This window comes from Phyllostomus hastatus, unplaced genomic scaffold (genome assembly GCF_019186645.2).
Source record: "Phyllostomus hastatus isolate PE091 unplaced genomic scaffold, TTU_PhHast_1.1 phas_scaffold_182, whole genome shotgun sequence".
Taxonomy (NCBI): Eukaryota; Metazoa; Chordata; class Mammalia; order Chiroptera; family Phyllostomidae; genus Phyllostomus; species Phyllostomus hastatus.
In genome coordinates, this window is record NW_025334013.1 from 24,647,887 (window position 1) to 24,769,782 (window position 121,896).

General features: G+C 55.0%; 4 protein-coding genes across 8 annotated transcripts; 1 reads left to right on the plus strand and 3 right to left on the minus strand.

Annotated features, from left to right (window-relative positions):
- Window positions 1-5,436: 5,436 nt before the first annotated feature.
- RSPO1 (R-spondin 1) lies at window positions 5,437-30,290 on the minus strand. 3 transcript variants are annotated; one of them, XM_045859343.1, is made up of 6 exons: window positions 30,158-30,290; window positions 19,520-19,898; window positions 9,508-9,699; window positions 7,332-7,481; window positions 6,895-7,083; window positions 5,437-6,156 (listed from the first exon to the last, which is right to left on the minus strand). In XM_045859343.1, the coding sequence occupies exons 2-6, from the start codon at window positions 19,611-19,613 to the stop codon at window positions 5,990-5,992; spliced, it is 792 nt and encodes a 263-aa protein (XP_045715299.1). In that variant the 5' UTR covers window positions 19,614-19,898; window positions 30,158-30,290; the 3' UTR covers window positions 5,437-5,989. The 3 variants fall into 3 exon arrangements, with proteins under 3 accessions (XP_045715299.1, XP_045715297.1, XP_045715298.1); XM_045859341.1 differs by lacking the exon at window positions 30,158-30,290 and adding an exon at window positions 24,960-25,276; XM_045859342.1 differs by lacking the exon at window positions 30,158-30,290 and adding an exon at window positions 20,231-20,381.
- A 32,772-nt stretch (window positions 30,291-63,062) lies between these two features.
- On the minus strand, window positions 63,063-69,579 carry CUNH1orf109 (chromosome unknown C1orf109 homolog). 2 transcript variants are annotated; one of them, XM_045859372.1, is made up of 5 exons: window positions 69,290-69,579; window positions 68,852-69,129; window positions 66,487-66,666; window positions 65,290-65,412; window positions 63,063-65,116 (listed from the first exon to the last, which is right to left on the minus strand). In XM_045859372.1, exons 2-5 carry the CDS (start codon window positions 69,124-69,126, stop codon window positions 65,005-65,007), a joined length of 690 nt encoding a protein of 229 aa, XP_045715328.1. In that variant the 5' UTR covers window positions 69,127-69,129; window positions 69,290-69,579; the 3' UTR covers window positions 63,063-65,004. The 2 variants fall into 2 exon arrangements, with proteins under 2 accessions (XP_045715328.1, XP_045715330.1); XM_045859374.1 differs by having other exon boundaries at window positions 65,290-65,408; window positions 69,290-69,578.
- On the plus strand, window positions 69,117-81,931 carry CDCA8 (cell division cycle associated 8). 2 transcript variants are annotated; one of them, XM_045859371.1, is made up of 11 exons: window positions 69,117-69,194; window positions 70,004-70,116; window positions 70,252-70,380; window positions 72,756-72,796; window positions 73,603-73,675; window positions 75,312-75,394; window positions 76,739-76,803; window positions 77,279-77,374; window positions 78,527-78,653; window positions 79,427-79,513; window positions 80,640-81,931. In XM_045859371.1, the coding sequence occupies exons 2-11, from the start codon at window positions 70,020-70,022 to the stop codon at window positions 80,682-80,684; spliced, it is 843 nt and encodes a 280-aa protein (XP_045715327.1). In that variant the 5' UTR covers window positions 69,117-69,194; window positions 70,004-70,019; the 3' UTR covers window positions 80,685-81,931. The 2 variants fall into 2 exon arrangements, with proteins under 2 accessions (XP_045715327.1, XP_045715326.1); XM_045859370.1 differs by lacking the exon at window positions 69,117-69,194 and adding an exon at window positions 69,698-69,839.
- Window positions 81,932-87,527: 5,596 nt separating this feature from the next.
- On the minus strand, window positions 87,528-120,027 carry EPHA10 (EPH receptor A10). The gene is made up of 17 exons (XM_045859217.1): window positions 119,922-120,027; window positions 117,732-117,796; window positions 116,291-116,969; window positions 109,845-110,000; window positions 108,998-109,351; window positions 101,693-101,826; window positions 100,008-100,179; window positions 97,619-97,727; window positions 94,151-94,212; window positions 93,877-94,002; window positions 92,596-92,781; window positions 92,084-92,145; window positions 91,648-91,851; window positions 91,222-91,371; window positions 90,800-90,993; window positions 90,014-90,169; window positions 87,528-89,918 (listed from the first exon to the last, which is right to left on the minus strand). The coding sequence occupies exons 1-17, from the start codon at window positions 120,025-120,027 to the stop codon at window positions 89,804-89,806; spliced, it is 3,030 nt and encodes a 1,009-aa protein (XP_045715173.1). The 3' UTR covers window positions 87,528-89,803.
- Between the last annotated feature and the right edge of the window lie 1,869 nt (window positions 120,028-121,896).

A 121,896-nucleotide genomic window follows, 5' to 3' on the forward strand; every position in this document is an offset into this window, starting at 1 on the left:
GACAAAACTCAGCCAGAGGAAGGAGCCGGCTTTATCCATGGGCTAGGCTGATGCTCACCAGATGGAAAAAGTACATCCCATTAACAATAATCAATAACCAAAGGCTGACAGCTGCCGTGGCACGGCCTGAGGGACCTTTGGGGGCCTGGCTCTGCCCTCTTGCTCACGCCAGACTGAGTCCAGCCAGGAACCCATCTCACCCACCTCCCCGCACCAAGCTCCGGGAGAGCGGACAGGCGAGGGAGGAACCATATTTCACATACTTTCTCTTTTAAAATGTAGCCCTGTTTCGCAATTTCCTACTTAAGTTCTGGAAGGCTCTAGGGTAGGACCCAAGCCACCTTCTCCAGCCACTGACTTGGGTCTCTTCTTCTCCCCACCACCCACCTGGCAGGCTGGAGGTGCCAGACAGAGGGGGCCCACGTTAGCAGCTGTCCCACCACCTCCTTCGTTGGCCGCTCATCCGAGTCTCTGTGGTGCTGCAGGAGCCGCAACGAAGCCTCCAGCCAAAGCCTGTTTATTCTTTGCCCTGTGTCGGCTCTCTCTCAGGAGAGCCAGGAGGTTGACTACACCAAACAGGTGCGCCCGACTGTGGTATGCTCGGTCTCGGCAGCCCCTGAGGCATCTGATCTCCAGACCTCTCCTCCCTACACTAGGCTTTTGTTCTGCTCTCTCTCCCCAGCCGGACAGGCCTCCAGGCTGTTCCCGACGAATCCACTTAACCCTTCAAAATGGAACCCGTCCTCTCTGGTCTTCTCTTCCTTCTCTCCCACCTTTCAGCAAGGTTTCCGCCTGTTCTCAGCTTCAGTCGAGTCTGGCCCGCCACTGGAAGGGTCAGGGGCAAGGAAGCCAGCACCTAGATCACCGGCTCTGTGTCCGGGGCCTGACTCAGGGCCCAGGAAGCTGACCCTTTTCCTAAATTCCCTCCTAGTCTTGCTGAACCAAACCAAACCAAACAAACCAGAGTGGGGGAACACACTTAAAGGAAAACAGACCCAGGAAACACAACCTGATCACCCAGAACACTGAAATGGAAAACAAACTCTCCGGAGACGTGGTCTGAAACATGCCGAGCTGGCACCGGGCGAAGTGGTCAGAAGTGTGTTAATCTGGACAAGTCTGTGGCCCTGTAGAGGAAAAAGCTACCATTTTCTGAAAGAACATGTGGGCAGATAACAGTCGCAAACAAACCATGTGCTGCTGTTGCCTAAACCTTGGGAGCAGCGTTAGGAATATTTTTTAAAATTTTTTATTTATTGATTTTAGAGAGGTGGTGGGGAAGGGAGAGAGAGAAAGAGAAATGTCAATTTGTTGTTCCACTTATTTACGCATTCACTGGTTTCTTCTCGTATGTGCTCTGACTGGGAATCAAACCTGCAACCTTGGCATATCGGGATGATGCTCTAACCAACTGAGCTACCCAGCCAGGGCAGGAACCGTGACATGATTCCCTCTCTCCAGCACCCCCACTCACTCTGAAAATCATGCATGACTTCTGATCCGTCCTTATGGTCTCCGGCCTCAGGTGGGCTGCTTCTAGGGCTGTGAGTGGGTAACTGTCCGCCATCTTGAAACCCACACCACAACTCCTGCTCAAAAAATATTCTTACTCTGTTTTTAAAAAAGATTTTATTTCTTTTCAGAGAGAGGGCAAGGGAGGGAGAAAGAGAAGGAGAGAAACATCGATCCGTTGGCTGGAGACCTGGTCCACAAACAAGCCACATGCCCTGACCGGGGATACGAACCTGCAATGTTCTGGTTCAGAGACTGCTGCTCAGCCACTGAGTCACATCGGCCAGGGCACGGTAGTTCTGCTCTTGAAAGGGCAGAGTGAGACAGAAGTAGGTCCAGGTGGGGCTAATGTTTTCAGGGATGGATTGCACCTGGGAGCACCCAGTGCCTCAGGACCAGGAGAATTTCCTCCCACCAGTACTTCTGCAGATGTGGGAGCTTATTATGTTCCCTCCCTCAGCTGCCTAGAGCTCCAGGAACAGCTTTAGGACACTCAAGGAGGTGATGCAGGGAAGTTGAGTGCCTCAGAGCATCACCAAGCTGGTGCAGAAGATACAGAAGGGTCTAGATCAGCGGCACATATTGCTAAAGCTCTGGATTTTTATTTGGATGTTGTTTTAGAGGAAAGCCAAAGGCAACACTCCTCAAATGTTTAACGTGTGCATGAATTGCCTGGGGGGGTCATCTGTTATGGGGCAGACTCAGATCCTTTCAGTCTGGGAGGGGTCTGAGATTCTGCATTTTTAACAAGCTCTAGGATGAGACCGAGGCTGCTGATCCAAGGCCACACTTTGAGGAACGAGGACCTGAGGGTCTGGGAGATTGGGACAAATCAGAGCCAGAGACAACCGAGACACGCAGGGACCGAGGACAGATACCCAGAAGAGAGGCAGGAAATCAGAGAGAAACAATGGGACTCACGCATAGAATCAGAGGCCCACGTAGAACGGAGAAAGACAGGGAGATGGGAAGAGAGACGGAGGAGGGGACGGCATCAGAGACACAGAGGGGCAAAGGCGGAGAGACCAAACCCGGAGCTGGAAGACTGAGAGGGCCAGAGAGACTGGCAAAGACAGAATCACGGCCCGGGAAAGGAGGCAAGGGGAGGGGCTGGGGGAGAGGCACAGCTGGCCCAGGGCAGCCCTGACCACCCCGGCTCCCAACCAGCAGTGAAGGGGCTCCCAGATATGCCATGCTCACAGAGTGTAAGGAGGACATACCCGAGGTGCCCCACCTTCCAAACTCCCAGCCTTCCCACCCGTCTACCACTCTCTCCTTACTCCCCGTACAGCTGTCCCTCCCCCAGAGCCTCCCGCTACCGACTCCCAGCTTCTCTCTCCTTTGTATTCACTCTCTTCCCCTTAACTGGACCCTTCCCAGCAGGTTTTTAACATTTTTAAGTCATTCCCACCTAAAAAAAAAGAAAAAAAGGAAAGGACGCTCCCTCGACCCCATGTCTCTTTCTAGCTCCTGACTTATTTCTCTCCTTTTCTCAGCTAAACTTCCTGGAGGAGTTGCACTGATTTCTACCTCTATCAACTTCCTCAAACAGCTCCTGCTAAGGTCACTACTGGCACACACGTTGAAAGTCCAGTGGTCAGTTTCCAGTCCTCATTTACTTGGTGTCTCAGCAGCCTTTGGGCCTCTCCGTCTCCCTTCCCGCGTGCTGGCTTCCGGGACACGGCATTGCCCTGGTTTCCCTCTTGCCTGCTCCTCCTCTGACTCCTTGGTCGACTGATCCTCCATGATCTGATCTTCGTACTTGCAGGGCCACAGACCTGAGTCCTGAACTCTTGGTCACCCAGCACTCTCTCAGGCAACCTCTTCCAGACCCACAGCCTCGATGGCCTTCTCTACCCCCATTTATATTCCAGCTCAGACGTCCCCTGTGCACTGCAGACCTGTACTGTGTGCACAGAGTGGCGACTCACCAGGCCATCTCAGAGGCACCTCAAACTCAAAGGGTCAAAATCGAAGTGATGTTCTCCCTCCTCCTCCCAACGCGCTTTTCTGCATGGGTTCCCCACCGCAGAGCACAGCACCGTCATCTGCCTGGGTGTTCGAGCCAGACACGGGGGCATTGTCCTTGACCCCTCCCTTTCCCTCTCTCCCTTCTTCCCTATCCAGTTTATCACCAAACTGTGCCGACTTTATCCTCCAAATACCTTTTGACTTTGTCTGCTTCTCTCCAGTTCCACTGCCACACCCTAGTCCGAGCCTCCAACTCTTGTCACCTCGGTCACAGAACAGCTTCCTAAGCAGCTTCCCTCCCATCGGTCTCCCACACCTCAGCCCATGTGACCTTGGCAAGGCACAACTCTGGTTGGTTGTGCTGGCCTGTAACTAAAAGCCCTTCGGCAGCTTCCTGCAGCTTCCCCTGGCTCTGAGAATAGAGACCCAGCTCCAGGTGGCCTTTCTGAGATGATCTCGCCTCACTTGCCCTAGGCCTTCTAGCCGTATTGGCCTTCTTTCAGCGCCTTGAACAACCAGTTCCGGCCACCACAGGACACCCGCCTGGGCTGCGCCCTCCGTGCGGAACCGTGCTATCCAACACAGTGGCCCTCACCAGCCGCACGTGCCTGGTGAACACCTGAAGCGTGGCTATGCAACTGAAAGACTGAATTGTTAATGTTACTTAACTTTAATTAATTAAATTTAAAATGTAAAAGCATTCAATATTGGCAGACTTAACTATTCTTGAAAGAACTTGAGTATGTAAATCTACTTTTCAACTTTAATTTTTATGAAATCTAAATGTGGCTCAACTATCTCTTCTCGGCCTTTTGGCTAAGATCAAGTGTAAATATATCACAGTCCTTTCTGGTGAGAATTCAGTGTCTAAAATAAGATATGCTATAAAATTACATGTCGAAGGCTTAGTGTGAAAAAATGTAAAAGATCTCACTAATAATTTTTTGTATTCAGCACATGTGAAAAAGGTAACAGTTTCTATATATTTCGCCGAATAGAAGATATAATCAAAATTAATTTCACCGGTTTCTTTTTACCCTTTAAATGTGGCCACTAGAAAAACTTAAATTACATCTTTGGATCGTGTTGTGTTACCACTGGACAGCATTGGTCTGGAATGCCGGTCCTTCTCTTTCTCTTCACTCCTTCTACTCGTCCTGAGCTTGGCTCAGCCATCGCCTGCTCTGAAAAGCAGGTGATAAATCTCCCTGAGATAAAGCCTTTTACAGTCATCACTTTTATTTACCTTCACAGCTGCGCGTATGTGCCAGTGGCAGCCTGTCCTTAACTCCGCCCGCTTGGAATTAGACATGTATTCGGATGCGTATACATGATTCTCACCTATGACCCCCACCGACCTCTAAGCTCCACAAGCCCAAGGCCCTGTTTGGTTCCCCTCCAGAAACCTAACACTTCGTCTAGAGCTTGGTGCATGGATGGCTGCCAGTGGACATTCCCAATGCCACGAGAGGTCCACAGTTCTGCCCATGGGCCCACTGTCCCCAGCCGTCTCAGAGAGCCCGAGCACGCCCTTCCCCTAGTGGTGCCACTGCAGCCCTTCGGAAGAGAGATTCCACCTCTCCCAGGCGGAAAGTCTTCCTCTGTAGCTGACCAGAATTCCTTCATCCTTAGAGGTAATTAGCTCGATGCTTCTCAGACTTGACTGTGCACTCCAGTCACCTGGAACCCTTTTAAAATGCAGACTCTGGTTCGTCAGGCCTGGGATGGGACCTGAGCTTCTCATCTGTAACAAGCTGCTCAGTGATGATGTCAGCGGTGACCCAGACCACACTCTGGGTACCAGGGACATAGAGAAGTTGCACCACCATGAGTATCCCCAAAGTTTTCTTCCTGCTCTGTCTGGGAGGCCAGTATGGGGGGGTCCTCTTAAAATCCAGCCCTGTCCCTTCCCATTCCCAGGCATACCCCGCCAATCCCTGTACCCTGAAAAAGAATGTGGTGTCTGGGGCTACTGTGGTCATTTACTTTTTGTTTTTAATTTGAAATAAACCTTTAAGCAGTTTTCAGAGTCAAGGCCATCCTGGCGTGGGTCATGGATGTGCAACGACTATCAAGCTGGAAAGTGGACCAGTCCTCACGCTTTGGGTCCTGCCTGCCACTCTGGGCTCATCCTACCGGCTCCTCCAGAAGGCTCCACTCTGCAAAGAGTGGGCCTGGATGCTGGGAAACTCGTTCTCGGCCACATCCACGGCAGGCGTCGAGCTGGGCCTCTTCTGGGTGGAGATGACCCCGCCACCCTCCTGCCCTGTTCACACCGTAATGGCTGAGGGGCAGAAGTGTTTTCCAGTGGCCTCAAGTGTGTGCACGCACACAAGTGTGCACACATGTTTGCATGTATGTCAATTGCATGTTTGGACATGGGGGTCTGCATGTGTGTCTGTGTGTCCATGTGCGTGTACAGAGTGTGTGTTCATGTTGACCCCGGGCTCCAGTTCAATAAAGCTTCTACCACTCTCTGCGTGGGCCTGGAGGCTGAAGAATGTCCCTAGGTGGGCCCAGCAGATGTGAGTGGCCCCACTGTCCCTTGTAGCTGCTGCTGCTGCTGTCCCTTGCGTCTTCGAGAGCCGGTGCCCGCCTCCTTGCTCTCCTTCCTGCTGGTGTTCCTGTTGGCGTTCTCCCGCCGGCCCTGGCCTCCCTTCCTCCTCTTCTGCCCTGCAACCCAACAGCAGGAAGATTCAACACAGAAACTCTTGCCACAAGCAGGGAGGCCCCAGGCATGGCCCCAGGCATGGCCACAGGCCTGGGAGGCGGCTGGTGAGGAAGCTGGGTGGGGGAGGCCAGGAGGAGGCTGGAAATGCTGCCACTAGGCGGTCAGGGTCCCTTTAAGGCCTCCTCTGACCATCAGCTACTTCAGAGGACCCTGCACCATGAGGGGGGCGTCCCAAGAGCCTTTTCATGCTCTATGCCTGGATAAACCACACACACTCCTTTTCCTCATGTCTTTCTCGGACCTGGGATCCCAATGGGCCAACACATTCCGTTCAGTTTTTAGGACAGGCAGGATGGCCCCCTCCACCCCCACCCCCCTGCAGCCAGCTGCCACATCATTGCCAACGGCAGGCTGAGTGACCTTGGTCAAATCACTACACCTCTGTGGTCTTCCATGAACCTCATCTGACCTCTGAGGGCCCTTCCAGAGCCAACATCCACTGGCTCAGAAGAAACGGAGAAACTGAAAGGACAGGGACCCAGATGTTTCCAGCTCCCACCACACAGAGTTCCACCAGGCCCTGGCACTAGTTTGCACAGCATGGGGTGTTGAGTTGGGGATGCCTCACTCGGCCCTGGCCTGAGACCCTCTCCTGGGCCACAGGCAGGAAGCAGAGGTGGCCAGATCCCTTGAGGCTGTGCCTGCCCCCCAGCCCCGGGGAGACTGAGGCTGAAGCTCACCCTCGGGACAGGGCGTCCTCTGCACCGTGCACCTCCGGATCTCTTTGGTGTCGGAACAGACAGCATGGTCGCCCCCAGGGGCATGGAGGACCCTTCGAGTCCGCTCCTCGGAGCCCCTCCGGAAACCACAAAGCTTCTTCTTCTTGGAGCACGGCCCCCACGGGGACCACTCAGACATTTCACATTGAGCTGGCAGAAGGGAGAGAAGGAAGGCGGAGGGGGGGTGGGTCACATCTCCTCCTCGGCCCAGAATGCCCCAGGAGAGCTCCTCCCACCTGCTCTCTACCTGGGGCTCAGGCCCAAAGGGCAGATGAGCTCTGAGAGAAACCCCAGAGGATGGTCATGGGGTAAGGTTTCTCTGGGCAGTTCCCCAGCCCACTCTCCCTGGCCCGCCCTCCTCCTGGGGACCCCCTGCCCGCAGCACCCACGTGACTCACCCGGGCTGCTGCACTCCATGGTGCCATTGGCCGCCGAGGAGCCCTCGGGACAGTTCAGGTAGCAGCGGCCCTTGTGCAGGTACAAGCTCTCCTGACACTTGGTGCAGAAGTTGTGGCTGAAACAGGCCTCACAATGCTCGATCTTGCATTCTGCGGAGAGGACCAGGGTGGGGGCCTCTGGCTCAGCCTGGAAGTGGACTCTTCCCCTTCTCCCCATCCTAATGCCCACCATCTAGGCCCACCCACACCGAGAGTAGGACGGTGGTCCAGAGCTGGGATTACTGCAGAGAGGGGTCTTGGGACAGGACGGGGGCAAGGGGAGAAGGCCGAAGTGCTCACTCTCCAGTGCTGCCTGGGACTCACCAGGATCAGCCAATCCCAACCCACACCCAATCCCGGGCCCTGGAACCCCAGGTGAGGCCCAAGACAGTCAGTTTCAGAGGAGGAGGGCAGGGCCCTCTGGGGTTAGTGGGGGTGAGAGAGCAGGGTCCCCCAGAGGACCACCCAGCCAGAGCTGAACTGAGGGATACAGCGACCCCCTGACCACGGCTGTGTGGTCCCCTCTTCCCTCACCGCTGGGCATCCGCAGGACCCAAACCCTGGATCTCCTCCTGCCTGGGGCAGAAGGAATCAGCTTGGAGGAGGGGGAAGAAATCCCAGGGCAAATTCCTCTCCCTCTGCAAGGCCAAGGCGAGTTCCAGGAATCGCCTCGGTTGGACTCCTGGGTCCCTCCCCATGCCCTCCTGCCAGCTCTCCCGCCTCTGGAGAAGTGGGGGAGGGTGGGTTCAGGGCCGCAGAAGCAGGCAGGGTCTTTCACAATCTCTCTCTTCTCAGACTGTGGGCGGGGCTAACTTCCTCTCAGCCTCTGGCACCTGGAGCCTGGGCAGCCAGTTTCCCAGGAGCTGGCACAGCCAGGAACTCCCCACCCCAAATACCCTGAGGGCCAAGGGGGCAGCCTCAGGGGCCTACCTCCAACCTCGAAAGCTCCCCTTCCCCACCGCACCGGTTTAGCCTCTGTGGCTGCTTATCTCAGCTTCGCCTCCCTCCCTCCTTCTCTCGAGTTCTGATTCCAGGGTTTGGTTGCAGGTGGAATACAGTAAGAACAATGCACCTACCATGTACTGAGTGCCAGACAGGAAGGGCTTTACATATGCCTCCCACACAAACCCCAGGGGTAAGAACTGGTACTCCCATTTTAAAGATGAGATTTGGAAAGGTTACGACATGCCCAGAGCCACACAATGAACAAGTAGCCGAGTTACGAGCACAACCCGGGTCGGTCCAGCTGGGCTCCGTCGTACCCCTTCCAGCCTCGCTGTTAGCAGCTATAAAAAGAGAACCGTCACTCAGGGTCTATCTCCCTTCTGATATGCAAGCTGGAAACGCATTCTAAAGTCCAAGGCGCTGAACAAATAGCAGGGAAGATTGGCTCTGTTCATTGGAGTGTGTTCACCGTGTGTCCCCCAGCATGTCTCAGCTGAGATGGGACGGAGGCGTGACAGCACGGGCCTTGAAGCCCTTGGAACCGGAGCTGGTGTGGGAGCAGGGAGCTGAGTGAGAAGATAGATGGGAAGGGGGGTAGGGGGAGGGGCAGGCTGGCCGGGGCCGGCATTTCTCTGCAGTCCGTGGAGCCAGTGGAGGTTTTTAAGCAGAAGTGTGATGGGATAGTTGTGTGTCTCAGAAGCATCTTCCTGGCTGTGGTGTGAAGGCGGGTCGAAGGGGACCAGAGGAGGGTCAGAGGGCAGATCAATAGGCTATTGTGATTGTCCAGGAGAGGTAAGAGGGGAGCCTGGGTACGACAATGGCCGTGAGGACAGAAAGGAGGCGGTGCAGGCATGCTCCGGTCATTGGATGGATGGGGATGGCACCAACAAGAGGCTGGCCTGAGGTCTGTGGCTTGGGTGGTGGCTTGAGACACAGACTGACCTGTGGGGATAAAGGTGGGTGCAGGCCTGGCGGGAGGAGATGCAGTTCTGATACCGACACATGAAGTTGGAAACGTGGATGGGGTATCGGGGGAGACGCCTGGCCAGCAACAACCGGATTCTGGAATCAGAAGCCTCATCTCCCCTTCTGGGAGTCCCCCCTACCCCTCTTGCTGGCCACCAACAGTTCCAAGCACCCTCCCCGGGGTCCGGAGTCTCTGGAGCCCTTCTCCAGCCCCGCCCACACTCACTGATGCACTTGTTCACGTCGGGGTTGCGGGCATCGAAGTATCCAGGGGGGCAGGACGGCAAGCAGATGCCCACCTGGCGGATGTCGTTCCTCTCCAGCAGGATGAACAGCTTGGGCGAGCACTTGAGGCAGCCGTTGACCTCAGAGCAGAGCTCACAGCCTTTGGCGCAGGCCTGGCTCCCCTCAGCACTGACTGCAAGGATGGAACCCGGGTGAGAAGAGGGCTGTGGGAGGGACCGCAGGCTTTCCCAGGCTCCCACGAGGATGTGGGGCGAGTAGGCAGGACTTTCCTGCTGCAGAGTGAGTGTGCTTCTTAGAAAGCGCAGGCCAGGCTGGCAGCTCTCTGCTTTATAAACCTCCCCAGGGTCCTCTCCCAGGGGAACCAGCGCAGATGCCTGGAGCGAGAGCTCGGATCCGTAAGAAATGCCTACACAGCTCCGGGTGTGACACGGGCTCCCCTTCCAGGCTTGCTTCCCCGTCCCCAGAGAAGCTACTGAAGCCACACCCTTCCTCAAACTCACCCCTACCTTCTCCAAAGGAAGGGGGGTCTTTTATCCTTGGGAAAGTTTTAAGGACAAGAAGGATGACAGGTTAAAACTATCAGAGAAAAACATTACCTGCCCAGAGACAAGAAGATGACTGGAATGCCTGTGTCTAGAGCAGTGGTTTCAACCAGAGGCAATACTGCTCCCCAGGGGACATTTGGCAATGTTTAGAGACAATTTTATTGTAACGCTGGAGAAGGGGGTTGCTGCTGGCATCTATGGGAGAGAAGCCAGAGCTGCCGCTAAACAGCCTACAGTGCAGTGGGCAGCCCCTACAACAAATGATCTGGTTCGGAATGTCAGTGGTGCTGAGGTTGAGCAACCCTGGCTGGAAATTGTCCTTGGAGGCAGTGTGAGCACCAGCCCACAGCGGACCTTTGATCTCGGTTCCTCATCCACTTGTTCAGCTAGCACTCACCAAGCCCCTCCCAGGTACGGGGTGCAGTGTGAGCGCCGGGGAAGTGGAGGCAGAGACACCTAGCTTGCGGCAATCTTTCAGTGGTGCAGACAGCCCTGCCAACAAATGCTGACAGCCACACAGTGATAAGACCAAGCAGTAATGGACCCAAAAAGAAGAGAGGGAAGGAGTCACACAGGAGGTGTCATTTGAGCCAACTCTTGAAGAATAGGTAGGTTTTTCCATTAGAAAGTGGAGACAATGGCTCTCTAGGAGCAGGACTATAGAGGTAAAAAAACAAACAAACAAAAAAAAAAACGCAAGAGGAATAGCAGGTAATTTCAGGTGCAGGGAAGTAGGGAGGGGAGTGGTAAAAGATAAGGAGCCCTATTTTAAGGGGCCTTTTATTATTTTTTAAGATTTTATTTATTTATTTTTAGAGAGGGAAAGGAGAGAGAAAGAGAGAGAGAGAGAAACATCAATGTGCGGTTGCTGTTGGCCATGGCCTGCAACCTAGGCATGTGCCCTGACTTGGAATCAAACCTGCAATACTTTGGTTCGCAGCCCACGCTCAATCCACTGAGCTACACCAGCCAGGGCTTAAGGGGCCTTTTATATCATGCTAAGGAACTTGCATTTGATCCTACCAGGCAGCGTTTCCCAAAGAGCATTCCCTGGAACGCAATTCCCCTAAATGCTCTCAGGGGCCACTGTATCAGGTAAGACCAAGAACCCCTGGATCCAACAAGTCTAAATAAGATTCTCTATGGCAAGAAGGGGAGAGAGAGTGCTGCATTTCCCAAACATTTTGCAGAGGTTTTGGGGGACTTTCTCAGAGCTGATTAGACAATAGAGAGCCACTGGCAAATTTTAAGCAGGAGCAAGACCTGCTCTGATTGGCAGCCTGAGTGAAGACCAGAGACTGAAGGACCATTTGGAAAGAAGCTGACCAGATCATCCAGGTGGGAAAGATGAGAGAGTCTTAAATGAAATCTGGTTCAGAGATGCTGAGGGACTACAGTCAGCAGGCCCCAGTGACCAATAAGAGGAGAAGTCTGGGAAGAGTCCTAGTATTCAGGCCCACGGTACCTGGCAAATGGGGGTCCAGTCCCTGAAAGAGGCCCATGGGAAGCAGAGCAAGTTGAGAAGGAAGGAGAGTACTTATGAGTCACTAAGGAGGAGCCAGGCAGCGAGGAGCTATCGCTATGGGCTGGAGACAGAGAGCCAGGGGAAGGAGAACAGAGACAGCAGGAGGTCTTGCAGCACCAGAACTCAGGGTCAGAGTCGGCTAGACCTGGAGCGCATCCCCCAGACTGTCACCCTGCAACTGGTGTGCCTGGCATCCCACCCCAGAAACAGGGACACGCGGATGCCCCCTTGGGAGGGCCAGGAGAAGCAGCGTCTGCTCTGGGGATGAGCCCCGATTTCACAACAGGAGAGGAGGAGGACTTAGGAAGACGTGTAGAAGGGAAGAGGAGAAGAGCAAACACAACAATAACCATGACGACAGAATCATAATCATCGTAACAGCAGCATGTTACCGGAAGTCGACATTCTGTGGCTTACAAGCATTGACTCACTTAATGCCTACAACCCATGAAGAGGGTACTGTCATTTTCTCTTGAATCCTCATTTTCACTGCTGAGGACACGGAGAAGCTAAATCACTTGAAAGAGGCTTCACAGCCAGTACGTGTTCCAGGCAGAGGGCACAGAGTCCGAGAAGGCCAGTGGGGGGACAATACGAGGCAACACGGAGACTGAAAGTGTGACTAGGCTGATTTTTAAATTTATTTGTATGGAGTCAATGTTTTTTAATTAATAAAAGAAATGTAAAAAGCCACTATTGTCCCTATTGGTTTAGGTATTAGGAGAGCAAAAGTACTTCAAATGCTGTATTGGACTTGTGAGAGAGCCCTTGGGGTTCCTTTTCCACGTGGGGCCTTTCTTCAGCTATATTTCAAATTAATTACATCACCAGAGATATTAGGTATCATTTCTACCTCAAGTACATTAAATCCTCTATTACTCAAGGTTTTTTATTTAATTCATTGTTGAAATGACTGCTCCCTTTAGGGTGCTGCCTTGGTTTCAATACCTGAAGTCATTTGGGGGTCCCACGTGCAGCCTCCGCAGCCAGGTTCCCCTCCTCACTCATTGCTCCCTTACCCCTTCTGTGGAGAGCAGGTTTGCAAAGGCCCTCTCAGAACCCCGCTGTCCACCTCCCATTCAGCCAACAACAGATCCCCTGAGTGTGTCTCCCTTCAGATCTATCAGTGATACGGCAAGAAAAAGTGTGGTGCGCGTGGGGATCTGAAAGGTAATGAGGAATCACTGTGGGCTTTAAAATAGGGGACATGGTCTGGGTTCCATTTTAGAAAGATCACCCTGTAGTGTGCAGCGAGGGTCGCAGGAGGGCAAAACTGGAGGTCAGAGGACTCCCACGCCCGAAGACATGGAGCTGAACCAGGAGGATGGAAGGGAGGAGACACGTGTAAAGTACGCAGGTGGTAGAGTCAGCGAGATTAGGTGATGTCGGGGGAAGCATAAGCTGAGGAGGGCTTGGGGGTGTTGGGCTTGGGTGACAAGGTAGCTGTCGGCTCTTCACCAAGAGAGGGACCACGAGAGGAAGAGCAGGCTGGGGGAAGGAAACAATGAGTAGCAGGGCTTCAGATGTGTTGAAGTTGCGGTTCCTGTGGGAGACTCAGAGGCAGTTGAACCTGTGGTCTAGTTTCTCAAGGGAAAAACTTCGGCTGGAGGTTGAGACATGGAGTCCTTAAAATGTAAATAGTCATCAAAGGCACGCAGGTCCATGAGGTGACGAGGAGAGTGGGAACAGACAGTGAGAGGAGGAGTCAGACATTTAAGAGAAGGACAGGAAAACAAGGGCTAGCTTAGAGGCCAAGAAGGGGCAACCAGGCAGGTAGGGCACACTTGAAAGCATATTGCGTCATGGAAGCCAAGAGAAGGGTACGTTCCACAGAGGAGGGAGGCGTCACACCCCAAAAGCTGCTGAGGTGTCGTGTAAAGAACAGCAACAAACAGGTTGCTGATGCCTCCAGTGGGGATGGAGAGCAGGGGGCAGCGGTTGAGGAGCGAAATGAAGGTGGGGAAGGAGAGCCGTCTTATTTCAAGAAGCTGGCTGGGGAAGGGGAGAGAACCTGGGGTCCACCCTGGGAGCCGTCACTGGGGTTGAAGCCTGGGAGTGGAAGACATCGGGGGGCAGGAGCTGTGCAGCTGGAAAAGACGGCCAAAGACAAGGCCTGGGCACCACTCACGTCAGGGTCAGCAGACAAGCAGGGGAAGAGGGGCACAGAGAGAAGCTGGGTCGGAATCACGGGAGAGGTGGGAGGAGACTGAGGGAGAGAGCGGGGCTGGAAGCCAAGGTGAAAAGGGAGGGACCGCAGGGACCTGGGCTGGGAGGAGGCCCAGTCGGTGAGCTGGCTGGGGAGCTCGCAGGGGAATCTAAGGAGGCTTGCAGTAGGAGGTGGCCTTGAGAAGGGCAGTTTTGGTGGAGTGGTAGGGAGGACAGCCAAACCACAGTGGGATGAAGAGTGAGCAGAAGGGCTGGAGGTGGGGATAAAGCCAGGAGAGGGGCAGACAGGTCATAGAACACAGAGAGGGGGAGGGAGGAGACCGGCTGGCAGTGGGGCTGTGATCTCAAGACGCAGAGGCGGGCTGAAGGCCCAAGGACACGGGAGGGTCAAGTTATAGAGCTCAGGTGGAAAAACTGGCCTTGAGGCTTAAGGCCAGGGCGAGGGACAAGGAATTAGGGAGTTGAGCTCCATGAGGTTTTGGGGCTCAGCAACGAGGAGAGGCATTCATTGACGGGCAGGGGTCAGTTGAATGAGGAAAAGGATGCTTATCAAGGGGGTAGGAACCAAAGGGTGTCCTCAGCTTAGCAAGGCAAGAGAGGGCAGGGAGGGGGCAGAGAGCCAGGGGATGCCGGGCTCTGTGTGTGTTGGGGCTGTTGCATAATGATGCAAAGGGAAAAGCCAAAGCTCATTCATTCCGTAGACATTTATTGCACACCTAACACATGCCCAGAGCTGCTGGGAGCCGGGAGTGTAGAGGTGTAGCAACAAAAACCCACCCAGGAACGTGGGAAACAGGGTTGGCTATGCACTGTGGTGAATGGAGGAGCAATGGAGGGCACTCCCTTCCCCAGCCGGTTGGGTGAAGAGGGCGTGCCGGGCAGGAGGAAGGGCCTGTGCAAAGGCTCCGAGGCACTGACCGTCCCAGAGTGTGCACAGAATTGAAAAGAGGGCTTTATTCTATTGGCAAGGGCAGGGACCACAGAAGGGCACGGTCAGAGTCTGTTGGATGGGCTCCCTCCAGCTCCTGTGCCCATGAGGGGGCAGGAGGGGCATGCAGAGGAGCAGGCTTGCCCACAGAGGGCACGTGGGCTCCGTGGAGGGGGGCTCAGAGGGGGGGGCACCTTCTTCCCAACTTCTTCACAAGCCCCCTAACACAGCTCTGCCCTTCCCACCACCCCCTCCCCACTCTGTCCCTAGCACCCATGAAGCCTGTGTCCCTGGGTCAGGGAGGCAAGGCTGTGCCCTCCTCCGTTTCTCTGCTGCTGCTTCTCCTCCTCCTTCATCTTTGTCCAAAACCCTTTAAGTTGATGTCCATATGATCAGCTCCCCTGCCTCCCTGAAGAATGGCGTGTCTTCCCCCAGTGACCCATCTTTCTAGAACCAAAACTGAGGTCGTCACACCCCTGGGTAAAATCCCTCAACAGCTTCCTATGCCTGTAGAATTCAGGCTCAGCGCCTCCACCTCTCCTAGAAAGCTTCCACGAGCGGATCCCACCTGCCTCATCTCTCAACTCTGTCCCTAAGCAATATGGACCTATTTTTGTTGCTCTGGACACATCACACTACTTTACACCTCTTGCCTTTGTGCAAGTCGGTCCCTCTGCCTGGGACGCTCTATGCCTCCTCCAGAGGCTGACTAACTCCTTCAAGCCTCAAAGCTAAAGTCTCCTCCCCCAGGAGGTCTCTCCTAATCTTGCCCCCCTACAAAACCTGGATGGAATATGTCACTGTGTTCCCACATCCCGGACAATTGCATCCATCGTAGTAGACATCACCACGTATCGTTATCATTTCTAAATGTCCTTTTTCCCATGTGAAAGAGCCCTGGAGGGCAGAACCTGTCTTATTTCTGAATGGGAACCTAGTGCAAGGACGAGGGGCACCCAGCACGCAGGGCTGAGGATGCGGTGAGTGGGACAGAGGCTCAGGGAGGCGGGTATCCGAACGGACTTCGCTGAGTGTCTGACAGAGTGTGGGGAGAGGGACTGGACAGGAATGGGGGCTCGGGTGGCTTGGATGAAGGTCAGTGAGGGGTGGAGAGGAACTCGCAGTGACCCAGAGGAGGAATGACCTTGGACATTGGTTCAGTAAGAGGCCTGAGTTAAGTGGGTGGGGGTGGGGGGTGACAGGAAATAGGCGCTTCAGCGAGGGGGTAGGCAAGGGTCCTTCTCAGGCCTCCCACTCTCCCAGGAGACAGATCTGTCTGCTCCTGGTGCCATCCGGCATGCCTCCCTGGGACGATCCAGCATTCTCTAACTCGACTGGGAGCTTGGTTTAGACCTTCCCTTTTTCTCACCTGGGCTCAAATACATTTTGAACTGACCTGTTTGCCTCCCACCTCAAGCCACCTCCCCTCACCCTGTCCTGTAGCTGGACCTGCTGCTCCCCTGATTAAAGCCTGTCAATGGCTCCTTGTTACCCGTAGCTGAAGTCAGGTCAAGTGCAGACTCCTCGGCCTGGTGAGTACAAAGCGCTCCACCACCTGACCTCTGCCTGCCTCTGCAGCAGAGACGCTCCCTCAGCCCCAGGCGGCGGTCCACGCTCTGTCCTGAGAGGTGTCGGGCTGTTTGTTTCAGCAGCACAACCCTTGTTTTTAATAGGAAAGCTCCTCCATGTGTGAGATAGATACAAGCACAGCTGCCCCCACTGTCCCCCTAGGGAACCCTAGGGTTCCCCAGAACTCCTCTTAGAGACCATTTCTCCATCTACAACGCCTAGCTGCCCCCCACTTCCAGAGCGAACAGTCTTTTCCTCTCCCAAGTCCACACCTGTGGCCATGCCGGCTCACCCTCACCCACTGCCCACTCCCATGCCAGAGGTCACCGACTGGTCCCTAAAATCACAGCTCAGGAGGTGCTGACTCTGGGCCCTCCCTGCCCCCCCTTTCATTCTATTGTAGCATCGAGACACTAGATTGAAATTGTCCCCCCTCCACCTCCTCCAGACACTTCCCAAGGTTCATTTCTATGACCCAGAGCCAGGCTCTGCAGGTTCCACGTGGACGTTTGTGGAATGGCCCCAGGAATGAATGGGGCTCCAGTAGGGGGAGAAGAACTCGACAGATGGCCAGTGCAGGAGGGGATGAAAGCTCCAATGGGGAGCGGGGCGGTGAGAAAGGACAAAAGGGGGGTCCATCTTCTGGAGAGGTCAGGGAAGGAATGGGGCTTCATGGAGACAGAACTGAGTGAAGAGGCCCAGGAATCTGATAGGGGAAGGGTCCTAGCAAGAGGAAGGGGCCCTCAATGCGTGGGATGGTGAGGGAATGAGGGCCCTGTGCTGGGCAGGACATCCAGGTGGGAAAGGGGACAGGACATCCAGGTGGGAAAGGGGGCAGGACGGGGCGAAGGGGAGTGAGCAGGAGGCTCAGGGCTGGGATGTGTCCTCAGTGAGAGGAGGAGCAGAAGGACGCCCTACCAGGGCTTGTAACTCATAACTGGAGAATTCTCTGCTCAACGTCTGCCCCTCCATGCAGGGAGACCATCACTCATACCCCAACACTGGTGTGTGGCTCCAGATCAGAGCTACATCAGGTGGCTGCTGGCGGCCCCACTGTCACACGGTTGCCGGGTGCTGGACAGAGCCGACAGACCTGAGGCTCACATGCACAGCAAGCCTCTCTCTGCCCCACAGTCCGCCAGCGTCCCTCCGCGTGGGCAGCAGGCCAGAGCACCCACATGCAGATGTCTGGCTCCTCTTTCTTTCCTCCCCCACTTCCCGGGGGACCCCAGGGCAAAGCAGTCCACGCATCGCTTACATGACAACGACAAGCCTCCTGGAGTCAATACGAAGCTTGACCTTGCACACAGGTTTTGCTCCATGTGACACATCGTCTCATGCAAGCCTCACTATGTTCCTAGACCAGGACGCTTGCAGGCGCTCGGGTGTTCCGTAAGCAGCGCTGCCTAGCAACAGCCGCCCCGTCCTCTCTGAGCACCCATCCCTCTTGGACCCTCACTGCGCCCCAAGCCTTTCCCCTCACCTTATCCGGTCCTCCCATCTCACCATCAGGAGTGCCTGTCCCTCACGCCACTTAGTAATAAAAGCTGGGCTTCTGCTGCCCAGGCTGTGGGATATGGCTGGACCGAAAGTGTCACAGTTGCTGTTTTCAATTGGTCATGGCTGGGGCTAGGCCCTTTCTAATGGCCAGGCCAGTACTGGTTTTTTTGTTTTTTTTTTCAGTACAAAGTTTAGAACAACAGGTCTTCTGCCCCCTGGTTCAGGTGGGTGTGCGGCTCTGCCCAGGTCCGGGGCCTCGCGATCACTAGGGCACGTCGCAGGGGCGTTAGTGGCTGCACTCAGACTCCTGCTCTCATCGCAGAAACAGAGGAGACACTGGGAACTGCTAAACCGCCTCTGGCCCGCAGAGTCCAAAACACTGGCTGTGATAGAGGAGGTGGGAGGGAATGCGAGGCCTCACTGCCGATTGAACCTAACCGTCTCTAATTGTCTGTTAAGCCAGGGATTTTCAGCTTCGCCGGTTCTCTGCGCTTCTGTCCCTGGGCTGGGTTCTGCCCTTGGCCACTCCTGTGGAGACCCAACCAAAGTCCGCTACCTTCCAACTTTCCCTGGCAGCCTTAGTCCGCCGGACTCAGAAGGGAAGCAAGAAGGGCCAGGCCGGGCGTCCAAGGACCTGCCTGCCCATGGGCGGGATGCCTCTGATGGGGGATGCTGAAAGACAGGCCTTGGGGTCGAGCCCTAGGTCTGTCGCACAGGCCCCACCTCACTCCTGACTCCTGTCTCTCACGTGCAGTGGCCACTCCCACAACTTAAGGGGCAGGTAGGGAACCCCCATCGCTGGAGACGCAGAGCAGGAGCAGAGGCTAGAGGACCTGCTCTTGGGAGCGCCTAGAACAGCGCTCTGTGAGGGACAGCAAGGGCAGTGGGGACAGGTTCAAGTTGAACTCTATCAAGCTCTGCTTTCAAGACCACTCGGCTCACCGGAAGCAGGAGACCTGGGTTCTGATGCCGACTGTGTGTCCTTAGGCCTGTCGTCTCTTCCCCTATTGTAGCCTCAGTTTCCTCATCTGTACAATGATGGGTTTGTTTTATTTTAAGCTCTGAGAACCCTTTCTGCCAATGATATCTTGTGTGGAATCTGACAGAAAGGAGGAAAGAGCAAAGTTGTCCTGACTGGAGGAGGGCAGCGCCTGACTCCTGCCCCTTGCCTCCCCCTCACCTCCCAGTGCAACTCCTCAATTCCCACCAGGCAGGGCTAAAAGCCACAGGAGTGGAGATGCTCAGGATCTTCCAGCACCACCGTGCCTGCCCCTTGATCTGGGCGGGGAAAGCTGTGGCCTGCCACCCAGCTGGGCGGAGTTCCTGACCCAAAGGGTTGAGTACACTTCAGCCACCACGGAAAGAAAGGGCCCTGAACCATCAGGGCGGAGGGGACCAAGCACCTCGGGGTTGGGACCCAGGGCTCATCTCCATGGATACCACACACAGCTGGTGTCATGTCGAAGGGCATAATCCACACACTGGATCCTCACAAGAGAAGGGTTAATCTAGAAAGCAGAGTCTACCGAGGGGAAAATAGACCAAGTGAGTAATCTACAGAGCGCGCAATCTCAACCAATTAATCCACAAACCGGATAATCTACAAACAGCATCATCTATGGAGTAATCTATCCAAGTAGAAATCGGCAAAGGCCATCACAGAATGAAGCCACCAAAAGCCCTATGGCCCCCCAGGCGCCCCCCGCTACCCCGCCCACGGCTCTGAGGCCCTCCACACTCAGCCCCGCTCATTACTCACTCCGCCTCTGTCTCTTCCCCTTGGTCCCCCGGCTGCTGGCAGTGAGGTGCATCCAGCTCAGAACCAGGGCCACCACACACAGCCCAAGCCGCATAGTCACTCGCCAGGTCCGGGCCCCTGGTAGGAGGGGTGGTCTCTGGGGCTATGGATGGCACAGGGCTCTTGTTAACGCCCCCGAGGCTGGGTCAGCAGCAGGAGGCCCAGGCCCGGGCCGGGTCCCAAATCCACCATAATCTCAGCTGGAGGCAGAGAAGGGTGTGGGGAGCCCTCTTCTCCATCAGCCCATGAGGAGGTCCAGAGAGCTTTCCTCAAAGACACCTGGAGTGTCTGTCACATGGGAGAACTTGTCACTTCAGCAGGGACACCTCCAAAACCCAACCTGTTGAGGGAGGAGAGAGAAGGGTTAATTCTGGGGTACCAAGGGGCCTATAACCTGTGCCTCCTACACTCCCATGCAGTCTCCCGCCCAGGAGCCTATGAGAATTCAGGATGTTCGGACATGACAAGTGCCCATCTGGAACCCTACAGGAGAAATCTGCCCCTTCTCCCATCTTGCAGAACTCCCTGGGACAAGAGCTGGCGACCCAGGCAGCTGGAGCCTGGTGGCCCCACGCAGCACTGAACTGGTGGACACTGGGGACCAGCTGGCTCCCCCTGCCCACCATTGGCCAGTTCTAACCAAAAGTCTTTCTTTAGGTCTGCCCTACAGACCTCATGCTGCTGCAGGAACATCGTGTCTCTTGAAGAGGAGCTCTCTGTCCTTCTGGGAGTGGCCCCTCAGCTTTCCTTGCCCAGTGTTGAGTCACCCCTGTGCCTTTCACCTGTCCTGGAGCCAGAACAGGGGCCCCTGACAAGCAGGCAGTCTCTGTGCGGCCCTCTGGGCTTGGCGGGAGGAAAGGAAATAAGGCTTCCCCCCAGCCACAGAAACTCTGACACAGCAGGCCCTGCGGGACTGGCCTTTGTGAGGGGATAAAAGAGGCAGCCCTGGGCAGAGACACAGAGAATGGGGATAATCCCCCAGCCCGGTGAGAGCCAGGTCTCCTGACCGTTGGCCTGGTGTTGGGGGCAGGGGGAGCTGGTCCCTCCCCAACAAAATGTGTCTGGGAAGTTGGAGCCCAACCTAGGAGTCAGAGGACAAAAACCCATTGCACACTTGCAGGAACACACACTTCCAGCACACAGCAGACACAGGCCCACGCGTTGCCGCACACCCACCCACGCCACCCAAGGACAGGAGGGAACAGGGAGCCTTCGAGAAGCTTTGCAGATGCCAGGGAAGCATACCCTCTCATCCACTGGTGAGAGGCCTTTGGACAAGTCACTTAGCCTCTCTGAACCTCAGTCTCCTCATCTATAAAATGGGGATAGTTACGTCTATTTTCATAGGCTTGCTCTGAGAGTTGGCCACATTTCTGGCTTACAAAATAAGAAATCTGAATGCTGGAGTAGAAGTGTCCCTCCCAGCCCTTGCCCCTACCCTCTCCCCCTTTGCCTGCGCAGGAAGGCCCCAGGGGAGCCCACCTGCCTGGGAGATAAATCATTATCCCACAGGAGAGCTTAGCACCTCCCTCCTCGGCCCCTCCCACCAGCTTTGAAGGCCAGACACACTCAAGTGGTTAAGCTGCCTGTGAGAAGTGTTTACACAAGGCTGATGAATCCCACCTGCTGCTGTGGCCAGCCGCCCCCAATGCCCTGTCAGCTGCCAGCCCCTACCTGCCCCTCCAGCACTCCCTGTGCGACCTTCCAAAGCCCGCCTGCCTCCCCCAGCCCCCACTGCACACTTCCATCACCTTCGGTTTATCAGACTGGGGTCTTCAGACCCAAGGATACAGTCTCAGAGGTTGGCCATAGAGTGTGGTGGTCAAGGGTATAAACTTCAGAGTCAGACTGTCTGGCTTCAAATCTTGGTTCTTCTGCTTATTGGCTGTTACCTTGGGCTAGTCACTTAGCTAGTCTGAGCCTCAGTTTCCTTATTTGCAAGAGGGTTGTTGTTTTTTACGGCTTAAATGAGTCAATATATGAAACTGCTTAGAATGTGCCTGGCACAGAGTGAGAACTCAATAATATTTGTTGTATTTTCTATGACCAAGACTTCATTTTGTGTCTGCATTCCAATGGTCATCTAAGAAGCAATAGAAACAGTTTTTGCATCCTCTAGATATGTATCTTAACACTGAGCACTGTTAGATAATTTCCATATTTGCATCTATTCCTATCGTTGATCACCTTGGTCCCACAGTGGTCACTCGGAGTGAGGGGTTAACCTTTAATTGCAGCATTTCTCAAACTGAGGTCTGAGGACCTGAGGCAGGTACAGACCCTGGAAGAAAAGACCACAGCAGACACACCTGGTGTTAAATTCTGGGTGTGCGAGGCCCTGGCCAGGTAGCTCAGTTGGTTAGACTACTGCCCCAATAGGCCAAGGTTGTGGGTTCCATCTTGGGTCAGGGCACAGATAAGAAGCAACCAATAGCCCTGGCTGGTGTGGCTCAGTGGGCTGAGTGCTGGCCTGTGAACCGAAGGGTCGCCAGTTCGATTCCCAGTCAGGGCACATGCCTAGGTTGTGGGCCAGGTCCCCAGTGAGGGGTATGCAAGAGGCAACCACACATTGATGTTTCTCTCCCTTTCTTTCTCTCTCCTTTCCCCTCTCTCTAAAAATAAATAAATAAATAAATAAATAATTAAAAAGACAAATACAGAAACAAAGAATGAATGCATGCATAAGTGGAACAAGTAGATGTTTCTCTTTCCCTCCTTCTCCCTCTCCCTCTCCCTTCCTCACGCTCTAAAAATCAATTTTAAAAATATCCTGGGTCTTTGAGACTTTCTTTCTTTGGTCTCCCTGTGGGATCAGTACCCCTGGGGTCCTTGGTGCAGAAAAGGTCTCCTAGGAATCTCTGCACTCTGTGTGTCTGCCCTGCATGGAGTCTGACACTTTGGGGTCAGAGCTCAGCAAAAGTTAGCTCCCTTCCTCTCCCTTCCTCTACTTTCCCCCAAATTCTCCAGCGCCCCCATCCTCCCAGATCTTAGCTTTTAGCCCAGCTCCTGTCATGCCCACCCAGGTGTGGCCACTGAGGATCTTACGTGGCCCATTTCCACCTGCATCACCATCAAACCAGGGTCTCCACTGGGAAATGGGGAGGAGGATCCACATCTGAATTTCACTGGAGCAAGCGACACTGGCCTCTGTCACCCACCACTAGATGGGAAGTGTTTCAAGCACTTTAAAAAATGCATATAGCATCAACTGTGGAAAGGACAGAAGAGTTCGTTATGCCAGGGTTGCAAGCAACAAACAGGAAGGAAGCTGAATGTGTGTGTACGTGCGGGGGTGGGTGGGGGTCCGAAGGGCGAACGCCCCACAGGAAGAGAGGAGGTGCTGTTCAACCTCAGTGGACTGCTGATAGGCAGAAATGATGGCTCGGTATGGCTAGACCTCCTGAAGTTTTTAAAGGTCGGAGATTCCGAAATGTATGTGAACCCTGATTTTCATAGCTGGGTAGGTCTCAGACTAGAAACCCTGCAACACCAAGCCCCAGCTGGTCCCTGCGCACCCCCATGCCCCACACACTTGCAGTGAGCGCGGGCGCGCGCGCGCGCACACACACACACACACACACCCCTACCACCCGGACCAGGGCTGAGTGAGGAGACAGAGCTGAGGGCTTTCTTCTGAGCAGCAGCCTCACTTCTACTAACTCCTCTCTGTCCGATTTCCCTCGCCCCTCGGGCTACACGGCACTCCCTAAACATCAAACAGTTCGCTGTTTTGAGGCCCGTTACTCTGCTCAGGCAGAGCCAGTCATGGGAACTGCCGGCAGCGATCAAGGTCTCAGGGAGTGGGGGGGCGGGGGGCGCACCCAGGGGGCGAGGAAGGGCCGTTTGTCTCTGCCAGGGTCGGAGTGAGGGATTCGCCTTCATCATGAACCTACACCACCTGCTTCGTGCTGGGCCCTCATTTACTCCTCAGGGAGGAAAGTAAAATTCTTCCCATTTTACTGGCACTGAGAGGTGAAGGGTCTTGCGGTAACAGCCTACTTACTCAATGACCCGCCCGTTTACTCACTCTGGACTGGGGATCTGGGGGTGGGGCAAGGGGCAAGGAGCTGTGTATGTGCGGGGGCGTGCGGTGGAGGGATGGGGGCATGGCCTAGTTTGGAGACTAGACTCAGGGGGTGAGGAAGGGGCTGGAGACAGAGGCTGACCTAGGGCGGGAGAGTGAAGAGAGACGACGCACGTGCCGGGGAGTGGGGGGGGGGGAGGACCGGAGCTAGGGAGGGGGCGCAGCTGGAGGCGGAGTGAGGGCGGGGCCTCAGTCCCCCTAGAGGGCTGGAATACCTTTCACCTTCTTGCCTGCAACACTATCAGGATAAATTGGTATTCTGTCTGGGGCGGGCCGCAGACCCAAAAATGTAAACCATCCACATCATTTCTCATTAGCCCTCCCCAAGCCTCGCAAGGGGGTGGAGAGTTTTGGCTGCAGAGTGGGCTGCCCGGGTGGGGACAGAGGAACTGCCGGGCGGGGGCTGAGAGAGGGGGAACCAAGGACGCGCCTGTCCGACCCGTCCGGGATCAGAGTGTCGCCAGAGCTAGGTCAGGTTCTGCCCCCGCCCCCCGCCCCAGCTCGTCCCCCCAAAACCGAGGGGCAGCGAGGAGGCTGCTTCTCATTCCTTCACCGCTGCTCCAAGCGAGTAAACTCTTCCCTCCCACCATCCAGGAGAGGCCCGGCAGGTGCAGGGAGAGGGGCGGCGGACCTGAAGTCCCCCTGACTGCCCCCAAAATCCAAGCGTGCTCTCCAAGTCCAGAGGCTGATTTCATAAGAAAACTCCTGCACCCAAGTGCGCACACCCAACCCGCCCTTGCCCTCCTGGGAGCCCGGGGCAAACGCAGCCCCCACCTCTCCCCAACCAAGTAACGCCATCCGACCCCTGGAGCTCGCCCCTGCGGCCCCTGAGCCGCTCCACCGCTAGTGGAAGGGGTCGCCCCGCACGCCGCCTGCCACGTCGGACCCGGGCCCGAGCTGCGGGACTGGGGTGCGGGTAACCAGGGACCGCGGGACTCGGGGAATCCGAGGTGACGAGACCAGGAATCGAAGCCTCCGGATGAGGGGTGGTGGGGGACATGGCTGGCGGACTTGGGGCGTTCAGAACCGCGAGTAAAGACGATCAGTGGGTTTGCGGGGTTGAGGAGAACCCGAGGCAGCGGCCGGGAGGGGGCTGCCCCCTGGCTGGGAGGATGACGCGGGCTGGGGGCAGCCGGGCTTGCAGGAGGGGCTCCAAGAGGTGCCCTCTCCCTCCTGCGCGGCCAGAGTCCTCTTCCTCTCGCTGTCTGCCCCCGCCACTCAGCTCGGCCGAGCCCCGACGCAAGGGCCCGCAGCGTCCCAGGTCCTGGGGAAGGGGGCGCCAGGGAGGAGGACAGGGCACCTCAGGGGGGGACTCACCTCCGCTCTGCCAGCCGCGGCGGGGGCAGACCCGGGAGGGGCGAGGGAGCGGCCGCTCACCCGCCCGCCGCAGGACTGTCCTGGGCGCCGGGCTCTCCCGCGCTCCGCCCGCTGGTTCCCAAGTTGCTCAATCTGCCAGCGGCTCACGCCCTCTGGGGCCAGCGCCCCACCCGGCACATCGGTCCTCTGGGGCGGCTCGGTCCGGCCCGCGCTCTCCCCAGGGCCCCGCTCGGCGGTCCGCTCCTCGCTCGCCGCCCGGTGCTCGTGCTCTCCGTCGCACCTCCGTCCGGGCCGTAGCTCCCGACCCGGAGAAGAGCCAGTCCTCCGCTCGCACGAGGGAGGGAATCCCCCCCTTTGCAGTCCCACCCCCGAGCCGGCCCCCCTTCCCGGGATCCGCAGCAAAAAACGGACTGGAGCGCCGGGCCCGGGAGTCCGTAGCCCCCTCCCGCCCACCCTTGCCCGCAGCCAGGGCGCTGCGCTTGGAGCGCAGGGCTGGCAGCCGCACGCGTGCTCTGCACCCTGGCGCAGACCCTCTGCCCTCGCTCCGCCCCTCCCCGCCGGCCCGCAACCCGCGGATTTCTCGCGCCAGAGCCCGGCCCGCAGGTCCAAGCATCTCGGGGTCGGAACAGGGCCGCGAAGTCTTTCGAAACCTCAGTTTCCCTATCAGGATCTGGAAAGTGACGTGGAACAAGCTCAACAGGGTCTGCTGTCCCGGCCACGCCCTCCTCATCTCCAGGTCAGGCCTCCAGAGCATCCTCCCAGTTCAGAGGAAACAAGAGGCTCCGAGACCCTAGAACCCAGGTGAGGGAGCTTCCACACGGAGCTGGTGTAGGAGAGTGACGGAGACTTTGAAGTAAAACCTAGATTCAAACCCCTTCTCCATCACTTAGCAGCTGTGTGGTCGTGCTGAAGTTACTCAACCTCTCTGAGCCTCAGGGCTGTCGTCTGTTCTGAGGGCTCCGTGAAATAAAGGATTCAACTGTCTGGTAAATGCTGGGGGCTCTATAAATGTTTGTGGAATGCGTCCCGAAGGGCCACAGACACCTGCAGTGGCCCGGGTGATGATGATGATGATGTCTGGGTCCAGCCTGAGGAAGGGAGGCAGGGAGACTCACTCTGCCAGTGGCACCCAGCCGTTTTCCAGCTTAATTGTAGACGGGATGAAGGAAAATGGGCAAAAACCGTACTTAGCAGGAGTTAAGTTAGAGCATTGAAAAACTATACTGATGGGGGTGGGTGGGTGGGTAATGAAGACAGGCTGTGGACTCAATCTCCTTCTCAGGAGAGGAGGGGGCGGCCCTGACTATTGAGAAAAGAGCACAGAGTCTTTTGCCGTGACTGGGGAAGGGTGGAGTGACCCCTGGTGAGTCCTGATGGCCGGGGAACAGGGATGGTGGATGGCCAGGGAAAGTGGAGCAGTTGCGTCCCGAATGCCCTGCGCCTGGGCTCAGTCAGCCGGAGCACTCCCAAGTCTGCAGGAGGCCAACGGCCACTTCCGAGCTGGTCCTGGGCCCCCTCCGGCCCCCTCTCCAGCTCCTCCCCTGTCCCCTCTGCCCTGAGCCTTCCCCAAGTCTCACCGGCCTTTGGCTCTGCTCCCTGCCTAATCAAACAGCCCCAAATGCTGAAAACTCAATGTTTATTTTATTTTATTTTTTTACACACTTGCATAACTCCCTGACAAGCCACGCCAGGCATTGGGCTTTTTGTTTGGTTTTATTTTGTTGCATTTAGAGGAAAAAAGGGAGAGAGAAGACAAGAGAAGGAATAACACAAACCACCCAGCCCTAGAAGCTGTCTCAGGCCAGTCAGTGGGCTCGGGTTTCTAGCCCGAGGAAAAGTCTGTGGGAGTTCGGGTGTGTGTGTGTGGGGGGGGGGGGGGCAGGGGCCAGGCAGTGCTCACCACTAGGCTCAGGAATGAGTGCGAAAGGGAAGCAAGCCACCTGGGTCAGAGGAGATAAGGAATTAGAACCATGTGACAGCAGTGGATGAATAACACAGAGGATTTCTTGTGCATCTAATATACGCCAAGCACTGTGCTTGTGTATATGCATTCTGTTACCTAATTTTGCAACCACTTTGTTTTCCTTTTCTTTTTCTCTTTTTCTTATAAATGTGAATTCTGAGCCTCAGAAAGGTCAAGTAATTTGCTCAGAGACACATGACCTGAAAGTGGCTAGTCTAGTTCCTATTATGCTAAACGACTTGTAATTTCCCCGAGAACCGTTTTGCCCTGAGTTTGCAAGTGCTGTTCATTCTGCCCAGGAATGCTTTTTTTCTCTGACCCTTCTCATGTCATCCTGTGAAATGCCTACATGGAGTTTTACCTGGCCACCTCGCCCATCAGCCTCCGGACCTGATACAGACTGTACCTCACTCATCACTGGCCTGTGATCGTCTCTCCCATTACACCGTGCACCCCTGAAGGGCAAGGATTGTGTCTGATTCATCCCCATGGTCCCAGCACCATGGGCATACGTATTTGATGTTTGGCGAACTGAACCCCAAGGCTGCCAGACTGTACTTTCAGATGATGTCCCAGGTCGCTATCAATACTCACCCAGGCCAAGGTCATCATTCTCATTCGAAGACCAAAGGCCAGTGGACCGGACCAGGGCAGTAGCTCCTAAAGATTGTTGAAGTTTATATAGTTTGTGTCATCCTTTTCCAGGCAAGAACTCTTCTACCACCTGCACTGCCACTGTATCAATATACTTCCAGCTAAAGTAACAGAGGACCCACTCAAAATAGCTTAGGTAGCAGGGTGGTTTATTAGGTCATGTATCAGGAAGGACTGAGGTTGGGTGATCCAGTAGCTCTGCAATCATATCAGATTCTTTCTTATAAATTTTCATTCTCTTGACCTCAATGTGTTGGCTGCTATCCTCATGATCCCAAGATGGCTGCAGAAGCTCCAGGCACTACATCTTCACCAACCAAATCCTGCAAGTTCAGCTGTCTCTTTTTAAATGGTTCAAGTGGTAAATGTTGTATTATGTACATTTTACCACAATTTAAAAAGAAATTTTAGGGCGCTAACTGGATCACATACCCACCAATGAACCAATCACAGACAAGAGAGATGATGCCATTGACATCAACTGAGACAAGTCGGGGTGCACCTGCATTGTGTGGCCAAGGGCGTTCGTAGGCAAGCGGAGAACTCTGGAAAGCACCGAAGGTGGGTGGAATGGGCATTCGGGTAGACAACCAACAGCATTTGTGTTACTCAAAGAAAAGCTGACTTCTTTGTTGTCAATTTCTCACAGACGCCCCTGCAGACCTCAGTCTCCCTGGCCCTCCTGTTCTCTGAGATCTTGTGGTTCTCTCCTTCATGGAGGCAACAGAGGATGTGGGTATGTGCATGGACACTGGAACTAGCCCTGAGTTCTGAGTTCAAAATCCATCTCTCCCACTGACAAACACCATGTCCTCGGCAAGTCACTTCGCCTGTTCCTTCATCTGTGAAGTGGATATCAGTAACCATGCCTACCCCACCACAGTCCGTAGGAGGATGACATAGGTGGTGCATTTAAAGAGAGCTTAATGCGGTGCCAGGGATGACAGTGAGTCCTCACTATGCTGGCTCTTATAATTTCCTATAATGTCATCCTTTTATTTATTACATAGTCACTGAGTGCTCTTGCATCCCAGGTATCAGGTTGGGAATGGAGCACACAGAATTGAGTATCGCACTGTCTGTTTTCCTAAGGAGCTCCTGGTCTAGTGGGAGAGGCAGGTAGATGAGGCAAGTGATGGCACAAAGAAAAGGGCGATCACAGCTCCTTGAGGGAGTCAGAGAAGCTTCTCCTAGGAGGAGATGCCTGAAAGATGTGCTGGCATTTTCCAGGCACGTGAGATGAGGCAAAGGCCTGCCAGGCAGTGGGAATGGCATGTGCAAAGTCCCAGAGGCTACAAGTAGCACTGGTTTGTGGGGGTTTAGGATGAGAGTGGCCAGGAGGAGGGCAGCAGATGAGATCCATCTGGAAGGGCCTCGGATACCAAGCTAAAGAGCAGGGACTTTACCTGGAGGGCAGTGGGCAACCCCTTGGGGATTCTGAGGTGGGAGAGAGGCGGGACTGGAGTGGTACTTTAGAAGGAGTGCCTGGGAGCTCGTATGAAGGCTGAATTTGAGAGGGAGAGACTGAGGAGGTGGGGAGCCCCGGTTGGAGAGGGTCAGGGGGTCATTCACAGGAGTGCCGCGCGGCTCTTCCCCTTTCCTCCACAGTGTCCCTTCCGGAGGTCCCGCTGTGTCAGCTGGGAACCCGCTCCACCATGAACACTCCCTGCCCGATTCTCCACCTTGTGCGATGGAAGGAGCTTGGGCTCCCCTAACACACACCTGGGACAGAGCAGCCCTCACCTGGCAGGGTCTGGGAAACCACTCACTCTGCCACAGGAGGAGTGAGCGCCTTTCCCTCACGCATCCTTTCACTGTGGCCTTCGCTTTGCCGTCCTGCTGATACCTCCCTCCTCTTCTCACCTTGGGGACCTGCCAAGCAGCCCTTGGTGACTTCTTCGCTCACACAGGACATTGACTCCCGTCTCAAGGTCCGCTTCTCCATCGGGGGCCCCAGCATCACTTTGGGGACCTCACTCTCCTGCCGCTCCCAACACCCTCCCGTGCTCTCCTCCACCCAGCCTCCCACTCACATGGCCCCGCCCCCTTGGCCTCACCCAAAGTGCTCCGTCCCTGAGATCGTGGACTCTAAGACCCCAGACTCCTAGACCCCCCAGATGCCCACCAGAATCTTCTTTTGTTCCCAACCTCCTGCTCTCTTCCTCCTAATTCAGATTCCTGACATTTTGATTTTGACCACTGGGTAATGACTTCCATGCTGGCCTTGCCTCCACATCTCAGCCACCCTGCCATCCCTCCGCCCCTTTCTGCTGAGCTCTGCAGGGGAATCCTCCGGCTACCTGGGACAGAGCCACCACGAAGTCACAGCCAGCCTCGACTGGGCCCCCAGCCACTCAAGCCCCACCCTCGTCAAGACAGCCGAGACAGCCAAGAGTGACTCCTTCAATTTCCTGCCCCTAAAACCAAACTCGTGATCCCTACCCAGAACCTCTTTCTCCCCAGATTTCCCCGTTGGTAAACAGCAGCGAACCTGATAAACAGGAAGCTGGGAGTTGTTTTTCATTCTTCCCCCTCTCTCACCTCCCACATCCACTCCATTGGCAAGCCCTGTGGGACCTACCTCCAGACCGTTTCACAAAACACGTCTACTGCTCACCTCGCTGCTACCGCTTTAAGCCACCTTCGCTGCCCACCTGGGCGGTGGTAAGCATCCCTGACTGGTTCCCCCACTTCTACACTATCCCCGACTGACACGGACTTCACACAGTAGCCGGGGAAAACTTTGAAAATTATGAAGCAGGTCCCATCACTCACTCCCTGCTTTAACCTTCCAGTGATTTTCCGTCCCACTTACCATGAAATCCAAACACCATCCCTTATAAGGCCACATCCCTCCAGCCTCATTTATCGCCTCTCAGCTTCAGCCTTACTGGGCTTCTTGCAATTCTCTGAGAACGCTACACTCTTTCTTGACTCGGGGCCTTTGCACAGGTCCTCTGCCGGCTCACCCTTCCCGTGGCTCTTCACACGGGCAGCTTCTTTTCTTCCTCCCAATCTCGGCTTATACGTCATTCTGTCAGAAGGGCCCTTCCTGACCTCTTTGTCTAAGTAGTGCCCCATCATTCCCTGCCACAGCTGCCTTTCTGTTTTATCGGACCTTGTGTTTTGTAATCGCTTGCTGGCTTGTTCCCCTGCTGGACTCAGGTTCCCAGTGCCTGGATGTGAGAGTTCTTCTTCCGTCCACTGCCCTCACTCTACCTGCACGACCCATTGCTAAGGTCGCCGACAACCTCCTAATCGCTGTGTTCTGTAACTCCTTTTATTTCCTCCTTCCCTATAGCTCTGCAACTCTTGACATCCCCTCCTTCTTGGGATGCTTTTCTCCACTGTCCTGATTCCTGTTCCTTGTCCCTCTGCCTACCTCTCTTCTCGGCCCTTAACTGTGGCAAGCCTATAGTTATTTCTGGCCTTCTGCCCTTCTCTTCCACCATGAACTGATAGAGATAAAAAGTATAATATCTGCCCTGGCTGGTATGGCTCAGTGGTTGAGTGCCAGCCTGTGAACCAAGAGGTGACCGGTTCGATTCCCAGTCAGGGCACACACCTGGGTTACAGGCCAGGTCCCAAGTAGGAGGCGCGCAAGGGGCAAGCACACATTGATGTTTCTGTCCCTCTCTTTGTCCCTCCTTTCATTCTCTCTCTAAAAATAAATAAATAAAATCTTTTTTAGAAGTATAATATCTAATAAGAAGAAAAGTAAGTGTGATGATTAATTTTATGTTTCAACTTGACTAGGCCATGGTACAGCCATTATTCCAGATGTTTCTGTGAAGGTATTTTTTTAGATGAGTGTAACATTTAGGTTGGTGCCTTTAAGTAAAGCAGATCACCCTCCATACTGTGGGTGGGCCTTACCCAATCAGGTGCAGGCTTCCATACAATAAAGACTGACCTCTGAGGAAAAAGGGATTCTGCCAGCAGACAGGCTTTGGACTCAAAGGTAATGCCAACTCTTCCCTAGGTCTCCAGCCTGCTGCCCTGCCCTGTAGATTTTGAGCCAATTCCTTAAAACACACATACTCTTGGTTTTGTTTCTCTGGAGAATTGTAATACAATATTAACTAAAGGTTAACTAAAAATCTCAACTTTTTTCTTTAATGAGATTTACTCACAGATACAAGCATGTTGGGCCTGACAGTTAGGACACCCGGGTTCTAGTCCCAGATCTGCCACTTGCTGGCTGGAGGATCGCAACCAAGACCCTTGATTTTTCTGAACTTGCTTCTCCCCTGTTCTTTCCCATCTCAATAAATGGCATCTCCAGCCACCCAAATGCCCAGGGCAAAACCCAAGAGTTTTTGTCCTTGGGTGGCATCTTGCCTTTACTCCCTGCCGACATCTGACCCAGCAGCAAGTAACTTCTCCTCTGCCCCCAGAAGAGGTCTGGCTCTGTGAGTGGGGCTCCATCTCCTCTACCACCACCCCACTCCAAGCACCACTACTGCCTGCTGGTCTCCCGGCTGCCCTCCTGCGCCCGCAACATCCCTCCTGCGCCCGCAACATCACTTTGACTTTTAAAAAACATCAGTCATATCATAGCGCTTTATTAGTCTCCTGCTGCTGCTACAACAAATTACCACAAACACAGTGGATTAAAATACAAGTTTATTGTCTTACTGTTCTAAAGGTCAATAGTCTGCAATCCGTTATGGGGGCTGCATTCCTTCTGGAGGCTCTGGGGAAGATCTGTTTCCTGGCATTCTCCACCTTCCAGAGGCCACACACAGTCCTTGGCTGACGGCCCCTTCCTTGCATCACTTTGACACCCACTTCTGTCATCCCATGTCCTTCTCTGACTCTGATTCTCCTGCCTCCCTTTCTAAAAGACCCTTGTGAGTATAGCAGGCCCACCTGGGTGATCCAGGATAATCTCTCCATCTCAAGAACCTTAACTTAATCACATCTGCAAAATCCCTTTTGCCACATTCACAAGTTTTAGGGATTCAGACGTAGATATCTTAGGGGGACTGTTTAGCAAAACACTCTTAAACAGATCTGCTGTACCTCGAATTAAAGGCGACCATGTCCCCTGAGTCACAAACCCCTCGGTGGCCTGCCCCTGCTTGCCGACCCTGCCCATGGGGGCCCCTCGCTGTCCTTCGAAGGCACCAAACCCAGTCCTGCCAGAGAGCCTTTCTCTAGCGTTCCCTTCTGCCGTGCGGCCTGCCCCTTCTTGTCATTTGGGTCTCAGCTCAAATGCCACCTCCTCGGGGAGTCTTGCGCTTGTCTGCAGTAGCTCCAGCGAGCCAGACTGCATGGCTTTTTAATAGCACTTCCTCTCTGCCAGACATGTTCTCGTTTATTACTTATTCCTTCAGTGTCCGTGTTCCCCCTTACAACACAGGCACCTTCAAAGCTGGGACCTTGTCTCTCCGCATCCCCAGCACTGGAACTCAGCTAGCGGTACTGTTGAACGCATCGGTGAGCCTTAATTCCCTCGTTTTTCCGATGGGTATGATACGTTCTGTCTCATCAGGTTGCTTTGAGGAGCAAATGAAACGATAGTATCAACTACATTTTGTTGCCGGTAATGAGTCGAGCACTTCACTGGGGACTTGACATGTAAGACAGAATGTTCCCATCTTAATGCATGGTCTTGGCGACAAAAACCCAGAAATCTCCTGCAGCCAGCTCCGGGAAAAGGAGGTTTATTAGAACGCTGCGACCCATCATCTGACACGGCTCTGGGAGGGGAGTGAAAGCGCGGGAGAGACGGGCTGCCCCCCAGGAACGGGGACGGTGACGGTGACTGTCCTCCCGCCGCCCCTCTGCACCACCCCTGGGTGAGCGTCTGTGCCTTCTTTCTGAAGACTGGCTTCTTCGGCTTCCGCACGTCTACGCGGGGCCCCACGCGGCCTCAACTCTCTGCGACCACACATCGGGCCGCCCTGTGTCTGCTTGTCTCTCAGTGTCCCAGCCCATGGCAGGGAGACAGGGCTCAGCTGCCCCACACAGAGTCTCTGGTCAGCCCCTGATGCAGTCCCCTGGGGTGGGATACTGAGGTCAGAGGACACAGGTGACTGACTGCCTGAGAGATTAGAATTGCCTTTTAACGCACACCCCCCACCTGGCCCACCATTATGGTAGAATTCATCCCTTCCACATAGGCTGCTTTGCAACAATTATGGCCACTTGTCATATACAGTCTCTATCAACCGCCAATTTGCTAGTTTGGGGCTATGTCATCAAAGATCTTTTGAAGTGCCATTTGAACGGCTCCAGTAGGTGAAGTGGTGAATGCAACAACACATGCTTCCCCTCCTCCACTGTCAGCCCCTCAGGTGGGTTTCCCCGTGATAAATAGTGCACAGTGAGCATCCTGACTCCATGGGCTCCGCCTCAGGGCAGCCACTGAGGCCCCGGGGTTTCATGCAGCGCAACTCCTGCTACTGCGCTGCACCTCATTGCATTTCACAGATACTGCGTCTCCTACAAATCAAAGGTAAGACCCTCCAGCAGCCAAAAGATTACGACTCATTAAAAGTGCAGGTGACAGTTAGCATGTCTGAGAAATAAAGTATGTTTTAATTAAGGTATGCACCTTTTTTTAGATATAACACTATTGCACACTTAATAGACTACGGTATGAACATAACTTTTATGTGCACTGAGAAACCAAAAAATTTGTGTGAGTCACTGGCTTTATTGAGATATTTTCTTTCCTGCGGTGGTCTGGAGCCAAACCCACAGTATCTCCGAGGTGTGCCTGTACCTGTTGTTTCTCTTAGTGCTCACGGCAATGCCGTGGGCTGGATACTCTTATCCTCATTGCGCAGACAGGGAGACAGGGCTTGCCCACTGAGGCAGCCCCTATGAGTCGTCACAACCAGCAATGACAGACTCCGGGTTTGGAATCACAGCTGTGTGAACCGCTGCCTGGCTCAACCCTGGCAGTTAGTGCCGCAGACACGGCTTCTGGGCGCAGCGCTGGTGTGAGTGCCGTTAAGCCTCTGCAGCGCTATTGCCAACCTGCTTTCCGGCCCCCAGAGCAGTGCCTGAGAAACACCGAACTGGTGAATGGAAAGGGTGGCGATGTCTGAGGTCGTCTTTCCATTACGATATCGCCTACACTGGGCCCTCTTTCAAGCACAGTAACGTTGCTGATTCTATAGGCAGAAAATGTTATCATTGCTTTAACTCGCCTCTCTTTGACAATTGGTAAGATGGAATATACTTAACAGATGTCTACTACTAAACATTTATGATTTGTCTCCTGTGAATTTTGTATCCATATGATTGAGCTGTTCGTCTCCTGGGGTCTTTGAGGGGTTTTCCCTTTAAGTTGTATAAATTGTTATGTGGCCAGAGTTGTAATGATTTGCCTGTCATATTCATTGCAACACTTTCCCCCAGCCTGCGGTCTGTCCCGCCCATCACATGACCAGCGCAGCTCCTGGGTATGCGTAGTCTCCTGGCAGGACTGCGAGTCTCCTCGGGCAGGAGCAGCTGGACCTCAGACGCATCCTGGGTCTCTCAGATCCTCACCAGGGACCTGAGCACACAGCAGATTTGTTTTAAAAGATTTTATTAATTTATTTTAGAGAGAGGGGAAGGGAGGGAAAAAGAGAAGGGGAGAAACATCGATGTGCGAGAGAAACACCCATCGGTTGCCTGTACAACGCCTCCAACCGGCACCTGGCCCACAACCCAGGCGAGTGCCCTGCAGGCTGGTGCTCAGCCCGCTGAGCCACACCAGCCAGGGCACAAAGCAGGTTTTGCCTAAATCGTTCTCCAGGCGACATGGCATCTAGTGTGCTTCGTGGACACTCTCCCTTCTTTCGATCGAAGCTCCTCCACAGGGATGGTATTACCATTTCCAGTTTTCTCACGAGGGAACTGAGGTGCAGAGACGCTGAATGACTTGCCCATGAGCACACCATCAGCCTGGATACAAGCTCAAGTGTCCCGCTACCCATGCTCCCCTGCCACCCGAGCTGCTGGGGAAAGCCCAGGCCAGGAACAAGCAGCACGTGCTGGCCCTCTTTTCTTGTAGGGTTGGACTCGCGGCCTCAGCCGAGTGGTTGCTCTGCCCAGTGTCCATGAGCAAGTACATGTGTGCGCGTGTGCATGTGCGTGCATTGCACGGAATGAGGGGAGGGGAGGAAATCAGGAAGAATTTGGGGCTGAGGCCGGACTGTCTTTGAATGCCAGACCAGAGAGTCAGGCTTCATGCTGTGGAATGAAGGACACGCAGACCTCAACCCACACCCTCTGCCCCTCCCGGGAAGCAATGGCCCGCTGCCCCGGGACTACAGGGCCAAGGCTGGGAAGCCGGACACCCTGGGCACGTGGTGGGCAGAGCAGAAACAGCCTCCAGAGGCCTCTGGCCATCAGCTCTCCTCCACCTCACTGAGGAGGGAACCGGCCCCGGAGGAGAGGTGACTTGCCCAAGGTCACACTGCAGGTTAGAGAACAGAACATTCACACATTTCGTTTATTCAATCAGTATTTGTTAAGCACTTACTATATGTTAAGTTCTAAACTAAAACAACAGACAACAAAAACTAGAAAACAGTGACAGGACAGACTTCATTCCTGCCCTTGAGGGCAACCCAGAGGCAAAGCGGGACAAACATCGCGGCCGCAGTTCAGAGGAATGGGGCTTCCTCTGAGGCGGATTGGAGGCGATGGGAGCCCTGCACAGAGAGGGATAAGCCATAAAAATTCCCGGAGAAACTGACTCTCCGCTGGGGCCAGAGAGCACAGGTTGGTCTGCTACTTACTAGGCTGTGTGACCTTGACCAAGTCGCTGAGCCTCCCTGAGCCCCAGGGAAAGGTCCGGAGGTGGAAGTAGGAGATGATGGAGTGCACACTGTGAGGCGCGCACAAGGACTCCTGTTTTTAGCAGGGGTGTCACACGGTCGGCCGGGTTTCTGAGAGCCCGGCCACCCTCACTGCCATGTGCGGGGCAGACTGGCAGACTGGAGGGGTCCCTGGAGACCCAGCTGGAGGGCTGGCCTGAGGGTAGGGTGGGAGGGCAGGGGTCCTGGGTCCGAGTCCACAGAGCTCTTGCCAGCCCTTCCTTCTGCCAGCCTGCCTCCGACAGGAGTTATGCAGAGCAGGCTGGGCAGCCAATGAGGTTCAGGTGGTTGGGGCCCTGGACTCTGAGGGGAGGGAACAGGCAATGGAGAGCCCCTCCCCCACCCTGCAGAGCAAATCCTCAGTTCAGCCCTGCGATGCACTCAGGTTTGAGGAAAGGGGGCATAGGTGGAGGGACAGAGTGGATGGGGCGGGTGGCCAAGGCAGGCAGGAGCTCCCAGGATGAGACTGAATCTGTTCCTTGTGACGTGTGTGTCTGTAGATCATGTGGGCCTGCTCAGGAGTCAGGTGGACGGAGTAAGGGCTTCACAGCCAGATGGGCCCCTAGTTCTGCCATTCACTTGGCTGTGTGACCTTGAGCAAGTCACTTAACCCCTCTGAGCCGCAGGTGATGATCGTATAACAAGGAGATAATAGTTACACCAGTTTCATGGCATTATGAGAGAATGACAGGTATGATTCATTTAGTCAGCATGTATCTACTGAGTGCCCATCACGTGCCAGGCACTGGAGTGAACAAAACAGAAAAACCTCTGCCCTCAGGGAGCTACGTTCTGGTGCATACATACTATTCCGCTGCGGTGCCCGGCACACTGTGGGGGCAATAAACATTCACTCCGTATTCTCTCCTCCCACCTGATATTATTTCCTGGGTGAGGGTCAAGGCAAGGACCCCCCTCCTTTCCTCCCTGCACAGCTCCTGACCCCAGCCCATAAACCCACAGAAGCCTCCTTCAAGGGCAGAAATGAGTGGGCACTCGACTGCAGACCCTGCAGAGGTGCAACAGTTAAAAGCGTGGCAGTAGCAAGCACTGCGCTTGGCCTTGGGATGGGGAGGGGAAGAAGGGCCCATGTCCCGGAAGTCCCCCCTTGTGGCTGGGAGAAGAGGTCTCCCACGAAGGGCACAGGACACCTCCAAGCACCATCCACACCACCTGCCACCAAGCAGCACCCCGACTTCCCCAAGGGCCTGTGGTCTTTAGGATGCAAGAGATTTGACAGGAAAACTGGAAGAGCAGGGGGAAGGCTCCCCGAGGGGGGTGCTACCCCTCCTCATCCGGGAAGGATGCCCCTCCTGCTGAGGTGGAGGCACGAATGGGAGTGGAGGCCATTCCCAAGGGTGCAGCCCGCCCCGGAGTGGAGACGGCCGCCTGGCCCCAGCCCTGAGTCGACAAGGTCTCTGTGAGCACCTAGGCAGGGCCAGGCCTTTGTGGCCACGACCTCCACGGGTTCTCCCCAAAAGGCCTCTGTCCTCTCACTTGGCAGGGAAGCAAACCAAAGCTCAGAGAGGTTAAATGCTTCACACCAAATCACAGAGCAAGTCAACAACTGAGAGCTCAGGTCTGTTCTGATTCCAAGAACAGAGGAGAGGAGGAGGAGGAGGCCCCTGTTTGCCTAAGAACCCTGAGCTTTGGGCAGGGAAGGGAGCTGGGGAGTTGGGGTGCTCCTGGCAGCGGGGCTCTGACTCAGGACGCCCCAGCACATGCACGTGCTGAGCTGGCCGCTGGGCCAGGGGTGCCTCAGCTGCTCTGGGATCCCTGAGATCTAGCAAGCAAAATGCACCCTCCCAGCTGCTTTGGGGTGTGCAGTGTGGGGGGACCATGACTCACACACACAGTCACCAGAGATGGTCAGCTGGGGAGAAAGCGGAGGGTGCCAGGTGGGGCCCCGGACACCCTTCTCCTTGCCTGCTGTTCTCAGAGCTCTTCAGCCCCACAGCAGCCCACCACCACCACACCTGTCCTGCTGGGGCCTCTGGGGGCCCAGTGAGGGATCAGCTAGGCCTGTCTGGAGCACCCCAGGCAGGAGAGGTCCTGGGCTGGTCTGACTGGCCATGATGGAGGCTGACTGTGGTCTCAGGGAACTGGGAGAGGGGAGGGGAGGGGGGGGGCTGCTGTTTCCGAGTTCATGGCCTAGATCTGAAGTGCCAACCAATGGACCATCTGGGCAGGGGAGTCATCACTCTGACCCTACGGATTCGCCCACCCCCACCCAGAGCGTCCCTTTCACTAGGAGCTGCTCATGGGTTCCCCCGAGGCCTGGGAGGGGGGAGGGGGAGAGCGCAGCAGGGGAGGGGGACTGGGGTGGACAACACCAGGCATCAGGAGAGGAGTTTAGCATCTCCCCGCCCTCCAACCCGAGGCCCCAGAGAAGCTGGGGAGAGGCTGACTCCCTCCCTCCTCCCCCACCCCAGCCCTGGTCCCAGGAGCGCAGACCTGCCCCACCCCACTAATCTGTAACCCCTCCCCCTGGGGATTGCTGTGTGTGGATCTGGGTGTGAATGTGTGAATGAGCTGAGAAAAGGGTAGTGCAAGTACAAGCGTGCCCTGTGGTGGTGAGATTGTGTTAAGAAGTGCGTTAGTGCACATAATCAACAAAAGAAAAAAACAAACAAAATATAACCAGAGACATTGAAATGAAGAACAATCTAACAATAGCCAGAGGGGAGGGGGAGGGGACTGTGGGGAGAAGGGTTTTCAGGAACCACAGTAAAGGGCACAGGGACAAAACCAAGAGGAGGGCGGAAGCAAGGGAGGGGGCTGAGTTTGGATGGGTTGGGGGGGTGTGGTGGGGAGAAAATGCAGACAACTGTAATTGAACAATAAAGTAATTTATGAAACAAAAATAAAGTTTGTGTGTTTGGATTTTATAAAAAGGAAAAATAATATGAGTACAAGGGGGGGACCCCCCAAGAAAAACTGGAATTATCTTCTGGAGGGTGGGCCCCTTGTAGTACAGGCTTCCCCCACCCCAGGGGAGAGTTCCCGGAACACATTTGTATCGGTGTGACAGCTGGCGTTGTTGTGAGAGGCTGTGTTCAGCCTTAGTAAAATTTTTTTGAAGACTGTTTCAATGCATTTGCCACTTCATGATGGGTGATTTACAAGCACACCTGCCCACACTGCATTGTCGTTTCCAGTATACACAGCTGGAAAAAATGGTTTAATCTCCAATACACCAGTGTTCAGACACACACACATGCAAACTTTTCTATTTAAATAAGTCAGTTCATTTGACTTATTTAAATAGTTCTGAAAATTAAATTAAAAAGATTTATTATTTATTCAGTGGAAAAAAGAAGTGTGTAAGTGGGAGGCTTTGCTTCTGAGCACATGTGCATTTGCTTGTGTGTGTGTGTTGGACTGGGTTGCTAAGCACAAATGCATGTGCAGCTGTGCACATCAGCGGGGGCGGGGGAGGGCATCAGGAATCACAGAACCTCAAGAGACCCGGAGATCTTTCGGTCCCGAGCCCGTGTAGTTAGTGCCGGAGCAGCTGTGTGTGGGGGTGCATGTGCATGCATAGCAGAAGGGGGAGTAGCGACAGTAACAGTGACCAGGTGCTGATCCAGGTGCACCAGCTGCCAGGCGCCAGGCCAGGTGCTTACGCACAAGATTTTAACCAGCCCAATAGCCCCATGAGGTAAGGAAGGTGACGACCCCATCCCATAAACAAGGGGACAGATACTCAGAGAACCAGAGCAAGGTCACAGGACTCAGAGGGCCAGACCCCAGCCTACAGGCCACCCTCTGGGGCTGTGAGGCTTGCCCGAGGCCTGTAGGGTGTCCGGGCAGGGAAGGACCTGGGGAAGAGGGTGTGCATCACCACAAGGGGACAGATGCGGGAGGCGTGCAGGCATGAGGCTCTGAGAACAGGGTTGCGAGTGTCAGCTGGGCGTAGACACACCTCGGAGATGCTGCCAGGCACTTGCCGACCGCCGCAAGGAAGACAGCACAGCAATAAAGCAAGTTATAATCTTCCGCTGGTGGAAGGGCTCACCCTCAGGTTGTAAAAAACACCATCTGTGAAGCACCTCGAAGCACCACTCAGCACGACAAGGCACGCCTGTGTTCGGGTTTGAGCGCATCCGTGGGGGTGCGCACATGTGGGGGTGTGCACACGTGGGCTGGAGAGACAGCGAATGGGGCCTGAGTGGGGGGGGGACAAGGAGCGGGCTGTGAGGGTCCATTGGGGGGCACGGCAGAGAGAAAGGGTGGGGAAGTGCAAGGCCATGTCCTGGGCTGAGGGTGCGCAAAATGCACTGAGTGGTCTTTTTTTCCTTCTCTTTTCTGACTTCAACCAGGAACAGATGTCTGAGCAGGCGAACGAATTGGAAACATCTGAAACAACTGTGTGAGCTAAAGTATAATAAATAGAGCTTTCATCACATTCCCTGGAAGGGGGTCGATGGGGACAGGCCGGGGAGCACTGAGGGTTTTCAGGAACGGAGGGGCTGGGGGCTGAGTGGCCCGAGGACGGGAGGATAGACACACTGGCCTCCTCTCTCTCGGGAAAGACAGATTGCCTTGGGAGGATGGGCAGACAGACCTGCTCCCAACCCCTCCGAGCATCCCAGGCCTCGGTTTTCCTGTCTGTGTAGTGGGCTTGGTGCTTGCACTGGGGTCTGAGACCCGGCACCCTAAAGGAGAAGCATTTTAAACTTGGAGACAGGCTGCCAGTTGACCAGACACGGTGCTGAGGGCCACCGACGAGGCCTGGGCACCCCCAGCCCCACACCCTCACGGTCACCACGGCCTCCTCCCAGACTTCACTTTTCCGAAGGAAGACATGCTGTCCTTGCTGTCCCCAGATGTGCCGGTCTGAAGGGTCTGGTAAGAAAGCTGCAGCTGGGCTGGTGGAGCCGGGCGGGGGCCTAGCGAGGGGTGTTGGACGCGGGGCGTGCTGGCAGGCTTCGCCCCCACCCCACACCATGGCCTCAGCCCAGGCTCACATCTGCCACAGCTGCAGACGCACTCCTGAGAACTGCCCGAGGAGGGGAGGCCCCAGGCCTCGCTCTGACAGAAGCCAGATGCGGCGCCCAGGAACTCCAGGGAGGGAGAGATGGGCAGAGGTGGGCCTGGTGAGCCAGGGTCTCCAGTCCAGGCCATGGAGAAGCCGGGTGTGGGAGGTCAGAGCACAGGCTCAGGATGGACAGGGTTTTTTTTTAAGATTTTATTTATTTATTTTTAGAGAAAGAGGAAGGGAGGGAGAAAGGGAGAGAAACATCGATGTGAGACAGAACCATCAATTGGTTGCCCCTCATACCTGCCCAGGCTGGGGACTGAACCCACAACCCAGGCATGTGCCCTGACCAAGAAATGAACCAGCAGCTGTCGGGGGTGGGGGGCCTCTGCCTGCAGGGCTCCCCCCTGCCGTCCCCCAGCCACCACGGATGAGAATAAGTCTACCAAGACATGATCTGCTTGGGCAGGAAAGGTGGCAGATCTCTCAAAGGAGAAAGGCCAACAGCCTTTTCCTCAATGGGCTTTTATTGGGTTCATTTTGCACAAGAATACAGGTAAAGCTCATTAGTCATTGTCAGGCAGTAAGGATCAAACAATAGATAGCATACAAAGAACTATGAAGGCTTCTTCTGAGTCAGGGTCTGTTAGCTAAAGGGCTATAAAACTTGGGGAAACAAACTCATTTCCCTCTCAGACCCTTATCATTTAATTGAGAGCATTCTTAGCAAAGCAGGTTTTGAAGGATTTTACATATTCTTTCTTAAGCCTGAACTCCTGGCCCTTTCAAGCACAGGGCTGCACCACCTTCTGTCATTGTTTCAGGCTTAAGTCAGGTAGGGGAAGTAAGGCAGCCAAGAGATTAGGAGACTTCTCACAGATAGAATGAGGACTAAGGCTATGTCAAAGCTGAGGGGCGAGGGTCCATTACCCTCTTTTGCTATAGCCCCCCACCAAGTCCTTCCCTGGGGGCCCTGTGATCATGCCTGTCTTATGTCGTCCCTTCCTTGAGGAATCTTGCCCGTCTACCAATGCATTGGCTAACTGGTCATGCGCTGGGGGCCTGGTGGGGTGAAGTAAAAGGGCAAGAGTGGCACCCCTACCAGGGAGACAAGCTCTGTCTCCTTAGTGGCTTACGGTCCGAAGGTCACTCACTCAGCCTTAGCCATGGGGGTTATAGCTTCTGACACCAGGTAGGGCAGTTCCCAACAGGCAACCTTTCACTCTGTGGAACATTGCCCAACCCACTGAGCCACCCCAGTCAGGGCAGGATGGACAGACTTTGATGTCGGAGACCCTGCTCAGGAAGAAGAGTGAGGATAAGGGGGTTTAAGGTCTCACTGTGAATGTCCCTGCCTCCAGAGGCCTCTTCCCAGGCCACTGTCAAGGTGAGGACCCCTGCCTGGTGCTTCCATAAAATCCTGCTTCCCCCACCACAGCAGGTGTCACCCATTCTGGTGACTACTTAATCGAGGATAATACCCATAGCCCTGGTCAGGTAGTTCAGTTGGTTAGAGCATCCTCCAGATATGCCAAGTTCGCAGGTTCGAGTCCTGGTCAGGGCACATACAAGAATCAACCAATGCATGTGTAACTAAGTGGAACAACATATTGATGTTTCTCTCTTTCTCTTAAAAAAAGGGGGGTTATGACACACCGTTCTATTCCCCAGCCCCCAAGACTTGGAGCTCCTCGAGGGTAGACATTGTGTCCACCTCACTGCTGTGTTCCCACTGCCTATTAGTGTCTGGCATGTGGCTATACATTTTTAAAGCTAACATTTCCATAGCACTTACTTTGTGCCAAATGTTGTTCCATGAGCTTCACATGTAACAACGTGTTTGATCTTGAAATCCTTGAGGAGGGTACTATTATTATCCATCCTTTAGAGAAGACGGTTAATGCCCCCAGGTTATGCATCTAGTAATGAATGAATTCATGAATGAATGAACGAATGACATAAAACAAGGTCACCTTCTCGTGAGGGAGGCAGATAGTTAGTCACAATGCAGAGACACCAGTTGCAGTCCAGGAGCCGTGGGAGCCCAGAGGCAGGCTCCAACCCAGGAGTGAATGAGGGGAGGGAGTGAGTGGAGCTCCAGTGACCTGGAGCACAGGCCTCAGGCCCCAGTGGAGGCAAGTCTTCTTCTAGCTCATTCTCAAGGTGCTCACTCTGGTCTCTGGCTGTGGATAGGGCGGGGCCTCTCCTCCTTCACTTGACCCTCAGCCCTTCCCTGTCCCTTCCCCCAAAGCCCAGGCTGCCTCTCCCCCGCTACCAAACCATTCTGCACAGACGGGGGGAACAAGGGGGAGGGTGTGGAGACCAGCCATCCTGCTCAGGTTCTCTGACCTATCCCTGCCTTGGTCCTCACCCCTGTGTTTCCCCTGTCTGCTGAGGACATCACAGGGACAGAGGACTGAGCCCCTTGCTCCTCCTTTTGTTTAAGGAGACAAATTAAGGATGTTCTAAGCTTGGATGGGACGAGGTGTCCTCCCTAATCCAAACCAATTTTCTCTTTGGCTGGGACCACCTGTGAACCCTCCTACTGGTCCACCCCTTCCCAGAGCCCCTTCCCTTTGAGAGACAGCCTTGGGCTCCAGCACCTGAGGTTTTGAGTCACCAGCGGCAGTTCCCAAAGTACCAGATCAGCAAGGTCCACTGGACTAGAGTCAGATGTCTTGAGAACGCCTTGACCTTGGAGTGAGGAGCAAGAGCTGGGCTCTCCCTGGGTGATAGCGCAGCAGCTGCAGAGGGCTTGGGGGGCTGCCAGGCAGGGGGCTGTGGCTACTAGAGGTGTGCTTTTATGGTCTCTTCAGCCATGAACCTGCCCTGGGAGTGAGGACATGCTGAGTATGTCTGCGACGGGTCTCCATCTGTGCACCTGACAGTGAGCCCAGTGACGTGTGCATGCCTGGGTGTGCCCCTAGAAGTGGGTGTGAGTGTGCAAGTGACTCTAAGTGCCTGCACAGGATGGCTGTCCATGTGTGTTAGCCCTTGGCAGTGTGACTGGAAGGACAGACATCTGTGCGTCTGGGCAGAGGGTGTCTGTGAGTGTGTGTGTGTCGGAGTGAGGGTCTCACGTAGGTCTGTGTGTGCCCATGCGGCTGTGACAGCGAGCGTTTGAGCACAGTGGAAAGTGACAGGGAGCTCCGGCAGCGTGACATTCATACCCTGCCTCGTCCTGGGTGGCCCTCGCCTTGCCCCAGGCCTGGCTCAGACTCTCAGAGGATTCTGGAACCTCTGAGAAGGCGGAGGCCTCCCAGCCCCTCGCAGTCACCCAGACAGACCCGCTGATGGGGAGGAAACTGGAGCCTTCGGAGGCTCCCGTGGGCCTAACCCAGTCACACGCTCGTCACGCAGCTTCTCCACTGCGAGCCCAAAGCTGCGGCCGGGCAGCCGCTGCTCGGCCCCCACTCCCTGCCCAGCTCTGCTGCCCTGTGCTGTCCTCCTGCTGGGTGTGGGCAAAGGCTGAGGTCCCAGCCGGCCTTCAGGGAGCGCTATCAGAGGGGAGGTAACTACAGGAACACAGGACGCTGGAGGCGTCTTCCACCCCTGGACAGACTGGCAGACACAGGGGAAGGCCGTGTGGCCCACCCTCAGCCCCCTCCGACACTCCTGCTCTGACGGCCCTCTCCATGGAAACCTGCCCCCTGCCCCTCTGGGCTGGCACTCGGGGGACAGGGCACAGCTGTCTCTAGTGTGCTGGGAGTCACCCGGGGAAGTGGGAGAGGCCTGACCCCTCTCCCCTTCACACAGACGAGATGAGATGTACAGTCACCCCCACACCCTCACAGTCAGATGTCAACCCACCGTGAAGAGCACTGTCTCCCAGCAGTGGCTGGGAGGGGAGGAGAGGGCGGCTCCGCACCCCTTCCTGCCCTGGGGCTCACGGGAGGGCCTCGGGGCTGAGCCACCTGCCAGCCCAGGGAAGCGGTGCCTTGCCCCCCCCCTGAGCCCCCCTTCCCTTACCCAGTGTCCTTTGCCTTCCCTGGGGGGTCATTTGGGAGCCAGAAGTGGAGCTCCAGCCCCTGGGAGGGTGGGAGCAGAGGGAGGAGAGGGAGAGTGGCCTTTGGAATCAAAGAGCTGCAGAGACTGGAGTTTGGGCTCCACCACTTCCCTGAACCATGTGATCTGGGGCAAACTCCCGAACCTCTCTGAGTCTTCGCACCAGTGGCCCTGTGCCCCAGGGTTGCCTGAGCGTTCCAGTGGCTCACTGATGCAGCACCTGTGAAGCAGTGCCCGACACAGTGTCTGTGACACACCTGGGGCCTCCACGGGAATGTGGCGGGAGGGGGGACCGAAAGGCAGCAGCAGGCCCTGTGGGTGGAGGCAGGCGCTGGGCTGGTGTGGGGAGCGCAGGCCTGTGTGCATTCAGCTCTGAGGGCAGTGGGAAGGGCCTGTCCCCCCACCCCCACCCCGCCCGGCTCCTCAGAGCTGCAGCCAGCTCCCAGGGCTCAATCCCCACTCCACACTCACCCAGGGTGCCTGCAGACAAACCAGTCCCCTCTCCAAGCCAAGGTCCCCTCCTCCACCAAGCAGGGAGGGTGCTAGTCCAGCCCGCCCCAGAGGGCTGGAGATAGGAGTGAATTACTGTAAAGGGTCCCCAACTGGGCCTGGCACTTTCAAAAGAAAGAAATTTCCTTCTCTCTCCTTCCTCTGCTTAAACTTGTCTGACACGTACTGACCTCATCACTTTATGGGCAGTATTTTGATAATGCTTAAAAAGCCCTATGGACACCCACATGTCTATCAGCAGGGTGGACGGATAGACCCCCTGCAGTCCACCTGCCCACAGAACACGATTTGGCAGTGAAAAGGGGTGAGACACCACTGCGGGCAGCGGCTCGGGTCGGGCTCAAGAGGTGATTCTCAGTGACAGAAATCACACACCAAAGGTCACCCGTCCAGGGTTCCATTCATAGGAAGTGTCAGAGAGAGGCATGTCCCAGAGACCGAAAACAGATGAGCAGTGGCCTCCAACTGCACCGTGACAACCGTTGCACAACTCTCACCAAAGGTCGTTGAATTGTGCACTTAAAGTGCACGGTTGTGCAGGTGAATTTCACACTTCAGGAAAGCGATTCTAAAAGCAACCTGGGTGACAAACGGTGTCAGCCCTTTTGCCCTTCAGGACATTCCCAGTGACTTTCTGGAATTCCACGCCAGGTGTGTTCGCTTCCAGAGCCCATTTCTCAAGTCCTTCATCTGGGAGATAAAAGGAAAAAGTGAAAAACACGTTTGTCCTCCACTCGGTAGCCAAGACTCAGCTCCCGGGAGGGAAGAACGAGGAAGCGGGCCCTGCCCCCCGGAACAGCCATTCCCCGGAGCAGGCCCTCTGTCTGTCTGTCTGTCCCTCGCAGGCTGCCCCTGCCTGGGCAATGGGACCTCCCCAGGTGCCACCTGCCACCGAGTGCTGGCTGCCCTGTCCCCCCACCCCCCGCACACAGCAGGCGCTACAGGTGAGGCCGTGCCTCAGACATCAGGCCTTGCCCTAGGTATTGCACATACATCTTTCCACGCTTCACGGTGATGCTCTTCTTGCACAAGTGAGAACTACCACTTCTGCTCTGCAGACAAGGAAACTGAGGCTCGGGCAGAGGAAGGTGCTTGCCCAAGGCCACACTGCTGTGCACCAAGTGTGACTCCAGCAGAGCCGAGCAGTCCCAGAGCCTCCTTTCCTCCACCCACTGTCCCCCGAGTCACCAGGCCCACCTCCTCCCGCCTCGTCTGGTGCGGCCCAGCTCCCTCTCCCGTCGGCCAGTCTTCCTTTGTCCCCTCTGCTCGCCTCTGTCTCTCAGCCTCCCTGTCTCTGTCTCTGTGTGCGTCTCTCTGTCTCTGGCTCATTTATTTTTTAATAACCACAATAATGAGAAAAGCTCCTTTCCGACCCTCCTGGGAAGGGAGACAAAAGAAGGGGAGCCCAGGGAAGAGGGGGAGGGATAACCTCCCCTCATGCTCCTGAGAAATTTAATAAAGGGCCTGAGAAAATGCTGGGCTCCACCACCGGCCATACCCTGGGAAAGGGGCGCCCCGCCCCCGCCGCAGACACAGCTCTGCCCGGGCCTGGGGTCAGGGAAGGGAACGTCTCCGCGCTGGGCCCCCTTCTCCAGCTCCCAGGCTTTATCTCTCCCCTCCCTGCTGGTGGGAGCAGTTCCCCCAGCTAATCCGCCCCTGAATATGGTCCATACCAGACTCCCTCCCCTTGACCCAGACCTGCCAGCTTTCCCAGGACAGCTACTCAGAGGGGAGAATCACACAGGAATTGTTGCCTCTGGGCTCCCAGAGGTCAGGTGGTCCAGCCTCGTGCCTTCTGTCTGTCCAGACCAGCTCCCCACAGGCTGTGCCTAGCCCCCGACTCACGTCCAGTAAGAGGAACTGGGCCTGCCCTCCCCCACCCTGCTCTGCAAGGAAACTGCTGCCCAGAGGCCTGGAGACCCTTGCCTGAGAGAGAGCCTGGGAGGGAGAAGACTCGGGCCTCCCCTTTGCTCCCTGGAGGGCCAGCATTGGCCAAGACGGAGAGGGCAGGTTAAGGTGTCCCTCAGCTGCTCCCCAGGTGACTCCAAAGGTGACTTAGACGGGGATGAGCAGGTCCAAGGTGGAAGAAGGTCCTGGGCTAATCTCCTCACGAGACTTTGCACAGAACCCCGAGAGTGAGAGCTGCTGGTGGACAGGTGAGGAGGGGCTTCCCAGGGGCACGGAAAGGAAGGCCAGGTGCTGCCCCGTGCAGCCGACACAGATGCACAGCGAGGAGCAGCTGGGTTGACAGACGAGGCCAACTCGTCAGACAGAAAACATTGAGGCCGAGCCCAGCGGTGCAGGTGGGCAGGCCCAGCTCCCCGCCCAGGTGTGTGCTCCAGGGTCCTGTCTGCCCAGGGCGGCCATGGGCTGCGAGGCTGCCCAGGCAGAGTCATCCTGCTGCTCCCAGGTGTCTGGGCAGCTTTCCCCACGTGGAGAAACCACACAGAGCTGACAGCGTCTCCCACCCAGCCAGGAACCGCAAGGAGGGGCTGCAGAGCCAGGGCCCGGGGCCTGGGGCTGAGCATGCATTCGCTCACTCATTGGCCACACTCTCCCAGGCCTGGTGCTGATTTCCAGGGACGCAGGGAGAAGAAGAATAGCAACTTATTCTTTAGAGGGCTTGTAAAACACCAGGTGCTGTGCTAATGCATTGTCTCGCAATGAGGACCTGCGGTGAGGACCGCAACGCAATGTGCTACCTGCACTTTAAAGATTGAGAGAATTAGAGGTACAGAGAAGTGGGGTCACTTGTGTAAGGTTACACAGCCAGTCAAGGAGAGAGTGGCCATTCAAACTCAGCATTGAACGGCACTGCCTGGAGCAGGGCTGGCTCCACAGCCGGGTAACTCCGCTCATCCAAGGGTAACAAGACACCCTTCCCGTTTCAAGAAGCTCACAGAGGAGAGAAGTGAAGAGGGCTGGGGTGCCGGGGGGTGGGAGTGGTGGTAGCAGGGACAAAGTGTTTCAGAGATGGCCTGAGCTGGGGCTCCATCCTCCTTCACTACACGCAGGAAGGCATAGCAAAGACCTTGCAGGCTCTGCCCAGACTAATGGAGCTGCCTGATGCCCAGTGGGCAGCCAAAAAGCATCCTCACTCCAGCCCACCTGCGCTGAAGGGCTGTTTTGCCTTGCCTTTGCCTGGGCCCCCTCGCTTGAGGCCACGTGCAGAGAAAGGGAGAGGAGCCAAGAGATGGAATGGGAAGACAGAGGCATCGCCAGCTCCCGGCTGGGCTCTGTCTGTGCCTGGGCCTGCACTGGGCTCTGTGGCTGGGAGAGGAGGCCACTGGGCAGCCCCTCCCCACCCCGCCTCGAGGAGCCAACCACCTGGCACCTCAACCCTTCTCGGAGAGCTGTGGTCACAGGAAGTGGAGTGAGGTGACCACCAAGGGGAAGGCGGACAGGACAACTCCAGACAGTCTGAGCTTCCAAAGGCCCCTCTCCTGGGCTGTGGGACGGTGTGGTGAGGGGAGGCCTGACTGCTTCCTTTTCTGAATTTCAGGAGCAAAGCCCAGAAAAGTAAAATCTTTCCCAAGCACCCCACTGCCATTGGCAAAGCTCTTATGGCCCGTAAGACTCTCCCTTGTTCCCTAAGATTATTTTGATCCTCCAGACTTTCAAGATAGGAATTATAGTCTCCTTTTATAATCTCATTTTAAAACAAGAACCTAAGGCCCAGAGAGATAAAGAGCTTGCCTGAAGACACACAGCACCTAAGGGGCTGTGCGCGAAGCTGCATCTCCCAGCTCTTCCTACAGTGGGTGGACGCCCTGGTATCTGCTGGAGTCGGCAGAACTTGGAGGGAGCTGGGCTGGTTCTGAACCCTCGTCTCCCCCGTGGGCGGCGGCAGGTGGACGGGTGCCGCTCCCCACTGGAGTTCAGCCCCGGCCCCATGGCGGCTGGGGGGCAAGCGGAAGCCCTTCGGGACACGTGTTTCCACTTTCACTGGAGTTGGGAACTCATAGCAGAAAAACCTGTGAAGCTGCTAATGGGATAATGGAGAAAGTATTTATTTATTTTTCGAAGGAGGCCTGTGAGGATCTGGGGCGGGCTCAGTGTGAGGCGGTGGGGCCGGGAGGTCAGCCGGCTGTGCACAGGGATTAAGCAGACACCGTGGAATGAGGGGGTTTCCGGAGCAGAGGCTGGAGGCAGGGTCTGGCCTGGTTGGTGCTCTCTCAGTCAGCGTTCCTGCGGAGGGCAAGGTTGGGCCCGAGGACTCAAGCCACTTCTGGGTGGGGAGGTGGGCTTCCCTCCACGCCCACCTCCCGCCTCCCCCGCCCCAGGTGCAGGCCCCGGGAGGTCTGCCACCTCCAGACACTGCGTCCCCAGCAGCCTCCTGAGGTAGCGCAGGTACCTGTCCCCCACCACGTGCAGCCCCAGGAGGGAAGTGGCTCAGATTGCCCCCCCACCCCCCACCTGGAGCAAGGCCTTCCCCAGGACGCTAGTTCTAGTTGAGAGCGTTCTTCTTCACAACAAGGCCCAACGGGCCTAGCCTCCCGCTTCCCTACCATTGAACGTGTTGGCATCTCCCCAGCCTGGAGCCCTGCCCTTGGCCTCCCAGTCCTACCTAACCTGCTTAGGGTTCTCGCTGGACTCAGGGCAGCAAGTCCCTTAGAGGTCGTGCGGTCCCATGGCTTTCAGCCTTGGATTTGGAGGAGGCATCCAGGCTGAGCAGGTGGGACCCCAGCCCTCCCCTGCTCCCACCAGAGCAGCTCCGTTCTTGTTTTGCCGATTGACTTTCCACCTCAGAGTTCTCTCCAAAATACGAAAGGGCCCACTAGTGTGGAAATGGAAGAGCACTTTCAAATCTTTGCCCTCACCCACACAGCCGGTGAAATAACTCAGAGCTCAGAGAGAAGAGACTCGCCCAAGGTCTCACAAAGCTGCCACCTGACTGCAAGTCACCTGCCTCCTGGCCCAGAGCTGCAGTAAACGTGACTTCAGGACACCAGAGAGACTCCAAACAGCTCCTTAGGGAGTGAGGGGTTGAGAAAGAGGGTGCAGGCTGGTAGTCTCCGGGGCCTCATGAAGTTGTCATTTTATCTCTCCAGGTTGGCGTCAGGCCTGCACAGCAGAGGCGACAGTGGACAGTGGGGTGAGGACAGAGAGGACGGCAGTGGCCCATCTGCAGTTGGGCTGGGCACCCCGTCTTTGGGGTCGACCCAGACTGTCGGTGGAGCCCTTCCTTCCTGCACAGTGCCCCAGCCAGAGGCCCCTTCTTGGCTGGCGGTGAGTAGTCCCCACCCATGTGCTGGGTCCTCTGTCCAGGCCAGGCTGAGCTTCTTCCCCAGCCCAGGAAGACTGAAGTTCGGGGGAGTCCCGCCCTGACTCTGCTTCCTCCACCGCTGCCTTGCAGGCACTCCGGATCCCTGATGCCCCACCCTGTGCACCGGCTGCACCCGCCCCACTCGGGGAGGCCTGGCTGCCCATGGCTCTCCCCTCCTCTTTGCCAACACCCCCCCCCCCCCCGCACTAGGAAAGCTCTTAAGACTCTGGTCAGACGCAGGCCTGCTTTGCCAAGCCCCGCTCGCCACACTGACGTTCCATTTCCTCGGGAACGTGTGCTTGACGCTTGTCAGGTCCACTCCCCACCTGTCCCCCGTCCCTCCTCGCTTCCCTGTTCTGGTCCCTCATGCAGCCTTTTCCTCGGGGAAGCAAGGAGAGGCTCGCAGTGGGGACACCCCTCTGCCCCATGCGGCCTGGCCCTGGGGCCCGCAGGCTTCAGTTATTCCTGCAGGCTTGGCAGACGAGGGGCAGGCCTTCCTGACCAACACGGGCTTGAAAGGAGGAACCGGAGCCAGAGGACGGCAGTGAAATCATTGGCCCCAGAGAGATTCATGGGGGCTGGGCTTGCGGGGGGCCTGAGGGCTTAGGTTACTCTTAGGGACCCCAGTCCCGCACCTGGCCACAGGCCCGAAGTCCATGCTTCACCCCTTTGTTTGACAAGTATTTTCTGGGCATCTGCTCCACGCCAGGCATCTACCAGGTTCTGGAGACGAGCAGGGAACGAGAGACATGGTGCCTGGCCATCCTACGCCACAGACAAGCCACCGGGCAGCTTCAAGATATGCGTTGTTCATGATAAGACAAAGAAGCAGGAGGTGAGGACAGGAAGTGACCCCATCTAGAGGGAAATTGGGAAGGACTTCCTGGAGGAAGAGAGGGGCTCAGCTTGGACTAGAAAAAGAAAGCGGGCAGTAAACAGAAGAGCCTGGAAAGACGGCACCCAGGACTGGTGCCGCCCCGACAGCCACCCAGCAGCTCGGCCGGGACAGTGTCGGGGGCCTTTCGCTTTCATTGGTGATTTTCTTTTTTTAAAAAAAATTTTTAAAGGATTTTATTTATTTATTTTTAGAGAGGGAAGGGAGGGAGAAAGAGAGAGAGAGAGAGAGAAATATCAATGTGCGGTTGCTGGGGACTGTAACCTGCAACCCAGGCATGTACCCTGACTGGGAATTGAACCTGCGACACTTGGGTTTGCAGCCCTCGCTCAATCCACTGAGCTATGCCAGCCAGGGCTCATTGGTGATTTTCAAAAGATGGATAGCCCAGTGAAGAGAAAAATAAAATCAGCAGATCACATGAATGACCGTAGCCTGGACAGACGTCCCTATCAACTCTGTCTTTTTAGCCCGTGCTCGGCACGCAGCAGGACCTCAAAAACCGTTTGTTAGATAAGAAAGACGTCTGGTTAGTCGGGAACTCAGCCCTCCCACTGGCCCCTCTTCACAACCGCAACGGGTCTCAGCTTAGAACCACACCAAGGAGAGAACCAACCTTCAAAGCACCTCAACGCATCTCTTTTACCAGGCCTTTTTATGACTGCATCCTGCAAAGAAATGAAAGCAGTGAGAGCTGTCCTAGAAACGCACAGCTGAAACCTGTATGGTCCTATTAACCAATGTCAGCCCAATAAACTTACTAACAATTATAAATTAAATATAACCAATGCAGCTAATAAAAAAAACGCAATGACAGCTAGCATGTACTGAATGGATCTCATGTTGCTGGCATGGTTTGCATTGCCTTCCATGGGCCATCTCATTCAGTCCTCACAACTGCGGAATGAGATGGCCTCTATCGTGGTCTCAGTTCACTCGTGAGGAAGCTGCAGCATGGAGAAGTTGTGCATCCCCCCCCAAGGTCACTGCTGGAAAGAGGCACTTTCTGCACAGGTTGTCAGTCATGGCTGAATGAGGCCTTTTGGTCTTAGAACAATTAAGAGAAGTAGGTATCATCCCCTTTCACAAATGAGAAAACCAAAAATCAGACTGCTAAGTCACTTACCAGGCCCGGACACTGCTCCTCTGGAATTTGGCTCCCGATACAAAAGTTCCCGAGGACCTTTCCCGAACTGGGGTGCAAACAGCTGCCCCTGGCGAGCTCTGGGAAGGAAGCTGCTCCAGGAGGACAGCTGGCCTGGTGATGCGCCAGCAGGATTTATGTCCTGTCCTGGGTGGACAGTTTGGCTGCTGTATGAAAGGCTGAGTAGAGCTCAAAGATGGAACTTATTGCCATTAAACGATTGCAAATGTCAGGCAGCACGGCCTGGGAGCTCCTTGCGCACGCACCCAGGCGTCGGGAGGCCCGGCCGTCCGGAACAAGCATGCCCGATGACCTCATGGTTACTCCTAATGCAATTAGAGCCCACGAGGAGACAGTGGGTTCCATCACACAGCCTGAGCAACGTGCTCTCCAGGGGCCCCAGGCCCCTCCCGCCCGAGATGGTGCTGGGACAGAGGGTGTTGTTCTAATTAATTGAATGAGATCCATTCCCGTGCAGATGGATGCAGAAATTACCTGCAGATGTGACTGTGCATGTCCAGGCTGTCACGCAGGCGGGGGTAGCCGGGGCCTCTTGGAGCAGGACTCATTTTACGTAGCCCCCTGCCTCAGGGCAGGGCAAACTGTGCCAGCCTGGGGAGTGACGGCTACCTCTCTTGGGCCTCCCGGCCATCTGCGCCTCTTGAGCCTGGGTTGTCCAGAGGCCCTGCTGGCAGGGCGGGGTTCCCCGGGGGTCCTGGCTAATGACCTTGTGGAGGTTTCTGCAGGGGCAGCTGGATGCAAGGGCCAGCAGTCCTCAGGCCCACTCCCAGGGGCTGGAGTCCTCTTCCACGTGCGCTGCAAAGCCCCCTCCTTGGGTGTTTGAGCAACTATGCGTTTTTGGGTTGTATAAAATTGGACACACGTCTTTGAATAAAGATGGCTCCAGCAGTGGCTTCCCCACTGCTGACACAAGATGCATGAGAACATTGATTCATTCATTCATTCGTTTCAGCACCCACAAGGCTCCAAACGCTGGTCCTTGCAGGGCCATAACAGAGGATCCGACCTGGCCCTGGGCCTGGAGGAACTCACTGTCCAGGGAAAGGAGATGAACGTATTAACAGCATTGTTACCACAAAGTGGGATGGGCTGTCTTGCTGGAGAACAGGGTACTAGGGGGACTCAGATGAGGGAGGAGGCTCAGCGTGGGTGGTCAAGGCCAACTTCACAGAGGAGGCGATCTTTCAGCGAGCCATAAAAGGGTAAGGGGAGAAGGTGAAGAGTTTGGGTCTCTACCGAGACACTCTGGGAATCTTTGAAAGACTTCCGAAGTAAGGGGATAACATGGTTACTTATATTTGCGATCAGTCCTCTTGGTCCAGGATGGACTAGATGGAGGGAGGGAGACTGGGGGCAGAGGCTAGCGACAGTCCCAACAGTGAGAAAGAAGAGGAAAGGGCAGGTTCATGAGAGGTATGGACAGTGTCGCCGTCTTGGGGGCTGATATGCTGGAGTGGGGGTGGAGGCAGAAGGGGGGGAAGGGTCAAGGCTGGGGAGCCCGGGTGGGTGGTGGAAGGGAGCCATGGGGAGGGGAGGAGGATCCTCCGGACGGCTGTGCGGTGGGTGGGCAGGGTCCGGGGAACCAGGACCTCACAGCAGAGCCTGCCTGTCTGCCTGCGCAGGTTTTCTGAGAGCTCCTCCTCTTTTATTTCCCCACGACAGTCAGGATGTTCATTCCCACCCCTCTTCCACCCATAGCCTCCCAATCTGGAGAGGATATTTGGGAAACACTTGGAGAAAGTAGGAGTGGCTTTTTGAAGGGAATCCCGGCCTGAAGCCAGTGCATTTGGTGTTTCCTGAGCCCCCAGGTCCGCTCGGAGTGCAGGGGCAGAGACGTCCCAAGCCCAGGCTGGCTGCTCAGCCCAGAGCCTCCTCACCCAGCATCCCGAGTGGCCATCCAGACCTCTCCTTCTCTCTTCCAACCTCCACCTGCCTGATCCCCACTGAGCAAGCCACCTTCCTCCCACCTGCCATCCGGAAGGCGCCCCCTCCTCTTCTAACCCTCCCCTCAAGCTCACTGTCACTGTTTCTCTCCTTCCCTCCCCAGGCCTAAGCCGGCTTCTCACCCGTGCTCTGGGACTCGGGGCGTCAACTGTCCCCTCCCCGCCTGCACCAAAGGTGCCTGTCTCCTCCATCCTAGAAAATGCCGTCTGCATCTCCTTCCAGCTTTCTTTCTTCCTTTCCCCCTTCACAGTCTGTCTGCACTCATCACTTCCACATCCTCCTCTCTTTTTACCCCTCACCACAGCACACACTGGTGTTTCCCCCACCCCAGAAACTCTTCCCACAGCCTGTCTGGTCCCACGCTCACTCCGTATGACCCCTCTGCACACTTACCGGCCCCACACTCCCTTCCTCCTTGAAACCATCCTCTCCCTCGACTCCTGCCCCACCCCCCCACCCGCCCCTGGTCCTTCTGACCCTCGCTGACAACACTTGGGCCTCGTCGTGCAGGTTGGGATTCCCCAGCAAAGTTCCCCAGATGCCTTTCCCCCAGACGCACAGATTCTCCCAGAGCTTTGATTGTCACTGTAGCCCTGGCTCCTCCAGCGCCCTGACCCCTATATTCCAGAAGCCAGCTGGGTGCCCCCACCCCTGACACCTCTCATGTTGCCTGGGACTCCACCTGCCACGGACCCCTCTCCCCTCTCTCTGCTCTGGTCCCCTGGTCTTCCCGCTCTTTTCTATTCTCCGCACCCCACACTGGTTCCCACCTCAGAATCCTCTGGAAGGCTCTTCCACCGGATCAGCAGTTGCAACTTCTGTTTGTGTTCCCGTGGGTTGTCTCTCTCCACATTTGCCAAAATAGAAACTAAATCTGAGAATGTTGTTTCATTTTATTTTTTGAGAATGTTTTCAAACACCAGAATCCACGGTCACATGCCCCATGAGCTGTCCGAGTTCTGACGTCATCACACCTCCCAGGGCATCTCAGCATGCCCTGCACGCACGCGAGAGCGAGAGTGGAAAAGACGTACAGCGTCCTAGTAAACCTCTCTTCACCTCACAGACCCCCCGAGAAGGTCTCGGTGCCCCCCGACCACACGGGGAGAACTGCTAAGCCAGAGGACACACACCCCTCTCTTTCACGTCATTTAGGTCTCGGTGCAAATGTCCCCCCTCAGGAAGCCTCGCCTGCCTGCCCTTCTCATCCCCTCTCCAAGCCATTCGATGCTGTCGCGTGTGCTTTGCAGCGCTTACTGCCTCTGAACTTACCCCCGTCCATTTTCCTGCTCGCTCTGTCTCTCCCACCAGAGTGCACTCCCACGGGGGCGGGGCCCAGACTCTCCGGCTCACCTCGGAGCCCAGCCTGGCACATAACAGACACCCTAAGAAAGCTTCTTAAACAAACGAGTTGTGTAAAAGCAGTTTTTCTCAGCCTTTGCTGCACAGTAAAGTCACTGGGGAGGGAGAGTGCTTTCAAAATTCCTGCATCCCGGCCAATTAAATCAGAATCTTGGGGTGGACCCAGGCATCCGTGCTTGGTAAAGCTCCCTAAAAGACTCCAACTGCAGCCAAGAATAAGAACCACTGGTGTAAATTCTTAAATCCTCGCCGAGCAAGAGCCTGTTCACTCCTCACTGGGTGGGAGTTTCACGGGGCGTGAATGAGGGCAGCCCCACGTCCCCTCGGCTGTCTCGTAGTGGGCCGGGCTGCCAGGCTGGGGGATGACTGGTGGAGCAAGCCGATAGGCTGAAGTCCTTTGTGGGAGAGAAGTGCCTTCCTCGCGTCCTGGGCCTTGTCTTGAGGCGATGGGATCTGCAGCCCGCACAGCTGGTGCTGGGGTTCTCACACACCTGCATGGCCTGCAGCGTGGCTGTCCTTCCTCCGGTGAATTCCGGGGCTTTGGTGGCTTGTGGGGAATCATGGCGATCTCAACAGATAGAGATGAAAATGAGATAGGTCCCCCGATTACCCTGGGCAAGAAGGAGGTTCATGTCTGCTGGCCTTGCCTCTGAAGTGTAGCCAAGTGTCGCCAGGAAATGACGTAACTTCTGCTCCTACCTGAGCCATGCTGCCCTCACTGGGCGGTCACCAGACTCTCTGCCAGTTTCATGGAATCACAGGCCTGTATCAGAAACCACTCCCCTCCTCACCCCCGGCAGACTGCAGTCAGTTCCCATCCAACCCAAAGGAGCTGTTGAGGCCAGGGCTGCTGGTGGGAGAAAAGGCGCCTAGCACCGTGCCTGGGGCTCTCCACACACGAGCTCTTTCCTCCCAGGGTTCGTCACAGGGAGATAAGAGTCTTCACGGCACAGGGAGAAGACTGGGGCACAGAGGGGTTTAGATGACGTGACTAAGGACACCTAGCCAGCTCTGTCCCAGACTACTATGTGGTAGATTGGAACACTAGATAGAGTTCATCAACAATTAAAATCTCAGCCCAGCCCTGGCTCATGTGGCTCAGTGGATTGAGCATCGGCCTGTGAGCTAAAGGGTCATCAGTTTGATTCCCAGTCAGGGCACGTGCCTGGCTTGTGGGCCAGGTCCCCAACAAAGTCCCAACAAGGGGCACATGAGAGGCAACCATACTTCAATATTTCTCTCCCTCTCTTTCACCATCCCTTCCCCTCTCTAAAATAAATAAAATCTTAAAAAATATGTTTTAAAAAATCTCAACACAGCTATGTGACCTTGGTGAAGTCACTTGACCTTCCTAAACCAGTCTCCTTATCTGTAAAATCCAGGAAACAGTACCTGCCTCAAAGGGTTGTTGTGATAGATATACTGGGTTGGCCAAAACATGTCTGTTTTTTTCCATAAGAGGACCAGTAGCACTTAGTTGTCTTTAACTTCATTTGAAACAATGTTCGATTGTATTGCGACAGCTGTCACATTAGTGTGCATTTTTTTAAAAATTTATCAAAATCGGTGAATTTTTGCATAAGCCCTTTTAATGTTAAAGACAAAAGAAAATGCACATTTTTGGCATATCCTGCTTTATTATTTCAAGAAAGGTGAAAACACACCTGAAATGCAAAAAACGATCTGTGCAGTGCACAGAGAAGGTGCTGTGACTGATCAGACATGTGGAAGTGGCCCGTGAAGTTCTGCGCTGGAGACTTCTTGGGGGACAACGCTCCACGGCAGGTAGACCGGCTGCAGTTGATCGCGATCAAATCGAGACACTGAGAACAATAAATGTTCTACCACACATTCTCAAAATATCCAAATCGATAAAGTTATTGTTGAAAATAAAAGATGTCTTTTATTTTATGAAAAAAAAAAAAAAAAAAGGATGTTGGCCAACCCGATGAAAGCACTAGACATAAGCGTGAAGCAGAGAAACTGCTCACTAGGTAGTAATTACAGTGTCCTTCTCCGTGGCACCCAAGCCCTTCTTCCCATCACACCCTGCCGCTTCTCAGAGGACAACTACTTAAACTCGTGTGTGATTGAGAGCTCTTTCAACGTGTAGAAGCCCACTTAGCTGGCAGCGGCTCTGTGGAGCTGAAACTTTTGCCTATCAGCCCACTTTGTGTCTGCTTTTGTGATGAAGACACTGAGGTCCACAGAGGTCAGGTCACTCGCCCAGACCCCACGGGGGTAAGTGGAGGATGTCCCAACTCCCTGTCCAGAACCTTCTCCACCACACAGAGGCCCTTGGCTGACCAGGCCCCAGGCGGAGGTCACACGCTGGGTTCTCTGGGAGAGGCAGGAAAGCCCGAAGTGGGAGGGGGTACAAATGAGGGTGGAGCTGGCCCTTGATGTGGTGGCTGGGCCCATTGGGGCTGTCTGTTGCCAGTCTTAGGGTTTGGCTGGGACAGCCACCCCCATTTCCGCTGGTGTGGCAATGCCGGGTGGATCTGGGAACCCTAGCCAGGAGGGGCTGGGGAAGGGAGGGGATGCTGGGCCTCCTCTGGCCTGTGGCTGTCACTGGGGTGGGGTCCATTCCTGCCCTCTGCACTTCCATCACCTGGTCCAGCTCCAAGACCCCAGCCTCCCTGCAGAAACAGGCAGCTTCCTCTGAATCGCGCTGACTAGAAGTCTCTTCTGAAGGGTGATAAGGGGCCAGGAGCAGGTGACACTTAATGAGTTGGTGTTGGGAGGCACCTCTTCAGGGAAGTGAGACACTGTCACGTGACAGAGATTGGTAGACTGGCTGTGACCAGAAGACTGGGTAACAGGAGCCTTTGGGAGTGAGGCAAGGCCAGATTCCTCATTAACAGACAAGGAACCTGCTCTGTGTAGGCTTGAACTTGGACTTGGGAGGAGAGGGTCTGTCCACAGCTCTGGGGAAACTACTTGCAGTAGGACCAGAGGAAGTGGAACAAGACCAGCAACACAGCTTGCAGTGCCCAATGTAAAATGAAAACCCAGCCTCTTGCTCAGAAACTGTTAAGTTTTAAGAGGGTGACAGCAGAGCATTAAACCAAGCTGGGGACCCTTGTAAGCACGGATCACATGCCCGGGAAGGGGGGCCCAGGGAAAGTGAGCAAAGGGTGGGGCCACATGAAGCACAGCCATGAGGGTCTTCTGGCCTCGAGGTCTCCTGAGCAAACACAGAGAACCTGCAGACACAGAGGTGGATCACCCAGCACTTCCTGAGTGGACAGCACGCTCCACAGAGGCGTTCGCTGCTTTCCCAAGGAACCAGTCCACCTCGGCCAACTAGCAGCCTCAGAGTGTCCAGGTCTTGCCTTGTTTGGAGGAGAAAGGGCATTTAAATTTCATGTCTGGCTTGGGGGAGCTCAAAATGCTGGAAAACGATGTCATGCTTGGAGACTATCTGGGAAAAGGACCTCTGGAGCTTTCTTTGATTTACAGAACTGACGACCTAGGGTACTGGCCATGGGCAAGTACTAAGGGTGATGGCCCAGAAAAGAGTCCAGTTGTTAATAGGAGGCTTGGCTGGCCCTGCCCTTCAGTCCCCTGCCCTGGGGTGCGTGTGGCTGGGAAGCCTGATGTCTCCCTTGGTTGGGAAGCCTGATGTCTCCCTTTCACCAGAAGGATCAAAACCAGCTTTCAGAGCAACGTAAGCCAGGGGTAATTTTCAGCCCAGACGTAACTTTCTAGTTCCTTTTTCCTACCCCTCGTTTCTCAGTTGGCTTTCAAGAGGCCACAGAGAGCTGAAAAACAAATCCAAGTTTAAAGAGACAAGTGCAAAAATGCAAACTGGGCAAAGGGACAGAGCCGCCAGCTGGACAAAATGTGCCTGGAGAACTGCATCCTCCGCTTGGCAGGTGCCGAGGATTTATGGGTGCGCTCCGCAGACGTTCCATCACGTTACGGGCCAGCTCAGGAGACCCTCATAAAACTCTTCTATGAAAGAACAAACTAGCTGATAAAAGTCAGCTGCTGCCTATAAACACGCCGTGGGGACTGCAAATGAGTAGAGGATTTATTAGTCTGGGCTCTTGGTGCAAATTAAGTACTACTGCACGCGCCTGGATCGGGAGGAGCACGGCCTGCGCGCGGAGGGTTGCTCCAGCTCACACGATGGCCATCCGGCCGGCGTGCCGACTCCCTCCCCCGTCACTTACGCCACTGGGGACCAGAGGGAAGATTCTTGCTGAAATGAAGCTGCTGGGAATCTGCTCTTCCATTCCCCCCACAAAAACCCAGTGAAAGGATCCGTCGCTCCCCTCTGTCCACTGCATGCCCTGCACACCCTTTATGAAAGCGCTTCCCACGACGGGCTTACACATCTGCCTGGCCTATCAGCTGTGTGCTTTTCCGGCTTATCTTTGTACCACTGGTGATCGTTTCTGTGCTGGGCACGCAGGGAGGCCTCTGAATGAGTAAGTGCACACGTGGCAGGCTGCAAGGCACGGTATACCCATTATTACTACCCCACTCCTAACAGCATGGAGGGGTGGGGGGAACAGAGCCCGCTGGAGTGGAGGACGAGGTAGGTGCTGGGAAGCACCAGAAAGAGAAGCAGCAGTGCAGTGAGAAGTTATTTAAAGCTAGTTTCTTCCCCAGAGAAAGGCAGGCTTTGTGGCTACTCTACCCAGCTCTCTGAGCTGCTTCTTTTTCTCAGGATGAAGGTTATTTCTTAAAGACAATGAGGGGGTACTTAATAAGAAGGCTGACACCCAGACCCTCCCCACACATACTGGGTCAGAATTCCTGGCGCTGGGGCCCTAAGACACTGTACCAGGCTCAGAAAAAACTGAGCTGACTTTGCACTGTAGAAACCTGGAAGAGAGCCTTCCAGGAATGACGGGGAGGAGGAAGAGTGCCTGGAAGGGGCAGACCCCCACCATCATTCCTTAAGGAGTGGCTTTCTCCTCCCAGCCCCTGCAAACAGGGCAGAAGTGTAAGTAAGACTCGGGCAGACAGCCCCAGGACTCCCTCCGGCACCCCTGGCTGTGGGGTCAGGAGGGAGGGTGACTGGCTCAGCTGCAGCTGCAGAGAGCCCTGGAGGCCTCCCGCGCCAATGCCACGCCAGATGGGGGGCAACACTGCGCTTGCCCCTGCCTTTGGAGGGGCCCTGTCCCTGCGGGGCTGGGTCTGCAGGAAACCCAACCCGTGCCCCAGCCGAGTAGGCGGCAGGGACGCCTCTGCCTCTGTGGCAGCCAGGAAATGGTGGTGTAAGGGAAAGACCCCTTTCATCGAACCGAGCGGATTCCGGCAATGTCACTGACGAGCTGTGGGTGCTCAGAAAACACCACGGCTCTCAAACACACTTGCTTCCCAGCACAGAGCTCTGCACTTAGTAGGTGACTAATAAGTCTCGAGTGGATTTCAGCCCCTTAAATGTTCATAAATTTGCGAAAAGCCTTCACATACCTCCTCTCACTTAAAACGCAACCCTGTGAGGATATACAGGGTCTGGCACAAATAACGCCCTTCATTTTTATTACAAAATCACAAGCATGTAATTCTGTAATACAACAACATCACACCATATGACATTTTAGGTGACATGTTCAAACTGCGGTGCATCCTGTGTGAGACATTTGCATACCCTACCAACCACACTTGAGCAGGCGTTACTTCTGCCGGACCCTGTACATCGTCATCTCCATTACACAGAAGAAGAAACAGAAACTTAGAGGGGAAACGACTTACCCAGGATCCCTTGCACTGAGACTCAAACCCAGATCTGGGTCACCTGCGAGTCAGAAAGCTTTCCCTGAGTTGCTTATCGACGCACTGGCTCCTTCCCCTCCTCCCCAAACCTGCTTCTCCAAACGTGCACTCTCACCTTCTCACGAGAAGGAATGACGAACAACCCGATGCCCGCACGAGCTGCAGGTGGGACCTGGGCCCTGGCTTGCTCGTTAAGTCAGACATAACACAATCACGAGGCCTGGACTCCGCTCGGGCAGGGAGAAGTCCTTCTCTTCAGGGCCTGGCATCCCACTGGCTTTGAAAAACCCCTACTCTGCCCGCGAGAACCACCTTAAGTTTGATTTCTAAATGTGGATGCGGCAGAGACAGGAAAGAAACCAGAGTTCTTTCATCCCAACAGATTGTCTCACTGACAGCGCATGGGGTTCCAAACACACAGAGTCTGTTATCCCAGCGGAGGGAGCAGAGAAAGGAACGCACACTTGCTACCTGAGCCAACGCCCCGGCACAGCTGGAAGTGTTAGAAGGACTCCAGTTATGACAATTCTCCCTAAATTAGTTTCTAAGTTTAATATGATTCCAATAGAAATACCCACATAAGTTGTTTTTCTTTTTTTTAACTCGGTCTGAGAGGGTGGGACGGGACCAGCTCACTGAAGAATGGTGTCGCAGGGGAGCAGGGGTGGGAGCAGGGGGCGGGCCCCCGACACCTGACAAACAGACGCCAAGACTGTGGAGACAACCTACGTGTCCCTCGGGAAGGGACTATGACACACAGCACAGCGTGCCCACACAACAGAAAACTCTGCAACTGGTTTAGGAAAAGTTGAGGCACCTCTTTATGTATTTACACAGAACAATCTCCAAGACACGGTAAATAGGAAAAACGGGGTAAAATCTGGGGATATAGTATTCTACTAGTTACATAAAATTATGGGGAATACATAAAAACACTTTTGCTTGTTGTATTAGTTATCAATTGCTGTGGATCAAATTACCCCCAAACTGAATGACTTAAAACATTTATCATCTGTGTCAGGGATCCGGGCACAGCTTAGCTGGCTGCCTCTGGCGTAGGTCCTCACGAGGCTGCAGTCAAGCTATCAGTTGGGGCTGTGGTCTCACCTGAAGTCTCAACTGGGGGAGAGCGGATCTGCATCCAGGCGCACTCAGGTGGTTGCCCGCAGGCACGGGTCCCTCAGGAGCTCTCCATAGGGCTGCCCCAGCCTCACGGCTGGCTGCCCCCAGGGTGAGTGAGCGAGTGAGCGACTACGTTCAAGATGGAAGCTGTACTTTGTTTCCCAGGCTAGTTTCAGAAGTGGCAGCCCACCACTTGTACAGTGTTCTATTCCCTGAGCACGTCTGCAAGTGCCGCCTGCGCTGAAGGGGAAGAGATGTGCCCCGGTGTGAGATGCCTGGGGACCACGCAGGCGACCCTACAGGTTACCCGGCACTGCACTGACACAGGCAAAGAACGTTTTGGGAAGGAAACGTCAGAAACACCAAGAACTGGTTGCCTCTGGGAAAGGAAACTGAGTAACTGGGCGGGGGGGGGGGGGAGGGAGGACTTTTCGATGAATACGCTCTTACGCCCCTTGAATTTTGTGTAAAGCAACAAGCACCACGCCTGGAGCGCAGCAAACTTTGCCGAGACCGCCCCCTCGCGTGGAACGCCCTGCACCCGTCTACCAGCGCCAAGGAAACTCAGCCTTGGGCTGACCGGACACGTCACCGTGAAGCACTGTCACCAGCGCCTGGTCCTCATCTCTCTTCACCCACAGCACCTGTGTTTACCTCAGACACAACACTCTCGTTACTGTGACGCCGTCTGAACCTCTTCCATCAGTCTGGCCCCTGGATCGTGGGCGTCACCTTCACCTGGAGCCTCGTCAGAAATACAAAATCTGGAGCCCCACCCCAGAACTACAGAATCAGAATCTAAATTTTAACAAGACACCGGGGATTTATACTGTGCATTAAAGCTTGAGAAATACTGGTTTGAATCTTTCCCCTGGTTGCAGTATAACCCTCTCCAGGGCTCTCCTTCCTCTTGGTCCCTAGAGCACATCGCACAGCCCCACCACCTGGCTCTGGGCCGGGGCGCTCCCACCCCTGCAGCTACTCCCAGGATCACAGGAATGTGGCAAGTCAGTTGCCAGCACTGGTCATAAACCCCCTGCCGTTTCAGGGGTCCCACTGTCCCCAGTCACTTACTCTCAGACAGCGGGAGCAACACGGAAGCACCTTCAAGGCAAAGCCTTCAGAACCGGCCATGCCGCACCGCCTCCCCCTGGCGGCGGGCTCTGGAAACTGAAGTCGGCTTGACGATAAGGAGCTACTGCAACTGGAAAACAATTACTGTTTTCCGTCAACATCACCCTTGTTTCTTTAAATCATCGGTCACTTTCTTGTTCTTCAAGGAATCAGTTATTGACATAAACACAAAACCAGGACTTGGTGTCAACCAGGCTTAGAGCTTTGGTGACGCCGAGGGCAGTGCCACTCTCTGACCTGCCCTTTCCTTCCCTACCCACCACGTAGTGGCTGTTGCTCCTGGCCCCGGTGTATGGCACTGTCTTCCCTGCATGCTCGGCCTCCCTGGGCCCCAGGAAGAGCGAGGGATGGCCCGAGTCCCCTCAGCCGTGACCCGGCAGGGAGAAGCCCCAATGTCAGAAACACCTGGCACAATTCTCCCAGGAGCCGGTCCTCGGGCTCTGGACCATTTTTCGGGGTATGTCCAGTGGCGGCAACGTTCGCATGTCTTCAGAAATACCGGAGTTCAACTCTGTCAGTCTTCAGCTGCTCACTCCCGGTCTCCAGAAGAATGCACAGCTTCCTTACTCTTCCAGGAAGAAGGACACGCTCAGCAGGACATCTGGAACAGGAAGAGAGCAGCTGTGACCCCACACCTCTCCGGAGAACACAACACATCAGGCGGATGGCAGACACGGAGGCACCATGAGGACTGCCCCATGATGCTTCTGAAGAAGGGAGACGGCAGGGGAGGGGAGGAGGGGAAGATGCAAAGGGGCAAGTGAAAACCAGCACCTTGCACCAGGTCTTGGTGTTCGTCTTCTGAAATTCGGTCCCAGGCCTTGGGCAAAGCTCGGATGTTTGCCAAGTCTCCCCAGTGGATTGAGGACAGGAGGTACTTCCTCCTCAGGTACCTTCCTGGAAGTTAAGGAATGCTTAAAATAAATCAATAAATAAATGTATCGAAGGGAAAGAAAAACAAACCCTGGAGAGAGCCACGGGGAGCATGAAAGTGAAGGTGCAGCCACCATGAAATGTTCCAGGTTGAAATTTTCCACCTGTCTTTCCCCAGCACCTCTTCACTCGCGTGGCCCTGGACTGCAGGAACAGAGGAATGGAATGTCACACCTGCCATGCAGGGCCTCACCGTGGTGAGGAAAACCAGAAACTGAAAAGAAAGAACCTAAGTGACATACAAGATAAAATTCAGTGGAAGTTCAAGGATGAGTTCACCCAGTTTAGAAGGTAGCAGGGAGACTCCAGCTGGTCGGAAAAGCATGAGCAAAGGCACGGGAGTGGGGAAGCCTGGAACGGGTTCAGGGGCACGGACACTCCCAGAGTGGCCAGCGTGGCACAACGTGTAGGGCAGGAGGAAAGGCGGCTGAGGAGGCAGACTGAGCCGGAACACAAAGAGCCCTGCAGCCCAGCATGCGGATTCCGCATTTTGCCCTCCTCCCAATAGAAGCTACTGAAAACTTCTACACAAGCAACAGGATCAGAACTCAACCTGAAAAAATATGGGGTGAGGTCACTCACGGGGGATGGCTTACAGGGAAAGAAGCTAGAGACAAAGAAAACTGCCAAGACGGTGCATGTGATTGAAAGTACAAGTGAGCCCTGGCTGGTGTGGCTCAGTGGATTGAGTGGCAGCCTGAGAACCAAAGGGTTGCCATTCGATTCCCAGTCAGGGCACATGCCTGGGTTGTGGGCCAGGTCCCCAGTAGAGGGTGCATGAGAAGCAACCACACATTGATGTTTCCCTCTCTTTGGCCTTCCCTCCCTTCTCTCTAAAAATAAATAAATAAAATCTTAAAAAAAAATAAAGTAGCCACTCAATAAATGAGTTGAGGAATAACTGTAGGAAGAACCCAAGTTCAGAAGCCAAAGAGAGCGGACCCATACTACACAATTTTGTGATCCTGTGAAGACTGAAGCTAAAAGACTTCCTGGAACAGCTCTGGACAGACTGTCTGGCACTTGCGCAAAGGATACGAACTTCGATAATGTCTCTCGATATCTTGCAACCACTCCAGCATCTCAGCAACAGAGGGGCTCACAACGGAAGCCTGCAGGACAGCGTCGATGCTGATGGCGTCTGTGTGCTTTTCGTAGAGCTGAAGCACTTGTTCCACGTGGCTGCTGACTGTGTCTCGCACCTTGAGGAGGGCAGCTCTGGGGGAAAGGGTCTGATATTAGGCATTATCATGAGAGAGGCCTCAGGCAGGTTCCTCACCCTGGCACACTGACACTTCCGACCGTGTGACCCTCTGTGGTGGAGGCTGCCCTGCGCTTAGCAGCATCCCTGGCCCCCACCCACTGGATGACAGAACCAAAACATGTCCCCATCCTCTCCAAGTGTGACAACCAATAATGTCTCCAGATATTGCCAAATGTCCCAATGGGAAAAACTGCCTCCAAATGACACCTATTCATCTAAGGAGACTGGTGACGGTGCCTTGGAGGTAGGGGTGGCTCAAGAATTAAAGCTGTATCAGTAGCCCAGCTGCCAAAGAAAGTAAAGACCAAGTGGCCTGTCTGGGGCTGCCGTAAAACTGTACAAGAAAAGCAACTGCTCACAGAGTCCCCCGCACATATGTGAGAAAGGATGAAAGGAAACTGACGCATCAAATCCGTACTACCTGCATGCCACCTAGCCCCACCCTGGGACGTTTCTGAACAGTAAAGTTTGGGCTCCTGGTACACACAGGCGCCTGTGAACTTAGGAAAGTTACTTATTCTCCACTGCACACAAAACCAGTCTACTGTGCTTGCTGTGCAGCCAAGTACCTAGAACTCTGAGACTGGCACAGAGAACAACAAACACTTGGTGAATGAATACAGACGGTGACTATGAAGATTAAATGCCACAACGTGCATAGGAAGTGTTTAGAGAAGTTCCCAGCTCGTGGTAAATATTGTTATTATTCCATGGGTGACTCCGAGGGGCGCAGCCACCAAGACAAAGGTTACAATTTCCCAAGGGGTAAGGCACTCCTTGGCTTACAATTATAGCTTTCAAAAATGTTTGACCCTCCTGGCTGGTGTAGCTCAGTGGATTGAGCAGGGGCCCATGAACCAAAGTGTCACTGGTTCAATTCCCAGTCAGGGCACATATCTGGGTTGCAGGCCAGGTCCCCAGTAGTGGGGCACAAGAGGCAGCCACACATTGATGTTTCTCTCCCTCTTCCTCCTTTTCTTCCCCTCTCTCTAAAAATAAATAAATAAAATCTTTAAAAAAAATGTTTGACCCCGACCCACAACTTAAAAATAGACTCAAAATAACAGCCCACCATCCACACAATTTAATTGACTATATCTTCTGCTCAGCTAAGGAACTAACTCTGGTTCACCACTTGTATTCCCAGCACCTTGTGCTTGGCATCCCATTGGTGCTTAATGAATGTATTCTGTACAACCGAACACAAAGAAGGTCCCCATTTTTGAGTTTCCTATTGGTCTATGGCACATAACCCAATACACGAGAACCTTCTTTTGTTCTGGTCAAGGAAAGGTCATATGTGTCCTGTCTTTTCTCTATCCTCATAACCTATAACTCTGCGGTAGGGAGTCTAACACTAGGCCGAATAAGGGCCGACAGATGTGCCTGCTACTCCTGGGCCCACGGACACCATGTGCAGCAGGGCAAAGTGGTGCGTGAGAGCTCTGGCCTTGGTGTCAGGCACACTTGGACTAGGACCTCAGCTTTGCTATTTACTAGCTGTGAGACCAGAGAGGCAATCGGCTTGAGCCTCAGTTTCCTCACCTGCACAATGGGATTACGTGAGATTAAACCACAGAGGTGTTGAAAAGATTCTATGCAATAATATAAAACATTTAGCTCTGACTTCCACCAAGTTTACAGTGTATAGCTGACCCTTAAATATGGGCTTTAATTGCACAGGTCCACTTATACACGGATTTTGCATTGTTCAAGAGTTAACTCATGATTGGGAATCGGTGTACTGGGAGTGCCAACTGCAGTTATATGTAGATTTTCACTGCACTGGAGGTCATCACTGACCCCTGTGACGTTCAACAGTAAACTGTAATTCCTCATTGCATTTTACCCAAGAAAACTATAGAGAAAAAGTAATAAGCACTCTCCACTGCTTCTATCTTACTTTTTAAACTTCTACTAAGCCCACCACTGCCATGCCCAGCCTCTGACAAAGGAAATGCCAGAAAACGGTTTTTTGACAGAGGTCCCACTGCCAACAGATGCAACAGAGGGAAGGTTGAGACACCTCCAAATCCCATGGTCTCAAGTAAAAATCCTGTTCTGACTGATCCTAGCTACTTAGAGGACACCGGGTTTTTAAATCTTTCTGCCAAGAAAGGAAGCCATGGAGCCTCTTACAGCCTCTCCGCTAGCTTGTCCAGGACGGTGTCACCAGCCTCCAGCTGCTTGCGCCTCAGCCGCTCCTTTAAATCTGGGAAGTCCCGAAGCGACGGCACCTCCTCAAACCGCACACCCTGCGCCGCCTGCAGCTGCTCCGCCAGATTGCTGAGGGAGGCCAGGAGGGGCTGGCAGTCCCTCAGAGCGCCCTGCCAGAGGCCCTGCTGCTCCTCCACCACCGGGAAGCACTTCTTCAGGGCCTCCTGCACCGCAAGCAAAGGCCGGTCCTGAGTCATCTTCTGGTGGCGGGGAGGGAGAGAGAAACAGAAAGAAGATAAACAAACAGCATTCGCGTCCGAAGTCGGTAGGGAGATGCCGGGTCAAGGGTAAACCAGGGTTTCCAAGGTAGAGCTGTCTAACCCCTCCCATAGGAGCGCCCGGCTCGAGGCGCTGTCTTACCTTTATAAGGGATCTCGGAAGTCGGGGCTCGCGTCTCGCACCTCGGGAAGGGTTTCCCGACTATCCCCAGGGGGAGGCCGGGCAGTCTCCTGCTGCAAACTGCGGATTCCCGGGTCCAAGCCCGGTCTCCCCCGCGCCACACCTACGTTTCAGGAGCCGGAATCTTATATTCCTCTCCTTGAGAATGCAGGCCGCTTCCCTTAAACCAGCGGGAAAACTTAAGGCCATCCAAGAACCAGAAGCCGCCAGAGCCGCCAGCCTGCGCCCCTATCTGTGTAAGCCTGGCCCCCACGCAGTTAAGTCGCGAAACTATGTCGTAGCCGCAATGCTTTCTGGGTACTGTAGTCCTATGTGTGAGCTAGAAGCCTGACGCGGAGCTTCCTTGTGATTGGATACTGTGAACCTTCCTTGTAAGATGGCGACTTCTCATTCGTCAGCCGGTGGCAGTTTGAATTTTGTGCGAGCGGCTGCACGTCCTGTTAGCCGCTGAGCCGCTTTCTCCCGGCTTGAGCGGCGAGGTTTTTTTCAGCCTTTGGTTTGGGACCCGCAGGTACGTTCCGCACAACTTCTTTACGCTCAGGCCTTGAAGGTCAGCCCCCCTCCACGAACCCTTTGGGGCGCCCCTTCGCCCTCTCCCTCCTCTTCGTTGCCCCCTACTTTCCCTTCCTCGTTTCCGCTTCTAACCCCTGTGGCTCGGCCCCCCGCTCCCCGCAGCCTCCACCGAAGCGCCATGGCTCCGGCTAGGAAGGGCAGCAGTGGGGTGACCAAGGCCAATTCGTTACGGAGCCGGAAGCTCGCCTCCTTTCTTAAGGACTTCGATCGTGAAGGTAAGGGGCCGCGCCCGGGTTGTCGCGGCTACCTGGGCGGATCGCGGGGTGCTGGCGGAGTGCTCCGGCAGCTCGGATCCAGGCTCTATCCACCCACTGGGTGACCCGTGTTTTGTCGACTTTGCCCTATCTCAGTGCAAATACGATCCAAGCAAATTCAGTCGGACAAGCTGAATCTCATCAAGGAACTAGACAACATGTACAACATTGAGATCCTGCGGCTCCCCAAGGCGCTGCGCGAGATGAACTGGCTCGACTACTTCGGTAAGCGCTGCTCGAGTTTCCCCGGGGTTAGCCCTGGAGCCCCCGCTGTGGTTACGGTGACAGCCTTCCCCTTAGTTGGGTCTCCCGTGGTCACCATTGGAGATAGACTTAACGCTTCCAGCCACTGCCTATCTCACTTCCCTCCAGCCTTTTAAAAAATCTCCTTAGCACTTACGGTCATCTACTCCTGTGGGTAATCAAATGTTTTCTCTACAAGACTAGATAGGAAGTATCTTAGGCCTTTTGAGCCAGAAGGTTATCTGCCCAACTATTCACCTCTGCTGTTGGAGTTCCAAACCAGTTGTAATGAGTGGGCATGGCTGTATTCCAATGAAATTTACGGACACACTGAAATAAGTTTGACGTAAATTTCACTTGTCAGGAAATAATCTTTTTTTGATATTTTATCCAACCATTTAAAATGAATGAGTGAATACCTTGGCTTGTTACCAAAGCACAGATGAAAGGATAAGCTGCTAATGGAACCTGCCAACTTAAAAAAGTGCAAATCAAATTGTGAAATGCAAGGACCCAGGAGTTTTCTTGGCCAGAGAAAAATCCCAGTCTGTACCCCACCCCCTTGTTAAATGTCCAAGGAAATGCAAGAGGTTGCCCTTTCTGCTGGGTTACCCTTACTTTTTATTAACAGTTACCCAGTATGTAGCCTACTTCTGGGGTGGAAATGCATGGACTCCTCAAAGTGTAGACATTTAATGATTCTTTTGGCTTGCCCTTTTATTTATTAATGTATTTATTTGTACATTTCTACAAATATTCATTGAGCATGTATCAGTCCCAGGGCTAGTGCTGATGATGCACTGGGGAATGAAACACACATTGTACTTGCAATCAGGAACTTACAAGTTAGTGGGGAAGGATCATTTTAAAAATTTGCACATTATTATAGAAGTAAATTTATAAGGACTGCAAAAGAGACAGAGCAGAGTAGTGGTCAGTAAGCACATTTCTGCGGTGCTTCCTATGCCAGACAGCAAATCCTCTCTTAATGTACTCAATAGGCTCCTGGAAACGGAGACTTTAAGTGAAAAGACGTATAACGAACCGGTTTTCCGTAGGCTAATTGATATAAATGAGAGCTAAATTCCTACAGTATGTTTATTTCTGATCACAAAAAATCACCAAATTTCTAAATAAAGACCCAAAACACCTCTACTATTAAACATTGAAGTAAGAGCTATACATACATTTAAGAAAAATGAATCAACATGAGAGAATTAATATTTTTCAACCCATTACAGCTCAGGGTCCTAGGAGACCAGAGCCTCTTGGGCACAAGGCAGGAGCCAACCCTGGACGGGACGCCCTTCCATCCAGAGCACCCTCCTGTCGTACACCCCCACGCTCACTCCGACTGGGGCAGTTGGCACACATCAGCTCACCTCACACGTACAACTTTGGAGGGTGGGGAAACCGGAGTTTCTGGGGAAAACCCACATGGACATGGGGAGAACATGTAAACCCTACACAGAGTGACCCCACCAGGAACTGACGATTTTTCTCATCAACCTTACAATGACATGGTGTTGAATGAAACTACATTATTCAAGGACTTGCTATATTAACTAATTTTATCCTTATAACAAAGGTACTATTAATATTATCCCCATCGTATAGTTGACAAGATTAAAGCGCAGAAAGGTTGGCTACTTTGCCCAGGCTCTCACGAGCTAGTGAGGGGCAGAGTCTATCTGAATGCAGGCGTTTTCTGGTTCCAAAGCCTGAGTGCTCAACTCTAGTGCAGGAAACTGAGTTTCTGCAGGAAGACCTAACGTAACACTCTAGTGTATGTCTAACTAGACGTACCCTAACTCGTTAGACGTACGTCTAACTAGACATAGTGTTCGCTTGGACTCCTTCACTCAGAACACACTTGCTGCATGCCTACTGTGTGTCCTGTTTTGCCGGAACCTAAGGATATTAATTCTGTCCTCAAGGAATCCAGTTCAGGGCAGGGTGGGCTTGCACATGGCTTTGCATAGCCGTTGGGGAGGGGGAGGGGGTCAGCTGACAGCGCTTTGCAGCAATCTGCTGTAAAAGACGGAGTTTAGGGTTTGAGCTGTTTTGAAGGATGAATTAGAAATTTGTTGGATGCAGAGGAACATGGGGGGGCAGAAAAGGTAGTAAATACCAGAGTACTGAGTCACGAAGGACAGTGGCACCCTTGGGAAATAGCGGGAACTTCTTGGTGTGGTAGAACGTAGACTCGGTCATGAGGAGTGTGAGTCGAGCTCAAAGAAAGATCAGACTAGGTTCTGAAGGGTCCTTCAGTGTTGGACCAAGGGCTTAATCTGGTCATGGGAAGGTGATTTAGCATTGCAATCTCATAGTAACTGGACAAAATGATCTTTTTAAAGCCCTTGGAGGAAGCAAGCAGGCCCTGGAAGAGGCAGCAACGGTGAGTGACTTGTCCTATTGGAACTATGTTGGTTTGTTGTTTTTTGTTTTTTTAAAGATTTTATTTTATTTTTAGAGAGGGGAGGGAAGAAGAAAGAGAGGGACAGAAACGTCAACGTGTGGTTACCTCTCATGTGTCCCCTACTGGGGACTGGGCCTGCAACCCAGGCATGTGCCCTGACTGGGAATTGAACCAGTGACCCCTTGATTCTCAGGCCGACACTTGGTCCACTGAGCCACAGCAGCCAGGGCTATGTTGGTTGCCCGATATGTAGCCAAGAGGAATCTCGGACATATCTGTGGGATAGTTCAAAGTAGCAGTGTTACAACGGAAAAAGATGAACAGGAGGTTGGGCAAACCTAGTGCGATACAGTCACACAGTGGGATCTTTATAGCAGTGAAAGCAGATTAACTACCACCACAGACAGTGGTTCGAGACAAAACCAAACAAAATAGTATTCAAGCACATACACATTTGTGAAGAAATGTGCGTGTGCACATCCACACCTGCACTTGCGAGCAAATGGGATGAAAGTGGTTACCTGGAGAATGACAGGGGACTGGGCCGCCTTTGGGGGGGACACAGGGAAACGGGACAAGGGAGATACATAGGAGGAGCATGTTGTTGTTGGTGTTTTGGGTCCTGGGTTGTTTGGTGGGTTTATGGGAGGTTATTACATTGTGTTGAAATTAACTATCTGTATGTTTCAAATAATACGTTTTTAAGAGTAATTGTTTTTCATCTTAATATGTTGTTGCTCATATTTGATGGAATGAGCATGGTTTTCTGGCTGTGTTGTCCACAGGCTGACCTGGACATCAGAGAAATAAACAAACTAACAGCAGAAGCTATTCAGACACCCCTGAAATCTGCCAGAAGTGAGTGCTTCTCAGAGTCCCCTGTCGAACTCAGGGAGCCGAGGCCCAGGGGCGCTGGCTGGCCGCTGCAGGGGGCCTCAGTGAGGGAGCCTCTCCCCTAAATATCTGGTCCTCGGGCTTATAACAAACTACAGAAGTGATCCCTAAGAGTATAGCCTTCGGGCTTATAAATTGAAACATTTGATTTGGGGCACTGCATTTAATTAATTGCATGCAAGGCCAGTGCTAACCAGACTCTCTAGGCAGACGTGCGAGCAAAGGTAAAAGGAGGAAAACAAAAGCTGCGCTGCGAACGGAACGTGCAGTCTACTTGCTTCCCCTGAGTTGGAGAGGTTGGTGAGGTCTCCGGGGCTGTTGCTAGACAGGGCCGTACCAGGTGCGACCCCTGATCAGAAGGGCCGAGAGAGGACTGTAAAGGGACATTCTCCGCATGTTAACTCCATGTTGCTGCATTCAGTCACCCACCATGTAGATGAGTCTCGCACACATACGCCCCACACTGAGAAACACTGTCTTACAGGGCGGGTTTTGGGGGAGCCGGGTTGTGATTAGTGAGCATGGCATCAGGCCAGGATGAGCTCTGTTACAGACTTGAGGTCACTGTGGTTGCGCTTTGGTGGTTCGGTGCAGCCAGCTCCTGGCAGTGAGGCTGTCTGGCCATGGATTTCTGGGCTGCCCACGCGGGCGCTTTCTCGGCTGGGCAGGGCCAGAACCACTGTCCAGTTCTCATGCCAACTTGGCTTCCGTCAGAATTGCTTTGTAGTGGGAAGAATGCATGGTGAAATTTTCACTTTCCAAGTGTTGTATTCCAGTTCTGCCTGCCGGAGGTTATAATGTACGTGCATTTGGCTGTTCCTAGAGTTTGTCAGCCACATATCTACCATCTGTTAGGTCCCTTTGGGTCATTCCTACATTTAGGTAATATCAGTTTCTCGTTTGGGTTGCATCAGTTTTGCTAACTTGGGTGTAGGGGTGTCTTCTCATTTCACTCCTGGGAACTGAACACACCAGAACCAGTGTGAAGCAACAGTAAAAAGTTGTTTGAAAAGTCACTTAGTCTGATTTCTCGCTCCCCCTGTGGTGAAGTGCAGAATTTCCTTTATGGAATCCCTGCTCTGATTGCCTAGCTCTTGGCTGTGCATATTTAGCAGTGAGACACTTTCTAAGTTTCCCTGTGGCATCTGCATAAGTAATAGTATAACAAATGATGGTATTTATTATAACACGTGTCCAGTACTGTCCAAAGGGCTTCACATTCATTCACTCCACAAACACTTGACCATTCATCGGGACAGTGCTAGGGTTTGGGAGATGGGAATAGAAACAGCAAAGACCCTGTCCTTAGGGAGCACACACTCCAGGTCTCATAACATCCGGATACAGTGACCCTCCCTTTTATAGAGGAGGAAACTGAGGCGCCACCTGGAGCCGTGAGGCCTAATTTGTGGAAGGGCCAGGGCACTGGGCTGACCACACAGGGCATCGTAGGGGCTTCTTAACCTCTCCGTCATCTTTATATCGGGTCTATTTCTTGTTTACAGCCTAAGGTTGCATCACTGTTCTTTCCTATAAGAAATGTGAATGAATGAGAGTTTATTCCCGTGAGAAATGTCACTTGTGAAACTGTTTCTTGTAGCACGAAAGGCAATGCAAGTGGATGAAATGATAGAGGAAGAAGAAGAGGAAGAGAAAAAAAATAAGAAACTTCAAACTGCCAAAGTAAGTAGGAACTCAGATTTAGGGCTGTGGGCTGGCAGACGAGGAAATACAGGAATTCTTAAAATACAGTGTTGCCCTCCCAGAGTTCGAGGTGTAATAGAGACGATCCCACTTAAGTGGCTAATAACAGTGATCGTAGAGATACACACAGAGTGCGTAAACGTGGAACAGGAAGCTGTTAAGTCTTGCCTACCCCCTTAAGACACAACCAGGCCTTTAAGGCCTGAGATTTCATTAGCTGGAAAAGAAAGGGAAGGGAGTTCCCAGAGGAGGCGCGGCAGTGCCACTAAGGCTCGGGAAGCAGCGCGGAGCGGCTGGGGCAAAAGCTCTGAGAGGAGCGTGGGTGGAGCGCAGCCGGATAATGACTGGCCTTGTGCACCTGGCGTGGGCGTTCAGTTTCATCAGGTAGGTAGCAGGAAGCGACACAACCAAACTGGCATTTCAGACCAGTGCTCAGGACAAACGGGAGAGGGGACACGCTGGAGAGAAGGAAACCAGTGGGGAGTCTGTTGCAAGTCTTGAACTGAGGCTCTGACCCCATGGAAAGAAAAGGTGTTGAGTGAGATTTAAAAGGGAGAGTGGGCCGGATTGGCGGAGGCAAGGAGAGGAACCAGAGATGACGGCGTGGTTCCTCGCTCAGGCAGCTGCCGCCCGGCGGCCTGTGGGGCCCAGGAGGAAGAGCAGTGCGGGGTTCGGGTGAACAAGAGCAGTGCCTGTGTCAGTTGTCTGGCGTGCTGAGTGTCCAGCACTTCTCCAGAACACGCAGCCTGGACAGAACTCGCAGTGGAAGCTCAGGGAGGAGGAGGTCGAGAGCCACGCTGACTCCCAGGCCTTTGGCTGGTCGTCCCGTGTGGGGGGGGGGGTTGATGAGGTCCAAGGAGAGCGTGGAGAGGGGGTGAGGCAGACGGCAGAGGGCGCCACAGGAGCAGGGGAGGTGGGTCAGGCTTGAAAGGTGAGGGGGAAGAATCATCAGAACATAAGGAGTGATTCCTGGCAGGCGCCTTTGAGGACTCAGGAGGGGTGAGGACTGAGGAGGGCCTTGTACTGGGCCCCTGGGACACCCAGAGGGACCTCTGCTGTGGCACACTGTGTAAAGGGGGCAGGGGGCTGACCAGCCATACTGCAATCAGTTCACAAAACCTTTATCCTTAATGAGGGGATTTGGGCCAAATCCTCTATTTTGGAGACCAAGCCTTAGTTGATTAACTATGTTCTGAGTTAAATAAGTCTGCAAGATAGACCTTACTTAGTTTTCTTTTCCAGAGTGGCTCTCCTTTCCCTTATCCTTCCCCTTTGCAGGAAAGGCTTTTTTTGTAACCTCCTTTCATTTGCTTGTGACTTCAGGTCAAAAGGTGTCCTCCATCCAGGAAGAGAACCCAGTCCATACAAGGAAAAGGCAAAAGCAAAAGGTAACAGGTTTTCCAGATTCAGCTGTGTTGTTGGTTTTAGAGCCATGTTCATTGTGCAGAACTAGGGGGTGAGGGCTTTTGCACCTCGTGTCCCAGAAGACTAAAGCCAGCCGGTCCTTGAGTGTCGGAACGGAGGGCCCTCTAGACATGACCTGACGCAGCACCTCCTCCAGTTCTGCTGCCCACGTTCTCCATCCTCCCCCACTTCTGTCGACGCAAACAGGGAGAATAGGGCCCAGAAACATGGTAGGCATTGCGCATTATTTTGTTTAGCTGCCTGACAGTGCATGTGCGGAGCTACCCCGTGGCCAGTTACAAAGTCACCATCACTTATCGATAGTTAGTTTCTTGAAATGTTACCATGTGGGTGCTCAGGGCAATGTCTGACAAGGTCAGTGCTCTCCAAGGGTGACCTGCCCCTGCCACTGCTGTTTCACCCGAGTGGCCGCACCTCATAGCCATTTCTTACCTGCAGGTCAAGCAGTTGTAACACTGTCACCCCGGCTATGGGCCGGATGGAGCTGTCTCTGGTGAAACCCACTCCAGGCCTGACGCCCAGATTTGACTCACGGTGCGTACTGAGATCCGGGCTTGGGTTTGGGTGGGAGTCCAGCATTTGACGTCAGAAAAGCAGGGTGTTTAAGGCAGTAACTCCTGACTCCTTGGCCTGGGCCGCCTTCTCAGAGGAGGTTGACTCGGAGCTTCCTGATGCGTTTGCCATGCCTCGCCCTCGAGTGCGGGGGTCCGCTGTGGTCAGCACCCAAATGATTCCTTATCTGATGAGAGACAGAGAACAGTGTCTCGGGCCACTAGGCGGCCTCTACTGACGTTTGGTCTCTTCTGATTCTAATCAAAAGTTTTGTTTTTTTAAATAGGTAGGCATTCTCCTATTTCCTTGAGGAAAGTTGGTGCCCTCTTTTGGGAGACCAGCATAAACAAGGGTGTTCTGGCAGCAGGCGTTATCCCTTCTCTAGGGCTGGTCCGCTCAACAGAAAATGCTGTGCAGACGTTTAAAAAGATCTGCGTGTGCTGATGCCGGGAGGGGCGGCTTCAGGGCTCCAAGCATCTCCGAGCAGCTGCTACACAGCGTGCCCCTAATGGTTTCATTTGCATTTTTACACATGGAACAGTTCTGGAAGGATGCAGAAGGAACTGAGGGTGGTTATCGCTGGGGTGGGGGGAGTGAGGAAGACTTACCTCCTGCTTTTAATTCCTACTCGTTAACTTTGTGTTTTTCACGTGGACATACAGCAAAGGACATTTCAGGGAAAATAGGTAGCAAGCAGCATTTTAACTGCCTTGAGAAAGTTAGTTTGGGGATTAATATAAGGATGTAATCTCTGAATCCTCCTTTGACCCTGGAAAATACCTCTTGATAGAAGCACTTAGCTGTACTTGGAAATACATTAACCATAGTTTATTTCTGGATGGATGGATGTATGGATGGATGGCAGGCATGCATATGGAGCTTTGGACCTAAAATTTATATGAATAAGAATTGACTTTTGCTAGATGTATGTTTGATAATTACAGTCTCCTTTCTCCAGCTGTGTTTAGTCATTACTGCTTAAAAAGATTTTTTTCCCCTAAATTTAGAACTGGCCTTAGAAATATGTGATTTGAAAACTGCAGCTTGAGGCCAGATGGGGTTCGGAAGGGCTCAGAGTGCCTGGTGTCATGCAATCTGCCAAGCTGTCTTCACAGAAATTTTCCCACTTTGTAGGGTCTTCAAGACCCCCGGCCTGCGCACTCCGGCAGCCAGAGAGCGGATTTACAATGTCTCGGTGAACGGCAGCCCTCTAGCCGACAGCAAAGAGGTTTTCCTCACTGTGCCAGTGGGAGGCGGAGAGGTAAGCGTTTCAGAGGGAAGCCAGGCCCGGTGCACCTCGTGGCCAGCATTGCCCTCCCTGGCCTGCCACCCACCGCTCTCCCCCAGTTCTCGTGGCTGCACGGACCCCAACCTGCACACTTGTGTGGGACCCAGAACCCGGTTTCCTCTCCCGGGGTGGAGGCCCGGGCTGGGAGCATCCTCGCCCAGCTCTGGGTCCCTCTGTTCATCAGCTAACATCGGTGCACCCGTCTTGCAGCAGGCCCAGGGTGCGGGCGACACTCCCGCCCCAGGGACGCAGTTAGGCAGTCCAGGTGGGGTCACAGCTGGCTCTAACACCACCATGTGGTGTGTGGGATCATGGAGCCAGAGTGCAGGGTTGGGGGTGCACTGTCAGGGTGCGTGTGCCGTCTCTTCCTCTTGGTCTCGCTTCAAGGGGCTCTGAAGCAGGCTGAGCCCCGTTTTTCCGGGCTGAGTGGAGCAAGTTGCTGATCTCACCTCCTGGCAGGGAAGGGTGCTTTATCTCAGGTGCAGCCTCTCTCAGATGTGGTGTGCAGGGCACTGTGAAGCTAAGGGGCATGCCTTGGTGCCGGGTGGTTCAGCCCCTGACCCAGTGATGGGCGCTGGTATCACTGTATCCTTAGGGACATGGTGACAGCCTGTGTCCTGTCTGCCTTCCTTATCCTCCCATGTCCTGCAGGACAGGAAGGGGACCCCTGGGGGCACACAGGGTTGCTGGGTGGAGGTTCCTGCCCCAAAGGACATGCAGTTTAACCCCCTCTCCCCTCCACACAGAGCATGCGACTGCTGGCCAGTGACTTGAAGAGGGTCGATATCGCACAGCTGGACCCAGAGGCCCTGGGCAACATAAAGCAGCTGTCCGTAAGTCTCACGCCCACCTCCACCCCTGGGCGGCCTGCCGTAGCTTTCTCGGTTGTCTGTGTTAGGATTGTCTTTCAGGTCTGGGCCAGTAATGCTTTGTCCTTACCATTGTGTTGCCTTCTTTCCCTCAAGGGATTTTGGCTGTTATCCTGCTTGCTTGGCAGCAATTCTGTCCCTAAATTGATGTTGCGTTTCGGTCCTTCCCAGAGTGCCTGCCACGAAGTTCCGCAACAGAACTGAAACTCTGCCTTGTCCAGGCAGTTAGTTGGTGCCTGTATGGAGGGCACAGTTGACCTCCAGGAACTGAAACTCTCTCACGGCAGTTCAGCATTGGGGAGGGGGCAGTGCTGGTTACAAGGAATCCGCAGAGTCAAAGCGCTGAGCAGCCAGGCCTGAGACTGGCGGCACCGTGGGCCACAGGAGCTTTCGGAGCACCACCGTGGTGCGCCAGCTCCTCCAGCTCCTCTGCCCTCGCGGCCCCGAGCACGACTTCACTCCTCACCGCAGCAGACGCACTGCCCCGCGAGGCTGCTGGTTCTGCTCTCCCCGAACGTTGGTCCGTAGGTGGCTCTGGCAGCCACACTTCCAGCCCCGTAGCTATTGCCGCATTGCCCAGCACCAGCGTCCAGCTTCCCGTCTTCATTTACATTCTCAAGAGGAAGGAGTTAGTTGGCTCCGCTTCGGTCAGATAGGCCTCCCTGGTCCACTCTGCATGGTTCTGGCTGGCAGTGGGAGCAGTTCGCGCACACGTGGCTGCCGTGTTTGGGGGGCACCTGTGAAGGGCACATCTGAGGGAGGGGGCAGGGCGGGCTGCTCTCCCGAACACGTCCTACTGAACTCAGGCCCAGCGCTGAGATCACACGCACCACCAGCCACCCAGAGCTGGCGACTCCCACCCCAGCTGGACCTGCTGCATCCCTCTCCCCACCCACACCTTCACTGTCTCACTTGAGGTGTTGCTTCGCTCCTTTGTTCAGATGAAAAACGGAGATTCAGAAGGGCGAGTTAGTTTGTGAAACAAATAGAGGATGGAGGGCTGAGGTCCCTCAGACCTGCCTCACCCCACATCTGGTGGTGCATGCCCAGTGCCATCATCTCCAAATGACCCGTTTCCTTTTCTCCTTAGAGCCGTCTCGCCCAGATCTGCAGCAGCATACAGACTCACAAATGAGGTTGCTGTTCCAAGAAGCCAACTCAACAGGATGGATTTTCAGTGGGCACTTCTGGGAGCTTCTCCCCTTCAAGCTTATGGTCTCTCTGAGTGTGAAGTTCAGAGCAGGAGTGGCGCTCCTCTCGGAGAACTCGGGACGTGGGGAGGCACTGTTCCCCCATCCGTTTCGCTATTTGCACCTCCCAACCCAGGTGACGGACACTGCCTGCTGCGTGTATGCAGTCTCCCTGCCGAACGGTCCTTCCAGCTCTCAGAGCCGCTCCCTCCCTCTTCCTGCAACTGTACCTCCTCCACCCTGCCCTGACTCCAGTGCAGACAGCATGGAGAGCCTTGTGTTCTCGGAAAGACTGACTGCTTGCCCTTGTCGGAGAACCCTCTGCGTCTGGCATTCCTGCTCTGCGTGCTTGGGGCTGGGAGGTTTGGGCCCAGAGAACTGAGCGTTCAGGGCTGTGAGGGGGCAGTTCCAGAAAGTGCGGAGGAAGCAGACAGACGGGGTCAGGACAGTGTGTCAGGGCCTGTCACCACAGCGGAACACACGTCCCCCCACTCCCATCTCCTCCTCCTGCGGAGTCTCACACGTGCTGTGCCCCGTAGTCCTGTTCAGGCTGCTGTGTGGGACAGTGTGCTGTGCCTCTGTTTACTGAAGACCAAAAATGGGTGTGGAGGTAGTTTCCATGGCTCGCTCCTCTACCTCTCTAGTTAGCGGGAATCTGGATTAGGGGCTTGCAGGGCTTAGATTAGTGTGGGATTTTGTGTGACTGGCTCTCCACGGCCCAGTGGCCCCCGCCAGGCCTGGAGACCTTGCAGCGTGCGCTTCTCTCTGAATGGCTTCACTGAGGGAGCAGGTATGACTGGACTGCGGCCTCGCTCCACGTGTGTGGCCCGCGCCCTGGGCACGCACTAGTTCCTTGGAGTCGGCACTGAGATCCCTGCGTGCCAGCCGGTGCCTCCGCTCCAAAGAATCATGGGACGTGGTCCAAGAACACGGGAACTGAGCGTTCCCGCCCCAGGCTTGAGGGCCCACAGTTTCTCCTGTGGCTCTTTGCCGTACTATCATTTTGCTTCGTGACCATTCTAGTAATCCAGTCCTGTTTAAGTTGTATTCTTTTCAGGTTGTTTTAGTGTCCCTATCCTGAGACTTTTTGTACATACTGTTTTCCTGAGTAATGTAATGGTATCTCTAATCTGGTTTTTTTAATCAGAGCTATTGAAAGGTACCTGTTTTCAATAAATTGTGAGTTTGTTCAGCCTGCCTGTTGCGTCCAAGCTGGGCTACCTGGACTAGTGGCAGCTTCGGGGCTGAAGCTGCTGCTAAGCTGTTGGGGTGCGGGTCTTTGAACAGCTGCTTCACTTGGCAGATGTGAAAGTCTTCACTTCAGGCAGAATCGCCCTGGTATCTGAAGAAGGGGCCCTCACCCCAAGGTCCAGGACACGCGGGACCTGCCCCAGGAACTTGGCCCCGGCACGTTTGCTTGGCGAGCTGGAGGTCTGCATGTGGGAGGACGAGCTCTTGGGTCCCTGTAGTTCGTTCGCCCACAGAGTCTAGCCTCACAGGCCAGACGCAGCCAGGCACAGGCCACTCAGTGATCACGCTCTCACTTCCCAGAGCACGGGGTCTGGCGGGTCCGCCTTCCTGGAAGGCTTCCTGCACTGGAAGTGACCAACATGGAGCTAAGCAATCTGTGCTCATTACCTAGCTCGGTCATCTGGCACGGACAGTTCGTGGGGAAGGACCCTTGGGTCAGTGACAGCATGTGGAGTAAAGGTTACTCATTTCAAGTCATTAAGTCCCAAAACCTGAGGCTCCTGCGTTTGCCGCCGTCACCTGGCACAGTGTGAGGAAGAGCCTGGCATCAAGGAAATACTTCGGATCCAACACGCTTCACCCAGAGCCAGGCCACCCGATCGCACTCCCTGTGCGCCACTGCCCAGGCGGACCCAACTGTGGGGCGTGCGTGGGCCGAGCAGGTGCCCGGCAAAAGCCAGTCGCGTGGGGCAGACAGGGCAGTCCACTCCGCATAAGAGACTGACTTACTCACATGAGAGATTGACTTACTCGCAGGGTAATGAGTTCCCTGCCCCCGGGTTTAAAGCCTGGGCTGAACCATCACAGGGCTGGAACGTTGCAAAGGGAACTGAAATCTTCCCACCAGGCCACAGACCAAAAATGGCCCACTGACACACATTCAACTGCTTGTTCTTTAAAATAGCTGAGCCCTGGCTGATGTGGCTCAGTGGACTGAGTGCCTGCCTGTGAACCGAAGGGTCACCGGTTCTATTCCCAATCAGGGCACATGTCTGGGTTGTGGGCCAGGTCCCTGGTAGGGGGCACGTGAGAGGCAACCACACATTGATGCTTCCCTCTCTCCCACCCGTCCCCTCTCTAAAAAAAGTAAAATCCTTTAAGAAAAATAAAACTAATTGATAACAATTTTTTAATTAGTTGATAAGAATTTAAAAATTGCCAAGGTTCAAAAATGGTTGCTAGCTTCCAAAATACAAGATCTGGCAACAGGGGCCACAGTCAACGAGGTCAGCAGCAGCTCTCTGGCCCATAGAGATCCCTCCTCCAGATGAAAGCTTTTCCTGTTCAGTGACTTCCCTCTGTTACCTGTTACATGTCTAGTGCCTGTGGGCACTTTACTTTGTACCCTAAGCAGAGCTTCTCTGGATTGAAGAGAAGGTGCGGCCTGGAGTCCCCTTTACTAGTGTACCTCAGGCAGTTTCAGAGAACCCAAAATTTTAATAAACAGGTTCATTCTTTGCCCTGCAAGCCCCCTGATTTTTCCAAAAGTCCTATTTAGGGATTTCTATTGAAAGAAGTCCAAATGTATTGCCTTGTGAACAGTTAGGTTAAATAATTTGCCCTGGCTGGTGTGGCTCAGTGGATTGAGCACCAGCCTGTGGACCAAAGGGTTGCTGATCTGATTCCCAGTCAGGGCACGTGCCTGGGTTGCAGACCAGGTCCCCAGTAGGGGGCACACAAGAGGCAACCACACATTGATGTTTCCCTCTCTTCCCTTCCATCTAAAAATAAATCAATAAAATATTTTTAAAAAATTAATTCACAAGAAGAGCTAGTTCTTGGGGTATGTGTGATATGATATCACCTAAGCATCATTTATTTGCAGCACAACACATCTTTTAGCTCAAAGGAACCACCGTCCCCATCTGTGCCAACGACAATGAGTTCACGTGACCAACGCAAAGCTCACCATGACGTCTCTGACGCCCCTGAAAAACAGAGTGTGTCTCAGTCTGCATGTGCACGAGCCCTGATAAATATTTTCCTCCTCTAATTTCACACAGCGATAGCTGTGGGTCCATAGCTAAAATAGAGCACGACACATATGTGCTGAAGATTGAACAGTAGGTAACTCATGTGGCTTCAGAAATGGAAGGAGTGAGAGACACGGGTTGATCAAAACCGGGGTGCACATCGAACTCCCACTTAACGGGAGTCTGGAACCCAGTTTGCTCTGGCTGAGGTGTCGTCTCCTGGCCCTTCGCAGCATTAGGCATTTGCCCAGCCCCTCATCGTCCCCACCTGTATCGCCTCACCTAGACAACAAGCCCCGTCTCCCCAGCACCCGCTTCCCACCACTGTAACCCACACCGCTCGCCTTCCACATTTGACTATCATCTTTCCCGCAGTTGATAGTAGCATCTATTCTAGTCGGTGTTTTCTGACCCTCAGACGATGGGTATGGCGGACGACATAACAACATACCGCGGCACCAGGACACTAGGAAAAGCCCAGGCCCAAGTCGGCACGTTGGCAGTGCCTGCAAGCACATGCTGTGTTTCACAGTGTGCCGACAGGCATCAGGATGGATGCAGACAACAGTCTCCAAGGAGACACCCCTTCAAATCCGATGCAAAGGTCATGCCAGCAAACCCACTGGTCTGCACTCTCCTGATGGCGCCCCAGCCGACTGCCAAGGACAAGCGTGGTGGTAAAAGGAGAGCGGGCAAGAAGAAGCCTAAGTGGGAGGGGATGGGAGATGTTTGCGAGAAACAAACTTGGTTTTGGTTGCTTTAGTTTTTCACGTACACGAGAGACTTGAGACACCCAGGGTCTGTTCACCGGATGCTGGCAGACACCACGAGGTAGTCCACGAGCAGAAGGAGTTTGACTTCTCTCCCTTGCCCCAAGAGCCCGGGGGTCCCACTGTTAACAGGGGGTGGGGAGCATCCTGAGAGGCTAGCACTGTTTTTCAAGATACTGGCAGATGCTCAAGTTTCATGGCAAAGGGGACAAAGAGATTCAGAGAGAGTGCCATGTGGTAAGGAGTTTTCTTCACGTCCCAGGCAGTGTGATGGGGCTCATGTAAGGAACTGAGTCTAGAACTCAGTTGCTGGTTAATATGGACAGCGGACTCACTACCTGGTTTTCCCCTGGGGGCCTTCTCACACCTCCCCAAGAACGAGGTCGGGCAAAGCCCTCCACTGGACTCCACCACGCCCAGGATTTATCCCCACGGCTGTGCCTCTCGTGCTTTTTACTTAACTGACTGCCCCATTAGGCTTCCTTACGTTCCCGGTGCTGACCGCCTAGCAGGTGCTTCTGCTCAGCACTGAATGAGCAGATAAACACCTTGTCAGACTGGTCGGCGGCCTCCCTGCCTAGAGTTCATTTCCATTCCCAGCTGCATACTGTACACCTACCCGGTGCCTCACAACTTGCTGATACCATTTAGTAACTGGGTGCCAGGCACAATGTTACGTGTTAGTGGGGGAGGGGTCCTCCACTCTCTGGCTGCCTGCCTCTAAGGCCACAGACCTCTGCAGAGCAACACGCCTGACGCCTGACGTCTCCAGCACACTCATTCATCCCTCCCCTCGGGGGCGGGGGAGAAGTGACTTATCTAATAGAATTGGGAGACAGAGGGATAACCTCTGGCTTCCCGCAGATCTGTCTGCCTGCAAGAAGGGGGCGCTCTGGTCTGCCCCCCATCATGCAGGAAGCTGGGTGGGGCCAACTCGTGCATCTCTGGCTCAGCCTGGGACTGGTGGGTCTAATTCAGGGGAATGATGGGAGATGCACTCTGTCCACAGTACACCACATCTCAGTTATCAAAGATGTGCATTTTACACATTTTTAGTATCTCTGAGGTTGGGATGCATCTTCCAGGCACATGGCATAATGTGGTTTGACTGGCTGGGACATGACTGCATGGTGCATCTCACCCCCCACGGTGCCTCAGGCTCGAAGGAACGTGGTGAGCAGCACGCTCCAGCCTGCCTTACCAAAGGGCCGGGTCTCCGTCTGCCCCAGGGAATTGATGCCCAGTGGGCTCTGAGCACAGGAGCGGAGGAAAGGGTTGCTAATCGCCACCCCTGCCACCCTCCCATCACTAAGCTCTTTCTGTGGCCAGGACTAAGCAGATAAATAAGACACCTTCTCCACACTATGGACACGAACGGCCAGGCCAGGCTGAGCAGAAGCACTAGAAAGCCAACCAAGGACAGCAAGGGCTCATGCGGTACAAGTGTGGGTGCGTGTGATGCGTGTGCGCACGACATGGGTGTGCGTGCGTGAGGGCTCCGGTGGGGTGCCAGCACTCTTCAGCCCACACCCCCGCCCCACTCCTCTGCCCTTGGTAGCCCCTCAAACTCAGTTCTCTCACCTGGCTTCTGCCAGCTCAATTAAGGTCACTGCAATGGGCTGAAATCTGTGCTCCCCCAAATTTGTATGAAGCCCTAAGCGCTGATACCTCAGAGCTTGACTGGATTTGGAGACACGGTGTTTACAGATGTCACCAAGCTAAAATGAGGCCATCGGGGTGGGCCAACATGGACTGGTCCGACGCAACCGGTGCCCTTCTAGGAGAACGGGGAAGTCTGGACAGAGACACAGAGGGAAGATGACATGCAGACACGCAGACACCAGGAGGAGACAGCGCCCACAAGCCAAGGAGAGAGGCCTGGGGCAGGTCCCTCCCTGAGTCCTCAGGAGGAACAGACTCTGCCGACACCTCGGCCTCGGACTTCCAGCCTCTAGAACTGTGGGAGCACTCCTACACCGACAGCCGCTCTTCTCGCCCGGCTTCTCTGCATTTCACAGCAAAACTCGCTCTTCCTCTGGCTCAGTGGCCTGACTCCAGCCTGGCTTCTCACTGCTCCCTCAGCTTCTGTCTCTGCTCTTCTTCATCCAGCTGCCCCCCAAGTCCGAGTGCCCCCAGAGCTCCTCTTCCTCCATCGGCCGGCCCAGGGCAACCTCATTCTCCCCGTGGCTTCCACCCCCACCTGCGAGCTGTTGACCCTCAGAGCGCTGCCTCCAGCTCACACCTGCGCCGAGTTCCAGCCCAAGCATCCGCCCGCCTCCTAGATATCTCTGCCTACGCCTCCCACAAGATCTCAAATCACATCCAAAACCAAGCTAGTCATTTCCTGACCTCCCCTTGCATCCCTGCCCAGCCCGCTGCTCCCTCCCCACACTGTCTACCTCAGGGGATGGCACCACCGCCCGAGTGCTCCCTCCTCTGGGAAGCCTTCTTTGGTTTACTGCTCCCAAACTGGGTGACATCCTTCTCTACATCCCCAGGCTACCTCATGCTCACCCCCACGGTGACCCTGACCACACTGTCCTGTGATGTTTCCTAAACATGCCCCCCACTAGACTGGGGGTCTTCTGTGACAGGGGCAGTTGAATTAGTCTCTATGTAGCGAGACTTCAGACCCGTAGTCTGGAGACCCCCCACCTTGGGGCGGGGGTAGGAACCCTCCCACACACACTACTTAATGGTGAAACAAGTGTCAGTGAAAGAGGCACCATATCACAGACAAGTTTTTATTACTTTGTCCTGCATATAGAACCCAAAATTATAAAAACATCTCCAGCACAAATCAAAGGAACCACCTCCCCAACCGGCCCCTCCCCTCCCTGGGTGGGCCCGGATGGCGTACTCGGGGGTTGCAGGCCCCTCCCGCTGTCCAGCGAATAGGTTCCATATAAAAATAGATCTGTAGAGGGCGCCCGGGGAGCCACCGGCTCGCATCACACTAGCACCCGTGCGGGGCCGAGGCCGGGCCCCTCAGGACTCTGGGACCTCGCTCCAGTGGAGGGAGGTCTACCCTGGACACCGAAGTCCTGCCGACGGCGGCCCCTCTGCAGAGCAGCTGGTGGGGCAGGGACTTGACCTTCAGAGGGTGACTGCTGGGACTGCAGCTGGAGCTGAGGCTCCCCTCCCACGAGACAGGACGCTGGCCCTCACGCCATGTCCTCTCCAGGCTTCCCAGGAGCAAGGGTCCGGGGTGCGGAGCCTGAAGGACACCTGGCACGGGGCCCTCTAGCCCTGTCAAAGGTGGAGGCAGTAGCTGGGTCTCCCCCAGTACCCCCGGAGTCACTGAGCCGGGGCCAGGGCCCAGGAAACAGGAAGACGGGTGGGGGGGCCCCAAGGAGAGAAGAGCTACCAGGGCCAGGCCGAAGGCACTGCTGTGAGGCACCGTCCCCCACCAGGGGGTGCTCCCCAGAGACGCACTGCGTCTTCCGGCCCCTGGGCTCCATCCCCCGTTAGCCGCTCTGCTTGGACCCCATCTTGGCCTGGGCCCTCCGTCTGGGCCTGCTGATGACTTCATCCATCCACGACTTCATCCTGCCCTGCCTTGAAGGCCCTGTTCAACTTCCGAGTTGGCTTCTCAGCCAAGGAGCCTCTCCAGAAACCCTCCACATACACAGATTGAGAGGGTCCAGCGTCCGCCTCAGCCCCCCAGCCCACAGACCAGAGGTCTCCCACGGGGCCCCGGAGCCCTGGTGGAGGCAGCCTGGGTGCTTCCTGGTGTCTGAGACCATTGCCCCACCTGGCCTAAGCCCCCCGAGGGCGGGCTCTGTGTCTCATTCACCCTGTTCCTCCAGCCCTCAGCTCCTCCTCCCAGCCCAGCTCACCCCACCCACCACAGCCAAACCCAGACAGGCATGCCGGAAGCACACTGGAAAGACAGCCCCCATGGCCCTATCCAGATCTGGCTGCCTTCCTCTTGTCCTAGGAAAGTGTGGTCTCGTCATCACCACAGCCTGGGGGAGCCCTTCTGGGCAAGGAACTCTGGAGCCAGCTCAGTGCGCCCACTTCTGTCTGAGGCCCACGGAAGCCGGAGCGGGGAGGTGCTCCGAGGAGGCTGGGTGGCGGCCAGGGATGGGGCGCCCCCCGGGGCTCCCCTCACAGTGGCCCTGGCTCCCCTGGGAAAGAGTGGTGGTGTTCCAGGGTGGGACCAAGGCCTCCCTCCACAGCCGACCTCACCCCTGGGCAGGGAGTTGGGCGAACTGGCTCTGCCCCAGGCCTGGTCCTGGCTCCTCATTGGGTCTCGGGCTTCCCCACCCGTACAGTGAGGATTGGACCAGCCAGAGAGAGATGGTCCGTCTTTGAGAGTCTCTCTGTCATCATTCCCCCAGGCTGGACAACACACTCTGGGGTCCCCCAGGGGAGACAACATCTCCCCTCGTGTCCCTCCCAGGAGTCCAGCCAGCGAGTTTACAAAAGGAATGCAAAGGGGAGGCCAGTGGGGCCTCAGGGAGCACCAGGACCTTGTGTGGCCCCACCGCCGGGACCCTCACCCTGAGCTGTCAGCCCAACGGCAAGGGAGGCAGAAACCGACCCCTGAGCTCAGCACCACCTCTGCCGCCTGGGCCTCGGGACCAATGCCCAGACAGGGCTGAGCCCCAGCACCAGGAGCTGAGGACCCTGCCCCTGCAGGCCCCTCCAGGATAGGCTGCCAGGCAGCTGTGGTCACTGCCGGGCCCACTGACAGCCCAGCAGGGACGTGCGCTGCCTGCTGGCCCAGGGGTCTGCAGGGTCAGGGGTCAGGCCCAGCGCCCCAGTGAATGCGGAAGACAGAAGGGCAGGAGCCCAGTGATTTAAAGCTACGTCTTTCCTGCCCACCCAGCCCCACCTCAGTGTCTCAGACCCTGCTTCTCCTCCCGCTGTTCTGTCAAGGGCCCTCTCCAGGGGGGCTGAGTCAGCCAAGGGGCTCAGACTGGGGAAAGTGGGAGGAGTAAGCAGTGAAATGGGGAAACCGGCCCCAGGTGGAGGAAGGGAGCTCACTTCCCCACGAGTGGAGTGCAGCTTGCCCAGGGGCTTGTCCGGCTGCGTCTGAGCCCCCTGGGGAAGAGTGAGAGCTGCTCACACCTGCACGCCCTGGCCCTGCAGCTGGAGCACTCGTGCCCGCAGGGCGCCGATCCCGCTGAGAAGGGCCTCCCGATGCTCCGCCGACGAGATGCCCAGGCTCACCAGGTCCCTGTGTGGACGGACTGGTCAGATCTCGCCAGCTCAACCCCACCTTCTGCTCTCCCGCCCTCTGCCTGGACAGGGCCCCCAGGTTCCCAGACTCACTGCGCAGTCATGGAGGCCACGGCCTCCAGGCTCCCATAGCCAGCCGCAGCGAAGCTGTCCTTGTAGCGGCCCAGGTCCAGGGCCTCCAGCCATGCACCCACAGAGCCAAAGGAGGGGAAGGTGGAGAAGGCACGGTCTGCCAGGGGGGTGGGAGGCCTGGGGCAGAGGAGCAGTGGCCAGTCAACAGCAGGGATCTGCTGCCCAGACCCGGTCCCTCTCCTGAGGACAGGCCAGCTGCGAAAGGACAGGAGGCTGGGAGGCAACTGGGACCCCGGGCAGGCCTGGCTCACGCGGGCGCTACGTGTTCTCGGAGCAGGCGTGCGCATGCTCGGCGTGCCCGGCACACTCAGGCAGGTGGGGAGCGGGCTGCACCCGAGCCGGCCAAATGTGCCGGGGGTGTCTGGAACAGTCTGGGGGCAGGACACACCCAGGACAGTTTGAGAGGCAACCCGTAATTTGGGACAACTTATACTAATTTCACGTGTTTTATTTACTGGAACTATGAATTAGTTAGGACTACTATCACATATATGTATCCAATGGTCACTGTGCCCGGGATATGTGAGCAAAATCCAGGACACGCGAAAGTGGCTAAGATGGATGGAAGGTTCCATGAGCCTCAGGCAGGTGGGAGTATTAGATCTACCTGGGGCAGCTGGTGAGCAGTCATGCCAGGACCAGTGGGGTAGGAGGGACAGGGCTGTTGTACTGGGGCATGAGGGAGGCCTCCATGGACAGGGGAGAGGTCAGCGTACCTGCCGTGGTTGGGGCAAGGTGGGAATATACCTCGGACAGGCGGCTGCAGCACACTTCGGGGGTTCTGGGTCCTGCACCATCTTGCTCAGGATGCTGTGGATCTGGGAGAACCTGGGCCGCTCACCTGGGTCCTTCTGCCAGCAGTCAAGCATCAGTCGGTGCAGGGCGGAGGGGCAGTTCCTGGGGGGCGGCAGCCGGAAGCCATCCTCCACGGCCTTGATTACCTGGGCCGTGGGGGTGAGGAGAGCAGGCAGGAGGCCTTACATCCTCCCAACACACATGTGCGTGCACCCCCACCCTGGGGAGACGCCAGCGGTAGGCAGGCGGGATGAGAAACAAACGAACGGTGAAGAGAAACCTGGGGCTAGAAAGTCAAGGGGCAGGGAACTGGGGGCTGAGGTCAGAGGGCAAGAGGGTCAGAAGGCAAGGAGCTGGAGCCACCAGTCACTCACGTCTTGGCCAGACATGTCCCAGTAGGGCCGCTCCCCGAAGGCCATCACCTCCCACATGACAACGCCGAAGCTCCACACGTCGCTGGCAGAGCTGAAGTGGCCAAACTGAAGCGTCTCGGGGGCAGCCCACAGCGCCGGGCTGCGGCCACTCTGTGGGCAGGCGGGCAGGCAGGGGGGCAGGTCAGGCGCAGCAGGGAGGGACGACGCCCAGGTTTCCCTCCCCACAGGGTCCCAGATGGAGCCCCACCCGCCACCCTCCCAGCTGCACATCGGGGGAAGGGACACAGGCTGACCACAAGGTGGTGTCCACACTGGCATTTACTCGGGACCAACTGGGTGGAGGGGCAGGGCAGGGGCGGCAGGGACGCCCGGGCAGTCTGGTGGGAAACAGAGGAGCAGGCTTGCCTGGGGGAAAGGACTCCTCACCATGGTGGTGTAGACGGCCTCTGCCCGGTCCCGAGGTCCCCGCCCGAAGCCGGAAATCTTGCAGAGAAGGCCACTGCTGACCAGCACCCGGCGGGCGGCCAGGCCCCGGTGAACGTAGCCCATCTCCGACAGATACTTCATGGCCGACGCCAGCCCAGGCAGCAGCCCCAGCAGCTGCCCAGCCGCCACCTGGCCCTCGTGCCGCTGAGGGAGAGGGGGAGATGGGGGCCAGGGCTGCATGCCTGCTCCCCTGCGGCTGCACCAGGAAAGTCACGCCGCCCCCGCCAGGCTTCGGCCTGCCCTGCGACCCAGGCGGCCGGCCTGGCCAGCGGGCGCCTTCTCAGGGAATGATGCTGACTCCAAGTCTCGACCAAGAGAAGAGTAAGGGGCCCAAAATAACAAGGTCCTTTCCACCCCCAGGGCCCACACCACTCACCCTGAGGAAGCCGTCCAGGGCCCCAAGGCTCATGTACTCAGTGACGATCATCAGGGTGCTTCCTGTGCCCAGGGACGGGAGACGCACACAGGCTGAGTTGTCTGCTCCCCGCTGGACACGTGCCCCCCACCTGGGCCCTGACCTGGGCCTAGGTGGCCGGAACCAAGACCACACTCCCCTAATTATGCCACCCTCCTTCCGGGCCCAGGACCCCCTACGCTGAAGGACAAAAGAGGAGGCAGACAAAGGCCAAGGTCAGGAGCTGCAATAAGTTTGCCAAGAAAGATCACCCAGGGTTCAAGCCATCCCTCCACAGAATGTCACCACAAATCAGAACTGTTGCTCAGGGTCAAAGGGGCCACCCTGAGTCAGTGAAGAAAAGCTGAGACCTTCCCTCCATGCTGGGCATTTAGGGGCTCCCTCTCATGGCCAAGGAAAGGGCCTCAGGGCACAGGGCACCCCGCCTCCCACCCTGTCATCCTCACCCCATATTTGTGAAGCACAGGGCCTACCTCGGGTGACCACACCCTCCAGCCGCACGACGTGGCTGTGGTCGAACTGACCCAGGGTGAGGGCCTCGGCCAGGAAGCTGAGCCTCTGGGCATCGGAGCAGCCTTCCCGCAGGGTGTGCACAGCCACGGGGAGCCCCTGGCGGCCAGGGAGCTGCAGGCGGCCGCAGCAGAGCTCCCCAAACCGCCCTGTGGGAAACAGCACCTCAGACACACCCCTGCAGGCCGCTGCCTTGGCCAACCTGGCCAGGCGAGCTGAGGAGAGAGCACCTTCTGGGTCCTGAGCTGTTTCTGGCCTGGGGCTCTGTGATCCTGGGTTTGGATCGTGATAAACTGAGCATCAGCAGAGGGATGTGGTTTTCCTCTTTCATTCCCTCTGCAGCCTCAATTTCCTGCTGTGTGAAATGGGGATTCCTCCCTGCCTGCCTCAGCGGGAGGGTCCAGAGCCTCAGAGAGAGGACTCTGCGCATGCCAGCACATCTGAGGCTACTGCAGCCCAGCGTGACCCAGGAAGGGTGGCGATGGCATCCACTCTGCCACACTGCCCCTCCCTGGCTCCTGCCCAGTGTTAGGGCTTAGCGTCTGGCTCCTGATGAAAGTGGCTGCCTGCTCTGAGCGCAGGGGCCGAGGGTGTGCCGACAGAAAGAAGCATGCTGGGAGATGACCGTGAGGGGCCGAGCGCCCACTGTGAGCCAGGCTGTGCGCCGAGCCTGCGAAGCCCCCATATCAGCTCTCCGAGGCAGATATCAGGCCCATTTCACAGACGGGAAACTGAGGCTCAGAGCAGAAGAGGGAAGTGCCCCCGATCACGCAGCTAGTTAGTGACAGAGCCAGAAGTAAAGCTCAGGGGTGTCTGGCCCCCAGGCTTGCAGAGCCCCTCCCCACCGCCCCAGGAAGGCCTTTCTGAAACTTCTGCAGCAGCAGCCCGCAGAGGCCGGCTCTGAAGGAGCCTGTATGGGGGGATCTCAGTGACCCTGGGGACCGGGAGAAGGTAGGAAAGCAGGGTCACGGAGCCCTCCGCCATCCCTTTACCTTGGAGCCTGGGTGGTGAAGGTGCAGCCTGATGTGGAGGTGGGGCTTCCTGGGCAGAGTGGGGACAGGGGTGAAGGCAGGGCTTCTAGAATGGGGGCTGGGGCAGGACTTGGGGTGGAGGCAGGCTTCCAGAATCAGAGTGGGGCAGAGTGGAAGTGGGACTTCTGGAGTGGGCGGGGCTGAGGCACAGGCAGGGCATCCCCCCCCCCACCCCCCGCTGCAGGGACCAGGCTCCCTGGATGCCCAGCTTGCCTGCTCCCAGGCTCTTCTCCACTGTGACACTCTTTGCATCCAGCTCCTTGGCAAACAGGTGAACAGCCTGCAGTGGGTCCCCACAGCTCTGGGGGTCCACGAACGTGCGGCGTGTCGGGACTTTGACTGGGAACATGGGAAAGAGAGAGGTGGTTCTGAGGACGGGGGCTTCCCCAGCAGGAGGGTGGGGTTGGGCAATGGCAGCAAGCAAGGGGGATGAGGAGTGAGGTGGGGGGGCACCCGCCCCTCCCCAAGCCAGGCCCAGACAGCTCACAGTGGAAATACAGCTCTTCCTCATCGTGGGCGTCCCGGCCTCCTTTGCCGTAGCTGCAGGGCCTGGGGGGGGGGGGGGTGCAGAGTCATTCTTTGAGCCAGGCTGTCCCAGCCCTTTCCATGTCACCAGCACCCAGGGTGGCATCTCTTCAAAAGGACGAGGTCTGTGCCCCAGGGGAGGGACCTTCTTGTTTTGCTGGCTTGAACCCAGCAAATACACAGGTAATCCTAGCACCACGCCTAACCCCTCACCCCCAGCAGCACGCCCAGGGGCCCTCACGCTGAGACACGGTGCACCTTCTTGCTACTCAGAGGTGCCCAAATCTGCACCCCTGACTTGAAGCTCCAGCTGTTCCCCCCACCCCACCCCACCCTGCTGCAGGCAAACAACACAGGCAGGCCCACCCCTCGCATGCAGAGGCAGTGCGGGGTCTGGCCAGAAGCACCAGTACTGAGAGGCAGCCACGGCCCACTCACAGGGCCAAAGGAGAAGGGCTGTGCGCTGTGGAACACCACACACGGCCCTGAACCCTTCCAGGGGTCACCGGGATGACGTCCTGAGGCAGAGGCAGCTGTGGGACCAAAGGACTGCAGGGCAATCTGCAAAGCCACAGGCTGGCATCTGGGCCCCCTGAGGCCAGGCCCTGCTGGCCCAGATAAAGGCTTGGCTTTCATTCCTAGCAGAGGAGAGCCCGGAGGGGATTCTGAGCAGGGGCGCGCCATGACGCCATTTGCATTTTAGAAAGATCATCCCAGCTGCTGCTGTTGTCCCTGCCAGCGGTGGCGGTAGCTCAGGCTCAGGCTGTGGGGTGACCATGGAGAGGAGAGTGAGGGGACTCAGACACTTAGGTGACAGGGCCACAGGGCTTGGAGATGGCTAGAAGGCAGAAAGGGAGCGGGAGAAGGCTTGCCCAGCAGACTGGATGGTGCTACCATTTACCAAGGCCGGGGTGGGGGGTGAAAAGCGCATGTGTGGACACTTGAGTTTGCAGGGCCTACGGGGCAAGCAGGGAGGGTCAGCGAGGAGGGAGCGGGGTGTGTGTGTGTCTGGTCTGGACATGCAGGTTCGGGAGCTGTGAGAGGTGGGACCAGGAACGAGTCTGAGGACCCGCAGCATTTAGTGACTGGGTAGGAGAGAGGGAAGGCAAGGAGGTCACAGAAGAACCACCAGGGAAGTCAAAGGGAAATAAAGGGAAATCTGGGTGCTGATATCACAGGAACCAAGGAAAGACGAGACGGAGCAGGGGTCCGGGAAGGCTGGAGGCGGGGGGACTGAAGGAGGTTGGAGGGAGGTGGTCCGGGCTTGATGCCAGCGGGAGAGGGCAGGAGGGCTGTCTGCCACACAGAAGGGTGTGGTCACGCAGGCCGGGCTCTAACACGTCTGCTCTGGAACGGGACAGCACCCACCTGCTTCCTGGCTCCTCCCCTCGGCAGCTGCGGGACTGAGTGGCTCAGTTTTCTCTTTAATAAAGTCAGGAGAGCCCTGGCTGGTGTGGCTCAGTGGATTGAGTGCCAGCCTGCGAACCAAAGGGTCGCTGGTTCGATTCCCAGATTGGGCACATGCCTGGGTGGCGGGCCAGGTCCCCATGCTAAGCCCTCAGTGTGTGTTAGAAGTGTCACGTGGGGGAGGGACATTATAAACACTACAGGTTCCTGGGTTGTGACAGGGAGTGGGTTCAGGTCCGAGGTAGGAGGAAGGCACCTCCTCTGGAGCAACGGGAGGAAGAGGGTGGCTGTGGAGATAGATAGGCAGGTGAGTAGACCTGGTGGGGAGAGGGTGAGGGGCCGGTGGTGCCGTTAGAGAGCAGGGCAGCAGAGATGGCCGAGGGAACAAGCTGCAGGGACAGGGAGCCTGCAGGGCAAAAGGGGAAGTGGCTCGATATTTGGGGTCAGGATACAGGAAAGGGAAGGAGAGGGGGAACAGAAGCGAAGGTCCTTGGGAATAAAGACGTCCAAGAACCCAGAGGCTGGTCATCCAAGCTGCACTAGTCACTCAGCATGGTGGCAGGATGTCCCTGGAGGCAGGGGACATCTAGGAGAGGGGGATGGAGATGAAGGGAATGGAGACAGGCTGAGCGGATGGAGGCAGGCAGAGAAAATGAGCAGCTTCCCCTGGAAGACACCCCATCCCCCGCGGGGTGAGCCAGGATAGATTGAGGAGGGAGATGGAGGGGAGGGGACCATGGCCCAGAGCAAGGGCTGCAGAGCCCCGAGAGGAGGGGGAGAGGAGGGGCTTGTGGCAGAGACGTCGAGGTCTGCCACACTGCCGGTGCCTGCTGGAGGAGTTTGCCCCCAGGCCCCTCAATCAGCACAGACCAGCTGGTGCTCCCCACCTCACTGACGCTTGACCTTGAGCAGGTTTTGAAACGCACCATCACCCCCTGGCTCACTCTGCCTGCCTAGTACATCTGTCTCCGGGCACTCCCAGGCGACCACTCTGGCTGGCTGCAGCGTCTCCCCGGGGAGGTGCTCCCCACTCACCTCTCTCCCCTTTCTTCCTTCGGCCTTGCTGAGCCCCCAGACTCACCGCCAGGACACAGTGCTCTAGGCTTCTGTCCGTGGCAGCTTTCCCAACAGGTCCAACACAGGAGCCACAGCTCTGTGATGGAGGAGCCCACTCCTCCTGCCCTGCCCTGCCCTCTTGCCTCCCCGGCCCAGGTGGAGCTGGGTCCCCTCCACCTGTCACTTTCTGTGCCTCATCCAAGGGCGGTCAGTGCCAAATGAAGGCTCACTGTCCCTCCAGCCCGAAGGCAGTTCCGGTGCTGATGCATGGTTCTCAGGCCTATGTCTCTCCGTCCCCGAACTCCAGCCCTCTGTACGCAGAATCTCCGAGGCCTCAGACCTTCTGAGCTCAGCCCCACCCTGGTACCTGCCTGGGGAGTCTGTGCCAGGAGGCTTCTGCTGTGTGCAAAAGGGCTGGAATCTTCTCTGAGCCAGACTCAAGAGCTACATCTTTCCCTTTTCTCTGCCCACTCTCCTGCCAGCTTCCTTCTGCTGGGGGTTGGGGGGTTTCTGGTTTATGAGCCCCGCACCCCCCATCCTCCTCCCTCCCACACGCATACACGCAACACACTTTCTTCCCTTTGCCCACGTTCAAGGGCCTCGGGACCCCTTGGGGCCAGGGGCTGGGGGCCTCTGAGTGCCTCAGGAGAATCCTAATCACACTGGAACAGCCACAGCTTGATTCCATCCTCAGTGATGCCTTCTGACATTTAATGAGTTAAGGAGCTAAATCCCCTTCATCCCAGAGCGGCTGAGCTAGCTGCAGTGCCGGCTGCCTCAGGAGCAGGGAGTGGGGGAGGGGCTGGGACTATGCTAGCCTTGCCTGTATCTATACAGCAGTGTGCTTGCATGTGCAGACCTGCGTGTGCAAACCTGCATGTGTACAAATGCTGGCATAGATACAGGTGCCTGTGAGCACAGGGACACGCCTCACCAGAGGTCAGCCAGGCTGGGACCAGCCACCTACCTCCTCCAAATGGCCAGCACGCTCATCACAGAGCCCAGGACAAGGATGGCTGAGATGGTGACCACGGTGACAACCACTGCGGGGCTCTGGTCCCTGGAGCCTGAGGCAGCTGGGAGGAAAAGCAGGAGGCTGAGGCTGGCAGAGGACCGGGCTGCTGGGTAAGTGTCCTCAGCCCACAGCAGGGTTCCCGCAGCACCTCTGCCCCCCAGCAGCGGAGGGGTGGAGGCAGTCCAACCAAACCCAGCGGCACCTGGAGCTTCCTCGTCACCTGGGGTCAAGGCGCCTCCCCCCACAGCCCAGCTCTGAGAGACAGGGGCAGGGGTCCAGACGGACAGGCCTGGGACTCCCTTTTTGCCTTTCAGCTGGACAATGAGAGACTTAGGGTGGCTCTGCAGGGGGAATGGCCTCTTGTCTGAGCTCCCCAAGCACCAAGTGAGACTGTTCCCCAGCAATTATAACAAAAGTAAACATTTGATGCGCCCTTACTCCATTCAAGACACTGTGCCATGTGCCTTAACGGAATGACCCTATGTCTTCATCACAACAAGCCAGTGAGGTGTTACTGTCTCTGCATTTCAGCTGAGGACACTGACACGGAGGGAAGTTGTGTCGTTTGCTCAAGGTCACGCAGCTAATAAATAATGAACCTAAAATCTGAATTGGATCCCCAAAGCCTCTGCTCCAGATTATTTCACGGAGGGAGCGGTCAAGAGGACCCTGGGCTCTCGGCCCCATCCATCTGTCCATCCATCCATCCGTCCATCCGTCCAACAGTAACCCCCTGGCACCGGGGAGAAAGCAATGAATGAGTCAGAATCCCTGCCCCGGAGGAGTGCGCCAACCACTGGGAAACACAGAAACAAAAACTTAACCGTAGAATGAAAACAGAAACAGAGAAATGAGCGGAACAGTTATTTCCTCCTGAAGCCTTCGCAGAACACAGCAAAAGTGATGGGATATCACTTCCAAGATTAGGTCACAAGAGACTGGCTTCTGTCTTGGGTGCCCTCTCGCTCACTCGCAGTCTCTACAAGAATCTACTGGCTGTGTTATGGGTAGACCTGTGGAGAGGCCCACGAGGCCTGCCTCCATCAGAGCCAGCGAGACCCTGAGCAGGAGACAGAGTCTCCCCCAGTTAAGCCCCGAGATGACTGCAACCCCAGAGGACCCCTTGATGGCAACCTCGTGAGACGCCCTGAGTCAAGTGGCACCCGGTTAAGCGGCACCCCTACCCCTGATCCACAAAAACAACCCACGATAACAAATGTTTCTTTTCAGCTGCTACGTTTTGGGGCAATTTGTTAAGGAACAACAAAGTGTTAAACCCTGGTCTTTCATCACAACCCTGATTTGGGGTCACAGCTCGCTGGAAAAAATGCCGTATAGACTAGGAGGCCCGCCCCCCTACCCCACCCTTCCTGGTCCCAGCCAGGGCCACAGCAAAGGAGGCTGGGGAGCTGAGCAGTAGCTGCTAACCAAAAAAACACCAAATGAGTGGAAGTCCTTAGCCCCTGCACCCCGCCCCCCACCCCACACGCACACTCACTCCAGCCAAATTCACGAGCCTTTGTCCAGGTGGCTTCCTCTATCCAAAATGCCTTCCCCGCCCATCCCCACACACCCACATGCTCCCCAGCCTTGGAGACATGGCTCTAATCTCCTTTCGCCAGCACCTGGCTGGGGTCTGGCACAGACGGGCAGCCGAGCAAGAAGTGCTGTCTCCCTTCCCAGAACTCAGACTCCCCCAACATTTTATCTCCACCTCCCTTTGGGCTCAGGGCTCTTCCTATCTTGGATTAGACTCATGTAGCAGGTTGGAGAGAATTATTATCTTGACAGCTGGTGCCAGAATGCCTCTTAGGGGGAACTGCCTTTGTCCAGGAAAATACTTTCATGAGCTGCTTGGGATAGATAGAGGTGAGACCCCGAGGGCTGGGTTAGCAGCAGGAGAAACGACAAAAGAGGAAGCTGAATGCTCTCCCTGCATCCAGAAAAGGAGTTGGGGGGGGACGGGGGTGGGGGAAGAAGAGGAGGTGGGGGAGCGAAGGGGGGCGGTGGTAGAGCAGTGCTGAGGAGAAGCCAGAGCAGTTTCAGGATCAGGTATCTGATGTTCAGCTTTTGATTTGATTTGTTTTGTTTTGTTTTGGTAATAGCCTTACTGAGAGATTATTCACACACCACCCAGTTCACCAATGAAAGTGTCCAATTCTCATTTTGTTGCTTGCCGCAGCCAAGCCCTGCCACGGCCCGACCTTCGGTGAAGTCTGTCTCACACTCTCGCAGGCTCCCTTCATTTCACAGACGGTCACCCCTCCCACCAGTCTCCCGCCCATCCCTCCCCGGCTTCTCCCTGTCCAGGTCCACGGGCACAGGTCAACAGGTCACTCACCCTCCCCTGGGGTCTGCACTTCGATGCTGGGGCTGAAGCTCTGGGTCCCCCAGGAGGGCCCTGGGGAAGCCGCTCGAATCTGAAACACGTAGCGCGTCGCTGGCTTCAGGTTGGTGACGGTGACCGCAGGTGCGGCTGTCTTCACTGTGGAGTAAGTCTGCTCGCTCCGACCCTGGGGGTGGGGGGCAACCGAGAAATGAGGCCCAGGCCCAGGGCCAGCACCATGCTCCTGGGACAGTGATGGGGGGCAGGAATAGGGAGGGGGGAGGGTACCCTTGGCTGGAAGAAGCTGACTCCAGTCATCCTGGGGGGCTCCACGGGCTTCTTCCAAAGGATCCCCAACCCTTTCCTCGGGTTTGGATGCCAGGTGACTTACAGAAAATGTCCTGGTTGGGACGTCAACTACAGGTGAGGGGCTGTAAAGCTGCACTCTGGTCACAGCCCTGGTGCTGTCCAGGGGCGGTCTCCTCAGCATGGCTTCCCCGGAGAACCTCCCTGGGGCCTTCTTTACATTTCTTTACCGCGCCTTCGTATGGTGTTGAATCATACGTTCCGTAAGGCTATTTTAATTTTCTGTATTTTCTAAACTTCTACAGTGAATATATATTTATAACTGAGAAATGCATTAAAATTTCACTTGGAATTTTATGAAGCTAGAGCAGTAGGATGTCCACACCGAGTGTGGGGGAGGGCTGGCCCACTGAAAACTGAACTTCGGTTTGGCTCCCACTGCTGCAGCAGGAAGCTCTCAGGCCAGTGGGCGCCTCCTTAGGAAGAGGTGGGAGAAATTTCCGCCTCGCCCATCAACCTCCTCTTCCTTCCCGACCCTTGACCCTCACGGAAGAAAACAGGCCTCTGTGCACTACAGTCTTAGTCAGGTGACAGCAGGACACTGGTTGCAGGGGACAGACACCAAGTTCCACAAGGACAGGTGCGTGGGTGGAGGCCTCCTCTCGCGCTGGCATGGGCCCCTACGCCGCTGCAGGCCCTCAGAGAAGGACCTCCGGGGCCTCGAACTGGCTGGCGGCTGATTGTGATGGCGTCAGAGCCCATGCTTATCATGGAAGGAGTGGAGTTGGGATTTACCTAAGCAAAGCTGCGTGGATCAGCAGGAGCATTGTATGTGTTTACTATTATTGTTAAACGATGTTACAAATCCTTTCTATCAGTAAAATTATGGCAACAACTCGCACATGCACGGTTCTGGAGGGCCGACTACTAAACACCCGCACACCGCCGAGCCCCAGTGCGCGCCTGACCGCGCAAGGTGCTCCGGCAGTCACGCATTTTTGTAAAATTTGAGATGATGTAATATTTCTGCATTTTTTTTTCTTAAAAGAATTGCCAATTTGTATGTCTACCGTTCGGGCACACAAAATCTGGACCTGCCCCCGGAGAAAGCTCTTTGTCAACTGTAAGCGCTGGGCAGAAGCGGTGAGAGTGAAGGTGGTGGCTGGTGCGGAGCGGAGATGGGAGGGAAACAGGAAGAGCGGAGGAGCCCACGGCAGGCAAGGGACACGAAGGAACTGCAGCCTGGAAGGCCGCTTGGGCGGCCAGTGGGAACGCTTAGAAAGAAAGTGAGGAGGGCTCTTGCTGGGAGGAGACGGCGGAGAGGAGGAAGCAGGTGGGCAAGGGGGACAGCAACGGGGCATGCAGTGCCAGGTTCCTCCCAGACCCCGACTCACCTTCTCGTAGTAGCGGATCTCATACTCTGTGCCATTGGCCCCAGGGGCTCCAGCGGGGATGGGCTCCCGCCAGGACAGGGACACACTCTGGGGTTCCACTCGGTCCCTGCGAATCTCATCCTCCTCCCACGGCCCTGAAAGTAAGTAATGTGGGATTTTTGACCAGGCCTGCAGGGCAAGGCCGGCTGTGGGGTGGGGCTGGAGCGGTTGGCACTGGGGATTGGGGGCGGGGCTAGGGGTGACAGCTGCAAGGCTGAAGCAACTGTGGGTGGGGCAGTAGGCTCCTAAGGGGCGGGGCCTGAGGGGTAGAGTCAGTGAGAGCAGAGGAGGCCCCTTTCACCCCCCACACAGCTCTCCACTTCAGTAGCTCCTAGTGGGGAAAGCGCCAGGGCTCCTGCTGCTTGCCCATCCCCTACACTCTAGGTCCCCTCACGGTGGCTGGTTCTAATCCCTGTCCGGCTCTTCCCACATTTTCTGTGGTTTAGAGACATTAGAGAGCACAAGAGGCAGGAAGACCAGCTAAACTATTGTAATGATCTGGTCAAGAGGTAATATACTCAACACACTAGAAATAAAAGGGAACTACCTCAACATAATAAAAGCCACATCTGAAAAGACCACAGCCGACATCTTATCTTACTCAACAGCGAAAGGTGGAAAGCTTTCCCTCTAAGATCAGGAACAAGACAGGGATGTCGACTCTTGCCACTTTGTTTCAACATAGTATTGGCAGTCCTGGCCAGAGCAATTAGGCAAGAAAAAGAAATAAAAGAAATACAGATTGGAAAGGAAGAAGTAAAATTATCTCTGTCTACAGGTGACATGATCTTATATAGAGGAAACCCTAAAGACTCCACACACAAAAAAATCCTGTTAGAACTAATAAACAAATACAGCAAAGGTGCAGGACACAAAACCAACACACAAACACCTATTGCATTTCTACATACTAACCACGAACAGTCTGAAAAGGAAAGTAAGGAAAAAACTTCATTTACAATAACATTAAAAAGAATAAAATACTCAGGAATAAACTTGATGTCAATGGAGAACATTAAAGAATCAAGCCAACAGGCACTCATGCCTAGCTAAGAAGACAGGCACCACACCAGGTTACTGTGGAAAGACAGGACTTCACTTCAGTGTGTGGAGCCCAGGGGGTTCCGGGAGAGGATGCCAGAGAGGCAGCTGGGTGATCCCAGATCTCACAAAAGGTGTCTGGGAGGAAGGTGAAGACCTAAGAGCCACTGGAAAGTGATTGGATGAGACTGCCCAGAGAAGAGGAGAAGTTTTTAGGAAATAAGCCCAAGGAAAAAAAAACAACATTTAAGAGGCAGGCATGGGGAGGGCTGGGTGGTGGGGAGCGGGGAGGGAAAAGCAAAAAACTGTACTTGAACAACAACAACAAAAACATGTTTAAAAAAATAAGGTATTGAAAGTTTAAAAAAAAAAGAGGCAGGCAAATGAAGAGGGCATTGAAAAGGAGGAGCCAGAGAGGTTGGAGGAAAACCAAGAGCCACTGAGGTCCCAGAGGAGAACGTTTAAGAAGCTTCTCTCCCACCTCTTCCGGTTATTAGCTCTGGGCCCATGAGCGAGAGCCTTGGTTTCCGCATCCACAGAAGAGAAACAATGGTGACAGCTCACAGGCTTGCTGTGAGAGTGTTATCAAGGAACGAGTAGAAGAGCGTAAGCACAATGCTGGCACAGAATGAGTGCCCGATACGGGCTGCCAACAAGAGGGGCCAGTGGTCAGCAGTGTCACATGCTGAGAAGAGACAGGGGTAAGATGATGATTCAAAATGCCCTCTGGCTTTAACAATGCGAGGTCCCTAGTGACTGCAGGGGATGAAAGGGGAGTTGATGGCAGGTGGTGAGGGGCGCAGGGAGTGGGGACAGGGCACATGTAGCTCGCTCCTTGAAGAGTATGTTAACATGGCTCCCAGTTTTGAATGGTACCCGTCTAGCAGCTCCACCTCTGGCTTTTCTTGAATTTCAGTTAAAACAGAGATGCAGAGAGAGTCAAAAACCCAGAACGTCACCATAAACTACTCTTGACAGCAGATTGCCAGAACAGGGGAGGGCAGAGGAGGAGTGGAGAGGCCTATTTCTGCCCGTGATAAAGCCAGTGGGACTCGATTGAAAAGTGCAATTGTAGTAAACCCCAGGCTAAGCTGCCCACAGAGTGACATTGCCTCCCAGCCTAAAAATAATTTGAAAGGTCCTGTATCCTTCCTCCCACTGTCTGACCCTCAAAAAATAGCAAGGTCTTTGTCAACTGGACAATGCATGGCTGTCGCTTGACTGCATGGTTGCTTTTGAGGAAAAGCGCTCATCCTTCCCCCGTGGAGTGCCTCTCAGCCCACACCCACTCGGACATGGCAGCTCCCAGAAGAGACGAGAGGCATGACGGGGAGCAAGGTGATGAAGTGCCCTAGGAGGTGGCACAGTCCCTTACAGATACAGATGGGCGGCACAGATAGGAAGAGGCTAGGAATGTCATTTTTGAAAACTACACTTGTTGACAGCATCAGATGGCTGGGATACAGAAGTAAGAGAAGGTTCCATTTCAGCCCCTCAGAGATTAGATGGAAGCCTCATAAATCCTGAGGATGGAGCTAAATAGAGAGTCTGAGCACATGTTCTCCCACTGCAGATGCGTGTTGAGATTCACCCAGCACCCCTACGGAGCCAAGAGTGCAGCAGGCGCTATTGGACACCTGGGCGACAGCCACGTGCCCCTGGTGGCTGAGTGCAGCTTTTGATTCAGAATCTAGTGTCTCCCCCCAGATGACTCAGGTTAACTCCGATGGTGCTCAGACATCTGTGTGCACTCATTCCCTTTGCCAACGATTGCATTAGGGTCGGACTTGCAATCCAGCTCTGACTGACAAAAGGAGAAATCAGCTAAGGGGAGGGTGATTCTGGAAAAGCTTTCTTGCTCTGAAAAAGATACCTACAAGGAAGAAACCATTCATTTTCTGCTCTGGATGGGAAGGATGTGCCTACTTACCACCTATAAAATTCTGAAACCTGCTCTGGCTGGTGTAGCTCACTGGATTGAGCTCGGGCCGCGAATCAAAATGTCGCAGGTTCAATTCCCAGTCAGGGCACATGCCTGGGTTGCAGGCCATGGCCCCTGGCAACCACACATTGATGTTTTTTTCTCTCTCTCTCTCTTTCTCCCTCCCTTCCCTCTCTAAAAAAGAAATAAATAAAATCTTTAAAAGAATTCTGAAACCGATAGAATTTTATTAACCAATGTCACCCCAATAAATTTCAAAAAAAGAAAAAAGAAAGGGAAGAGGAGAGGGGGACACTACATAACAAAAATACTACATATTTTTTTCACCAAAAAAACTGCTAGAACTGTTCAATGAATTCAGCAAAGTAGCAGGATACAAAAGAAACATTCAGGAGTCAGTTGCATTTTTATACACCGATAATGAATTATCAGAAAGAGAAATAAAGAGAGCAATCCCATTTACAATTGCATCACAAAAAAATAAAATATCTAGGAGTAAATTTAACCAAGGAGGTAAAAGACCTGTACTCAAAAAATTATAAAACATCAAAGAAAGAAATTCGAGAAGATAGAAATAAATGGAAGCATACACCATGCTCATGGGTAGGAAGAATTAACATCATGAAAATGTCCACACTACCCAAAGCAATCTACAGACTCAATGCAAGCCCTATCAAAATATCAAAAATGGTATTTTTCACAAAACTAGAATAAGGTGAAAATTTACATGGCACCACAAAGACCCTGAATAGCCACAGCAAAATTTATAAAGAACTCATACTCCTCAACACCAAAAAAAATCTAATTAAAAAATGGGCAGAGGACCCGAACAGATCCTTCTCCAAAGAGGACATAGAGAGTTGCCTATAGACATATGCAAAGAAGCTAAACATCTGATCACTAATCATCAGAGAAATGCACATTCAAACCACATGACATATCACCTCACACCTGTGAGAATGGCTGTCATCAATAAACCAACAAACAACAAATGCTGGAGTGCGATGTTAGTGGGAATGCAGACTGGTACAGCCACTGTGGAAAACCATATGGAGGTTCCTCAAAAAATTAAAAATAGAACTGCCTTACAACCCAGCAATTCTACTTCTGGGAATATATACAAAGAAATCCAAAACACTAATTTGAAAAGATGTATGCACTTCTACGTTCACTGCAGCGTTATTTACAATAGCCAAGATATGGAGGCAACCCAAGTGCCTATCAACAGACAAGTGGATAAAAAGGCTGTGGTACATACATACAATAGAATATTACTAGGCCATAAAAAGGAATGAAATCTTACCACTTGCAGCAACATGGATGGATCTAAATAGTATTATACTAAGTGAAATAAGTCAAACAGAAAGAAAAATACCACATGATTTCACTCATGCGGAATCTGAAGAACAAAGTAAACAAACAGAAACAGACTCATAGATACAGAGAAGGAACTGATGGCTGCCAGAGGGAAGGGGAGTAAGGGGCTGGCTGAAGAAGCTGAAGGGAGTCAGAAGTACAGATGGGTAGAAACAAAATAGTCACAGGGATGTAAAGTGCAGCACAGGGAATACAGTCCATTATATGGCAGCAACTGTGTATGGTGCCGGGGGAGAACTTTAAATATTGGGGTACTTTAAAGATTGAGAATTACATCAAACTGCCCCCCACCAAAATGGTGCAGTTCCCAGAGTTACTCAGCTAGTTTTGCACGCCTTCAAAGAATGTATAATTGTGCTATTTAAATTGTTCCAGAGCAGAAAAAAAGAACAGATTACTCCTGATGGCTTTTCCAAAGCCAGAATTACCATACTGCTAGAACGTGATAAAGAACACAATAAAAAACACTACAAAAATCTCTCTTATGTATGTAGATGGAGAAAAATATTAAAATTCAAACAAATTCAGCAAAATATTAAAAGAATAATGCAATTATATCCAGTAGGGTATCATCTAAAAATGTTGAGAGAGTTCACATTGAAAACCCCATTAACAGAATTTGTCACACCAATAGGTCAAAGGAGATGAAAACATGTGGTCATCTTAGAAGATGCTTGAGAGGCAGCATTAAAATTATAAAATTAACATCCATTCCTGATTTTTAAAAAAATTCACTTAAAAGGAGAAGCATTATATGGCCAAGGGGCTTTGGCGGCAGACAGACCCGAATTCAAGGATGGGCGTCTACTCACTAGCTGACTGACGGGGACACTTCTCGGGGCCTCTCAGACCTCGTGTCACTGTTTGAGAAATGACTGTCATCCCCTTTCAGTGAGTTAACGTAGGAAGTCACGTTGCACGATGCCAGACACGCGGCAGCACTCAACCAGTGGAAGCTTAGTATTTTTATCAACAAGTAAAAATAGAGAGTATTTCCTTATTTCTGAACTCATCTCTATCAAAGCAACAGGGTGGTTAACGTGAAATACCAGATAAAACACTGTACTGCACACAGAATTATACAAAAGGGGTTTTTTTTAGCAGGTGGCCCTCGGTGCAGAGACAGAGACGACGACGAGGTGGAAGGATATACTCCGAGACAGCAGCACTGTGTGTGTGTCTCTGGGTCATGGAATTAGGGGTGCTTTCTTCCCATACCGAATTTGTTCATGTAAATGCAATAGCAAATGTTACGTCACAACGGAGACTGTAAAAAACCAGAACTGATGTTCCAGAAAACCAGACAAATTGGGCAATCTCTCCCCAAAAGCAGAGGAAAAGGATTAAGGGCTAAAAATGATAAAGGAAGTGACAAGCTTTGAGAATCAGAAAATGGGTGTACAACCTAAGGCTTAGAGAGAGTCTTAAAAATAATATTGGAGCTACCAGAAGTGCTGGTCAAGGCAATAACTAAAAATTTTTTTTCCAGGAATAAAAAAAAAAGTGTGCAGATCAAAGGTTTTACTATGTTCCAGCCAAACTCAATGAAAAAAGAGTGATGCTAGTTAAATTTTACTTTCATTGGTAGGTTAAGAATGACACACACATCTGTGTGTGTGTGTGTGTGTGTGTGTGTGTACACACATATGTATAGTCTCCAGGTTACTTACAAAAGGATGAAAATAACCCTGGCCTCAGACTCTCTTCAGGTACAACCACTGGAAGGTAGGGCAGCTGAGTGACAAACCAATTATATCTTCTCAGATATGAAAAAACAGAAACCAAACCACTCTTCCTTCTTGCAAAGGAGACATGAAGGTGAGCCCCAGATGAATGAGAGACAAATCAAAAGTAACTGCAAGAATGAGGACGGTGTGGTGTGAAAGGGTGGCAGATCTTTATTTAATCATCTCAGTTCCAGACTCAGAAATGTGACTGCTACGTTCTGACCAGTGGATTCTAGGCCCCTGCAGTCCGCCCAACGTGCTCCCTCGCTCTTTCCGGGGCCAGGAAAGAGGCTGACCCGCCCACAAAAGCCTTGGGGAGGCTGGCCGATGGAGGACCCCTCCGGGACACAGCAGGACGGTGGGTCTGCTTCCTACTGTTACAGATATGACAAAAGATTGAGGAACGTTCCACCTTTTTCACCTGGGAAGGCAGAGGCGGGACAACTGCGGAGCTGGGTGTAGGACGAAGACTTTCTGTGCAGTCAGGAGCCTGGGAAGCGCCCACCAACTCCCACCCACTCTTTATTTTATTTTTAAAAAATATTTATTCATTTATTTTTAGAGAAGGAAGGGAGAAAGAGAGAGAGAAACATCAATGTGCGGTTGCTGGGGGCTGTGGCCTGCAAGCCTGGCATGTGCCCTGACTGGGAATCGAACCTGCGATGCTTTGGTTTGCAGCCTGCGCTCAATCCACTGAGCTACGCCAGCCAGGGCCTTATTTTATTTTATATATTGATTTGAGAGAGAGAGGAAACCTCGATGTGCTGTCCACTTATGTAAGCATTCGTTCGATGCTTGTTGCAGGTGCCCTGACCGACAGGACCCACTGGCAGCCGAGGTACCTCCGGAAGACGCTCTCACCCACTGAGCGGCCTGGCCTGGGCCTCCACCGACTCTCCTAAACCTCATCCTCACATCCTCGCCTCCTCCCCCTGGCCTTCCAGAAGGGGTTCGACCCTCGGTGGGATTACCGGGGGTCGGGGATTTGGGGGGTCACTTGTCTCCTGGACAGACGCTGGGCGCTTGTTTTCGGTGGCGTTAGCATCGATTGTGGTGGATTCTCTGGAGTGTCTGGGGCCTGTGAGGCTGATCCCGGGGAGAGACGGGGCGGCCGGGGGAGGCTGGGGGGTGGAAGGGGCGGGCGCGCAGAGAGGTCCCCGCACGCGGGGGCGGCCTTACCCCCTGGCCCGGTGGAGACCGTGACCTGCGCGTAGGTGGCTCCCGTGGCGGCCGCCGCCGGGCCGGAGACACCGTTGAGCGCCGCCACGCGCACGGTGTAGCGCGCCCCGGGCCGCAGGTGGAGCAGCGTGGCGGTGCGCTCGCGGAGCCCGGCCTGGCGCGGCACGAAGGCCACGCGTGGCTCGCACGGCTCGCATGCGCCCGCTGGGCCCTCGCGGCCACAGCGCAGACACAGCAGCGAGTACGTGACGTCGGAGCGGCCGCCCGAGTCCGCCGGCGGCAACCAGCGCAGCCTCAGCGCCAGCGGCGAGCGGCTCAGGCTGTACTGCAGGTCCCGCGGCGCGGACGGCGGCCCTGCGGCGGCACAGGGTGCGGGCGCCGTCAGGGGCAGCGCGGGGCTGGCGCGGCCAGGGGGCGGCAGGGGGCAGCGGCCAAGGAGGGGGAGGCGGGGACCAGGGACGGGGGAGGGTGTGGGAGCGCCCAGTGAGGGGGCGGGCGGAGGTTAGTGAGGGGACGAGGGCGGGGGGATGGGGACCGAGAGCAAAGTGCGAGGGGTGTGAGTCCGCCCCCCAGCTGGAGAGTGAGGCGAGGGGAGGTCGGGCGCATGGGGCCCGTCCACCCAGGGACCTGCCTAGAAGCCCAACCTCCTCCCGCTGTCGGAATTCTCCGCTTTTCTTGTTCCTCCCACCCAAACCCCGGTCCCCACCCCCACCCCGGCTCCCCCACCTCCATTCCTGTCGCAGGCCCGCAAGCCTTTCTTCACCCTCCCTGCCCTCACCAACACTTGATCCGACTTTATTAACCGCCCCTCTCCCACCTCCCCAAAGCGTTCTGGAGGGGGACTCACGCGTGCAGGAGGCCCAGGGCGGGTCAGTGGGCGAGCGCGCGTAGCTGTCCAGGCAGGCGCAGAACGTGGAGGCGTTTTCCAGCGCCCGGCTGTGCTCCGGGCACGGCGAGCAGAGGGGCCGCCGCGAGGACACCTTGTAAAACCCTGGGGGGCAGGCTGCCGGGAGGGGCCGCGTGAAGAGTGGGCTCCTCCACAGCCTCTCCCCCGCCCCCCTCCGCCTGTCCTCCTTAGGGTGGGGCGAACCGCCTCTGATTGCGGTGGGGAAAGCGGCGAGGGTCTCAGCTACTCCAGGACCGCCCTGTGGGGTGGCAGTTCCCGACTACACAACCCCACACCACTTAACCCTTCCTTAGTAAGAGCTTAACGCGTGTTAGCACACTGGACCGTTTTACTTCTAGCAATTCTTTTAGTCCTCACAACGACCCGTGAGGTATGTGCTTTATCCCCATTTTTTAAATGAGGGCACTAGGGCTCAGAGCGGTTAGGTAACTCGCCCAACGTCCCACACCTAGTAAACCTGGGATCCCGCCCCCAGCAGGTCGGTTCTGCAGCCCCAGTGCCCGCCGGAGGGAAATGGGCCCAACTTTCCAGTTTGGGTGCCAGGACACAAGAGAGGCGCCTCTGCAGCTACCAAGGGACAGACAGACACCCACACACTGCCAGAAACACAGAGACAGACCCTCTGACACACACATGTTGTCACAGCTCATCCTCCCACCACTCTTCGGGATCAATGCGTGTAAATCCTGGAACCGCACACTTGCTTCCAGTTTGAACGTGGGGCCAGCCAGGTGGAGGGGAGGGGAGTGGAGAAGAGGGAGGGACAGTGGCGTGTCCCTGCTTCAGGTCTTGACACCTCCGAAGTTACTTTGCTTCTCCTCTCTCCTCCACCAGAACACCTGTTGTTAAAGCACAGGCTTTTATGACTAAGCAACCTGGGTTTGCGGCTAAGTCACACTTACTTGCTGTGTGGCCTTCGACAGGTTGATGGACCTCTCTGAGCCTTGTGTAGAATAATACCTCCAAAAGGTTGTTGGAGGATTAACTGAGACAAAACAAGTAAACTGCTTAGCCAAGTAGAGACCACATTTACACAACGATGGCACTAATCACTGTTCCTCCATCACAAGCCTGAAGTGGAAACCTGCACACCCACTGCAAGAAAAGTCTCACCAGCTGGGCCAGGGGAGGAGGCAGCGGCTCCTGGCCCCTCCTCTCAGGGCCTGGGAGGTTCTCACATCATCCCTTTGCTCCGCCAGCACTTCTCTGCCCCTCCACTGCAACTTAGATGGTTATGGGAGGCTGGCTGCTCTCCAGCCCCAAGAAGGTGGGGTTACAGACTAGTCCTTGGGAAGAACTTCCAGGCTGCCTGGGAGAAGAGGGGAAGAGCTGAAGGTCTCCATCCTCTGGAAGGCTTGGTCTTGGGAGGGTCCCTCTTGCCTGGAATCTGGGGCAACCCAGCGCTGGGGCAGGGCTTCGGCAGCCCAGGAGTCTCTGGAAGTCTCTGCTTCAGAGCAAAGCATGGGACCCACTGACTTTGGGGTCTGTGGTCTGGTGAGCAGCAGCGACCCCAGCTGGGACTCAGAGGTCCTGGGTTCCAGTGTTAGCTCTGCCACTTCCTTTGCCTTCCTGGCCTCAAGAAACCCTCGGTCAGATAAAAATAGCAACCATAGCCTGCCCACCTCCATTGTAAAATAAGAGAGGCTATCTGTTTGCGGGTCTCACTGCTGTAGGGAAAGAACGCCGGAGGCTCCCCTTCTCTGTGTGTACGTGGACACGCGTCCCAGAGGCGGGTGGTCCCGTCACAGACAGCATTGGTCATCTCCACTTGGAGAGGTTGGGTTTGTAAGAGGTTTGTGTGGAGGAGCAGGCTCAGGAAGGGGCTCCTGACTGCCAGCCCCTCCCTCTCTTCCTCAGGGTCAGAGTCAGAATTTCAGAGGCCATCAGTTCGACTGGCAGAGTCCTCCACAGCTTCCCTTGCAGTGGCCACCCCCTTCTGAGGCCGCCTCTGCTGAATGATGCTGGCCGTTAGAAGGTGCTGTTGTGCCCCCATCAGCCTCCCTATCTGTGATCCCCCGGTGCCACCCCATCACGGGTCTCAGTGTGCCCTGTGGAGCCTTACGGGACATCTGCTGGCATTCCTCTGCTCCTAGGAAGTTTTATAGAGATTTGAAGACACAGGTCATGCACCCAAGTTTTCTCCCCAAGTCTTTCAATAATTCTTCTAGTGGCTGGGGAGGGGAAACAAGCATGAAATTACGAAAGAGAAACAAAGAGGCTATCTTTGCTGTGTTTCCACATCTGTGCACCTTTAGAGAGGAACAGGCTCGCTTGGCTACAGAAGGCACTTGAAAGGCTCTCACTTCTTAATACGGTTCTGACCATTTCACTCCCCTTCTTAAAAACCTCCAGCAGGTCCCCACCACCATCACCCTGCCCCTGCCACACTGAACTCTTCCCTTCTCCCCTCTGGGTCTTGTCCTGTAATGTCTTACACCCTTTCTCTCCTGGCAAACTCCTAAGCTTCTCCAAACCCAAGTTCAAAATAATACCTACCGCCCTGACTGGCGTAGCTCAGTGCATTGAGTGCGGGCTGCGAACCAAAGCATTGCAGGTTCGATTCCCAGTCAGGGCACATGCCTGGGTTGCAGGCCACGGCCCCCAGCAACTGCACATTGGTGTTTCTCTCTCTCTCTCTCTCTCTCTCCCTCCCTTCCCTCTCTAAAAATAAATAAATAAAAATCTTTAAAAGAAAAGATTGTTTAAAAAAAATAATACCTACCTGTGAGGCTTTCCCTGGCAGCCTCCCTAGCGCCCCACTCCCCATGGTAGGGCTGATGCCATTACAAGGGGCCTTTGGTCCCCGCTTAAGGAGAGGGAATTCAGCCCAGCTCCAGCGTGGGACTGGTTGCTGAGTGTGCTGTGTGTGTGCCTGTGTGGCTGTCTAAAGCATGGACCTACACCTCCCCCTCCAGCCCTGATCCATTCATTCAAAAAAAAAATTTTTTTTTTGCGTCTACTATGAGCCAGGTGCTGTTCTAGGCTCTGGGGGCACAACAGTAAATAAAACAGACCATGTTCCTCCTGTCCATTGGTACAAATGCCCTCCTCCCACCTTAGAAGAAGAAGAGAGGCCATTGGTTGGTAATTCCCTCAAGGTCTGGCCATCAAACCCACAAACACCGCCATCCACACCCGCCTTCCCTCTCCTCCGTCCTCCCAAGCCCAGTGGATCCTCCAGTCTGGGCCCCACCTTCGCAGCCTCCATTCCATCAGGCACCTGACCTCCACACTCCCACACTTCTCCTTCTCTCCTGGTTCTTCCCACGGCAGAACATGGGCTGGGGCAATAAAAGCCGTCCACTGAGGGTACAGACAATAGGACACTGTCTAGAAAGTGTCTAAAAACAGTACAACTGACTGAAACATGGCCTGCTTTTATTAGCAACACGTGCCAGCCATTCTAACCCATAGCAGTAGTAAAATGCTTCCCCCTGAGGCAGACTGCTCCCACCACCCGCATCTTGGCACCCCACTGGCTCCTTCATCAATAACCAAGGCTCTCCCACCTACAGTAAACATCCACCCTCAACCCGCCCAGTGTCCTCAGGATACAAGCCCCTCCCCTCCCCTTTCCAGTCCAGCCTCCCGGAGAGCTGTTTACATCCGGACTCTAGCTCCTCGGCTTCCTTCATCCTTTGTCCTGCTGCAGCTGGTCGCTCCGCTGAGACTGCTGTCCCCAAGAAGACATTGTCCCATCCTCGCCTTACCTGACGGCTCCCCAACACTGTCAGCTGTTCCCTCCCAGACACCTCCCTCTCCCTTGGCTACCACGAATTTGCAGATAGAAGGACCACTGCCTTTTTTACGGGCTCCATTTCTTCTACTTCCCCTTGACTATGGCTGTTCTGTGAGACTCCATCTTCATCGGTCCTCTCGCTCCTTACCCCACACACTCTCACTGGTCTCTCCCAACCACACCCACAGTTTCAAGAAGCATCCAGCTCTCTGTTGCTGTGCTCCAGACCCACGTTCTAGCTGCCTCCACTTGAATGCACCATGGACACATAAATTCAATGTGTCTACCTACATCCTGTGTTCTCTATCCCACTGTACGGCCCTCTGTCCATTCAGTTCTCCAGAAGCATACGAATAGAAAAGGACCCCTGTCTCCTGCTGTGCCCCCTGGTCACCAGGGCTGTGGATGCCGTCTCCCTATCACAACCGTCCTCATCTCCCAGTGATCTCTGCTACAACCTTGGTTCAGGCCTCGCGCTCTTCCTCCTGGACTATGGTATTACTTTCCTTCCTCATCTTCTGGCCTCTAATTCCTCCTTCTCTAGTCCTTTCTTTTGGGTTGTCACTTGACTGAGCTTTTGAAAATACGAATCAGAATATGTTAGATTCCTGCTTCAAATTCTCCCCAATGGTCTAAAGCATAAAGTCTAAGCTCTTTGTCCCAACATTCGAGACGCTTCATGATCTGCCCCTACCGCCCTCCAGCTCCATCACCCTTCCCACCCCCAGATGCCCTCTGCCCCAGCCACACTGACTTGCCCAGCCCCAAGCGTGCTACACTCTCTCCTGCCTCCGTGCTTCAGCATGCAGTCTCTGAACTCAGAATGCTCTTAGCTGCCTGAAAGAAAGGCCTTCTTGCCATCTGTCTCCACCCTTAGAGCTGGGTTCTCCCTTCTTCTGCCCCCGCCCCCAGCTCTCTGTTGATACATATCACACCCCATGGTAACCGCTCATTCACCTGATATGTTTCCATGGGGGAATCTACCATATATACCAAATCCTGTTATGGGCATGGGAGCTGCTGAGACCGATATGACCCATTGCCGGAGCTCAAGAAGTTCCTAGTCCAGCGGTGGAAACACACCCAAGCAGAACACTGCATACCATGGGGCAGGTGCAGACATACAGGTTGCAGTGGGTGCTGGAGGGCACAGAGGAGGATCCTAACTCCACCTGGAGAGCTCAGGAAGGCTCACGTCCCCAAATCCCTTACTAAGCCATATGTTCCCCCAGGGAAGAGACAGTGACACTTATCTGTATACGTGCCATAAACCCTTAATAAATGCAGATGTTATGTTCTCAATTCAAAATGAGTGCATGATTGAATGAAGAAATGAGAGCAATGAGTTTCCTTACCTCCCCCCCCCCACCCCGTGTCTTCCCACCACTGTGTTAATCCCTCTATTACGGCATATATCACCCTGTTGTGATTTTTAAATTTAGGCTATGAGCTTCTTAAAAGACTATGCCTCATTAATTTCTGTTGTCCTGGCACCCAGAAAATGGCATGGCTTTTTAAAAAACAAAAACAAAAACACCATTTTATCTTTCTCCGTTCAGTGCAAACATCCACAACCCCTCCTTACCCTCAGGCTTCCACCAATATGGAAGAGAAAGAGGGGTCTGTCCCTGGTGCCACCACAGAACCCCCGACACAGAGGGTCTCCCCCAGGGAGCACGGTGACTCTCTGGTTCAGGGAGGTGGGCGGGATATCAGTAGCCATCCAGGGCTAAGCCAGCCTCCCTGTCACCCTCTCTCTCTCTCTCTCCCACCCCCTCTCCTCCGCCTGCCTGCCTCTGACAGGGCCGGGCAGCCCATTCCCTACAATGTGACAAATCCCACTGGCCCAGCAATGTTCAACCTTTGTCATCTCACGGCACACACGAACTAGCTACTAAAATTTTGTGGCACACCAAAAATATATTTATTGCTGATCTGACAAAAGTGGGTATAATTTTTATTCATTCACACCAGATAGCTATTATTGTGTTGGCTGGTCTCATTTTTTTTTTTTAATTTGATAATCTAGGGGAAAAGAGGTCAGTGCTCCTGACTAAATAGTCAGGTATTTCATGTTTTAAAGAACTCTTGTGGCGCACCAGTGTGTCTCTTGCAGCAATTCTCGCGGCGAACGGGTTGAAAATCACCACGCTAGCCAACAGCTGGTGGGGTGGGGCTGCTGCAGCGCTCTTCCTCATGCACAGGGCAAGCACCATAGTGTAATTAATAGACAGAGCTTAAGAGTTGAGCAAATCTGGATTCAAATCCTGGTTTCCCATTTCCTAACTTTGCAAGCAAGGTATTAACCTCTCTGAGCCTCTGTTTCCTCATTTGCGAAATGGAGATAATGATGACATATTTTATTGCCCCGAATAAAGGAGAGGGCCTGTGTGAGGTACTCATCCCACTGCCTGAACTATAGGCCTGTAACGCCCCCTTATATGGAGTCAATTCACCTCCTAGTAACTTCACTCACTGGTCCCAGCTGGACCCACTGAACCCCCACAAAAGCTCAGGATTTCTGGGTTCCACAGCCCACGGCTCCTCCACTCCCCCGGCCCGCCTCTCTCGCCCAGGGCACTCTCCCTCTCCCAGCTGCCACCTGCGCGCTTCACTCCCAAGACACGCCCCCTAGTTCGCTGGATACCTTCGCAGATGTCACCGCGTTCCTGGAATCCCGCACTGCAGCTGCAGCGGCCCACGGGCACCAGCCACTCGCCGTCCGCGCCGCAGTGCATGCGCGGAGGGCTGCCGGGCTCCCCCTCGGAGTGCGCCACGCACGTCCCGGTCACCTCCACCAGCGTGGAGAAGGCGCTCTCGGCCGCGGTGGCTGGGAACGCCGCCAGGCCCCGCACGGTAGCGCGGCACTGCTTGTAGTAGACGCGCACGGAGACCAGCGCCACGCATGCGCCCACGTCCTGGAAGGCCAGGTGGAAGCCCCGCCGGCTGAGCGGACCGATCTCGCGCACCTCCGTGTTCAGCTTCATCTTGCGCTCCCCCAGGTCGCCCTGAGTGAAGCTTTCGTCCGCTGCGATCGTGTCGATCTTGCGGGGCCGGCTGCTGCCTGGGTGGGGATGCCCGCGGCCCAGGTCGGCCTCAGTTTCCAGGTAGTAGACGTTGAAAGTCTCCTTGCAGGTGCCCGCGGCGCCAGGGATGCTGCTGCAGTCGCGCAGTGTGAACTGCATCTCCACGAAGATGCGCTGCCCGCGGCCGCGGCCGATCCAGCCGGTCTGCAGCCAGTTGTCCTGGTTGGGCTCCAGCACGTTGCACACCTGGTACGTGCGGATGGGGCGGTCGTGCTCGTCCATGCCGCTGATCTCCTCCCACTGAGGAGGAGCAAAGACGCTGGCAGCTCAGGGCCGAGGTGCCCCCGGTAGTTAGAGTCCGGGCGGTGACACAGGCTGCAACCCCCCTGCCCCATCACACCGCTTTCTCCTCTCCCGCCTAACCCCAGCGGCCCCCTCCACTCACTAGACCTCTGAAATTATGGGATGCAAAGCCAGGAGAAACATTGGAGACAACCAAGTCCAATTTTTCACTTTATAGATGGGGAAACTGAGGCTCCAGAGTGGGAGAGACTTGACTAGATATACACATGGAGTTGGTAACAGAGGTAGAAGTGGGGGCTGGAGTCTCTTGCTCTCCACCCAGGGCCCTCTCCACCATACCAAGCTACTGTCACGTGGCCACATGGCCACATCGCCCCACTTGCACCTTGTTTCCACTCCTTTTTCAGGATTCCGAGCCCCACCTGTTCCATCAATCAATCCATCTGTCAGCAACACTGCTTAGAGGATCTCCTGTGTCAAAGGCACCGCCCAGCATTGGCTCCATCCAGAGGCCACATCCTATTCCTAGACACGGCCAGTGCTCTCCTCACTTACGCTTTTGTAGTTATGTGCTTATTTTGACTGTCTGGCTTAAGACTCAACATTTCCTAATAGGCGACGCTGGCTTGAAGCCAGGGCTGTCGCAGCTCATGTGTTCCGAGGAGCATTTTGATCTGATGGAACCAGGGGGAGCCAAAGGGCCTGAGTCCTGGGCCACCACAGGATCCTCAGGGCAGGGAGGGAAAGGATCACACTCACCCCATTGCTCGGCGATGCAGTCCAGCCCAACTCAGCCTGGGAGGCTTTGGAGTCCAGGAGGATGACTAGGGAGAGGGAAGAACAGAGATGTCAGAAGCCCAGAAGGTCAGGATGGTGGACCCTTAGGTGAGTTCACTGAAAATTTGCTGCCTGAGGGGTTGGTGAATGTGACAAAGGACACAGACAAGTTTTTCTCACCCCATACATTCCCCAGGAGGGCATGTGAGCAGCTCACGTCCAGGGACAGGTAGCTACATGATTAGGGAGATGGCCTGTATTAGTTTTCTGGAGCTGTTACAACAAATTACCACAATTTGGTGGCTTGAAACAGCAGAAATGTATTTTCTTATGGTTCTAGACGTCAGAAGTTGGAAATCAGTCTCATGGGCCTAAAGTCAGGACGTCAGCGGGAAGGGTTTCTTCTGGGTGTTCAGAAGGGAGGATCCATTCCCTTGACTTCTTCAGCTTCTGGAGGTCCCCTGCGCCCCTTGGCTTGTGGCCCCCTCCTCCATCTTCAAAGCACACCCAGTCTCTGCTTCTGTCAGCACATTGCCTTCTCCTGTGGCTCTGACTCCTCCTGCATCCCGTTTATAACGACCATTGCAATGACACCAGGCCCATCCAAACGGTCCAGGGTAATCTCTCCATCTCAGGATCCTTAATTACACCTGGAAAGTCTTTTGCCATTTAGGACAGCATTCACGGGTGTGGGGATTCGGACGTGGACATGGGAGGAGTCATTATTCAGCCTGCCACAGTAAGTACTCTAAGGGTGATTGTAAAATTGTGGTGGGGGGGGCATTGTCAGTGACCCCCCCCCGCCCCGGCATACCCAGGTTTCTTAAATTATACCTGAGCATCAAGAAGAGGGAGAAAGTGAGTGTGTCTGAGATTCCTGTGTACAGCCCAGAATCCATGCAGACTCAGGGGCTCTTCTGGGGCCTGGGGTCATCAAGCATAGAGGAATCTCGAACCTTTTTACTTGACTTCTAGGGCCTCTGTGGCAAACGAAGTGAAGACATCCTCTTAGCAGCAGGGGAAATAAAAATCTCTCATTTCCTCATCCGGCTCCTTTCCCAGGGGCTGTCACCTCCACTTCCTGCCTTTGAAGGAATGTCAGTGGTCCTTTTATATATAAGAAGCATGACTTCTCCTGCACCGGAGAGGCTTGGAGTCATCCCCCCCCCCCAGGAGGCATGGGTCCAGCAGTCTGAATTCTGCTCTCGGTGTCCGTCTGAGAAGCACGGGCCCGGGCAGCGCAGCAGCAGCTCAGAGGCAGGAGGCCCAGCCATCGCCACATCTTGGCAGGTTACTCATCTGGAGCTTAAGCAAGTGGATGGGGCTCCAGAGTGAGGGCCTTTAAGAGGGCTGACCCCCAAAGCATCAGTGACAGTGGACAAGGCCGCCCACAGCATCCAGATTTCAGTATAACTGACATTACATCGGAAATTGCATATTGGAAAGCATCAGAAATCCAGCGCCCCTACAAACCTCGCAGCTGAAGCCTCAAATTCCAGCCCCTCAGGATTCTGCACCTGGATATGACGCCTCTGGATTCAGCTGAACGTACAGCTCCCCAGATTCAGAATCAGAGGCAAGGCCCGGGCTCTGACACCGCGGACAGCCGCAAACCCGACAACGCGGACAGCTCTGGGTAGCACACCCTCTGAGTTCAGCACTGCGGTGAGGACAGCTCCCGGATCAGCACGTCGGGCAGCTCCCGGACCAAGCTCCCCCACCCACCACCAGCTCTCCGCCTCCAGCTGGCCGCACCGTGGTCCCCTAGCCCCCGCTGTTCGGGCTCCATCCCGTCGCCCGTACTCCGATCTCACCTCCGCATCTCCCTTCTCCTCTGCTCTCTTCTTCTCCCCGCCCCCACACCTCCCACCTCCAGTGGCTCAGCCTGTCCGTCTCACCGGCCCCTGGACCGCCGCCTCTGGCTCCCACGGTTCCCGGTCTCTTTCTCCCCCAGCCTCCCCGGTCTCCAGCCCCCGGGCTCCTCAACGCCCCTCTCTTCTCCATTGCTTAGCCACCTTTTTCTGTCTCTCCAGTTCTTTTGCTTTGGCTGCTCGCATGCTTCACACCCTAGTACAGACTCCAGTTTCTCCATACGACTCCACCAGCGCTCCAGCTCTTCAGCCCCTATCTCTTGGCATCCCAGGCTCCAAGAACAGCCTCCAGTCTCCTCACCTTCCTCGGCAGTCCCGGGCCTCCCTGGTCCCAGCAGCAACGCAAGAGAAAGTGGCATCAGGCAAACGAGCAGGCGCAGCGGATGTGGGCCAGCGCCGGTCTCCATGGTCCGCAGACCAAGCTGTCAGTGCGGCGGCGGCTCAAGCCGCGCCAGCCGGGCCCCGCTGAGCAGCGCCCCCAGACCCCCGCACCAGCGCGGGGAGGGACCTCACCGGTGACCGTCAGCCATGGGGACCAATCGCTAGGTACGGCCGCTGGAGCTCCCCCAATCCCCGCCAGGAGAAGGTGGAGGGGCGGAGTTTCATAAGCCAGGGGCGGAACCGCGAACTGGAGGGGGAAAAGAAGGGGTCCCTCCAATCTTCAAACCTTGGGGGGTGGGGCAGCGCTGAGCGCTGGCTGGACTCCCGGGGAGGCGGGGGAGCGGGTGTCTGTGGCCCAGAGCGCTCAACCTCAGCCCCTCTTTGCTGAGAAGTAGAGAACGTGGGCGTGGCTTAAGAAGGGGCGAAACTCGGGCAATCAGCGACACTTGCAGCCTCTGCACTAGCCTGGAAGGTCTCTTGTTCCCAGGACTTGCAGGGGTCCTGATGTCCTGCCCCCAGGATCCGGGAGCTCCTCTATCTCCCAGCCCTTGGCTTCTTCAGCGTCTGCGGCTCCCGGGGTCTCCTGGCTGGATCCCGCCCCCTTCTCTCCCTGCCCTCTGCACACACACACACACACACACACACACACACACACCGGCTGGAGGAAGGGGCCAAGCCCACCCCTAGGAGCTGCTCGAGAAAGGCGGGCAAAGTGGGAAAGAGTCCCACCCTACCAGGAATGCTTCCGAAGCTGGAAACCATGCCTATGCCGGGATGGGGCGCTGGTAGATTTTGCATGAATGATCGATTTCATAGGTTCTTGCTCTTGCTGCCAGGACGCAGGCAGCACTGCCCACAGCCAACCGTGCCCCCCGCCCCCATCTGCTCAGAGCCTGGAGCTCCCCCTTTGCTAACCCCTCTCCGTCCACCCCAGGGCATTGGTGAGGGGTGCAGCAGCCGGGACTACTAAGCGTCTGTGAGCGAGGCGGAGCAATCCTCGCCGAGTTCAGCCCGCGCCGAAGAAGCCACGAGGAAACGTGGGACACGACCTCTACCTAGTGAAGGTCATTTATGTGCAAGCTGAGGGTTTAAGGCGTTGGTGTGGGAAGGGTTGGGGCCCTCCAGGACGAGGGAGGCGGCTATTGAGCGCCACCATCTGGGCTGCACTTGAAAGGAGATGGCTCCACCCACCCTGTGGCTTCTCGGAGCTCCTTGCTTGGGGGAACCCAACCCCTCTCTCTCCCTTCGCAGCTGGAGCCGTCTTGAGAATGAATGGGAGTCCGGTGTCTACGTGACCTGTGTGACTCGAGTGTCTGTGCACTTGGTATGTGTGTATCCCTCGCACCTCCAGCCAAGAGCTGATGGGGCCCACGCTCTGCGCCGCGGACGCTCGGGCCGAGGGCCCCGTCTCGGCCACAGTCCGCACTTCCCTGAGCCCCGAGTGTGATGAAATTTTCTGGCAATGCGGAGTGCTAGCCGTGTACAAGCTGCTTTCACGTGTCCTTTCTGTGCATGTATGTGTGTGTGTGTGGCACATTTACAAGCACACTTGCTTGCTCGCAGACACACTTGCTGGGCAGTAGCAATAAGAGCTACTGGGAGGAACTGGATTCCTTTGCCCGTGGACAGATCGTCAGCAGGACCGGGGCTCCCACTCCACGGGAGACCGAAGCCGGCTGAGGACGCGGAGGAGGTGTGGCGTTGGGTCAGCCCCTGAGCGCTGGCAGGGCCCTGAAATCGGGTCTACCTGAAGGACTCTTCCAGCCCCGCCGCCTTCCCATCTTCATTCCGCTCACGCTCGCTCTTCTCCCCCACCCCACCCCCAGCGTTGGGAGATGGTATTTTTAGAAGCTGCTTAGAGACCCAGGACTCCTTTCCTTTCAAAATGAGTCTTC

Bases quoted from the DNA above. Each gene is read 5' to 3' on its own strand.
- RSPO1 (XM_045859343.1), bottom strand. From the start codon at position 19,613: ATGCGGCTTGGGCTGTGTGTGGTGGCCCTGGTTCTGAGCTGGATGCAC. The intron at 9,700-19,519 runs GTGAGTAATGAG...CCATCCTTGCAG, and splicing joins GGGGAAGAGACAGAGGCGGA to TCAGTGCTGAGGGGAGCCAG. The intron at 6,157-6,894 runs GTGAGCTTCAGC...GTTGGGTTGCAG, and splicing joins GAGGACGCCCTGTCCCGAGG to GGCAGAAGAGGAGGAAGGGA.
- CUNH1orf109 (XM_045859372.1), bottom strand. From the start codon at position 69,126: ATGACTCAGGACCGGCCTTTGCTTGCGGTGCAGGAGGCCCTGAAGAAG. The intron at 66,667-68,851 runs GTAAGAGGCTCC...CCTTTCCCCCAG, and splicing joins GACAAGCTAGCGGAGAGGCT to AGCTGCCCTCCTCAAGGTGC. The intron at 65,413-66,486 runs GTATCCTTTGCG...CTTAACTTCCAG, and splicing joins GAGAGACATTATCGAAGTTC to GAAGGTACCTGAGGAGGAAG.
- CDCA8 (XM_045859371.1), top strand. From the start codon at position 70,020: ATGGCTCCGGCTAGGAAGGGCAGCAGTGGGGTGACCAAGGCCAATTCG. The intron at 70,381-72,755 runs GTAAGCGCTGCT...ATCTTTTTAAAG, and splicing joins GAACTGGCTCGACTACTTCG to CCCTTGGAGGAAGCAAGCAG. The intron at 78,654-79,426 runs GTAAGCGTTTCA...CCCTCCACACAG, and splicing joins TGCCAGTGGGAGGCGGAGAG to AGCATGCGACTGCTGGCCAG.
- EPHA10 (XM_045859217.1), bottom strand. From the start codon at position 120,027: ATGGAGACCGGCGCTGGCCCACATCCGCTGCGCCTGCTCGTTTGCCTG. The intron at 117,797-119,921 runs GTGAGGAGACTG...CCCTCTCCCTAG, and splicing joins GCCCGGGACTGCCGAGGAAG to TCATCCTCCTGGACTCCAAA. The intron at 110,001-116,290 runs GTATCCAGCGAA...CCCTCCCGGCAG, and splicing joins ACGCGGTGACATCTGCGAAG to CCTGCCCCCCAGGGTTTTAC.